At 43.0% G+C, this 122,320-nt stretch overlaps 1 protein-coding gene across 1 annotated transcript; it reads left to right on the forward strand.

Moving 5' to 3' along the window:
* The first annotated feature begins 41,299 nt into the window (after positions 1-41,299).
* Positions 41,300-107,074, forward strand: LOC147451186 (uncharacterized). Its single transcript, XM_086520144.1, has 3 exons — positions 41,300-42,016; positions 42,745-43,863; positions 106,422-107,074. The coding sequence occupies exons 1-3, from the start codon at positions 41,948-41,950 to the stop codon at positions 106,557-106,559; spliced, it is 1,326 nt and encodes a 441-aa protein (XP_086376270.1). The 5' UTR covers positions 41,300-41,947; the 3' UTR covers positions 106,560-107,074.
* The last annotated feature ends 15,246 nt before the right edge of the window (positions 107,075-122,320 follow it).

A 122,320-nucleotide genomic window follows, 5' to 3' on the forward strand; every position in this document is an offset into this window, starting at 1 on the left:
AAAGGTACAATGCTCCAATACAAATGGATTTAATTCCTTAAACTAGTCAAAAGACCAAGAGAAATCTTTGTATTTCTTTGTGAGAGTAATGTGTTTTTTGGATTTTTTGAAACATATGTACCCTTCAAATGAAATGATTTTCAAAATGTCATTCATAACCATGATCAAGCCATTGACATCATCATGGGGAATGGCTTCAAAGAAAGCTTTGATGTCAAAATAATGTATAGAGAATATTTGTGTAGGTAAATTTATAAGGAATTCAAACTGATTATTGATTAACCAATAACAGTTTGTCCATGTGTGAGCGAAAGATTTATATATAAGGTGCAAGTGCTCCATAATTTTAATGAAGCCAATGTTTATAGCAAACAACATAGATGAAATTATGGTTGTGATTTGTGAGAACAAACAATTGTGTGCATTTGTAATCCAACAAAACTCATTCTTGTGAAGCTTGTAGTTCCCCATTAGGTAAGGTAATGTAGTCGTTTTAGGTGTCTCAAGGTCCATACTTTTGCAAAATATATTAAATTTCTCTACTAACTGAGATTCTAATAGAGGACTAGAATGAACTCCTTGGAAATAAGTCCAGCTTTGGCTTTAATTCTAGCTGAGTTCTTGAAAATAAAGATTGGAGTTTGTGCAGACTTACATATATGAGTTGCATAACATAATTTAGTTCATCCAATAGATCCTGGTTCATAAACCATGGTGTTTGATTATTCCTAAAGTTTGGAAAAGTCTCATTAAAAAGCTTCGGAACCGACTTTTTGATAAATTCATGGTGTTCAAGTGTACTAGATAAGTGCATGATGGTGCAAATTGTATCCCATGCAAGGCATAACTCTTTAGTTTTACAGGACTAGGATTAACCGATACATGAGGTATATGGTTAAGACTTTCAAGGACAAATTCTCTAAGAAGAGGGTGTCTGAATAAATTGGGTGAAGTAGACAACACAAAGTTTCTCAGTATTCCTAAAATCCGTTATGTGGTCATCAAACCTATTATGGGAAAGACATCCACATTATTTGTTTTCATCAGTGAACTCAACAAAGGTGGATCGTGTCTTATATAGATAGTGAGCTATGTTTCTAACAAATCTCCATTGCAGAACAACAAGTGTACAAATCTACCATGCATTTAAGGTTTTCTAATCAATGATTGCAAGCCATTATTTTTTAAGCACAATATGCGTACCTCTTCCTCTTGGATATTGTATTCCATTGTTTTGGGAGTGTCTCCTAGATCCTCGGAGCCGCAAAATTGCAATGATCTCTTTGTAGGTGAAGAGGCTAAATTGCTAGGAGTATTGGTAATTCTCTTCATTGGTTATTTTCCTTACATAGAGATGAGGATGCTTTCAATGGTTTGGGCAATGGGAGTGGATTGAATCTTGGGAAGAAGAGGTATTCTAGGGAATAAAGAACTAGCCCTTTGACTGCTTCAATCAGATGCTCGTGAAAAGAATAATATACAATGACTGCATGGCGCAACTCCAATGGAAAGACAACAATGCATGCAATAAAGGCATAGATCTATTCTAGTCCTTTAAGAGAATTGAAAAAACCTAGGAAGATTTTGAAAAACATACTAGAGCAATTGGTCAAACCATATGATTGAAACCGAGCAAGACCGATTAGGATCCAATTTTTGGCAATGGCATTTGACAAAAGGTCGATATGTGTTCCAGCAGCTCTTCAAGAATATCTTATGGTCCTTGAGTTTGTTAATTAATTCCAATCCTTTAATCCTAGAAATGAGCTTTGAGTTGGAGCATTTGTTAGAATCCACATCTGAAAGCTTGACTTGAAGGAGATCAAAAGGTGAATCAAAAGAGAGGAGGTGTTTGGCTTGAAGAGCTAAAGTTTAACATTGGTCCACCACTTTAGGGGTAAGGCTACACAAAAGAGTTAGAGCAAAGATAGTAAAAGGGGGGCTATGGTTAATGAGCTCAAAATCCCAAAGTTTATTATCAAGATGAATGGCATCAAGCTCAACTTGCCTAGGAGGGAGAAGAGGGATAACATCAAAAAAGATCTTAGAGGTGGATTTTTGAGCTTTATCAGAGTTTGACATAGCTAGAGATGCTATGGCTTCTCTTTCCTCAGGGTCAAGAAGATCAAGGTCAAGCAAGGGGTTAACAAATTTCTCATTATGCTTGATTTCAAGGGGATCAGCAGGAAGATTGTTAATGAGGTAGAGCTTATTAACAATAGTGGGGACGGAAGTAAAGTAGGATTCCAAGTCTGTGCGATCTTGTAAATCAATGAAACAAAGAGAAAGAAGAAAAATATCTAGAGAAGAGAGAAGCTTAGGAAGTTCCTTCCTAGCTACCACCAGAAGGGAAATCCAATCATTGACCGAGGCTATGCTAAGATCATATAAAGAGTGATTGCAAATGGCCTCTTTTTTGAATTCCAAAAGCTTTTTATGAAATTCAGGGCCTCTAAAACAAGACAATATGCATTGAGTCCCCAAAAGTAGAATCGAAAGGTCCTTGATGTCGATGTAGCCAAGTTTAGTAAAGGATGAAATCCATCCACCTAATATGAAGGACCACCAAGGTAAGTACATGCTGATTGTGACAAGCCGCTGTCTGGAATATAGTGTGTGTCCATCTTAACAAAACCATACAGTGAATTGTACCAAATTTTATCACACTTAACTAGTATACTTCAAAAAATGGGTCAATTGTAAATGCACAATATGAAAACTCGATCGAACACTACAAATTAATGAATTGATTCATCAAATAAATAAAGAACAATTGGCAATCCAGGTGAAGTAGGTGCATCTCCTGGTAGGTGAAGGAGAGGTCGGTACTTTCCACCATCCAAACATCAAAGCTTATTATAATAGGCTACAATGAATGGGTAGACATATGCCCGGTGGCCCACACCACTTGTTATCATTGTCACAACCCCTAGAATGCCCCCTACTATCCTGGCTTATGCTCAATTACAATGACATGTTTGAGAGAGGCTTTAGCTTCTCTAGGCAAGAATTCTCTAGTCCTACAGGGTTTCACTATTGGTGATTTGTGCTCCAATCTGGCCATTTGTAACTTGTTATTAATTGCTTTAATCTAGTCTAATATGTGCAATCATCCTTAATTTTCTTTTGTATCACACAAGTATGCGTTTCATGAGAATTGGCAATCATTATACTTTTCAAAAAAAAAAATCAAGAGTTCTGTTTGTTTTTCCAAGAAATTTTCAAAAAAAACCATAGACCATTCACAACGAATCTCAAATAACTTCAAGTAAACCTTATGAATGTGCTTAAGCTTCCTTGTATATGAGCAAAGTAACTGAATTCCCATGAGGGACAGACTCAAAAAAGGTGAACAAATCACAATGTGAGGTAATGTGCTTTGTAGCACCACTGTCAAAATACCACACATGTGAATCTGCAGCAACAACTGACATGCATGCATCATGGACATCAGGATTATAGGCACACTCTGCAGTAAAAGCCCAATCTGCATCAATATTAGAAACACAATCTTCTTCCACAAAAGACTCAAGAATAGCTGCATTTGTAGTGGAACCAACATTTGCAGTGGAATCACCCTCTTTCTTCTTAGCCTCTTTGTCCTTCAACTTAGGAAACTGCTTGATCAAGTGATCATTAGCTTTACAATCATGGAAACGCATCTTCTTTTTACCCTTATCACCAGAATTCCCAGACAAATTGTTGCTAGCATAAGAATTAGAAACAAGTGATTTACCACCCGATAGAAGAACCATGAGAAGTAGCCACATTGTTGTTACCACCTTTTCTTTGAGCAAAAATAAAGGCCTGTTCAAATGCACGTTGTCTAGTCTTGTTTTTTTATAGAAAGTGACTCTTTCAACAACAATGTGCACAATGCATCAAACTTGACAACTTCAGGGTTTCTAAGTCTCCAACTACTAGCAAAAGTCTGGTAAGAATCTAGTAAGGCATCAAGAACAGTTTGCACAAGGGAACTGTCTGAAATAACTTCACTTGCAAAAATCAGTTTCTCGTTAATATCCTTGACAACAGCAAGGAAAGTGTCCTTATCATCTTCCTCATGCATAATCTTCGACTCCAGCTCTTTATGCATCAATGCAATTTTAGCCTCATTACGACTTGCATAAAGACCAGCTAGAGTATCCCAAGCTTGTTTTGCAGATTTTGCTAAATAAATGTAAGGAGTAATACTGTGTTTCATAGATAACACAATCAATGCATGATCTGCACATCTTTTACATCCGAATGAGCTTGTTTTGTCGTAGGAAAAACAACTCTAACAGTAGCAATTTTTGTAGCAAGGCCTGCAACATCCTCAACATCGCCTGTATACTCCGAACTAGGACGCACATCAATGCCTTGCAGAATGTTCCAAACACCCTTTAACACAAGAACATGTTGCATCATGTAAGCCAAAATAGGGTAATTGTCCCCATCCAATCTGTCCTCAGCAGCAGTAGCAAACATTTTGAACACATCTGTGTTGTTGTCAGCCATAGTAGATGTTGCACCTGATGTGAAAACTGCTGAAAAAGAGGAGAAAGAAAGCGGGAACAACATATGCTATATAGCATAAAGCGTAGAAGACCGTAAGGGACTGTTAGGAAATATGACGTAGCTAAGTAGATGATTGAGTATATTACTTAATGGAGAGAGATAATTTACACACACAAGAGATTATAGAGTAGAGAGAAAGAGAGAGAGGACACACGATATACGTGGTTCACCCAATGTGGGCTACATCCACGGGAAAGCAGCCACTTAATGGCTTTAGTACTTCAAACAAGAAATAGGCTACAAAGGGATTATACCCTTAATAGAGCTCCCGCTTTACTTCACTCTCACCACCTCACACCAACTTCACAATGCACCACAATGCTTCACACTTCATTTTTGTGTGTAGAAGAGGCCTCCTTTTATAGGCCAAAAGGGTTGCTCTCTCTTATGAGAGGCAGCCATGTGTAGCCGCCCTTGTGTAGATAAGTCCAAATCGGACCCTCCAATCCGCCCATGCGCCCTTGAGAAGACAAGTCCGCTTTTGAATTCGGCCACCGGCCATTGACTTTCGACCACCGGCTAACCGACCAACCGATCAATCGTAATTCCGGCAAAAAGGAATATTCTGGGGCTCCAGACTGGGTGTGAAAATTTTGGTTTCCGGTGAGTTATTTTTTTGTTCACGCACGATGGCTTCTTCTCATAATGGGGGCCTTACAAAAGTGCGTTTTTTACCATAGAAAATTACAAGGGGTAAAACAGGCTCCATACTTAACAATCTCCCACCTGAGACTGATCTCCAAACCAAACCTATGACTACTTTCCATCCTGGCTTCTTATCTTTGAATGCCAATTGAAGATTGAGCAAAAGCTCAACTTCTCCTTGTTGACCACCTTTGTAAACATGTCTGCAAGACTTTCACTTGTATGCACCTTTCCTAGCTTTAGTTGTCTCTCTTCCAAAAGAGTGCGTATGAAGTGATATCTCACCTCAATGTGCTTTGTCCTTGAATGAAAGGCTAAGTTCTTTGCAAGATGGATAGCGCTTTGGCTATCACTATACAAGACCCAATTTTCTTGTTTGAATCCAAACTCTTCTAAGAATCTATGAAGCCATAGAATTTATTTGCTTGCCTCCGTCATTGCGACATACTCTGCTTCCATGGTAGAAAGTGAGACCACTTTCTGCATCTTTGAAGCCCAGCTTACTGCTCTGCCTCCAACCGTGAATACATAGCCAGTAGTGCTCCTTCGAGTATCTTTGTCACCTGCCATATCTGCATCAGCATACCCTTCTAGAAAAATATCAGTTCCTCCAAAATACAAAGCAATTGTTGTTGTCCCTTTTAGATACCTAAGTATCCACTTCACAGCTTGCCAATGCTCTTTACCTGGGTTGTCCATGAACCTACTCACAACTCCCACTGCATGTGCAATATCTAACCTTGTCCAGACCATAGCATACATTAGAGAACCTACCACTGCAGCATATGGAACTTTAGACATATAGGCTATCTCCTCTTATGTCTTTGGACACATATCCTTGGTTAGTTTAAAGTGACCAGCCAAAGGTGTAGAAACCGTTTTTGCATTTTGCATTGCAAACCTTTCTAGTACCTTCTTGATGTAATCCTCTTGAGATAGCTTTATTGTCTTCTTCGTCCTGTCCCTTGATATTTTCATACCGAGTATCCTCTTTGCAGCACCCAAATCTTTCATTGAAAAATATTTAGACAGCTCCTCTTTTAGGTCTTTGATGTCCTACATGTTAGAACTTGCAATCAACATGTAATCAACATACAACATTATGATGATGAACTTCCCATCTCCCAAATTCTTCGTGTAGACGCAGTGATCCGAGTTGCATCTTGTGAATCCATGATCCAACATCCATCAATCAAACTTCAAGTACCATTGTCTTGATGCTTGCTTTAAACCATACAAGCTCTTCTTTAATCTGCAAACCATTTTCTCCTTACCTTTTACTTCATACCCCTTTGGTTGAAGCATGTAAGTTTCCTCCTCTAAGTCATCGTGAGGGAATGCCGTATTTACATCCATTTGCTCGAGATTTAAATCATGAGCAACCAAGGCTTAAGACAAGCCTAATTGAGTTCATTTTTACAACAGGAGAAAATATTTCATTGAAGTCAATACCTCTCTTTTGAGAAAACCCTTTTACCACAAGCCTAGACTTGTACCTTTTCTTCCCACCTTCTTCTTCCTTCAGCTTGTACACCCATTTGTTTTGAAGTGCCCACTTACCTTTAGGCAACTCAACCAACTCCCATGTTTGGTTGTGATGTAGTGAGTCCATCTCCACTTGCATGCTCTTCATCCATTCTTTGGATTCATGATGCATAGCTTCTTCGTATGATTCTTGCTCTCCAGAATCTAAGATCAAGAGATTGTTGAAGGAAGGAACAAACCTTTCTAGAGATCTACTTGCTCTTGTGGATCTTCGGAGAATTGGTTGAGGCTCCTCATTTGGTTGACGTTGTTGCACATTGTCACCGTTTGCAGTCCTTGAGTCTTCATTGTCCTCAAGCTCCATGTACTCATCACCTGTTTCTTTTGTTTGTTTTCTTTCCAAGTAATCTTTGTACATATTTTGTTTGTCAAAAATTACATTCCTACTCCTAAAGATTTTACCATCTTCAGGATCCCATAGGCTATACCCAAAGTCACCTTCTCCATAGCCAATGAAGAAACACTTTTTGGACTTTGCATCTAGCTTTGATCTTAGGCTTCTATCTATGTGCATGAAAGCCTCACACCCAAACACTTTGATAAATGCATAATTCATTAGTTTACCTGTCCATGCCTCTTCTGGAACTCCCCCATCCAATGTTGTTGAGGGTGACCGGTTGATTAAGTACACAGACGGACTTACAACTTCCGCCCAAAGCTCAAGCAGTGGGCTTGCATGTAGCCGCATGCTTCGTGCTTGCTCCATGATTGTCATGTTCATCCTTTCCAAAATCCCATTTTGTTGAGGTATTCTCGGGGTTGTCCTTTGCCTCCAAATGCCATTGCTAGCACAAAAACTTTCAAAAGCTTGGCTACAATATTCGCCTCCATTGTCGGATCTGAGGCACGCCATTACTCCCACTCAATTCAAGGAATCCTTTCCTTGAGATAATTTCGCTACGGGCAAACCTTGCTCTGAGACCAGTTGTTGGGAAATATGACGTAGCTAAGTAGATAATTGAGTAGATTACTTAATGGAGAGAGATAATTTACACACACAAGAGATTATAGAGTAGAAAGAGAGAGAGAGAGAGAGAGAGAGAGAGAGAGAGAGAGAGATTACACACGATATACGTGGTTCATCCAATGTGGGCTACATCCATGGGAAAGCAACCACTTAATGGCTTTAGTAATTCAAACAAGAAATAGGCTACAAAGGGCTAATACCCTTAATAGAGCTCCCGCCTTGCTTCACTCTCACCACCTCACACCAACTTCACAATGCACCACAATGCTTCACACTTCGTTTTTGTGTGTAGAAGAGGCCTCCTTTTATAGGCCAAAAGGGCTGCCCTCTCTCATGAGAGGCAGCCATGTGTAGCCGCCCTTGTGTAGATAAGTCCAAATCGGACCCTCCAATCCACCCATGTGTGGCCGCCCTTGAGAACACAAGTCCGCTTTTGAATTCGGCCACCGGCCATTGAATTTGGCCACCAACACCAGCCATTGACTTTCGACCACTGACCAACCAACCGATCGACTGATCGTAATATTTTGACGAAAAGGAATATTCCGAGGCTCAAGACTGGGCGTGAAAATTTTGGTTTCCGGTGAGTGATTTTTATTTCCGACGAATGATTTTTTCTTCACGCACGATGGATTCTCCTCATAATGGGGGCCTTACAAATGTGCGTTTTTAACCACAAAAATTTACAAGGGGTAAATCAGGCTCCATACTTAACAGGGACCTGTTATGCAAAGAACGACACTGACAGAATTTCTACACAAAATGACAAAATAGCATGTGCAGTACTGCATGTAGTGGAAATGGAGGTCGAAATGAGCCCAAATTAGAAATCTGAGCAGATTAACCTCTTCAAGCTTATCAAAATTTTTTTTCAACCTGCAAACGCTTGCCAAAGATCACAAAAATCGGAGAAAGTGAGCAGGGGTGTGCTGGAGCTGCTGGCGACTAAGCCCGGGAGGACGCAACTTACTCTGATACCAATTGTTGGAATTAGGATTGCAAGAAAACACACACATGTTGAACAAGATGAAGGAAGCTCAAGGTGCACAACAAAGAGTGTTTTACTTAGTGTGCAATGAAAAGATAGATAGCCCTAGAATGAATGGGCGTATATGCAATGCACGGGGGGAAAACAGTCCTAGTTGTTGGAATTAGAGTTGCAAAAAAACACACACAGTTTGGAGAAGACAAAGGAAACTCAAGGCACACAACAAAGAGTGTTTTACTTAGTGTGCAATGGAAAGATGGATAGCCCTAGAATGATGGGCGTATATACAATGCACGGGGGAGAAAACCTCCTAGTGAGGGAAAAATGCCCCGACGATCCTAAGTGTGTTCACACACATCACTACCACATGTATATGGTAACAAATCCCCCCTGGAGTGATGCGGTGAACGAGAGTTGTCACATGAGTAAAGGGAAGTGCCATGCCCTAAACACATGATCAGTCCACAAAGGGGAGTAAGCCCAAAGCTTTGCGGAAAGCTTCGAACTTCTTACGAGATAATGGCTTTGTGAAAAAATCTGCAAGTTTGTCCTGTGTTGCCACATTTTCCAAGTTGATCTCTCCTGATGAGAGACTTTCCCTGACATAGTGGTAATGCACCTCAATGTGCTTTGTGTGATGTGACTGTCAGTGTAGATAGTGTTGGCAATATCCTGTCCAACACCCAAATAAGCCATAAGGTGTCTGAGCCATACACACTCAATTGTAGCTGTGAGACTGCCCTGTACTCAGCCTCACAACTAGAAGTGGCCATAGTAGGTTTCTTCTTGCTCAACCATGATATACATACACTGCCAAGCATGAAACAAAAACCACTTGTGGACACTCGCGTGTCAAAACAACCATGCCAATCTAAGTCCAAAAAAGCATGTAAGTTTGGAGGCAATGATCCCCCCTTGGGATAAAACAAGTCAAGATATAAAGTGCCACTCAAGTATCAGAAAATCCTCTTGACAGCCTGCCAATTCTTAGACCCTAGGATATGCATAAATCTATTGACGTATCAGACTGCAAACTGAATATCCGGCCTCGTGTTACATACATAAATGAGGCATCCAACAGCAGTTTGGTAAAGAGTGACATTTGTAGGATCACCAACATCATGAAGACTCAATTTCAAACCTTTTTCCATGGGAGTGGCAATAGGTTTGCAATCCTCAAGTCCAAAATTACAAAGAAATGTCACTATGTAACTTTTCTGACACGAGGCAATACCACCATCAGACTACTTAAATTGTATACCCAAGTAATAATTCAACAGCCGCAAATCTTTCATCTTGAAAGTAGCATTCAAATCAGCCTTAAATTCAGCAATATGTTGCTCATTTGGTCCAGTGACATCAGCAAATCATCTACATAAAGAACCACAATGAGAAGTACATCACCCTCACGCTTTACATACAATGTGCTTTCTGTTGGATTGTTAAGAAAGCCTCGTTTGACCAAATGAGTGTTAGCCTTCGCACGAGGAGATTGCTTCAACCCATACAAAGTTTTGTTACATTTTCACACCTTATCCTCTTGTCCTTTCTTGACAAACCGCGAGGCTGCGTTACATAAAATTCCTAAAATATGTCACCATTCAAGAAAGCAATAACAATGTATGATTGATGTATATCCCAACCAAAATGAGATGCCAATGCACATAGAAAATGCACAGTAATCATACGATAAGTGGGAGCAAAAGTTTCTTCATAATCTATGCCTTTTTTATATGCATAATCTATGCCTTTTTTATATGCATAACCCTTTGCAACAAGTTGAACCTTATAGCAATCAATCTCACCATCCGGCTTGCGTTTCAACCTATAAACCAACTTCGTACCAATGGCCTTTGTGCTAGGAGGCAAATCACATAAAGTCCATGTGTCATTTTCTATAAGTGCATCATATTCTGATTGCATTGCAGTCATCCAATTTTTTGAATTTTGTGCTTCATCAAAAGACAGAGGTTCCTCAACATCATGTAAGCTAGACACAGCCAAAGAATAACAATGTGATGCATAAGATGCATGGCTAGAACCTGAATGAAGGTGCATCCAGTTTACTCTCTCACGCAAAGTATGCACCAGGCATTTAGGCATACCTCTAGCCTGTTCATTCTCAGCCCTCTCCTCATCAAGTACATCATGTACATTTGCATCAGTATAATAGGTTGATCTATAACATTTTCAGAAACCCCCATAGACTGTACATTTGCCTCATTGGAATTTACATTCGTACTTCCACCACTGAAAAGAGGCGACAAAGTGTCATAAATGTCCTCTGAGCTTACATTACTATCTCTAGGGCTGAACAAAATCTTCTACAAACACAATGTCCCCTGAAACCAGAATACACTTTGTTGTGGATGATACAGCCTGTAACCTTTGCTTTCAACACTATAACCAGTAAAAATACATTTGACAGCCTTATCATCCAATTTTATGCGTTGTGTTTGTGGAACCAAAGCATATGCAAAATAGCCAAAAACACGCATGTAGTCAATAGAAAACTTTCTATCATGCCATGCTTCATATGGAGTAATAGACTACAAATCTTTCTTAGGACACCTATTTAGTACATAAGTGGGACACATGATTGCCTCAAGCAAAAAAGAATGCGGAAAATCTTGACTTTTGACCATACATCGTGCCATTTTTGTAAGTGACTTGTTTTCCCTCTTAGCAACACCATTTTGTTGAGGCATATAAGGCACTGTACATTGGTGTTTTATCCCATGACTAGCCAGAAATGCATTTAATTCATGAGACATATACTCCCCCCCTCGATCAGAACGAAGGCTGTCCACAATACATTTGGAGACAATTTCAGCCATAGCCAGAAATTTTTTGAAGCACATAAATACTTCGGACTTCACTTTAAGCGGGAATACCCATGCATTCCTGGAGTAATCATCAATGAAAGTCATGAAGCAAATGTAATTGCCCAAGGACGGAGTTTGCATGGGCCCACAAACATCACTATGAACAAGCTGCAACCTGCATGTGGCCCTAATTGAACCATCCTTTGGAAACGTCAAACGCTGCATCTTACCCAAAATACAGCCTTCACAAACATGTTTGAGAGGTGCTTCAAGAGGTGGCAAAGAAGCAAGCACGTCAGAATTTTGCAAATGCAGAAAAATGTCAAAATTCACATGACCAAAACGTGCATGCCAAAGTTTTGCGCCCCTTTCAATCCACAAGTGCATTTGCAAAATTTTTCCCACACTTGTCATACAAAGTGAGCTTATACAGCCCACGGCATAAACTGCCAGATGCAACAATTTCATTATCGAAAATGAGATCATGTATTGTACATCTACCATCCACAAATTTGACTACAAGACCAAGTCTAGCAAGTGCAGATACTGACAAAATATTCTTCTTGATCCCAGGTACATAAAGTGTATCAACAAGTGTGAAAGAACTGCCATTTGTAGCAGTAAGCACAATCTTTCCCACTCCCCGGACCAGATAAGAGGCATTGTTGACACAAGTAACTGAATTTCCATGAGGGATAGACTCAAGAGAGGTGAACAAGTCACGATGTGAGGTAATGTGCTTTGTAGCACCACTGTCAAAATACCACACATGTGAATCTGCAGCAACTGACATGCATGCATCATGGACAACAGGATTATAGGTACACTCTATACTAAAAGCCCATTCTGCATCAACATCAACATCATAGTCTCCTTTCACAAAAGACTCAACAATAGTTACATTTGTAGTGGAACCATCATTTGCAGTGGAACCACCCTCTTTCTTCTTAGCCTCTTTGGTCTTCAACTTAGGACATTGCTTGATCAAGTGATCATTAGCTTTACAATAATGGCAACGCGTCTTCTTTTTGTCCTTATCACTAGAACCTCCATACAAATTATTGCTAGCAGAAGCATTAGGACGAGGTGATTTTCCACTCGCAAAAGAACCATAAGAAGTGGTTGCATTGTTGTTACCACCCTTTCTTTGAGCAACAATAAAAGCATGTTCAACTACACACTGTCTAGTCCTGTTTTTTCTAGAAAGTGACCCTTGCAGCAGCAATGTGCACAATGCATCAAACTTGACAACTTCAAGATTTCCTTGGGTCATAAGTCTCCAAGTACTAGCAAAAGTCTAGTAAGAGTCTGGCAAGACATCAAGAACAATTTTCACAATGGTGAACTGTCTGATATGACTCACCTGCAAAAATAAGTTGCTCATTGATATCCTTGATATCAGCAAGGAAAGTGTCCATATCATCTTCCTCATGCATAATCTTCAACTCCAACTCTTTACGCAACAATGCAATTTCTGTCTCATTGCATCTTGCATAAAGACAAGCCGGAATATCCCAAGTATGTTTTGCATATTTTGTTGAACGAATATGAGAAGTAATGGTGCGCTTCACAGAAAACGCAATCAATGCATGATCCTGTGCATCCTTTACATCCCAACGAGCTTTACATCCCAACGAGCTTGTCCTTGGAGCAAGACCTGTAACATCCTCAACATCACATGTATCCTCAGAACCAAGACGTATATCAATGCCCTACACAATATTCCAAACGCCCTTTGACACAAGAACATGCTACATCATATAAGCCCACATAGGGTAATCGTCCCCATCCAATCTGTCCTCAGCAGCAACAAACATCTTGAACACATTTGTGTTGTTGTTCACCATGTTAAATGTTGCACCTGATGTGAAAACTACCCGAAAAGAGGAGAAGGAGAGTGGGAACAACATGTGCTATATAGCACAAATTGTAGAAGCCCGTAGGAGACCTATTATGCAGGAAAGGGAAATGACAAAAATTTTGCACAAAATGACAAAATAGCATGTGCTACTAGTACCTTTTGTAGAGGAAACGAAGGTCGAAATGAGCCCCAATCATAAATCTGAGCAAACTGAGCTCCTTTGAGCTCATCCAAATTTTTTGTCGACTTGCGAACGCTTGCCAGCGCTCACAAAAATCGGAGAAAGAGAGCAGGCGTGTGTTGGAGCTGCTGGCAATTAAGTCCGAGAGGACGCAACTTGCTCTGATACCAATTGTTGGAATTAGGGTTGTAGAAAAATACACACAGCTTGGAGAAGACGAAGGAAGCTCAAGGCACACAACAAAGAGTGTTTTACTTAGTGTGCAATGGAAAGAGCCCTAGAATGATGGCTGTATATACAATGCACGGGAGAAAAAACCTCCTAGTGAGGGAAAAAATGCCATGGCAGTCCTAAGTGTGTTCACATACATCACTACCACATGTATATGGTAACATGAGGGAAAAAATGCCTCGGTGGTCCTAAGTGTGTTCACACACATCACTACCACATGTATATGGTAACAGATTGAAACAAGTGCTAGTAGCAGCAAGGATCTAGTACAACTGATCTCACGAGAAGCACCAAATTTGTGGAACACGGTAGCTGTGTGACCAAGAAAGCATAAGTTTTTTTTTAGAACATTAAAACGTAAAAGTCTCATGTTACATGTTTTCTAGCTAAATGATAAGGTTGTGACAAGAGATGTGATCTATCAATAAGTGTCAATGACATGCAAGCAAAGGAAAAGGGTGGGGTTGATTTTGCCCCACCTTAGTTTCATTGCAAGGGCAAGGAGCACGAGACAAAGGGGGTGAAGTAATGAGAACATTGGTGAAGCTTATTTTTTAGGCAAAGCATCATGGATCATCTCAAGACATCAAGAGGAGAGTTTCAACATGCAAGAAATAATAGAGAAGAATTTTTGAAGCAGAAGTAGGATTTAGTTGCATCCTCTCATTGAAAGCATTGCTATAACTCTAGCCTTCTGACTCTACAACTATTGTTTGTAGTTTGTACTACATGTCATCTATGAGGCGTAGGCTCCTAACATGCATTTTTTTTCACCCCAATCCCTCTCTTGGCTAACAGGTGTTGTGAAACGAGACCCCTTCTCTTCTCTCACTTCATGTTCAGCACGGAGGGATACTTCCATTCCATAATGGTTCAAGCCTCCTACATTAGATTTGTCACCATGCCTCCTTCATCCTGCTATGCTTTGTGCTGCTAGAATATGCCCTTGACATTGGGGGGAGAGAGAGAGAGAGAGAGAGAGAGAGAGAGAGAGAGAGAGAGAGAGAGAGAGAGAGAGAGAGAGAGAGAGAGAGAGATGATGATGATGATGATGTATTTACGTCCTCGGGGGGCCAAAATGGCCCATGGGACCCAAAATCTCATATATGAGACTCCCCCCTTCCCATGTGAAGGAGGGGACGTGTCATGATTCTGTGGTGATTTTGTTTGTGAGTGTGGTGTGATGTTCTAGCACTTTGGCAAGATAGATGCCTAGTGCTACTGGAGAGGGATGTGTTCTTGAGAAGCTCCTCAAATGTAGTACATACTTGAATAAGTTGGGGAAAGTCGACCCGAATGTGTGCATATGCTGGACATTCAAGGGTTACATGTGCCTCATTTTCCAATGAGTTCAAGTTGCATTGAGTGCATCTCCTCATGTTTGCATCAATATTCAGCCATCCTCCCGTTTCACTTTTGAGCATGTGTGATCTTGTCCGCATCAAGGTGATGGCCCGTCTCGCACGGTAAGACATGGGTGTCCTGATATGTATTTGGGTTTCCCCGGTCTTGTACTCTTCCCAGTATCTCGTGTTTATGTGCTTGCAATAGTATTCAAACTTGGACCTGTGCATTGCATTCTTCCATTTGCTGTGGAGGGCCTCAAGTAATTGTAGTTCAAAATTCAGCTCGTGCTCATGCTCGGTACCTGCCTCTACATGCATGTCCACATGTGCTCCCACATTCCATTTAGAGAACCATTTCCTGATGTCCTCAACAAGGCTAGAGGTGAGAAACTTGCTTTTGTGGTTCTTTTGCGGCTTACATCCTACCTCCCATGCTATGTGAGGCAAACGGTTATGAGGCATCAACTTCACCTTCAAGAGATATCTATGCATTCTTTGCAAGGCAAGCATTTCCAATGGTCTTTGTCTAGTCTCCAATAGCATCACTGAGCATGGTGTTGTGGTTTTTATCCCCATATGTCTACATAAGAACTTTTTTTGAATTTTCTCAATGTCATTCCATGTGCTGGCCAGAATACTTGGTCCCCATACCTCTACCCCATACAATAGCGTTTGGACCACACACGCACTGAAAACCATAGACTTTATTTCCCACCTTCTAGTGACGCTTTGTTTGCACATGTTTTCAAACTCGTAATACCTTGCTTGTCCACACACACACAGAGAGAGAGAGAGAGAGAGAGAGAGAGAGAGAGAGAGAGAGAGAGAGAGAGAGAGAGAGAGAGAGAGAGAGAGAGAGAGATGGATGTGGGAAACTACCTCAACAAGCCCTCAGTCATTTGTGCTGACTATAAGAACAACTAATTAAGGTTATATAAACACAACTAAATTAAGAAAGTTTTTTACACCTTATGAATACCATGTCTGTCATGGTAAGATTAAGCGAGACCTATTGAAGGTGGGTCGCAAGAGTAGTATTTACTAAATTGATCAACTATTGTCTAAAAGCCAATATTTCCATGTATGGACTTTGGCAAGCCAAAGATAAAGTCCATAGAAATAATATCCCATGGAGATTTTGGAATTGGCAAAGGTTGCAATAACCCTGTGTGTCTATCATACTTGACCTTTTTGACATACTATGCATTGATTTATAAAATAGAGATAAGTTTACTTGGATTCTGGCTTGAAATCCATAGTACCCTACATAAGCAGGTGCATGTGATTCATATATAACCTTCTCACACATATTTTTTGCTATGCATAGTCGTGAACCATGCAATCAAAATCCATCCTTAGTGAGAAAGGGTCACGAGTCTTGTCATTTTCCAAATCATCCATAATAGTTGCATAGTCTCCATCCTCTGCATACTTGTCAATCATGCTTGTAAGGTTATGACTATATGCAATATAGATAGTATTGACCCTAGTCCAACATAAGAGTGCATTTGCAACTGGAATGTGAGCTATGTGAAAATGAAATTCATAAGAATATAAGTGCATCTCATTTGTTTTTTGGAAATCTTGGTTTGTGTAAGAAAGCACTTTTGATACTTTGATGGTTTGTGTGTATGATGAAAGGCATCCCTAGCAAGTAGTGCTTCCATGTATCTAATGCATGAATAAATGCAAGTAGTTATTTTCATAGATCCTAAGTACTTGCTCTTGTGGGCATAGTCGATGACTTTCATAAGCAATGAGGTGTCCTTCTTGGGAAGGGTCGTCCCAATGCTATCACCACATGCATCACAATAGACCTTAAAAGGCTTAGTAAATTTTGATAAAACCAAAAGTGGTTTTGTCATAAGATTTTCTTTGAGCTTCTTAAAAGCATGATTCTTTATGATAGTCCACTAATATTTAATCTTTTTCTTAGTTAAATCATGGGATGGCCCGACTATTATAGAGAATTTCTCTATGAATTTTCTATAGTAGAATTCATGCTTATAAAGCTCATGTAAGCTCTTTCATTGTGGCCACTCATTTAATTCTTGAAGTTTGTTAGGATCCATTTGGATTCCTTCTTTAGAGATAATATGACACAAGTATTGTATCTCATTGAGAAAGAATTCACTTTTCTTTCCATTCACATAGAGCTTATTAGCACGAGTCTTTAAAAGATCACCTTTAAGTGCTATTTGTGCTTGTTCAAATTCTTGGTATAGATTATTATATCATCAAAGAATACTTGTGTGTATGCTCTATGCTTTTGAAAGAGTCTATTCATCAACCTATTCAAGATTGCAGAAGCATTGGTAAAGGAAAAAGGCATTACCAAGTATTCATACAACCCAAATTGCATACAAAACACGGTCTTGTATATGTCACTAGGCTCAATACTTATTTGATGGAAGCCACTTTTTAAGGTCAATTTTACTGAAGTAGGAAGAACCTTATAGCTCATCAAATATGTCTTCTATGCAAGGAAGTGGGAGTCAATTTTTTATTGTGTTCTTATTTAGTGCACAATAGTCTACACACATACTGTAGAACCCATTCTTTGTTATCACAAAAGCATGGATTAAAAAAAAGGAGATGAACTTGGATGTACCATTCCATTTTCTATGAGTTCATTAACTTGGGAGAGAATCTCCTCTTGTTGCGCGTAAAAAATACGATAAGGAGGTCTATTAGGAGAAGCACTTCCAAGCACTAGCTCAATCTTATGGTTATCCACCTCCCTTTAGAGAGGTATTTCTCTAGGGATATAGTCAAAAAAGCAACCACTATATGGTTGAAGACAAGATGTGTGATTCATTTTATCATTAGAGCATGACATGGTATTAGATTCCACAATTAGTGGGAGAGAAGTCATTAACAAAAAGTATATACGAGAAAAAAGAAGACTTTTTATATTTTTCTAAAGATACATGTGATGCCATTGGAATGATACTTCCCTTCCCTTATTACTAAGACTCATATCTCTATCTCTATGATGAAAGCAAAGGATATATAAACAATTATCCTCGATCTATGTAGCCCTACATGTAAAGCCATAAATTCCTAGTTAATGGTGTAAGTGGAGCTTGATGTCCTTTAAAATCTCCAATTGCATCAAGATCCTATCCCAACTATTCAGTTCTTATGCCCAACTTTTGAGCTAACACAACCAAAATCAAGCTGTGAGTAGATATGGGATAAAGAGAATGAAAATACTTCGATCCTAATCCTACCGCATGCATAATATAGTTGAGTAGCTTTTGGATTGACCTCTATGGATCAAGAGACATGGGTAGCATGAGGAGAGTCCTTGGAATTCCTTGTGGGACATACTCAATATGTGTGCCCATGGTCTTCCTTCATATATTTCTCAAGCTCTTTGGGTGAGAGCTTGTTTATTCCCTTGTACAAACCCTTCTCTTTCTTCTTTTTGTTGTCCTTGCAATATTGAGAAATGCACTCATTGTAGGGGGCCTTCTCACTCTTCTCATATGCCTTATCTTTATAAGGAATCTTGTTGGGATAGATAATCTTGTTAGCAACCATGGAGTGGTGGATGACTTCTAAGATTATGATTTCACACATTAGCATGTGTGCACACATCCTCAAATATCCTTGCACAACATTTTTTTTTAATTTTGAGAAGTCCATTCTTTTGAAGACACTGGCTTCAAGATGGAAATCCCAAAACTTTTTCACATACTTTTGAATCAACCCCCCCTTCTTGAGCTTAAGACCGCACCAAGCCATGAGCACATTGTCTTTGGCATTGCACGTCAAGAATTGCCACATACTAGCAATTCTACTTTCTTTCCATGTCTTTGGCTTAGATCCTTGGGTTTGCATACTAGCCCACCATTGATGACTAGCAAACTTTTGGAGATACATATAGGGATTGCTTAGTGAATCTATCACCTCCAAAGGCATCATCAACAAGGATGAAGTGAAGTTGTTTGCTGGCTTCCACGCATGATATTTCCTTTTGTGTTTTTGTGAAGGATGTTTCATTGCACTTGACATAGCTTCATGAGAGCTAGATTCTTAGGAGAGTGAAAAAAGGAGGACTTGGTGATGGCGATAGAGTTCTTGTCCTTCTTTGATGAAAGTGACCTCTTTCACTTCTCCCACTCTTGGAAGAAGAATCTTTGCTTGAGGGAGATCTTTGACTCTTTGTGGTGCAACTAGGAGAGTGATTAGAATTTCATTTTTGAGAAGGTGATTTCTCTCATTCAACAATCTTCTCAACATGCTCACTCCCTCAAGAAGAACCTTGTTTTTTAGGAGACATCCTTGTCGTAAGGACCATGTCATGTGCAAACATCAACCCTTACACCATGGGTTGTAAAGAGGGGTTATGTTGTGCTTCATGCAGCCTTTTGTACTAGATTGTTTATTGCATGAGAAGGTGTCATTTTTAGAAGGTGGTTTCTCTCATTCAACAATCTCACAACATGCTCATTCCCTTGAGAATAACCTTGTTTTTTAGGAGAAGTCCTTGTGGTAAGAACTATGTCATGTGCAAACATCAAGCCTTACACCATGGGTCGTAAAGAGGGATTATGATGTGCTTCATGCAGCCTTTGTACTAGATATTTTATTGCATGAGTTCCTTATGTCAACACTTCATCTTCCTTAAAATTGATTTCATGCCAATGAATTGCATTAGGTGGGATTATTATCCATGGTAATTTTTAAGCACCTTTTTTTTCCTCCTTTGATGAATTAGCTTAGAAGCTAAAGGAAAGAGTACAAATTCCAAAGAGTATATGCTAGGACCTTTCTCTACCTTTTGTAAGAGAGGAAAACCTCTTACTTTGATACCAATGGAATCTTAAATACTTTAGTTGGATTTAGGCATAAATTCATCTTAGCATAGATTACATTTTTGGGTGATAACCAAGCATTATTTCTTTTTCTTTTTTTTTGCAAAACTCACAATCATGAGTAGATTATATTAGCAACCCAAAAGAATTGCAAATACTAGTCATGACCATGTCGAGCCATGATGTCTTCCATCAAACATTAGTACATCGGCTAATAGGGGGGCCACCCCACCACAATGATGAAATACTTGGTTGGCTAAGAAACAGACTCTTACCCATGCAGTTTTGACATTGTTGCAGTCACAACCTTGTCCCACTCTTCATAGTTTCTCCTTTTCCCAATCGCAATAATCCCTACCTTGCTTTCTTGAATGATCTCCGTCAAACTTGTTGATTCAATGCGGTTCTCTTAAAGTCGACAGTTCCTGGCCTTCAAGACGTGTTTAAAGTAACAGAACCTGACAATTTGTGTACTGATATGAAGTGCTTGTCTCATTCTTGCAGAACCCAATCTTCCATGTCTTTTGAATCCACTTGCATATCTTACTTACTAGGCCACATATCCCCGGATAGTCCTTGAAAAGGTGGGGGAGGTTCTCACTTGCTGATCTGCATTGTGGGCATCTATCTGGACCAATACTTCTAGCTAGGACCTTCACCCCAATCGGCAAGGCCCCCGAGAGCACTTTCCATATAAAGAACTTCATCATAAGAGGCCATCGTGGGCACCAGATGTTCTCTATAATTGTCACACATCTTCCATCCGGCCATTGCTTGCCCCATTGTTTGTTGAGGTGATATAACCAATCCGGAAAATCCACAAGGATGTTGTACACCTCCCTGGAGTGTGGTTTATGGAAGTTTCTATCTAAAGGCCACCGCCATGCTTTCCAATCAAACCTAGACTTGCAGGTTGGTAGGTAGCAATTGTTAAGCTAGTCTAAAACTTATTTACCAGCAATCTCTCAGTCCCATTGAGAATGAATTAGGAGGCTAGTTGGTCCGATCATTTCCAATTGCTGCTACTAAAGTCCCAAAAGTGGCCTAGTCGATGGAGTCCTTGTTGTTCATTTTTATGGCCACCTCTCTCCAAGCAGGGTTCAACATGATACTTTCCACTTTAGATAGCCAAGGGGATCATTGAAACATCAAGTTGTGGAAATATCTAGTTACCTCTCCCCATTCCAAGGCCTCCGTTGTTTTGTTGCACTTTCAAGACAGCTCGCCACTTAAGCCCCTAAGCTTTAAGTTAGACCACCGAGGGGCAATCAACTTGTTGTGTAGATCAAGCCCTTTCCATTGGCCACCTTGCGAGTATAGTTTGGTCTTGTCCATCATGGCCTTAGTCATAACAGCCGAGGCTTGATCTTGCTTCGTGATTGCAACCACAAACTTGGCACACTGGGCCTCGGCGTGAGTACTAGGGTTTAGAATTCCGAGACCGCCTTGCCCCACTGGTCTCGCTATGGCCTCCCAGCTTGCTCATTGCCAAGGCAGCGAGCCTTTATTGTTGTTTTTCCAGAGGAATCTTTTCACTAATTTAAGAACTCCTTCTAGTTGCATTTGGCAACCAAGTATTATTTCTACATACATAATATTACTAGCATGATTATAACCAAAATGGAGGAAAATATTGAGACGACATAAGACTGAGGGCCAAATTTTATAGGGCTGACCCCCCCCCCCCCCCTCAAAGGACAATGGTAACTAAGACATGCTCTTCTCCTCCCAACCACTCTCTATATAGCCCTTGGCATAGAGAACCTTGAACTACATGCTTAGCCTAGTGCCGTGCCCCACTGGTTCTACCATTGCCCTTACATTATTGCCCCCTTGAAGAAACATTTTCATCCTAAAAACCAAACGTGGAAGATGTCTTCATAAGACCAATGTTTGTTGGAATTAGGGTTGCAGAGAAACACACACAGCTTGGAGAAGACGAAGGAAGCTCAAGGCACACAATAGAGAGTGTGTTACTTAGTGTGCAATGGAAAGATAGTTAGCCCTAGAGTGATGGGCGTATATACAATGCACGGGGGAAAAAACCTCCTAAAGAGGGAAAAAATGCCCCGGCGGTCCTAGTGTGTTCACACACATCACTACCACATGTATATGGTAACAAATCCCCCATGGAGTGATGCGGTGAACGAGAGCTGGCACATGAGTAAAGGGAAGTGCCATGCCCTGAGGACAAGATCAGTCCACAAAGGGGAGTAAGCCCAAAGCTTTGCGGAAAGCTTCAAGCTTCTCACGAGACAATGCCTTTGTGAAAAGATCTGCAAGGTTGTCCTGTGTTGGCACATAAGCCAAGCTGATCTCTCCTGCTGAGAGCCTCTCCCTGACATAGTGGTAATGCACCTCAATGTGCTTTGTGCGAGCATGAAAAACTGGGTTCCTCGCAACTGCCAATGCGCTTTGACTGTCAGTGTAGATAGTGTTGGCAGTGTCCTGTCCAACACCCAAGTCAGCCATAAGGCGTCTGAGCCATACACACTCAACCGTAGCTGTGAAGACTGCCCTGTACTCAGCCTCACAACTCGAAGTGGCCACAGTAGGTTGCTTCTTGCTCAACCATGATATACATGAACTGCCAAGCATGAAACAAAAACCACTTGTGGACACTCGCGTGTCAAAACAACCAGCCCAATCTGAGTCCGAAAAAGCATGTAAGTCTGGCGGCAATGATCCCCCCTTGGGATAAAACAAGCCAAGATGTAAAGTGCCACTAAGGTAGCGAAAAATCCTCTTGACAGCCTGCCAATGCTTAGACCCTGGGCTATGCATAAATCTGCTGACCTGCGAGACTGCAAACTGAATATCTGGCCTCGTGTTGCATACATAAATGAGGCAGCCAACAGCAGTTTGGTAAAGAGTGACATCAGCAGGATCGCCAGCATCATGTAGACTCAACTTCAAACCTGTTTCCATGGGAGTGGCAATAGGTTTGCAATCCTCAAGTCCAAACTTATATAGCAATGTCTCTATGTAACTTTTCTGACACAAGGCAATACCACCATCACACTGCTTAAACTGTATACCCAAGTAATGATGCAACAGCCCCAAATCTTTCATCTTGAAAGTAGCATTCAAATCAGCCTTAAATTCAGCAATATGTCTCTCATTTGGTCCAGTGATCAGCAAATCATCAACATAAAGAACCACAATCAGAAATACATCATCCTCACGCTTTACATACAATGTGCTTTCTGTTGGACTGTTACGAAAGCCTCGTTTAGCCAAATGAGTGTCAGCTTTCTCATACCAAGCACGAGAAGATTGCTTCAACCCATACAAAGCCTTCTTACATTTTCACACTTTGTCCTCTTGTTCTTTTATGACAAAACCGCGAGGCTGCGTTACATAAACTTCCTCAAATATGTCACCATTCAAGAAAGTAGTAACAATGTCTTATTGATGTACATCCCAACCAAAATGAGCTGCCAATGCACATAGAAAACGCACAGTAGTCATACGACTAGTGGGAGAAAAAGTCTCTTCATAATCTATGCCTTTTTGTTGTGCATAACCCTTTGCAACAAGTCGAGCCTTATGGCGATCGATCTCACCATCCGGCTTACGTTTCAACTTGTAAACCCATTTCGTACCAATGGCCTTTTTGCCAGGAGGCAAATCACATAAAGTCCATGTGTCATTCTCTATAAGTGCATCATATTCTGATTTCATGGCAGCAATCCAATTTTCTGAATTCTGTGCTTCATCAAAAGACAGAGGCTCCTCAACATCATGTAAACTAGACATAGCCAAAGCATAACAATCTGATGCATAAGATGCATGGCGAGAGCCTGAACGAGTACGACTAGATAAAGGTGCATCCAATTTACTGTCACGCAAAGTGTGCACCAGCCATTTTGGCATACCTCTAGCCTGCTCATTTTCAGCCCTTTCCTCATCAAGTACATCATGTACATCTGCATCAGTAATAGGCTGTTCTAAAACATTTTCAGAAACCCCCATAGGATGTACATTTGCCTCATTGGAACTTACATTCGTATTTCCACCACTGAAAAGAGGCAACAAAGTGTCATAAATGTCCTGTGAGCTTACATTACTGTCTCTAGTACATGACAGCAAGGGCTGAACAGAATCTTCCACAAACACTACATCCCGTGAAACCTGAATACGTTTTGTTTGCGGATGATACAACCTGTAACCTTTGCTTTCAGCACTATAACCAACAAAAATACATTTGACAGCCTTATCATCCAATTTTCTGCGCTGCACTTGTGGCACCAAAGCATATGCCAAACAGCCAAAAACACGCATGTGCTCAATAGAAGGCTTTCTATCATGCCATGCTTCATATGGAGTAATAGACTGCAAAGATTTCGTAGGACACCTGTTAAGTACATAAGTGGCACACATGATGGCCTCAAGCCAAAAAGAATGCGGCAAAGCTTGACTTTTGACCATACATCGTGTCATTTCCGTTAGTGACCTGTTTTTCCTCTCAGCAACACCATTTTGCTGAGGTGTATAAGGCACTGTACATTGGTGTTTTATCCCACGACTAGCCAGAAATGCATTAAATTCATGAGACATATACTCCCCCCCTCAATCGGAACGGAGGGTGCCCATAGTACATTTTGAGACATTTTCAGCCATAGCCAAAAATTGTTTGAAGCACATAAAAACTTCGGACTTCGCTTTAAGCGGAAATACCCATGCATGCCTGGAGTAATCATCAATGAAAGTCACGAAGTACAGGTAATTGCCCAAGGACGGAGTTTGCATGGGCCCACAAACATCACTATGCACAAGTTGCAACCTGCATGTGGCCCTAACTGAACCATCCTTTGGAAACTTAGAACGCTGCATTTTACCCAGAATACAGCCTTCACAAACATGTTTGACAGGTGCTTCAAGAGGCGGCAAAGAAGCAACCATATCAGATTTCTGCAAACGCAGCAAACTGCAAAATTCAGATGACCAAAACGTGCATGCCAAAGTTTTGCATCTGAAATAGCCCTTGAATCTGCAAAAGCATTTGCAAAATTTTGTCCACACTTGTCATACAAAGTGAGCTTATACAGCCCATGGCACAAAAGCCCAGATGCAACAATTTCATCACCAAAACTGAGATCATGAACTGTACATCTGTCATCCACAAATTTGACTACAAGTCCAAGTCCAGCAAGTGCGGATACAGACAAGAGATTCTTCTTGATCCCAGGTACATAAAGTGCATCAACAAGTGTGAAGAAACTGCCATTAGCAGCAGTGAGCACAATCTTTCCAACTCCCTGAACTGGATAAGTGGCGTTGTTGGCACAAGTGACTGAATTCCCATGAGGGACAGACTCGAGAGAGGTAAACAATTCACGATGTGAGGTAATGTGCTTTGTAGCACCACTGTCGAAATACCACACATGTGAATCTGCAGCAACTGACAAGCATGCATCATGGACAGCAGGATTGTAAGTGCACTCTGCGCTAAAAGCCCATTCTGCATCAACATCAGCATCACAATCTCCTTTCACAGAAGACTCAACAATGGCTGCATTTGTAGTGGAACCAGCATTTGCAGTGGAACCACCCTCTTTCTTCTTAGCCTCTTTGGCCATCAACTTAGGACACGACTTGATCAAGTGATCATTGGCTTTACAATAATGGCAACGCATCTTCTTTTTGCCCTTATCACCAGAATTTCCAGACGAAGTGCTGCCGGTAGAAGCATTAGGAACAGAATTTTTGCCACTCGCAGCAGAACCATAAGAAGTGGCTGCATTACTGTTACCACCCTTTCTTTGAGAGGCAATAAAAGCCTGTTCAACTGCACGCTGCCTAGTCCTGTTTTTTCTAGAAAGTGACTCTTGCAACAGCAATGTGCATAATGCATCAAACTTGACAACTTCAGGATTTCCTTGGGTCATCAGTCTCCAAGTACTAGCAAAAGTCTGGTAGGAATCTGGTAAGGCATCAAGAACAGTCTGCACAAGGGAACTGTCCGAAATGACTTCACCTACAGAAATGAGTTGCTCATTGATATCCTTGACACTAGCAAGGAAAGTGTCCATATCATCTTCCTCATGCATAATCTTCGACTCTAGCTCTTTACGCAGCAAAGCAATTTTAGCCTCATTGCGGCTTGCATAAAGACCTGCTAGAATATCCCAAGCCTGTTTTGCAGATTTTGCTGAACGGATGTGAGGAATAATGGTGCGCTTCACAGACAACGCAATCAATGCATGAGCCTGCGCATCCTTAACATCCCAACGAGCTTGTTCTGCCGTAGGCAAAACAACTCTAACAGCTGCAATCCTTGCAACAAGACTTGCAACATCCTCAATATCGCCTACATCTTCAGAACCAGGACGTACATCAATGCCCTGCACAATGTTCCAGACACCTTTTGACACAAGAACATGTTGCATCATATAAGCCCACATAGGGTAGTTGTCCCCATCCAACCTGTCCTCAGCAGCAAACATCTTGAACACATCTGTGTTGTTGTCAGCCATGGTAAATGCTGCACCTGATGTGAAAACTGCCCGAAAATAGGAGAAATGGAGCGGGAACAACTTGTGCTATATAGCACAAACCGTAGAAGACTATAAGGCACCTGTTATGCAGAAAACGGCACTGACAGAAAATCTGCACAAAATGACGAAATAGCCTGTGCAGTACTGCCCATAGTGGAAACGGAGGCCAAAATGAGCCCAAATCAAAATTCTGAGCAGACCATGCTCTTCGAGCTTTCCCAAAATATTTGTCGACCTGCGAACGCTCGCCAAAGCTCACTGAAATCGGAGAAAGTGAGCAGGCGTGTGCTGGAGCAGCTGGCGACTAAGCCCGGGAGGACGTGACCTGCTTTGATACCAATTGTTGGAATTAGGGTTGCAGATAAGCACACACAGCTTGGAGAAGACGAAGGAAGCTCAAGGCACACAATAGAGAGTGTGTTACTTAGTGTGCAATGGAAAGATAGTTAGCCCTAGAGTGATGGGCGTATATACAATGCACGGGGGAAAAAACCTCCTAAAGAGGGAAAAAATGCCCCGGCGGTCCTAGTGTGTTCACACACATCACTACCACATGTATATGGTAACAATGTTTTCACACTTGAACTATGACATGATATTGAAAAATATAGGTATTGTCATGCAATTGAGTGGGAGAGTCAAAGAAATCAACAATAACATCTTGATTGATTAAGTTGTTGTCCCTATATCTTGTTTACGTAAATGGCTGATATAAAAAATCGGATGACGACAAGAGTGTGTGAACCAAATCTCTTACTCACTTGAGTATTTTAGATGGGTTACAACACCTAAGAGGTATCGAGAGTGATGACCAATTGTCAAACTTTCTAAAGGTTTTGGAACACTAAAGCCCTAATTCTTCATAGCTTTCCATGAAAGTGACTTGCCAATGTTTCTCATCAGCATACTTCTTGTATCTTGGAGTACCTTTCAGCATGTCTATATGGTCTTGGACAAAATCCTTGACTTGTTGAATCTTGTCAATAGTCAACCCTATTCCAAGTGGTGATGTAGGTTGAAAAGTGTACATTATCATGAAGGGACTAAAACACATTGTAACATGTTGTACAATAATATAAGCAAACTCCAAAATAGGGAGATAACCTTCCCTATAAGATCATATGGACATGTTGAAATTTGTTCGGAGATACAAGAAGTATGATGATGAGAAACATCGACGGCAAGTCACTTTCATGGACAGCTATAAAGAAGTATCCTTACGTGTTCTAGAACCTTCAAAAACTAGGACAATTGATCATCACTCTCGTTACCTCTTAGGTGTTGTAAACCATCTCTACAATACTCAAGTGAGTTAAAGAATTGGTTTACACACTCTTGTCGTCATTGAGTTTTTCTTAGGCACAGCATTCTTTGCAAGGCAACCCTTGGGGGTTGCCTTGCCCTCCAATGACACCTTCTTCTCTTGCCAAGGTCGCTCCCCCATCTCCTACCTCCATCTTCAAGGAGAGAGAGAGAGAGAGAGAGAGAGAGAGAGAGAGAGAGAGAGCATCTATCCACATGCGAGCTCCTCGATGATTTCTCCCTACATCCCTTCCCTCTAGAGCTCCGATACAAGTGAAAGGTCAATGGTAACTAAAATATGGTCCTCCGATTGCCCACAACCCCCCCCCCCCCCCCCTTTCTCAAAAAGTGTTCATAACTCATGCTCTTGGAGAAATTTACAACAAAGAGGAGCTTGAGTATGCATAGGACCATGGAGACTAAAACTCCATGACTCAAGCAACTTAGCTACTTCCTTGATCATCATATGCCATTATCATCCTCTTCAAAGCATCAATAAATGATAAATACAAGTATATTGTAGAGAGGAGTGAAATCCATGGGGATTTAGTTATGATCTTGACAAGAAAAACCTCCATAGCATAGTAGTATCTAAAATAATGGTAAAGGTTTTTGAATTTCCTAATAGCTTCTATCTTTGATAATCCTATCATATTGTAATGGAATTTGCCTATTCAATTTGAGAGTAGCGGAATTTAATGAGAGTACTTTCAAGAAATGATTTTGTGAGCATAGCGGGTAGACATAATTGAAGATAGCAACATAATTATAGCAATTAGTTAACTTGGCATGGACAATACTTTTGCAAGAGAGAGAATTTAGAGAACATGACAACAGTTGAGGACCGGATTTATGTAGAGCCGGTCCCCCCTCCAATAGGCATTTGTATTATGATTCCTCCCATAAAGAGAGACTTGTTACAATACATTCTTTGTGTTCCTTGTGACCTAGGTGAAGCAATGAAGATGGAAAGCTTCATGCATCACCATCATAGCATAACCTAAACTTGAAGAAAGCTTTAACTATACCAAGCCTCAGTCCCAAGACCTCAAACACCTTCGAAGGTGGAGAGAGCTAGCAGGGAATGAGGGTAGGGAAGAGGAAGAAGAAACATTTCATACGAGAAAGAGCTAGTTCCTCACTTATCATAACTCTTGTGCTAGCATACATAATAGCATAGTAATGAAGAAGAAATAGATGGCAAGCTCAAGCATTGAAGCATGGCTCTTGGATGGATTTGCACTCCATAGCCAAGAGTGTTGCTGTAGGCTCTCAACCTCTACTTGCTTGGAGAAAGAGAGGGAGTTCTTGCACTTTGCATAGTACACAATGAGAGTGTTTGTGAGTGTGTGTGGGTGAGTATACCCCCTAAGCACCCCCCTAGCTTGCTTGGGTCGACCCCCCCTTGTAGCTCATGCTTGAAGCTCATTGGACCCCTCCAGGCCTAGCCAATCACAAGCATGAGCCATTACAAGCAACATCGGTAGCCTTGGGACAAGTGTCCCCCTTTCCCCTTTGAGAGAGAGGACTTGATAAATGCAAAATCAATTAATTAAATATCCTAAATTATCATTGGACCCCTTGGGTGGCCAACCAATAGGCTTCAGGCACACCATAAGGGCAACATGGGGAGGAACTTGACAAGTGTCCTTGCTGCTTCTTCAAGCTGGGGCTTCCCTTGTGTGTGTGTGTGTGTGTGTGTGTGTGTGTGTGTGTGTGTGTGTGTGTGTGTGTGTGTGTGTGTGTGTGTGTGTGTGTGTGTGTATTCTCTCCATCCCCCCCCCCCCCCCCCTTGTAGGCTCGCCCCCCTCCTTGTAGGGATATTTTTGACTTTGGATGAGCAAGCCCCTTAGTCATCAAGCATGACTAAGCACTTGAAGTAGGGGGTGTTCCCACAAGCATCTCAGGCAAGCTTCTCAAGGCACCTCAAGCACCTTAATCATGCACGAAGTCAAGCACCTCAAGCATCTTAATCAAGCACCTCAAGCATGACAAGCACCTCAAGCAGGACAAGCACCTCAAGCACGACAAGCACCTTAAGCTTGGTCCGGGTTCCCACCTCAAGCTCAGCCCTAGCTTACCTAAGGTCAAAGGACTTTTACACACATTATTGGAGGTCTTCAATGAAGCTAACCCTAAGGTCTTATGCTCCATTGGTTAGCTTTGCTCTTGATAGACCATCTCCCATTTGGGCCCCTTTACTATTGGCCCCGTGTTGAGATAGATCTATAAGCACATATCTATATCTTAACACTTGTTCCCATTTATTCTCCCACATTAAGTGATCAATTTAATATGAGAAAATCATTTGGGTTGGTTAGATATTAGATTTTATGACATTACCTCTCTCTTGAAATCACAGTCGTCCTCGACTATGAGGTAGAAGAGATAAAGCCTTAGTCATTAGTCAATCGTACTTAGCGGGTAGAGGATCCCTTTTGTACCCTACGACATCTTTCCAAGATGAATGACTAATCCATTTGGTGCTTGGGAGACATAGCTGCCACAAGCATGTCTGCTCTTTAGTCCATTTCATTCTCCCAAAGTAGAGTGACAAATTATACTTGGTGTTTGAGAGACGTCGTCATCACAAACATGATCTAAGCATGCATACTAGTTAAATTTGTGCACAATTAAAAAGAGGATTAGTCTTATAAGACAAAAACAAGAGTCATTTAAAAGAGAGTTGTACATTTGCTTACTCTAATGTAGCATTGTAAGCATTGACAAGGTTCATACTATCCTTAAGTTGTACTCCTTGCATCCATTTAGCATCTTCAAAAGGATAATTTTTGAACTTAACAAGATACCGTCGGATTATCTTACCATGTCGTAGTACCTTGTCTTCATGCCGAAGGACAGCTTCGGGTTGTAGCACCTCTTCTTGGTCTTCAACTTTGGGAGGGTCTTCAATAATTGGTTCAGTTGGTGGCTCTCCTTTGTAGGGCTTAAGTAGGCTTACATGAAAGGCATTGTGTATAAGCCAATGGTTGGGCAACTTGAGTTGATAAGCCGTCTCATTGATGGGCTTCAAGATTTGGAAAGGACCATAGTATCTTTTTGCTAGTTTAGCATAATACTTTTGATGGCCCGTAGGATTTTTGCCCGTCGTTTGCCTTAATCGAGCCTTAGGAAACTTGAGTAAGACCCAATCATTTTCTTTGAACATTAAGGATCTTCTGTGCTTATCAGCAGCAGCTTTTTGCCTTTGTTGAGAGATGGCTATAGCCTCCCTAATCTTTTGAAAAGATTCTTGTAGGTCACAGCTATACTCATTGGCGGCGAAGATCTTCCCATGTACTTTGAGTAGCAAGGGACTTTTAGGTCTTCCCTCTATGATCTCGAAAGGTGCTTTCCCCATAGAAGTATGGACAGTATTATTGTAGGCATACTCTACTAGAGGTAAATACTTTTCCCATTGTGAGCGTTGATCTACTTCGGTAACATAAGTCTTGAGTAGATCGAGTATCGTAAGATTGGCTATCTCACTTTGGCCATCCGTTTGTGGGTGATAGGCCGAAGAGAAATTCAATCTTGTTCCTAGATTTTCAAAGAGACCTTTCCAGAAATTACTGGTCATTCTAGGATCTCTATCTGACACGATGGATGTGGGTAATCCATGATGCTTGAAAATCTGAGATATGAAGAGAGTTGCCTTTTGATGTGCCTTAATAGTCTTTTTGACAGGAATAAAATGTGCTTGCTTTCTAAACCTGTCGACTATTGTCCATATTCCTGTATTCCCATGGATAGACTTGGGTAATCCAAAGATGAAATCCATGGATATACTCTCCCATGGCGAATTTGGAATAGGCAATGGCTGGAGTAATCCAGGTTGCTTCCCTCTATCATACTTGGTCTTTTGGCATACTACACATTTTGAAACATACTCTTGTATGTCCACTTTCATGGTAGGCCAATAGAAATACGTCTCTACTCCTCGGAGAGTAGGTTGAATACCTCTATGCCCTGCATATGGAGGAGCATGCGATTCATACATAACCTTCTCACGAAGGGAATGGGTAACACATAGCCTATTGCCGTGGAGAAGATAACCATCCTACAAGGTGAATGGTTCCTCTTTCTTCCCCAAAGCAAGGCCTGACATTATGTCTCTAAAGTCAGGGTCAGTAGCATACTCATCTATCATAGAGGATAGATCATTGTGAGTAGCTATAGACACCGCATTAACTTTTGGTCGTCATGAAAGTGCATCGGCAACTTGATTGTGCTTACCAGCTATGTGAGCAATATGGAAATTAAATTGCGAAATAAAATTTGCCCACCTCATTTGTTTGTCGGAAAGTTTGGTTTGCGTCATGAAATACTTGAGACTTTGGTGGTCGGTTCGTAGGATAAATGGAGTCCCCAATAGGTAGTGCTTCCATGTATCTAGGGCATGTAGAACAGCTAAAAGCTCTTTCTCATAAATGCCCAAGACTCGTTCATCACTATTGAGCCTTCGGCTCTCATATGCTATGGCATGCCCTTCTTGAAGAAAAACCGCTCCAAGGCAATCACCACACGCATCACATTGGACCTCAAATGGCTTTGAGAGATCCGGAAGCACGAGGACTGGTTGGGAAGTAAGCTTCTCTTTGAGTTTTTCAAAAGCATTTTTCTCCTTAGCAGTCCATACAAACTTAACGTTCTTCTTTGTTAAGTCGTGTAGTGGTCCTGCTACTTGAGAAATTTTTTCTATGAAGCGTCTATAGTATGCACACATACCAATAAAGCTTCTTAGCTCATGTAGATTCCTTGGGTTAGGCCATGATTTTATTACCTCTAACTTTGATGGATCCATACGAATACCATCGTGAGAGATAATATGACCTAGATATTGAATCTCTTGAAGGAAGAATTCACTTTTCTTTCGGTTGAGAAAAAGTTTGTTTTCCCTCAAGGCTTGAAAAATCACTTGGAGATGTTGCTTATGTTCCTCCAAAGATTTGGAGTAGATGATGATATCATCAAAGAACACTCCAGTGAATTTACGATATGGTCTAAAAATTTTCTCCATGAGACGATTGAAAGTAGATGGTGCATTAGTCAAGCCAAAAGGCATGACTAAATATTCATAAAGACCAAATGTTGTGCGAAACGCGATCTTTAGGATATCTTCATCCACTATCCTTATTTGATGATAGCCACTCTTAAGGTCAATCCTACTGAAGTAGGTAGAGCCTTGTAGCTTATCAAACAGATCTTCTACCCGAGGCACAAAAAATCTGTTTTTGATAGTGATATGGTTTAGTGCTCGATAGTCCACACACATACGGTATGTACCATCTTTCTTTTGCACTAAAAGGACTGGAGAACAAAAGGGAGAGGAACTAGGCCTCACCATCCCTTTGTCTACCAATTCCTGTACTTGCCTCATAATCTCCTCTTGTTGATCTTGTGAGACTCGATAAGGAGGTTTGTTAGGCGGTGAGCTTCCTGGAAGGAGCTCAATACGATGGTCATCATCCCCTCGTTTTGGAGGTAGGTCCATAGGGATATCATCGATGAACACATCTTGGAATCCTTTTAGAAAAGTAGACAAGTCTAACTCTTCTTGATTCCTATCATTTTCATTTGATGAAACATTATTAGCTTTTAGAGACTCTTTGACATAAATCATGTACGCAGAAACTGAGCTCTTCATTGATTTATCAAAAGAAAGAGGATTTACAAGTGGAATAGTGCGACCACGCTCACTAGCATCTATATACATGTTCTTTCCCCTGTAGGTGAAGTAAATTCTCCTTTCAGGGAACTTCATGTTGGCAGCCATGCGATCAAACCATGGTGCCCCTAGGATAACATCCTGATGTTGGAGAGGAGAGATGAAGAAGTCTTCTTTGTCGACATAGCTTTGGACATGAAGCCTCAACTTCCCAATCAAGGGAGTAATGGAGGCTTGTTGTCCCTTGAAAGCTGCATCAACTGTTACTATATCTCCCATCTCAAAAGCTTGAATGCCCAACTTGGTGGCCAACTCTATTGATATGAAGTTGAGAGTAGAGCCTGGGTCAAACAAGATGAAGGCATCATGCTCTCTTACCTTTCCCCATGCATAGGAAAGTGATGATCCTTTGCAATGAGCATCCTCTTTTGGAGCTTCGATGGTGGAAGCCCTAGGAGTCTCATTGCGAGTATTCTTCTTGGGGCAAGAACGATAGCCATGTCCTTGCTCCCCACACTTGAAACATTTATGGTCCTTACGAAAAGCTTCAAGCTCTTCAGGAGAGAGTTTGTTTTTACCTTTGTAAACTCCCTTCTCCTTGGACCGATTGTTGTTGTTGTTATTGTTGTTGTTGGAAGTGCCTTGGGAATTATTTTGAGCATTGGATTTCCCCTTTGCATCATTTTTATCTTTGTTTTCCGTGGGCTTGACATTACGTCTAGCCCCTTGATGGAAATTGATGCGTGAAGCAACCATGGTGTGATGGATTACTTCGGTAATAGTACCAGGCCGTTGAGAGTTGATGTATTCGGCCATCTCTTTAGGTAATCCCGCACAGAATTGTTGTCTTTGCTTAGCAAAGTCTATCTTTTGAAAGACAGTAGCTTTGAGATGTAAATCCCAAAACTTGTCTACATACTTGTTGATAGACTCATGAGAGAGAAGCTTCAAGCCGCACCATTCAGTAAGAACTTTATCTTTAGTATCGCTTGGAAGAAATTTCTTCATGATGGAAACTCGTAGAGTTTTCCATGTCTTTGGGGCTTCTCCATTGCCACGAAGGCTAGCCCACCATTGACGAGCTGATTTTTGGAAATACATAGCTACATGGCGTAGCTTGGAGGACTTTGTGAAGCCCTCGTCCCCAAAGGCCGCATCAAATTGCTGGATGAAGGCCAACACTTTGTCGGTAGCACCAAAGGTGCCATCGTAGGTGAGAAAAGAGATACTCTTTCCTCCCTCCTTGAACTTCTTTAGCTTTTGTGACCTTCGCCATGCAGGAAATGATTTGCGATGTCCTCCCCTCTTGTATTCTCTAGGAGAATAGCCATAACTTTCATCGAAAGAGGAGGAAGGTGAAGAAGAAGGAGAAGAGGGTGACCTTTTCCTAGCCCTTTTCTTCCTTTGTTTCCTCTCTTGCCTTTCAGAGTGATGAGGAGAAGGACTATAGGTTTCTCTTTTCCTCTTGGGAGGAGTAGGCGATCATCTAGACCGCCGTCTTCGTGGAGCCACCTCTTCAAAAGAACTTAGACTTTCATTGCTTTCTTTCTCTTTGGATTCCTCCTCTCGAATGGGAGAGAGTCTTCTTTTGGGGGTCTCTTCAAGAGGCCTCCTAAGCTCTCTCTCCTCTGGGAGAGGAAGGGAAATTCCATAAGCACGAAGTTGTTGAGTAACTTCGGCTTGCAAAGCAGGGTTGCCCATAGCTTGCTGCAACCTAGCGACGAGATAATTCACAAACATGGGAGCATCATCATTAGCACCTTCATGTGCAAAATCAAAGCTATCAATGTTCATTCTACTCTCTTGATTATTGTCAGCCATGTTAACAAAATTTATGTTTATACTTAGTGTATGCTTTGGCAGTTCAAAACCTTAGTTGCCACTCCTCTTAGCCTTTGAAAATCGGCTCTTGAGAGTAGAGGAGTAGGTCTAACATAGCAGAGTTGCCAAGGGCTAGCTCCTTTCGGACTTCTTATGGCTCAATAATGGTAAAGCCGTAGGCAAGTCTAAAAAGACTCCATTATTAAGTCCAAAGCTCTCGAGGTGTGCATCATCCCCCACATAGTGGGCTTAACAAAACCGATATTAGATCCCAGTTCCACTTACTCTATTATAATTAACAACATCAACCATTTATAGGCTACTTAAGGACCTCTCTTCTTAAGCAAGAAAAGAGAAACCAAATGCTCTGATACCAATGTAATGGAATTTGCCTATTCAATTTGAGAGTAGCGGAATTTAATGAGAGTACTTTCAAGAAATGATTTTGTGAGGATAGCGGGTAGACATAATTGAAGATAGCAACATAATTATAGCAATTAGTTAACTTGGCATGGACAATACTTTTGCACGAGAGAGAATTTAGAGAACATGACAACAGTTGAGGACCGGATTTATGTAGAGCCGGTCCCCCCTCCAATAGGCATTTGTATTATGATTTCTCCCATAAAGAGAGACTTGTTACAATACATTCTTTGTGTTCCTTGTGACCTAGGTGAAGCAATGAAGATGGAAAGCTTCATGCATCACCATCATAGCATAACCTAAACTTGAAGAAAGCTTTAACTATACCAAGCCTCAGTCCCAAGACCTCAAACACCTTCGAAGGTGGAGAGAGCTAGCAGGGAATGAGGGTAGGGAAGAGGAAGAAGAAACATTTCATACGAGAAAGAGCTAGTTCCTCACTTATCATAACTCTTGTGCTAGCATACATAATAGCATAGTAATGAAGAAGAAATAGATGGCAAGCTCAAGCATTGAAGCATGGCTCTTGGATGGATTTGCACTCCATAGCCAAGAGTGTTGGTGTAGGCTCTCAACCTCTACTTGCTTGGAGAAAGAGAGGGAGTTCTTGCACTTTGCATAGTACACAATGAGAGTGTTTGTGAGTGTGTGTGGGTGAGTATACCCCCTAAGCACCCCCCTAGCTTGCTTGGGTCGACCCCCCCTTGTAACTCATGCTTGAAGCTCATTGGACCCCTCCAGGCCTAGCCAATCACAAGCATGAGCCATTACAAGCAACATTGGTAGCCTTGGGACAAGTGTCCCCCTTTCCCCTTTGAGAGAGAGGACTTGATAAATGCAAAATCAATTAATTAAATATCCTAAATTATCATTGGACCCCTTGGGTGGCCAACCAATAGGCTTCAGGCACACCATGAGGGCAACATGGGGAGGAACTTGACAAGTGTCCTTGCTGCTTCTTCAAGCTGGGGCTTCCCTTGTGTGTGTGTGTGTGTGTGTGTGTGTGTGTGTGTGTGTGTGTGTGTGTATTCTCTCTCATCCCCCCCCCCCCCCCTTGTAGGCTCGCCCCCCTCCTTGTAGGGATATTTTTGACTTTGGATGAGTTAGCATCTTAGTCATCAAGCATGACTAAGCACTTGAAGTAGGGGGTGTTCCCACAAGCATCTCAGGCAAGCTTCTCAAGGCACCTCAAGCACCTTAATCATGCACGAAGTCAAGCACCTCAAGCATCTTAATCAAGCACCTCAAGCATGACAAGCACCTCAAGCAGGACAAGCACCTCAAGCACGACAAGCACCTTGAGCTTGGGCCGGGTTCCCACCTCAAGCTCAGCCCTAGCTTACCTAAGGTCAAAGGACTTTTACACACATTATTGGAGGTCTTCAATGAAGCTAACCCTAAGGTCTTATGCTCCATTGGTTAGCCTTGCTCTTGATAGACCATCTCCCATTTGGGCCCCTTTACTATTGGCCCGTGTTGAGATAGATCTATAAGCACATATCTATATCTTAACACTTGTTCCCATTTATTCTCCCACATTAAGTGATCAATTTAATATGAGAAAATCATTTGGGTTGGTTAGATATTAGATTTTATGACACATATCACCTCTATCTTTTTTGAATTAGCTTTAGATGTCTTATGCAAAGTTGTAGAGCTTGAAGATAGCTAAATTTTGATTAAGAAATTTTTTGCAATCCAAGCTTATACGAGTGAGTTATGATCGATTTATTGAAGACTGCATTTTTTCCCTTTTTCAAAAAATGGTAGCTTTGATTTTGTAAGAGGAGGTGGAAGAGTTCAAAGTAAGGGAGTGTGAACCTGAAGATTTAGCCTCTTTTGGGATTTTTGTCTCGAGTGGTTCACCTCTTAAACATGTAAGTTATCACGTGAGTTCAAATTAATGTTTTTTAATTGCCAAAATTTTAACATTTTAACATGATTATATCAATAGAAAGGGTTTTTTAATTGATTTTAGAGAAAAACTCGTAAATTTTTGAAGAAAAAGGGGTCATTTTATTACCTTAAGCATGTAAGTAAAGGGTTTTTTTAAAATACCCTTTGAACGCACGTTATATGATATAGTTTTTTTAAAGATACCCCCCCCCCGGTGTGTGCATGTATATATGTACAGGAGCACCCTCTTTGTCTCTCACACTCTCTTTTTCAGAGAGAGAGAGAGAGAGAGAGAGAGAGAGAGAGAGAGAGAGAGAGAGAGAGAGAGAGAGAGACGCTCTATAACTTAGGGCTACACTTCAATCTTAATAATTTTGATGATGATTTGTTCAAAGTCATAGTTTTGGTGCCATATAGAGTTGTCTTTGTAGTAGTTTCTTCATTGAATGAATGATGCGATGCATTGTATGCATGATGGTAATGATATGTGTGTGTGTGTGTGTGTGTGTGTGTGTGAGAGAGAGAGAGAGAGGAATAATAGTGCTACCTATATGTGATACTAAGGCTCTTAGTTTGCCATTCATATTGGAAATTGCTATGAGAGGAGAGAACCCTGCCATCTTCTTCAAAGGGGAATGCAAACTTTAATGACTCATCCAACTCCTCTTTGCCTACTTTTATCAAAGGTTCATCTTGTACCTTTGATAAAGAAGAGGAATGAAATTTCTCTTTATATCAATATAATGCATACAAAATTGGGGTCTATTCCCTGCCACACAAAGACACCCTCAAAATGATTTGAGTACTTTGGTTTGGCCCTCTCATGGGAATTGATCTTTGATCATCTTTGGATCCTCACTGAACCTGTTTTATCCTGTTTTATGTTTGTGCAAGTTACTATCATCAAGAACATAACAATTCTTTGTGCTCTAAGATTCAAGGTTTGTGTTTGTACCTATCTACTATCCTTAAATTGCAGTGTCTATCCAATATTTCATGTAATACGACCACCAATATTCCGTACACTAGGGTTGAAAAGTTTACAATATTGACTCAGTGACCTTAAGGGATTTATACTCTTCATTATCTATAATATAAACAAAAATAACCCGTTCCACATGAAGAGTAACAAGCTTCTAGGCACAATGTTATGCTTCAAATACTATCATACATAGCAGGGATAAAGGCGCTCCAAAAGGCACAAACCTAGGAATAAGTGGAGCCAACAAACACAATATTAAAATTTTTATTTTATTTTATTTGAGTTATCCTTAGCAAGTGCCTTTTGGAGGCCCTTTACTCTTGTTAGGTTGGCTATATTTTTAGCAAGGACATGGTACCTAGAAACTTGCTACCTTTGGTTACAACCAAGGGACCAAATAGACTTAAACTGTGTTTCTTGTCTCCTCATGGATGCAACAAAAGGGCTATCTTTTGGTAGACATATTCACTCTTTTGAGAGTAGTTAACATCTATTTGTCAAAGTGTGTCAAACTCATCTTTGTCTTTGGAAGTTTGGATACATTTCTTTTCTTACTCTTCTTCTTTAGCTTTTTGGTTTTGTTTTTTTCTTATATTCTTATTCTACTCATTTGAGCCTTCAAAGTTTGTGTGTTTGAATCAAAGGATGCTCATCATAATCACGATTTTGAGTGTTATTCTGACCCTAAGTTAGAATGTTTCCCATTATCCTTCGTTAAATCATTGTATTACTTTGTGTCATTTACCTAACCCAAATCATTATGCTCTCTATTTAGCGGAGAAGACTAGGTTATCGAGTCCCAATGAACTTGAAAACATACAAACACCTAATGATAGAAATCGCCCTTGATATATGCTTATGTGTCATCTTGTTATCTGCTAAAAAGTGTATCATTATTGGGACTTTCTTGTCTCTAATCCTTCAAGAAGCCTCAAAAAATCAATTTTCTATACTCGAGCACTAAGACAAATTTTGAAAGATATTGATCTTGGTATCAATTAATGCACCTTTTTAAGAGGAATCCAACTCAATTTCCAAATCTTGAAAATGAATAGATATGCAAAATCCCTCCCAAAACTATTATTTTTTAGCTTGGTGTCTCTAGTATGGCTACTTTACCCTATAAGGGCTTCCTTGTTCCCGTATAGACAAACAACTTGCCCCAAATTTTTTTCGCTTGGATGGGACTTTCTTTAGCAAAAGCTTGCTACTAGTAAGCTCAAATTTTTTTATTTTATTTTTTCTGTGTATAGTCCTCTATAAGTAGTCAATTGGTGTCTTTTCTAGTAATGGTGGAGCATGAGTTTTGATCGTAAAGTAAGCTTCACCATATTATGTGAATGCACATTCTCCTTGCATATGCCATTTAGATGGCTTGTGTAACAATTGGTTGTGAACTCACTACATGAGCATCATGTTCTTCCTTCTTGACCTTCAAGTTGGATCTATGAGGAGGTTGTGCAATTGGTCCTTATTCCTTGGCCAGGGTTGACTTTTGACATGCATTGTAACCCTTCAAATTTCCAAGGTTTTACATATTTTTTGAAGGCTAGATCACAGTTTTACATGTAGAAATGGGCAAAATACCCAACAACGGGTAAAATGCTTGTAAAAAATCAGCCATATCGTTCACTACAACTTTAGGCTAACTTGTGACGTACGTTCTTATAAGTGTTGCACTCAAAACATGGGATGAAGATTAGCAAGTTGTTTTAAGTTTCTTGTTTAGGTAGGCCAAATGATTTCTTTGTTCTAGTTGGTCGTCTTGATATTAGACCTTCACGTTGAATGGTACTGTCAGGTTCTTAGGGTATGCCCACATGCAGGGAAACAATTATGAGTTACCCCCTCCCTCCTCCACTAAACTGCACCTCAAAAGGTGCAATTAGAGTTTGGGCATCTTACCCCCTCCCTTCCTCGTGTGTATACGTGAGGAAACATCCCATCAAGTGTTGCTTCTTTCCTTTTTAACAATTACCCCCCTTCGTGGAGACTCCTAGATCTATTAGAGTCATAGGCTCTTTTAAAAAGGAAAGTAATATTTGTTGCACTTGTGATCTAATCTTTTGATCGTGAACTCATGCGAGCACATCGTATTGGCAAATGTGGCGTATCACCATAGCCAAATATTTGATCACCTTCAATACCTTCGTGTGGTGTCAAGGGTGTGAAGTTGTTTGTGTTTTGATGCTTCACCATAACAGTTGGCTTACTTTTCATTTTGCCTCCAATTTCCTCACTCTTTTTGGGAGAGATTGATCGGCTATTTGATCGTCATATTTGGTGAATTGCAAAGCACTACCCAATCGACGTAGCCCTAATCTAAGCAAATATTGCCTCATGTGAAACAACTCAAACATGATGATGGAGGCATGATGCTAGCTAAAAAGGCCAAACCCAAGGGAAGTCATATTTTCCCAAACCTTATGTCCTTGATACGTTATAACACACTTATAAAGAAGTGGGATTGTAAAGAGACATGTATGCGTCCAAAAGTTATAAAAGAAAGGAATTTTATCATATAAGATTCATAAAGATCTTATCATCACTCTAAAGGAGCTAGCTTGGTTGGTTGAGCACTCAATTGCTGTGGCCTGGGTCATGGGCTCGACAACGGCCAAGTGACCTTGGTAGCGCTCATAGACGTTTGCTTCAACTTGCATGGGATTTGTGCAATTGAAACAAAAAGGATATTATCATCATTGTCTAAACAACCCTTGGGTGGGTAGATTTGCGGTGCTTGACCTTTGATTGCTTCACCTACGAGGTTCGGGTTCTCCAACGGGCGCACCGGATGCTTTGACGAAAAACCCGACCCCACGAGCAGAAACTCTACCTGTCCTAGAGACTCATTATAAAAACCATTCCATTTGGAAAAGCCATTCCATCATCGATTGTTGCATACATTAAATTTTAATAATTGTGGAGTGTTAAATAAAAACCGTTGGGGGGTGGCTTCCAAGGTGGCGGTCTCAATACTCAGTAACCAGTTGTGACACTTGGGCAAGACAATGGCTGCCTTGCTTTAGAGAGAGAGAGAGAGAGAGAGAGAGCGCCTAGAGGTCTCAGCTTTGCCTGCATGAGTCTTTTCTGTCATTGAACTTTTGCGTTCGTGCTTGCATTTGTGTGTGTGTGTGTGTGTGTGTGTGTGTGTGAGAGAGAGAGAGAGAGAGAGAGAGAGAGAGAGAGAAGAAGAAGAAGAAGAAGAAGAAGAAGGGGGCCTAGAGAGAGAAATGGCGGGCATTTCCTTCGCAGTGCTTTCCTTCTTGCAAGCAGAAGAGGAGGAGGAGGAGGAGGATGTAACGAGGATGAGGACGGTTGGCCGGCGCAAGCAATCTCTGCTCTTCATCTCTCTTCATCTGTGACTCCTTGGATCCCTGGCTATGGCAGCAGATCGCAGCCGCTCCCCCTGCAGCATTTCTCGGTCTTCCTCTTTCACTTTCGACTACGTGGTAAGCCTTCTCACACACAAATTCATTATTCGATGCGACTCTGCAGCGATGTCATGGGAGAAACCCAATCTCGCATTGCAGAATCAAACTTGCACTTCAACCAGACGAGTTTTGCATGGCCTTCCTTAAGTCTCAAAGTGGCTGCTTTCTGTGTTCTATGCATACTAGCAAGCTCAATCTTGCATTGGTTGTACAATAGTCTCCATTTGCGTTTGAATTTCACTCTGGACATGCTTTTCATTGTTTTCCTAATTTTCTACTTTTGCCACTAGCTTGCCTTCTAATACATCAATTATAGGCATTTGTTTGACTCATTGGCTACAGTGCTTCCCCCCTGATGCTCTTTTTTGCCACTGCATAACCTTTAGTCTTGTTGATGGCATTGCAGGGCAAGAAAAGTGGGTTTTCCTCGTGTCTTTAGAGAAGACGGAATTCTGTGTTAGAGAGTGAGAGTGATGAAGTCCGTGTCTAGACTTGAGTATCGAAGTAATCGATTCTTTAATTTTTGCATCATTTCAGTTTTGTCACCATGACTCTCTGTAATTCATGCACTGGTGGCACTTATTGTGAATGATTTTCTGAGAGCTACGAAAATTATGAGTTTTTGATAAATCGTAAACCCTAGTAATGGGAGATACAGCTGCGTTGTCGAAATTTGCATGGAGCTTTGATGCATTCATTTTTACAATGCTTAACATAGGCCATGTGTTCTTTTGCTGTTGTTTCAGAAGGGCTGGAAGAGTTGTTGGGGTGGATGGGGATGTTTTACACCCAGAAGACGACTTAAGTATCACTCGGCAGAGTCATCATGTTTGGTGCCTCAACCAATTCTGGGGGAAATTTCTGCTGCAAATGGGAGTCTAACATTAGATATGCTTAATCAGGTTGCATTTCTGCCACCGGTGATGAGTGCCCCTCCACCGTCCCCGCTGTCTTTTGGTGCAACACTTGATAGTACATCATCTCAACTATCAACAGCCAACCTGTTTAGTCTCTTTCCAGAACATGCAGAAAGAGTTGGCAACCATTATGGTTTGCCATTTGATGCTAACAAATCAGAGTCACATGTTGGGCTATTTGTGCTCGATGATGCTCTAGCGACCCCTCCCATTCATTCCACTTTAACCACGGCGACTGCCACTCCTCTTTCAACAGCTCCTTTTACACCTCCTCCTGAGCTTGCTCACCTCACAACACCTTCATCACCAGAGGTTCCATTTGCACATCTACTTGAAACTTCTGTAACAGAGTTCAGAAGCTCTCTTTCTCAAAAGGTTGAACATCTTAGCCTTCATACTTTTCCAGCTGCTCAATTCCAGCTTACACATCGGCTTTATCCATGTAGTCCAATTGGTCAGTTAGTAACGTTCAATTCTGGAGCTTCAAGCCCACAGGCATTGTCACCTATGCGAGAAGGATTTTCCTTTGAGAAAGGAACAAGTTGTACCAATGTTGTAACCAACTGCTTCCTTTCAGCTCTTGAAGATTCATCTCTTGAAGACTCTGGATTGACAACTTCTGAGAGTGTTTGCAACACGCCAATTAGTCTGAAGCAAGGCCAGCAGAAAGGCCATGCTGGGAGCACTATTGTTGCTGATGTTTTTGAACAAGAAGACCCAAAGTCTTCTCCCTTTGCACTTCATACCTGCAGCAAAAGATTTGGGCACAAGAGACAAGAGAGTGAAGAGTGCTGCCCTAGGTGTGGAGAGCTATCAGCCAAGTGCAGGGACCTGTCTGAAGCTTTGGAGCAAACCAGGGAAAAATTAACTCTTGTTGAGACAAAAGTCAACTCCATCGATCAAAGAGAGAGAAAGTTTAAGCAGCTAATGCAATGGATGCAGTTGAGTGTAAGTTAAATGCACCCAAGTTATTACCTGTATGTAAATTACCTTTTTATATTCATTTGGAGTAACTGTATATTGTGCTTAGGGCAAAGTTTTATGAAGTCTGCTATGTTCAGGCTTTGGTACAATTTTTTCTGAATCCTTGTTTGCGACTATCAATGCAATGTTTCATTTGGTGCTTGTGTCGTAAAGTGTTGTGTATTGCTTTGCTTTAATGTTGTACATTACCTTGCTCACAAAGCAGAGATAATGACTGATGATTGGGTATTCAGTTTTTCTATATATGAAAAAACGTACAAAGGTTAGCCAAATTGTCGATGAACAATAAAGCATTTGTGGCCCTCCAATATATCTTTCTTGCACAACGGTATAATACAAGACAGTGGAGTACAATGGGAAGGGCTCAGCCGTAGAAAGTGCTCTCTTCTTATGTGCGCACATGTGATGTTTTTTTCGAGCAAGGCCCCTGGCCCTGCATTTGTAGGCTTGAGGGCTTCTTTCAAGAATAGAAGCCAAAAGAAAATGCAGGAAAATTAGAGCTTTACAGTATTTCACAACGATAAGCAAGAAGAGAGAGGAAAAGCACCAGCTGGCAGTGCTAATTTTCTGAGAGAGAGAGAACCAGCTAGAAAGAAAATCAGTGAAAAAATAAAGAGAGAGGGAAAATTAGTTGGAGTGAGGAATATAGATGCCAAAGTCTAAAGGTTTAGGCAGACGTGAGTGATGGCTATGTCTCAAAGTGAGAGAGCTAGCTGCAAACACCTTGGGTGCATTCAAAAAGCTTTCGTGGCCCAAGTCAGATCTCCCTTGTTATTTGAAGTCAAATCATGTGTACACTTCCAATGCATTTAAATTTACATTGGATCTCATCAGAGGCCACTCTCCCAACTCATGCCTCTTTCAATGCAATCGACTACCTGGAGTCCATGTGATGGTATCAAAACATGCAATCAACCAGATAGTATGACCGATGCATGCCGTCGGCCTGACTGACCATTTCAAGATCCATTTACACAGCTTTATAAAGCCAGATTCATCCTGATATAACTTGTTCAGGTCTTCATGATCTTTCAAGTCTTCAGTACTCATCCATTGAGCATCCTCAGTTGTCGGATAATTCTTGAGCATACGCAAAAAAAAATTCGTCTGATCATGACAGGAAAGGATTATTTAGGACCAAAATAATTTCCTGGTTGACCATCATTCGAGGACTCCTTAGGTATATTTTTGTGACAGGGTCTTAGAAGAAAAAGAGTCACATGAGATTCATTGTACATCCTCTAATGATTGCCAGTTTGTCAAGGATTTATAAGGGACCATAGAAGCGTCTGCTAAGCTTGGATCAAGCCTTTCCTTTCCTTTCATTTACTGTACACTTGGTCCACAATTGATTTGGAAACTGCCTGTGCATTTTATCACTTAAAAGCCCACAACCTTTTAGGTTCAAAAGCCACAAAATTCATTTACTTTTTCAACTGCCATATGGCCAGCCATGTCAGCCTGCCTTTTCCGCTGCATAATACGGTGCAATTTTCCGGGCAGCCTCGGTCAGATTTTGATTTCTTTGGGTCTTATGCATGTTCAGGTCGACTTTATGCATTCCCTTTAGGTCCCAAACGGTCATGCCACATCATCCATTTGTTACATACTCCCCCATGGAAGAAAGTTAATTGGCGTCAATTACACTTGCACAATCAATCCGAATCTTGGACTTCATGAATATATACCAATGACCATCCCCACTAGACAGCAGATTCATGCATCAACACAAAATCTAGTGGATATGTGATCACAGTGCATCAAGACATTTGTGAAAGACCAGTGAGATTTAGATGTATGACTGAGAAGATCACTATGTTGGAAGCTGGAAAATTGACAGATCTGAAAAGGATGAGATGACTAGACAGAATGTGATTGTGGAACTCTATCTCATCCAAGCCAGAAGTTTCGATGCACTAGAGTCAAATGCTATAGAATGCCATGCCAATGCCAATGCATATGCCATAGATTCACACTTCACAGATGCATTCGCATGAACGTAAATAATAAAGCTCTTCCACATCTGTATGGTACTTAGATTCAGGTCTGATTTTCCATTTACGCCTATATGGTACTTAGACTTTTATCAATGTAATAGCATTCCTACTGTTGGAATTAGGGTTGCAGAGAAACACACAGCTTGGAGAAGACGAAGGAAGCTCAAGGTACACAATAGAGAGTGTATTCCTTAGTGTGCAATGGAAAGATAGATAGCCCTAGAGTGATGGGCGTATATACAATGCACGGGGGAAAAAACCTCCTAAAGAGGGAAAAAATGCCCCGGCGGTCCTAGTGTGTTCACACACATCACTACCACATGTATATGGTAACAAATCCCCCCTGGAGTGATGCGGTGAACGAGAGCTGGCACATGAGTAAAGGGAAGTGCCATGCCCTGAGGACAGGATCAGTCCACAAAGGGGAGTAAGCCCAAAGCTTTGCGGAAAGCTTCAAGCTTCTCACGAGACAATGCCTTTGTGAAAAGATCTGCAAGGTTGTCCTGTGTTGGCACATAAGCCAAGCTGATCTCTCCTGCTGAGAGCCTCTCCCTGACATAGTGGTAATGCACCTCAATGTGCTTTGTGCGAGCATGAAAAACTGGGTTCCTCGCAACTGCCAATGCGCTCTGACTGTCAGTGTAGATAGTGTTGGCAGTGTCCTGTCCAACACCCAAGTCAGCCATAAGGCGTCTGAGCCATACACACTCAACCGTAGCTGTGAAGACTGCCCTGTACTCAGCCTCACAACTCGAAGTGGCCACAGTAGGTTGCTTCTTGCTCAACCATGATATACATGAACTGCCAAGCATGAAGCAAAAACCACTTGTGGACACTCGCGTGTCAAAACAACCAGCCCAATCTGAGTCCGAAAAAGCATGTAAGTCTGGCGGCAATGATCCCCCCTTGGGATAAAACAAGCCAAGATGTAAAGTGCCACTAAGGTAGCGGAAAATCCTCTTGACAGCCTGCCAATGCTTAGACCCTGGGCTATGCATAAATCTGCTGACCTGCGAGACTGCAAACTGAATATCTGGCCTCGTGTTGCATACATAAATGAGGCAGCCAACAGCAGTTTGGTAAAGAGTGACATCAGCAGGATCGCCAGCATCATGTAGACTCAACTTCAAACCTGTTTCCATGGGAGTGGCAATAGGTTTGCAATCCTCAAGTCCAAACTTACATAGCAATGTCTCTATGTAACTTTTCTGACACAAGGCAATACCACCATCACACTGCTTAAACTGTATACCCAAGTAATGATGCAACAGCCCCAAATCTTTCATCTTGAAAGTAGCATTCAAATCAGCCTTAAATTCAGCAATATGTCTCTCATTTGGTCCAGTGATCAGCAAATCATCAACATAAAGAACCACAATGAGAAATACATCATCCTCACGCTTTACATACAATGTGCTTTCTGTTGGACTGTTACGAAAGCCTCGTTTAACCAAATGAGTGTCAGCTTTCTCATACCAAGCACGAGGAGATTGCTTCAACCCATACAAAGCCTTCTTACATTTGCACACTTTGTCCTCTTGTCCTTTTATGACAAAACCGCGAGGCTGCGTTACATAAACTTCCTCAAATATGTCACCATTCAAGAAAGCAGTAACAATGTCTGATTGATGTACATCCCAACCAAAATGAGCTGCCAATGCACATAGAAAACGCACAGTACTCATACGACAAGTCGGAGCAAAAGTCTCTTCATAATCTATGCCTTTTTGTTGTGCATAACCCTTTGCAACAAGTCGAGCCTTATGGCGATCGATCTCACCATCCGGCTTGCGTTTCAACTTGTAAACCCACTTGGTACCAATGGCCTTTTTGCCAGGAGGCAAATCACATAAAGTCCATGTGTCATTCTCTATAAGTGCATCATATTCTGATTTCATGGCAGCAATCCAATTTTCTGAATTCTGTGCTTCATCAAAAGACAGAGGCTCCTCAACATCATGTAAACTAGACACAGCCAAAGCATAACAATCTGATGCATAAGATGCATGGCGAGAGCCTGAACGAGTACGACTAGATAAAGGTGCATCCAATTTACTGTCACGCAAAGTGTGCACCAGCCATTTTGGCATACCTCTAGCCTGCTCATTTTCAGCCCTTTCCTCATCAAGTACATCATGTACATCTGCATCAGTAATAGGCTGTTCTAAAACATTTTCAGAAACCCCCATAGGCTGTACATTTGCCTCATTGGAACTTACATTCGTATTTCCACCACTGAAAAGAGGCAACAAAGTGTCATAAATGTCCTGTGAGCTTACATTACTGTCTCTAGTACATGACAGCAAGGGTTGAACAGAATCTTCCACAAACACTACATCCCGTGAAACCAAAATACGTTTTGTTTGCGGATGATACAACCTGTAACCTTTGCTTTCAGCACTATAACCAACAAAAATACATTTGACAGCCTTATCATCCAATTTTCTGCGCTGCACTTGTGGCACCAAAGCATATGCCAAACAGCCAAAAACACGCATGTGCTCAATAGAAGGTTTTCTATCATGCCATGCTTCATATGGAGTAATAGACTGCAAAGCTTTCGTAGGACACTTGTTAAGTACATAAGTGGCACACATGATGGCCTCAAGCCAAAAAGAATGCGGCAAAGCTTGACTTTTGACCATACATCGTGCCATTTCCGTTAGTGACCTGTTTTTCCTCTCAGCAACACCATTTTGCTGAGGTGTATAAGGCACTGTACATTGGTGTTTTATCCCACGACTAGCCAGAAATGCATTAAATTCATGAGACATATACTCCCCCCCTCGATCGGAACGGAGGGTGCCCATAGTACATTTTGAGACATTTTCAGCCATAGCCAAAAATTGTTTGAAGCACATAAAAACTTCGGACTTCGCTTTAAGCGGAAATACCCACGCATGCCTGGAGTAATCATCAATGAAAGTCACGAAGTACAGGTAATTGCCCAAGGACGGAGTTTGCATGGGCCCACAAACGTCACTATGCACAAGCTGCAACCTGCATGTGGCCCTAACTGAACCATCCTTTGGAAACTTAGAACGCTGCATTTTACCCAGAATACAGCCTTCACAAACATGTTTGATAGGTGCTTCAAGAGACGGCAAAGAAGCAACCATATCAGATTTCTGCAAACGCAGCAAACTGGCAAAATTCAGATGACCAAAACGTGCATGCCAAAGTTTTGCATCTGAAATAGCCCTTGAATCTGCAACAGCATTTGCAAAATTTTGTCCACACTTGTCATACAAAGTGAGCTTATACAGCCCACGGCACAAAAGCCCAGATGCAACAATTTCATCACCAAAACTGAGATCATGAACTGTACATCTGTCATCCACAAATTTGACTACAAGTCCAAGTCTAGCAAGTGCGGATACAGACAAGAGATTCTTCTTGATCCCAGGTACATAAAGTGCATCAACAAGTGTGAAGGAACTGCCATTAGCAGCAGTGAGCACAATCTTTCCAACTCCCTGAACTGGATAAGAGGCGTTGTTGGCACAAGTGACTGAATTCCCATGAGGGACAGACTCGAGAGAGGTAAACAATTCACGATGTGAGGTAATGTGCTTTGTAGCACCACTGTCGAAATACCACACATGTGAATCTGCAGCAACTGACAAGCATGCATCATGGACAGCAGGATTGTAAGTGCACTCTGCGCTAAAAGCCCATTCTGCATCAACATCAGCATCACAATCTCCTTTCACAGAAGACTCAACAATGGCTGCATTTGTAGTGGAACCAGCATTTGCAGTGGAACCACCCTCTTTCTTCTTAGCCTCTTTGGCCTTCAACTTAGGACACGACTTGATCAAGTGATCATTGGCTTTACAATAATGGCAACGCATCTTCTTTTTGCCCTTATCACCAGAATTGCCAGTCGAAGTGCTGCCAACAGAAGCATTAGGAACAGAATTTTTGCCACTCGCAGCAGAACCATAAGAAGTGGCTGCATTACTGTTACCACCCTTTCTTTGAGAGGCAATAAAAGCCTGTTCAACTGCACGCTGCCTAGTCCTGTTTTTTCTAGAAAGTGACTCTTGCAACAGCAATGTGCATAATGCATCAAACTTGACAACTTCAGGATTTCCTTGGGTCATCAGTCTCCAAGTACTAGCAAAAGTCTGGTAGGAATCTGGTAAGGCATCAAGAACAGTCTGCACAAGGGAACTGTCAGAAATGACTTCACCTGCAGAAATGAGTTGCTCATTGATATCCTTGACACTAGCAAGGAAAGTGTCCATATCATCTTCCTCATGCATAATCTTCGACTCTAGCTCTTTACGCAGCAAAGCAATTTTAGCCTCATTGCGGCTTGCATAAAGACCTGCTAGAATATCCCAAGCCTGTTTTGCAGATTTTGCTGAACGGATGTGAGGAATAATGGTGCGCTTCACAGACAACGCAATCAATGCATGAGCCTGCGCATCCTTAACATCCCAACGAGCTTGTTCTGCTGTAGGCAAAACAACTCTAACAGCTGCAATCCTTGCAGCAAGACCTGCAACATCCTCAATATCTCCTACATCTTCAGAACCAGGACGTACATCAATGCCCTGCACAATGTTCCAGACACCTTTTGACACAAGAACGTGTTGCATCATATAAGCCCACATAGGGTAGTTGTCCCCATCCAACCTGTCCTCAGCAGCAAACATCTTGAACACATCTGTGTTGTTGTTGTCAGCCATGGTAAATGCTGCACCTGATGTGAAAACTGCCCGAAAATAGGAGAAATGGAGCGGGAACAACTTGTGCTATATAGCACAAACCGTAGAAGACTATAAGGCACCTGTTATGCAGAAAACGGCACTGACAGAAAATCTGCACAAAATGACGAAATAACCTGTGCAGTACTGCCCGTAGTGGAAACGGAGGCCGAAATGAGCCCAAATCAAAATTCTGAGCAGACCAAGCTCTTCGAGCTTTCCCAAAATATTTGTCGACCTGCGAACGCTTGCCAAAGCTCACTGAAATCGGAGAAAGTGAGCAGGCGTGTGCTGGAGCAGCTGGCGACTAAGCCCGGGAGGACGTGACCTGCTCTGATACCAATTGTTGGAATTAGGGTTGCAGAGAAACACACACAGCTTGGAGAAGACGAAGGAAGCTCAAGGTACACAATAGAGAGTGTATTCCTTAGTGTGCAATGGAAAGATAGATAGCCCTAGAGTGATGGGCGTATATACAATGCACGGGGGAAAAAACCTCCTAAAGAGGGAAAAAATGCCCCGGCGGTCCTAGTGTGTTCACACACATCACTACCACATGTATATGGTAACACCTACCATATCCAATCAAGTATCAAACAAATATATTCTCAAACAAATTATCGATATATAAAAAAATAAAAGTTTGAAGAGAAAATCATTCACAATCTTTCTCGTTAGTCTGACTCGGAGGGTCATCGGCTTTCCATCCCGTTGCAATCGTTGTCGAATAGCGATGCTAGCAGCATACTAATGATGCCAAGGCATCCCCAAATGCATCACAATGGCCCAATTTCATTTTATGAAATCGATTTTTCCATGATATCCCGAGATGGTAACTGTAATGGAGCCTATAGTGGTGTGACGTTGCTAATGTCTCCGGTAGTTAACTCTGCCAGGATCTGCGGGAGCTTGTTATGAACATTGTTTATCTGCTTTATGAGGACAAGGGTAGGAAGTGTGTCCTGTTTGAAAACATTGGATACACTTGCCTTCTTGTTGAAGAGTTGTTCGTTGCCTTTTAAGATTTCGTGCTCGTTGTTGTTTAGGGTGACTCGAGGGATCTCTAGAAGTTAGTCGTCAACGATGAGTTTGATTGTCACAAAGTGATGATATGTCAGGCCGGTACTCGAACACCCGAACAGAAGAGCATACACAAAGCCCGAGGAAAATGGCGTGGCATCTCGAGAATTGCGTCACAAAATGCAGGTCGTATGGTGTTGACGTCGCAGAGTGCTTTTTGGGCATCGATTTCTGGGCAGTTGACTTGAGAACTTTTGGAGGGCGACTTGTTTTTAGCAGAGCCTACTTTTGGAGTGGCTCTGCATTTGTAATAGTTTCTTTTGTAAGCAATGCCTATAAATTAAGGCCCAGGGAGCCTACTCTAGTGGATTAGTGCATGGTTGCACAATTGCAGGGTAGACTCCTCAATAGTTGTATTTTGTGATTATTAAAACAAAGAAGTATCGGAAGGGGTGTTAGACTTTGGGGCCAAAGTATCTATAAGTGAAACTTTGCTACTTCGTCTTGCGACTACACTGTGTTTTCAAGTTGAAGTGCTATAAGTTTTTAATTATGTTTGGGTGTCTGCTATGGATTTACTGCCTTGTCATTGCCAAGCTAATTACAGTGCTATACGAGCTTCAATCAGTTCTTCTGCTATGGCTTATCAACGGCAACTTTGTTGAGGTTGAGTTGGAGGCTCAACTTGAAGAATCACCAATGGAGGATCCGAAACATGTAAATCTTTGGCGGAAATTGCAAGCTAGCACTTGTGCTAAGCGACTTTTGAAGTATTCATAGGATCCCAAATATTCCAAATATCTGAAGAGTCAACCAATGAGACATATACAAGAGGTGGCAGAAGGTCGTGGAGTCAAGGACCCTCCTCTCAAGTCGGCAATGAAAGTAAAAATCAAAGCCAAAAAGTGAAATGCATTCTTCTTTTGCGACTTCTTTCAAATAATTTGATCGAGTAGTAGAGCGCAAGGTCATTGATATGATGAAGCATTAATCATTTTTGCAAAGGACGGAAGTCCGAGTCTTTTCTCGACTATGTTGGCCGATAGTGGAATTTCGAGGATTTTCTTGAGAAGGGATCTAAAAGGAAACACCGTTGACGTGTTCTCTTCGAGGATGACTTGAGTTTCTTCTTCTTCTTCTTCTTTTGCTACTTCTAGTTCTCTCCGAGTGACGAAGTCCAAGAAAAGAAAGCACAAGAAAAGCACGTCAAGACAGCATCACAAATGGTCACACGGTTCAAATAATGGTATGTCTCCGTCCTCTGACCATTCAAATGACCGATCATATACTTTTGGTAAGAAGAAGAACCATTTGATTTGAGAAACAAAGTTTGACCATTTGGAGCCGAGAAAGGGAAAGAAAGAGTTCGAAGATGGTGGCTAGAGCGTCAAGTTTGACAACGTTCTTAGGCCACCAAGACACCAATAAAGCCTTGTCCTTTATTCAGCTAGTTGACACCACTTTCTCTGGAGGCAATTTTACTGAGGCTTTCAAGGTTCGCAAAGCGCCTTCATTCCTGAAGGGCAACGCGCAAATGTGTGGGTCAGTGCTCTTGTTTCATGGAAAGGCTCCACGATGATGGGTGAAGTCCAAAAATTTGTTTATATCCTTTTGGTTGACACCACAGTATGAAATTGATGTACTCACAGCATGGAATCACCTTCGCATGAAGGAAGATGATACCTTGTCTACCTACAGTCAGAGATACTTTCCAACTAGTAGCTTCTTTCCGGAAGGTGTCTCAAAAGGAATAGATGGAGATATATAGTTCGAGTCTACCCAAGGAAATACAATGCTGTTTTGTAAAGTAAAAAGCGGCTAGCATTCAACACCTTATAGGTCATGCTATGGACAGTTACTCTGTGTTTTCTGGTTCCTTGACTATGGACGAGCCAGTGTCCAAAGCTTTTGATAGAGACTCTTCCGAAGAAAGAAGAAGGGCTTCTTCAAAAAGAGTAACTCACAACCCCTTAGTTGTTTGGCAGCGAGCGGATACTACAAACAAGGAAATTGTTATGGGTGTGGTGAGTCGAACACATTTTTGCAAAATGTCCAAAGAAAGAGAAGAATGATAAGGACAAACCAAAAACTTCAAAAGCGTTTGAGGATAAATCAAAGAAAGGAAATGTTGGGTTAAGGCCCAAATGACCCCTTTTATGTACATTTTAAAGGTTACTAACCTTTGGCCAAGTTCGCATTGAACTTGGCCACTAACTTTAAATGGTCCTATACTTTTAATAAAGGGAATGTGAGCCAATTTGCTCACTTACTCATTCCCCTCAAAATCGTGTAGCGCTCTCTCTCTCCTTCTTTGTTCTCTAGCACCTCTCCTCTGCAGGCCATCGCCACCTCTCCAAGGCACAAGCCCTGCACATCTCCGCGTGCTCTATCACTTGCACACACTGCTGCGCGTTTATCAACTGGTATCAAAGCCAAATTAGGGTTTGCTTCCAAACCTGCAAACACTGATTTTCAGCTAAGAAGAACAACTTTCACGTGAGATTTTGCAATTTTATCGCCAAAGGACTCGTCCCCGAACACTTGAGGACTCCCGGCAAGTCAGATTGACCTAAAACAGGCTGAAATTAGGTCAAAATCAGCAAATTACAGGTTATGACAGCAAAATACAGGTTTTGCAAATCATGTATTAAGGTGTGGGAACATCTTTACTAGGTCCTCGCTACCCGAAAACAAAGAAATTGCCGAAAAACAGGTCTCAAAACAGGTGTTTTCAGCAAATTTCAGATTTATGCAGGTTTTTGCAAGTGTATTTTTGATGCATCTACATTGGGGCAAGTGCAAATTGATGCAATCTATGTACATTTGACAAGTTTTGGCTATGTGTGACCATTTGTGGCTCAATTTTTACAATTTGACGCTACAAATTGGGGCTTTTGCTCATACATGCTTCTAAAGGTTGTGCATTAGCCTTATGTATGTTCTGTGAGGCTAAAAACAACTAAAATTGTTGTTTTTGAGCACAAATTCACTCGCTGAAATTTCTTGCGCATAAATTTCAGAAATTGTTTTTTTGTGCCTAAATCGACCCATTTTGCCCCAAATTGCTCATGTGACCATTTGGAGCTGTAGTGCCTACTTCTGTGAGGTTGTACTCCGGTTTTGGTGCATTTTGCCCAAAAAATTCAGCGTATTAGCCCTCTTATTCGTGCAACTATGGCCTCATCTTCTTCTGATGTGAAGAATCTCTTCGAGATTAGGAGGTTTGATGGAACAGGTTTCGACCTTTGGAAAGACAGGATTCAAGGAATCCAATTTCTTAAGGATTGTGAAGGGACACTTGAACAGGTAAAGCCACAGAATATGTCGGATGAAGCATGGGTTAGCCTGAACAGGAAGGCAGTTACATGCATTAAAATGGCCATGACCGATGAGACGGTCATTGATTTGAAAGGTCTCACAAATGCTTTTGATGTGTGGGAGAAGTTAAAGGCGATGTATGAGAATACAACGCCTGTCAATCAAGTGTATTTGATGCGAAAAATTGTTGGCATGCAGCTAGATGAGTCCAAGAGCGTTGCAGAGCACTTGTCGTTGTTTACAGGTACTTTGTCGCAGTTATAGGATTTAGGTTTGCCTCCTTTTGATGATAAGCTAAAAGCTATCTTCTTGCTTATGACCTTACCTGATTCATGGGAAACATTGGTGGTTTAATTGTTGAATAACCCCAATTTGATGGTGTTAGGGGTTCTATCTTGAATGAGGAAATCAGGAGGAAAGCAGGTGGAGAGGGAGGCAGCTCTGCCAACATGGTTAGAGGCAGGACAAAGAAGAAGAATGTCTATGCACAAAGGAGTAAGAGTAAGAGTAAGGAAAGGGGAAATGCCAGCAAAGACAAGGGTGATGTGACTTGCTATCAGTGTGACAGGAAAGGTCACAAGAAACCCGATTTGCATGTACTACAAAGCCGAGTTAGAACGGAAAAAGAATGGCGGAGACAAAAAGAAAGAGAAGAAGGAAGTCAAGACAGATGCACAGGACAGCTCAAAGTACAAAGAGAACGCCAATGTGGCTTCTAGTGTTGTGATTGAGGAGCTGTCAGATGTAGAGGACATCTTGTGTGCCACTTTGTCAGATGATGATGCTTATGACCTTGATGCCTCTCTTAATGTTCATTCACAGGACATGCAGATCACCAAGAGTGATCTTATTGATGCTTTGTTGACTGTCAATGATGCATTATCCCAGACTTGGGATAGTTGATTCCAGTGCTTCATTTCATGTGACTCTTATCAAGGAGCGTTTCTCTACTTTTGATGCAGGCAAGCATAGCCATGTATACCTTGGAAACAATCATGCATGTTTCATTGAGGGTATTGGCACTGTGCATTGTTGGGTTAAAGGCTTAAATAACCCCTTTTTGTACATTTTTATACTTTGTTTAGGTTCATATTGAATGTGGACACATTTTTTAAAGGTCACTTATAATAAAAGTGGAAAACCCAAAACTCATTTATTGAGTTTTCCCCAAAAACGTGAGCTCTCTCTCTCTCTCTCTCTCTCTCTCTCTCTCTCTCTCTCTCTCTCTCTTCCTCTCTTCGTTCTGCTAGCGCTTCCCTTCTGCAGCACAGTGCCTCCGCTTCAAGCCTCAAGGCCTGCACATCTTCGCGTGCTCTATCACTTGCACACACCGTCGTACGCTCATCAACTGGTATCAGAGCCCAATTAGGGTTTTCTCCCAAACCTACAAACGCTATTTTTCAGCCAAGGAGGTAAACTTTCACGCGAGATTTTGCAATTTCATTGCCAAAGGACTCCTCCCCGGACACTAAAGAGCTCCCGGCAAGTCAAATTGACCTAAAACAGGTTGAAATTAGGTCAAAATCAGCAAATTACAGGTTATGACAGCAAAATACAGGTTTTGCAAATGATGTATTAAGGTGTGGGAACACTTTTGCTAAGTCCCCGCTACCCGAAAACACTGAAATTGCCGAAAAACAAGTTCTAAAACAGGTGTTTTCAGCAAATTTCAGATTTACGTATGTTTTTGCAAATGTTTTTATGATGCGACTACATTGGGGGAAGTGCAAATTGAAGCAATCTATGCACGTTTGACAAAGTTTGGCTATGTATGACCATTTGTGGCTCAATTTTATGCAATTTGATGCTACAAATTGGGGCTTTTGCTCTTACATGCTTCTAAAGGCTGTGTATTAGCCTTATGTATGTTCCTATGAGGCTAAAAACAACTAAAATTGTTGTTTTGGAGCACAAATCCGCTCGCTGAAATTTCCTGCATATAAATTTCAGAAATTGATTTTTGTGCGTCCCAAATTGCTCCTGTGACCACTTGGAGCTGTAGTGTACACCTCTGTGAGGCTATACTCCGATTTTTGTGTATTTTGCCCAAAAATTCAGAGTATTAGCCCTCTTATTCGTGCAACTATGGCCTCATCTTCTTCGGATGTGAAGAATCTCTTCGAGATTAGGAGGTTCGATGGAACAGGTTTTGACCTTTGGAAAGACAGGATCCAGGGAATCCTATTTCTTAACACTAGGTTGGTAACCTAACAGGACATAAAAGTGTCCTTTGAGGGTTTTGAAAAAAACCTCCAAAACCATAGTAGATCCACTCATTTTGTAAAATCCTTTCATGAGGTTATAGTTCAAGGTCTACTACACATGGAAAAAATAATAAACTTGTAAAAATTCTCATCTTTTGGTCACACCAAGCCTCCAAAGTTGATGGACCAGTACATTTTTATCAAAACAGTCATTTCTTACGTTTTGTTGCATAAAAATAAGATTAGGGATTCCCTAGTTAACTTCAATAGGTTGGTGGTCAGAACATATGATTGCTTCTCACTCACTATTTTTTGTTTTGCCAAAAGAAATAGGTACAAAAAAGTTGAATTTTTACCATTTTGCAAACCTATCATCAGAGTTTCTATAGCCACGCTCAATACAAATAATATATGCATGTTTTCTTAGTTTCCTATTGTCCTTCAGGTTCATAAGGAGCCATGGAGCATGTCAAAAGAATAATACATCTCTTACCAAGGGGAATCTTGGGGACAAAGATGAAGTACTAAGTATAGCAAACATGAAAAAACTGGGTTCAACATTATGAGTTGTAGAATCCCATAGAAACTATTCAATATCTAGCCAAATTTGATCCTTATGACTAGATATGGTTACTACCTACAAAATGCATGTAGTTGTCACAAGAAACTAACAATATTGAAAAGCTATACTTGATATACTAGAATTTTTTGTTTTCTTCTATAATTGAAAAAATCAAACATTGAGCAAAAAGTTGAAAAAAGCCAAAAACAGAACCCGTTTTTTCACACAGTTTAGGTTGTAAATTGTTGTGCAAGGACAAGGTTAAAGATGGAATTGATATTCCAAAAAAATGTCGAGTTTTTTTCAACTCATGAGACAACTTTCTAGACAGATAGCACCTCAAAATCCATTTTGAAACTCTTGACATAGTTCAAGGAAAATGGTCACTTAACAGGACATAAAAGTGTCCCATTACCAACCTAGTGTTAAGGATTGTGAAGGGGCACTTGAACAGGTAAAGCCACAGAATATGACGGATGAAGCATGGGTTAGCCTAAACAGGAAGGCTGTTACATACATTAAAATGGCCATGATCGATGAGACAGTCATTGATGTGAAAGATCTCACAACTGCTTTTGATGTGTGGGAGAAGTTAAAGGGAATGTATGAGAATACAACGCCTGTCAACCAAGTGCATTTGATGCGAAAACTTGTTGGCATGCAACTAGATGAGTCTAAGAGCGCTGCAGAGCACTTGTCGTTGTTCGCAGGTACTTTGTCGCAGTTACAAGATTCAGGCTTGCTCCCTTTTGATGAAAAGCTGAAAGCTCTCTTCTTGCTTATGACTTTACCTGACTCATGGGAAACATTGGTGGTTTCATTATCCAATAATCCCAATTTGATCTTTGATGGTGTTAGGGGTTCTATCTTGAATGAGAAAATCAGGAGGAAAGCAAGTGGAGAGGGAGGCAGCTCTGCTAACATGGTTAGAGGCAGGAAAGAAAAGAAGAATGCCTATGCACAAAGGAGTAAGAGTAAGAGTAAGGAAAGGGGAAATGGCAGCAAAGGCAAGGGTGATGTGACTTGCTATCAGTGTGGCAGGAAAGGTCACAAGAAACCCGATTGCAGATACTACAAAGCCGAGTTAGAACAGAAAAAGAATGGCGGAGACAGAAAGAAAGAGAGGAAGGAAGTCAAGACAGATGCACAGGATAGCTCAAAGGACAAAGAGAAGGCCAATGTGGCTTCTAGTGTTGTGATTGAGGAGCTGTGAAATGTAGAGGATATTTTGTGTGCCCCTTTGTTAGATGATGATGCTTATGACTTTGATGCCTCTCTTAATTTTCATTCACAGGACATGCAGATCACCAAGAGTGATCTTATTGATGCTTTGTTGACTGTCAATGATGTATTATCCGAGACTTGGATCGTTGATTCCGGTGCTTCATTTCATGTGACTCCTATCAAGGAGTGTTTCTCTACTTTTGATACAGGCAAGCGTGGCCATGTATACCTTGGAAACAATCATGCATGTTTCATTGAGGGTATTGGCACTGTGCATCTCTCCATAGATGGCACAAATGAGCTTGTCTTGCATGATGTTAGATATGTGCCAGGAATTAAGAAGAGTCTGCTTTCTGTTGGTTAGATGGATATGCATGGTTACAGCATCTTGTTTGAGAGAGGATCATGGAAAATGACTAAAGGCTCAAGGCTGATTGTAAAGGGCACAAAGAAAGGGACACTTTGCTGCATGCATGGAAAGGCCATGTTGGGCAAGTTTATTGCATTGGCTGAAATTAAGTCTCACATGGAGTTGTGGCACAAGAGGCTTGGCCATATGAGCCAAAAGAGCCTTTCTAAACTTTGTACTTTGAACAAGCTTGATGCTAAAGGCACAAAGCTTGACTTTTGTAATGAATGTCAATATGGCAAGCAAGTAAAGCGTTCTTATTACTCTGGTGTCTCTCATAAATCTTGTGTGCTTGATCTTGTACATTCTGATGCATGTAGCATGCCTACTAAGTCTATGGGAGGTGCATGCTATTTTGTCTCCTTTGTTGATGATCATTCTAGAAAGATTCGGGTTTATTTGCTTAAATCTAAGGATGAAGCCTTTGCTGCGTTTAAGAGATTTCATGCATTTGTGACCACCGAAACAGGTAGAAAGCTAAAATGCTTGGGTACGGACAATGGGGGGGAGTTCAGAAGTGCTGAATTTAACAAATTTTGTGAAAATTTGTACATTAAGAGGGAGCTTACTGTGCCATACAGTCCCTCTTCTAATGATGTGGCTGAAAGATTCAATAGGACACTTTGTGAGAGGGTGAGATGCATGCTGTCCACAGCTAATCTCTCTCATGGATTTTGGGGAGAAGCTTTGAAAACTGCAGTGCATATATGTAATCGATCCCCTCACATGTCTTGGAAAGGTGACATCCCTGAAGAGGTTTGGTCTGGCAAGCCTGCTTCATATGATCACTTACGCATTTTTGGTTGCGAAGCTTTTGTGGATATTAGACCCGAGTTGAGAAGCAAACTAGATGCCAAGTCCATTAAAGGCCTCTTCATGGGATATGGTGAAGAAGGCGAAATGGGTTGCAGGATTTGGTTACCTCAGCTCAAAAGGGTTGTACGTAGCCGGGATGTTGTTTTTAATGAGGCAAGGTTGCTTCAAAACAATTGTGCCTCAAAGCATGACCATAAAAGGGTCAAATTTCAGCATGACCAGCCACCTGTTAGGCCTATTTTTGACCCTCAGGATGCACCACATATGGCTGAAAATGTAGATGATCCAGTGGTGTTTGAGCGAGATGATGTTGGGCAGCAAACTGAGGCTCCTGAAGGGCATTTGCAGCCACGAAACAATGCTGAAAATGTTGCTGAGAATGATGTACAGCAGCCCATTGTTGATGATTTTATCATGCCACTTGATGTAGATTCATTACCGGATAATGTGGATCATTGGGTGAGGCGGTCTACCGGACTGTGAGTAGATATGATCCCTCTTTGCATTACATTATGTTGACAGATGAGGGAGAGCCTCTTACGTATAAAGAGGCAAAGACATGTGAGTCAAGGAGTAAGTGGGAGCTTGCAATGCAAGAGGAAATGAAATCCTTGTATGCAAATGATACTTGGGATCTTGTGCCATTGCCTAAAGGGAGAAAGGCTGGTCCTAACAAATGGGTATACAAGATTAAGATTGTGGATAAAAAACCCAAGTACAAGGCAAGATTTGTTGCAAAAGGATATGCACTGAAAGAAGGAATTGATTTTCAAGAAATCTTCTCCCGTTGTAAAGCTTACAACTTTACGTGTCCTTTTTGCTCTCGTTGCGGTGCTTGATTTGGAATTGAATCAAATGGATGTAAAGACAGCGTTTTTGCACGGTGACATTGAAGAGGACATATATATGAAACAACCTGAAGGTTTTGTGGTTCCTACACGTGAGGAACTTGTATGCAAACTGAAAAGGACTCTGTATGGTTTGAGACAATCATCACGGCAGTGGTATAAGAAGTTTGACACTTTTATGTTGTCTCAAGGCTTTAAACGCAGCCATGCAGATCATTGTTTGTATACGAAAAGGGATGAAGATAGTAGTCCTATCATACTTGTTCTCTATGCTGATGACATGCTGCTTGCCGGGAAACATAAGACTAGTCTTGATGCTCTGAAACGTAAGCTAAATTCAACATTTGCTATGAAGGATTTGGGTGATGCAGAGTATATTTTGGACATGCGTATTAAAAGAGATAGAAAGCTGAAATTGTTGTTTTTATCCCAAGAAAGGTACATTACAAAAGTACTTGACAAGTTTAATATGGCTGATGCTAAGCCTCTTGGAGTACCTTTACCTCCATACACTAAGCTTAGCAAAGCAGATTGCCCAAAGGATGAGGTGGCATTGAAAGCAATGAAGGGAATCCCTTATGCATCAGCTTGTGGTTCTCTTATGTATGCTATGGTTGCCACTCGTCCCGACATTGCTTATGCAGTGGGAGTTGTTAGTCTATACATGTCGAATCCTGGCAAAGCGCATTGGGAAGCTGTCAAATGCATTTTGAGATATTTGAAAGGTATACAATCAGAGTGTATCTGTTATGGCAAAAGTGACTTAAAGTTGCAGGGATATTGTGATGCAGACATGGCAGGTGACATGGATACCAGGAAATCTACCAGTGGATATGTATTTGCCATTGCTTGTGGTGCAGTCTCTTGGTGTTCTAGGTTACAGAAAATTTTGGCATTGAGTACTACTGAGGTTGAATATATTTCAGCCACAGAGGCTTCAAAAGAGGCCATTTGGTTGGGCAGACTTGCAAAAGAACTTGGCATGCCTGCTCATACACCTGTGTTTGGTTGTGATAGTCAAAGTGCTGTCTATTTAGCCAAAAATGCCACGTTTCATGCGCGTACCAAACACATAGATGTGCGGTACCACTTCATACGAAAAGTATTGGAGGATGGTCTCGTAAGCTTGACTAAGATCCATACACAGGATAACCTTGCAGATGTTCTTACCAAGAGTCTTGCTAAGGCTCAACATGAGCATTGCATACAGCTGGTGGGAGTTGGTTAACTTAAAGGCGTCATTTATGTCTTTAAGTGGGAGGTTGTTGGGTTAAAGGCCTAAATAACCCCTTTTTGTACATTTTTATACTTTGTCCAACCTGGACACATTTTTTAAAGGTCACTTATAATAAAAGTGGGAAAACCAAAAACTCACTTATTGAGTTTTCCCCAAAAACGTGAGCTCTCTCTCTCTCCCTCTTCGTTCTGCTAGCGCTTCCCTTCTGCAGCACAGTGCCTCCGCTTCAAGCCTCAAGGCGTGCACATCTTCGCGTGCTCTATCACTTGCACACATCGTCGCGCGCTCATCATGCATCTCTCCATAGATGGCACAAATGAGCTTGTCTTACATGATGTTAGATATGTGCCGGGAATCAAGAAGAGTCTGCTTTCTTTACAGCATCTTGTTTGAGAGAGGATCATGGAAAATGACTAAAGGCTCAAGGTTGATTGTAAAGGGCACAAAGAAAGGGACACTTTACTGCATGCATGGAAAGGCCATGTTAGGCAAGTTTATTGCGTTGGCTGAAATTAACCCTCACATGGAGTTATAGCACAAGAAACTTGGCCATATGAGCCAAAAGGGCCTTTCTAAGCTTTGTACTTTGAACAAGCTTGATGCTAAAGGCACAAAGCTTGACTTTTGTAATGAATGTCAATATGGCAAGCAAGTAAAGCGTTCTTATTACTCCGGTGTCTCTCGTAAATCTTGTGTGCTTGATCTTGCACAAGAAACTTGGCCATATGAGCCAAAAGGGCCTTTCTAAGCTTTGTACTTTGAACAAGCTTGATGCTAAAGGCACAAAGCTTGACTTTTGTAATGAATGTCAATATGGCAAGCAAGTAAAGCGTTCTTATTACTCCGGTGTCTCTCGTAAATCTTGTGTGCTTGATCTTGTACATTCTAATGTATGTAGCATGCCTACTAAGTCTATGGGAGGTGCATGCTATTTTGTCTCCTTTGTTGATGATCATTCTAGGAAAATTTGGGTTTATTTGCCTAAATCTAAGGATGAAGCCTTTGTTGCGTTTAAGAGATTTCATGCATTTGTGACCACCGAAACAGGTAGAAAGCTAAAATGCTTGCGTACGGACAATGGGGGGGAGTTCACAAGTGCTGAATTTAACAAATTTTGTGAAAATTTGGGCATTAAGGGGGACCTTACTGTGCCATACAACCCCTCTTCTAATGGTGTGGCTGAAAGATTCAATAGGACACTTTGTGAGAGGGTGAGATGCATGCTGTCCACAGCTAATCTCTCTCATGGATTTTGGGGAGAATTTTTGAAAAATGCAGTGCATATATGCAATCGATTCCCTCACATGTCTTTGAAAGGTGACATCCCTGAAGAGGTTTGGTCTGGCAAGCCTGCTTCATATGATCACTTACGCATTTTTGGTTGCGAAGCTTTTGTGGATATTAGACCCGAGTTGAGAAGCAAACTAGATGCCAAGTCCATTAAAGGCCTCTTCATGGGATATGGTGAAGAAGGCGAAATGGGTTGCAGGATTTGGTTACCTCAGCTCAAAAGGGTTGTACGTAGCCGGGATGTTGTTTTTAATGAGGCAAGGCTGCTTCAAAACAATTGTGCCTCAAAGCATGACCATAAAAGGGTCAAATTTCAGCATGACCAGCCACCTGTTAGGCCTATTTTTGACCCTCAGGATGCACCACATATGGCTGAAAATGTAGATGATCCAGTGGTGTTTGAGCGAGATGATGTTGGGCAGCAAACTGAGGCTCCTGAAGGGCATTTGCAGCCACGAAACAATGCTGAAAATGTTGCTGAGAATGATGTACAGCAGCCCATTGTTGATGATTTTATCATGCCACCTGATGTAGATTCATTACCGGATAATGTGGATCATTGGGTGAGGCGGTCTACCGGACTGTGAGTAGATATGATCCCTCTTTGCATTACATTATGTTGACAGATGAGGGAGAGCCTCTTACGTATAAAGAGGTAAAGACATGTGAGCACAGCGACAAGTGGGAGCTTGCTATGCAAGAAGAGATTAAAGCTTTGCATGCTAATCGTACTTGGGATTTGGTGGAATTGCCCAAAAGAAGGAAGGCTATTCCTAACAAATGGGTGTATAAAATCAAGACAGTTGATGCAAAACCCAAGTATAAGGCAAGGCTGGTTGCAAAGGAAAGAAGCACTGTTGATGCTCTTAAAGAGCAGCTGAAATCTGCATTTTCAATGAAGGACCGTGGGGCAGCAGAACATATACTTGCAGTAAGGGTTAGAAGGCAAAGGGACCAGCGCATATTGTATTTGTCGCAAGAAAAGTACATTGAAAAGGTGTTAAGTACATTGAAAAGGTGCTGGACAGATTTAACATGGTTGAAGCAAAGCCTCTTGGCGTGCCATTACAGCCATATGTCAATCTCCAAGGATGATTGCCCCAAGTCAAAGGAAGAAGCCAATGACATGCATAGTGTGCCTTACGCTTCAGCTTGTGGTTCACTTATGTATGCTATGGTTGCTACTAGGCTTGACATAGCCCATGCAGTGGGAGTTGTGAGCCGCTTTATGGCTAATCCAGGGAGGTTGCATTGGGATGCAGTGAAGTCCATTATGAGGCACTTGAAAGGGACTAAAAACAAATGCCTCTGCTATGGTAAAGGACCATTGGAGTTGAAGGGATTTTGTGACTCTGACATGGCTGGTGATGTGGATACACGGAAATCCACAAGTGGTTATGTGTTTACTCTTGCAGGAGGTGCTGTTTCATGGTGTTCTAGATTGCAAAAGATCGTTGCATTGTCTACTACAGAGGCTCAATATATTTCAGCCACTGAGGCTTCCAAAGAAGCCATTTGGTTAGCACGTCTATGCAACGAGTTTGGTTTGCCTGACAAGGCACCTATGCTTGGTTTTTGATAGCCAGAGTGCTATATGTCTGGCAAAGAATGCCATGTTTCATGCACGCACAAAGCATATTGATGTGCGGTATCACTTCATTCGAGAAGTGCTTGAGGATGGCCTTATTACATTGGTTAAGGTCCATACATCACAAAATCCAGCAGATGCTCTCACTAAGTGCTTACCCAAAGCACAACATCAGCTATGCATACAGATGGTGGGAGTCATGTAGCTTAAAGGCGTCATTTATGCCTTTAAGTGGGAGGTTGTTGGGTTAAAGGCCCAAATGACCCCTTTTATGTACATTTTTAAGGTTACTAACCTTGAACTTGGCCACTAACTTAAAATGGTCCTATACTTTTAATAAAGGGAATGTGAGCCAATTTGCTCACTTACTCATTCCCCTAAAAAACGTGTAGCGCTCTCTCTCTCTCTCTCTCCTTCTTCGTTCTCGTCCTCTGTAGGCCATCGCCACCTCTCCAAGGCACAAGCCCTGCATATCTCTGCGTGCTCTATCACTTGCACACACTGGTGTGTGCTCATCAGGAAAGACAAAAGTAGGACTTGTATCGGATTTCATGGGGCCGCCTGTAGATTACGAGGATAAGAGTACGGAGCTTTGTAGAGCGTGGGTCAAAGTACGAGATTAGGAAGCCCTAATCTTCTATAATAGTGGAGCCAAGGAAAATTTTCTTTCCTCGGAGATGGTGCCTCGTTTGGGAGAAAAGTCTGAGGAGATGGGACCAAAGATGAACGTAGTGTTAGCGATGCCCGGGCATGAAGTCATTGAAATGCTTGTCATTGGCAACCTCTTGCGAATGCCATGGCACCACAAGAACAATGTCATGGTAGATTATGGCTAGCAAATTCCAACTAAAGAATAGCAAGGAAAAAGATGTGATTTTGGATGAAAAGTTGAGAGGCGAGTTAGTTCCAAGTGTATCTTCCGCAACCGTCTCCAAATTAATGAGATCAAGTCCTTTTGTTTTGTTCGAGTTAGAGTCCAATTTATTTTTTTGGGCGAGTTGCCTCTTGAAAGACAAGAATCTCATATGGATTATTAGATACCTAGAAGTAGTCCACCAAATTGGCCACCTTATAGAGTGAGCAAAGCTTAGAATGAAGAAATCATGAGCCAAGTGAAGGATCTTTTGGAGAAGGGTTCGATCCAATACAGTTCTTCACGTTTTGGTTCTCCAATGTTGCTTGTGCCGAAAAAAAGTGGATCTTGGAGAATGGGTATCGGCCATAGGGCTCTTAATAAGATAACCATCAAGAACATGCTTTCAATACCTAGGATCGATGATATACTTGACATGTTAGAGGGTTCTGCTCTTTAAAGAGAATCGACCTCAAAAGTGGCTATCATCAGATCAAGATTGCTTTTGGAGATGTATACAAACCATGCTCAAGCCATCCTTCGGATTGTGCAAGTATTTGGCGATGCCTTCTGATCTCACAAATGCGTTGCAATATTCAACAAGATGATAGGATCTTTCTAGAGCATAAAGAGTTTGTGGGCATGTTCTCCGATGACATTATTGTTTTCTCCAAGAATGAAGAAGAGCATTGCAAGAATTTGTTACAAGTGTTTACTGCACTATGTGAACACAGATTGGTGATCAATGGAAAGAAGAGCTTCCAAAGATACACTTTTTGGGACACATTGTTTCGTCCAAGGGTTTTAGCATGGATCCAACTAAAATGGCTACTATTCGAGATTGACCTACATTGAGCAACAAACATGATATTCATAGCATTTTTTGATTATGCTCTTACTATAGGCGGTTCATCATACAGCTTGGGAATTGCTTTGCCGTTGCATACCTTGACTTATAAAGGGATACTATTTGGGTGGGGAACTTCACAAATTATAGCGTGTGGGGGTAGGGGTAGATAGGGGCGAGGAGAGAGGGGGTAGGGGCGAGAGAGGGGTAGATAGGGGCGAGGGGAGAGGGGTAGGGGCGAGGGGGTTGGGGATAGGTAGGGGTGGTGAGGGTGACATAATGGCATGCTGCCATGTGCCAAAAGCCACAGAGCAGACAGAGAAGCAAAAACCACAGTAGCCTCGTGTGATATCCATAACAATACCACCTAGTGGGATTGAATTCCCGAAAGTTGCCCACATCACGGTTGAAGATGCCAATGCCACCAATAAAGAAAAACGAGACAAGAACACAAGGGGAAAAGAAGAACGCCGCCTTCTCAGTTCCAAAGCGTTGTAAGCTGAAGAGGATGACTAGAATGTCGATAGAGATAAGGACAACATATTCTTTCTTTAACCATCCTTTTGGAAGCTCGTCGAACAGAAGTTAATCATATACAAAGGACAGCTTTGGCTTGGTGGGAGAGTCAGACACCGAGGAGGCTAAGGTGAAGGCTTCTATAGCCTCTGTGACCTCCATACTAGCTACTAGCTCGGGTGGCACCCTTGCTGCTGGCTTAGGGGGCTTACTGGGTTCAGTTACAATAGAAACATTGGGGGAGAATGTATCTTTAGGCAGAGATTAAATAGAGACCCCATAACAAGGCATAGACTTGGTAGCTTTCAACCACTCCAGCAGATCTTCGTCTGACCTGTCAGGTGGAGTAGGCTGTTCTAATTTAGGGTTGGTTTCCATTGATAAAGAACTATACTGCACCTTAGTAGCCATGCCTCCTTCTAGGCGAATGTGTTACATTGGGGAGCCAGGAGTATGTATCCACATTGCGTCATTTTCCCAATGATGTAGTGCTTTAGTGTGTCATAGCCATGGTCTACCAACGAGCAAGGGAAATCCTCCCTCAACCTGGGAAAGGCGAACCACAACAAAACCCAAGCTAAAGGTGAAGTTTTGTTTCGTAGCAAACAAAGTGATTTAGTTAGTTTGTTTGTTTGTTTGTTTTTGTTTTTCTTTTCTTTTCTTGTGTATTTTGCGTTTATAGTTTTATGAGTGCTTTATTTCATCTTATAATTCGTGAGTTCAGACTATTCTGAACTTATGAAGGTATATAACCTTTTCCACTATGCCCACAAAGTAGACTGTCCTTTGGTCTGTCAATGTAACTGTGAAGGGAGCACGACGGGTCGGTTGCAGGCCTAATGCCAACATAGTGAACTTAGGCATCATGTTGATGCCAGATCCACCATCCACAATCACTCCTGAGAATTTCTGCCCCAAGATGGACACGGTGAGACAAGGGCTTTGATAATCAGTGAGGGGAGTAGCGGGATAGGATATCATATAGGACTCTGATGGTTGCACTGGGAGGTGCCCGCCACCAAGACCTGCTCCGGGGTAAAGTGACTGAATAAGTGCAAGGGTGTCACTTTGAAAACTCACATCTAGCCGCAACATGTCATAGAGCGACACTTGTTGGAAGGTGTTCTTCAAGATTGTCTCTGCTGTAAGCTTTTCTTTGTCTACCAGTGGTTTCTTTGGTACCTCGATCTGTTGTAGATCGGCAACTGCCTCCAACGGACCTCAAACGGACCTCAAACGGACCCCGAACAGGCCAAAAACTGACCTCGCAGTGCATAGTTGTCACCTTTTTGTATCATCCGCACACCTGGCACTCAGTTTTTCCAAATAATGCATCCCGCAACCACGTGAAGTGGCCCCAAAAAGTGGTCCTCATGATGACCTTTCTGCATAAGTATCACAAGAAAACACCCACGTCGTGTCCATACTTCTCCGCGTGCAAGTATTGACCCCATTCGCCCTCCTGATGCCACTAGATGCCATCTGACGCACCTGCTTACCTCATGTCGTCGGCCCGCAGATAGCTTCCTCGAGAAGTTTTACGCGCTACCAACTCCTCCTTATTGTAGAAAAAACACACTGGTACTGATAATAGTGAAAATCGCTGCACTATGTACCATAGTTACCGGGGAATGCCCCCTAGCCCCCGTTCCGGCGTTCCGGGGGGCAGTTCCCTTCTCGAACGTTCCGAAACGTCGCGGAACGTATGACGTTTCGGGTGGCCAGTGCAAACCGGAACGGCTGTTCCGGAACGTTCCGAAAAGCCCCGGAACGTTCCGGAATTCCCCTTGAACGGCCAATGGCTACAAACAAATTTGGCAAAAATTGAAAAAATTGAAGTAAATGTTTGGGCTTCTTTTTGAAGTGTGCAAGGTCTCAAGGACTCATAAAATGCACCCCCTCCCCCTTTCTCTCCACAAGCTAATCCTCAAGGCTCAAGCTCTCTCCCTCTCACACTCTCAAGATCTCTCCCTCTCAAGACTCTCTTTCTTAAGGCTCAAGGCTTTAGGCCTTCAAGCTCTCTTCCTCTCCCTCCCACTCTCTCAAATCTCTCCCTCTCCCTCTCACTCTCTCGAGTCTCTCTCTCTCTCTCATCATCTAGTCATAGCAAGGTTGAATGGTCTTCAAAACGAGTTTTTTGTGAGTATTAAAGTCAAAGCACTCTAATACTCCTTGTATTTAAACACAAGGAGCTAAAAAATGCACTATTTGGGTGTTTTTTATACCTCCCGTTCCGTGCCGTTCCTGTTCCGGACCCCTAGCCGCTCCCCCGTTCCGCGGGGATCCCGTCGCCGTTCCCGTTCCGCGTTCCGCGTTCCGGGTAACTATGTTATGTACACCATGTCCTACCTGTACACACGTGGGCCCCACGTAACCACTTGGCTATGGAAATTGGGCAATCCTTTATTTGATGCACCATGCATGTATATGTACATATGCGCAATCCCTTGCTCAAAAAAACTCCTGACATAATTTGCCCATCCCCTAGCCTGCTAGATCATTCATGATGAGCAGCAACAAAGAGAGATATGAGACTCGCCGCATCACAGGTCTCCTCATCCCTCACCAACACTGCTTGATCCACAAACATCTCATCTTGCTCCACCATCATCAATCTAGCATGATACAATTTAAGATGCAATCCATTTACCCTTGACTTATATAGAACACCATCCAGGTTAGCCAGCTGATATGTGCCGTTTGGAAAACACTCCACTACCTTGAAAGGGCCTTCCCACTTAATTTGAAACTTCTTTTGGAAGGTGTTGTCCATCTTATTGTTGTAGCGCAAAACCAAGTCATGTTTCTTGATACCCTTACTTTTGACCTTCTCATTTATCTTTGCTAAAGCCTTATCCTGCATCTGCCCATAATGCTCCAATGCGCTCATCCTATCCAACTGAACCTCTTGTAACTGCAAGAGACTCTCTTTGAATGCATCACTAGGCGGCCCAAGCAGCTTCTCTAACATCTTGACCGTAGGCAACTCTACCTCCACAGGCAATAGTGCTTCCTTTCCATACACCAAATGAAATGGAGTAAACCCTGTACCTGTCTTCACCGAAGTACGGTAAGCCCATAATGCACTAGGCAATTCTAAATCTCAATTCTTTCCTTGGTGCTCCGTCACTTTAGAAAGAATTTGTACCAACTCACCATTGAATCTTTCATTTAAGCCATTACACTGCGGGTAATAAGGAGTGGTATGTTGATGCCTAATCTTCATCTTTGCACATAAAAAATCTAGCAGTTTAGCTCTAAAGCCAGGCCCCTTATCCGAAAGTAGCTCCAGTGGCACCCCAAACTTGCAACATATTTCATCATACACAAATTTTGCCACATCCTTTGCAGTGATCTGTTTTACTGCTATAGCCTCTGCCCATCTAGAGAGATAGTCCACTGCCGTCAAAATATAGCTTTTGCCCCTGCTTGTGATAGGTAACGGGCCTATTGCATCAATCCCCCACTTTTCAAACACATCAAACGCCATAATGGTTTTTCGTAGCTATGGCTTCAACACTCTCTTCCCAAATGCTTGACACCTATTGCAAGACCTACACCAATGGTGAACATCCTTGTGCAAACTAGGCCATACATACCCCTCTTGCAAAATCTTATGCAAGGTGATTTTTAGAGCAAAATGGCCACCACATGCGCCTTCATGATTCTCTTCCAACACTCTGTAAAGCTCCTCCCGCCAAGGTACACGTCTCAACACGAGATCAGCCCCTTTCATGTATAAGACATCACCAATCAATTTGTACCTGTATGCTCTATGCACAAAGCCATACTTCTTAGACTTCTGAATCTCCTTTGGAATGATTCCTGTTAGCAAAAACTCCTCTTCTTGAGCCAAACTTTCCCGAATATGATAAAGAGGTAAAGTGGTCCTCAACACAAATAGCTCCCCAATCATGCCTTGAGCTGCTTCATGTGCCTCTCCATTTAGAGCACGTTCAATGTGTCTGATGATCCATGCTTCGAACTTTTTTAACAGGCCTTTAATTCTGAAGCACATTTCCTTCAATGAGGTGTTCTTGCTCTTCCACACACCCAGCACTTGCTTCACCACTAACAAGGCATCACCTTTTATGCTCAACCTTCGAACCCCATGCTTCAAACAAATGTGTAATCCGGCTTCCAGAGTAGCATATCCAGCGTCATTGTTACTATGAGCATCCAATTTGAACCCTCTCTTGCATACTATCTTCCCCTCTGGATCATAAAGTGCTATACCCCCTGAAGCTGCATCATGGCTCTTTCTGTATGAACCATCAAAGAACAACACATGTGCATTGCTGATCTGTGGCACTTCTTCAACTACCTTTCTCACCACCTCTTCCTTAACAATAAGGGGATTCTCCTGTAGGTCAACAAATCAGCTAGGGTAGCCCTTGTACTATCTTCCACTAGAAAAGAGAACTCAAACTCTTGTAGCTCAATTACCCATTTCTTCACCACATTTGATATGTTAGTACCATTAATTAACTGTGGCAAAAAGGCATAACTCGTCAAGAAAACAAAAGGTCGTGGTAGCAAGTAATGACGAAATCGTCGACAAGCAAATATTACACTAGCCATCACTAGCTCTACTTCCGAGAACTTTCTCTCCGCTACCAACTTCACTCGGCTTGCACAATACACTGGCCTCATATAATGGTTGCCCTTCCCCTTTTGCAATAGCATGGCTCCAATGACATCATCCCCTACTGATGGATTTACATAAAACACTCTCCCAATCAGGAGCCTGCATGGCTGACAACCCCCCTAACACCTCTTTCACCTCTTGAAACACTTCTTCACACTTGTCATCCCATTGCAATGGATCATGCTTTGCCACTTGCTGTAATGGATAAAGAAGCTGCGAAGACAATGGAATAAACCGTGCCATGTATTTCACTTTGTGTATAAAAGTTGCCAATTGCTTTGTACTCGTAGGTGATGGAAGAAGAATAATAGACTTAACCTTATTTGGATCAGCCTCAATGCCATTTTTTGACACCATATGGCCCAATAACTTCACCCTTGGTTGTGCTAGATGACATTTCTTTGGATTTAGTTGTCCTCCACATTCATCATATCGAGCCAATACCATCTGTAGCTTCTCATGGTGTTCAGCCCTACTGTTATAAACACAGAAGTCATCCATAAAAGCTTTAACACAACTATCAATGAATGGTTCCAACACCCAATTTGCTCTCTCTTGATAGAAGGAAGGTCCATTTGACAACCCAAATGGCAATACTGTGTAGCAATAGCAGCTCCATGGCATAATAAAAGTGGTCTTTGTGCGGTCTTTAAGAGCAATCTTCAATTGAAAATAGCCTGAAAAACCATCACACACACTGTACCTCTCATAACCTGCCACTGAATCCAAGATCTGATCGATGAATGGAAGAGGATATGGGTTCTTCTTAGTGGCTGCTTTTAAGGGTTTAAAATCTACATAAATTCTCCACTTCCCATCCTTCTTTGGACTGACTACAACTGGACTCACCCATTCTGTGGTCTCCACAGGGACTATGAACCCTGCCTTCAACAACTTGTCCACCTCTTCTCGCAAGGCTTCCATTTGCTCTTGACCCATTCTTCTTAGCCTTTGCCGCACTGGCTTAGCACCTTCTTTCAGCTCTATATGCATCTCTTCGCCCTTGAACCCTCTGATCTCTTCATATGAAGTAATGAACAAATCAGGAAAACTAGCCAGCATGTGCAAATAAATATCCTTCTCCATAGCTGAGAGGTCTCCACTGATCATTTGTGTCATCAATTCCTGCTTCTTTGACAACTCAACCTTGGTTTGCATCAGCCCTTCAATCACTTCATAAGGCCCTTCACTTTCATCTTCAACCTCATTCGCAAATGCAACTAAACCAAACTCCTGGATTTCTTTGTCCATCAAAAGAAATGCAACATCAGCATCCTCATCACTACTGGTAGTGCTATCACTGTCCTCATCTGTCACCGTGGAAGAGTCTTCATCACTAGACTCATCCTCATCTTCATAAAGCTCCTCTAATCGTTTCCTTGCGTCCATATTATAAAGCTTCTTGGTACCTGTCTTGCCATAGAGGCTAATCGTACCATGTCGCCAATCTTGAACAGCTCCCACTGCACGTAACCATGGTCTACCCAATATAATAGGATATGCTCCCAACCTTGCTGGCATCACATGAAAATCAACCACTGCCTTTGCATCATATGCTTCCACTTCTAAGCTCTTTACAACACCCAAGCATTTTACTTTTTGATGGTTTGTCAATCTGATCCGAAAACCTGACACCCCAGCCACTGTGAGACCCATCTTCTCAACGCATGAGTGTGTTATGACGCATATTTGGGCTCCGCCATCCACATAACCTTGTCCCAAATTTTTCCTTTTATGCCACACATCTACTATTGGACAAATGTCTGGTAGCTCATCCATTGCCAACACCTTTACTGAACCTCTCTCTGGCTCTTTCTCCATCGGGTTAACCATCCTCTTCCACTGTCGCTTTAGCTTAGGCACCATCTCTATAAGCTGTCCAAAAGTAACATCTGCCTTCCTGCTCGTCAGATCCTCCTTCAAGTCATAGCTTAATTGCCCATCCCCTAGTAGAAAATCTGAAACATGAAACTTTCGACGAGCTCTCCTTTTCCTCTTGGCCTTGACATCCTCGCCTTCATGGCTCTTTTCTTTCTTCTTACTAGGACCTGGGGCACTTCTTCCTTCCTTATCCTCTGTGGTCCTCTTCCCAATAGGCATCATTAATGTATCCTCTAGCTTTGATGCCTTCTCCAAGGTGACTACACTTAGCACTTTTGTCTTTCTCTTTTCCTCCTGGGTCAGTCCACTGGTTCCTTCGTCTCCCTTAATTTCGATGCCATAATCATTTGACTTAGTTAGCACCTGTCTTGGCAATGGATACATGTCTCTCCCCATCCTTGGTGGCTTATCACATTGCAGGCTGATGTGACCCAACTCTCCACAATTATAACATGTGGACGTCTGTCTCCAAAACCTACCATTGCTTTGTTCAACACCATTCCTAGGCCTTTCTTCACCTCCTGGCTGATTTGCAAACCTCCCTCGACCTCGATTATTTCCCACTTGACCTAGCATGTTTAGGCTGAGATTCTTCATCAAATCTACCATTTGTCTCATGTCTTGCCTTAGCCCATCATCTTGCACTGCTGTAGTGACCACTGCTGGCATAACCTGAGTAGTAACAGGAACCACTGTTTCGTGATGAACCCCTGACATGCGACCTTGTAAAGACTCTATAGGCTAAAATTCAGACTTCATGGGCAAAGACTCCATCCCTAACTGGCTCATTTTCCTCAACTTCCACTCTTTGTTCCTTACTACCTCTAGTGCATCTTCATATGTCCTAGGCTTCTTTAGCTCCACTCTCCAACGTATATTCTCCCAAAGACCAGCTAAGAACCTGTCCTTCTTCATCATGTCAGGCGAGGGTACCTGTGGTGCTAAGGCCTTGCACATTCGCTCCCATGCCAATGAAAACTTACGTATGTACGCATCTACTGGTTCACCTTCCTTTTGCACCAAAGCCTGGACTTCTTGCCACACTTTGTCAAGATCTTCTATCTTCACAAACTCCACTTCCAACCCATGTCGTAGATTGTCCCAACTCAATCTTACAGATGGATCCGCTACATGCAACTCCTCTTCAAATGCTTTGGACCAAACTCATGCATCACTCTTCAAACAAATTTGGAGAACATGTAACATCTGCGCAGGGTCATGAATCTGGTTGCTAATGCAAACAACCTCCATCTTTTCCAGAAAGTCTTCCACATCTTCATCACTTCTTCCATGAAACTCCGGATAAGAGAAAGCCATGGCTACCCAAGTTTCAATGCTTTGAGAACCCCTTTGAACACACGTGCAAGAACCCAAAACTTTTGACTATCCAATCCCCAGAAACTTCAATGAAGCTCAACTTTAGATAAGGACAAACACATGCACATCAAATGAGTTTTCATAGTTGATCATCGGAATTACAACAGGCAAAGGACATTCCAAGATCTCTCGTAATCTTCTTGGCCCGAACATAAAGACTATGCGCTGCTGGAAAAAAATCTTCCTGGACACATGAACATTTATCTGGATTCTTTGAGTTAAATGAAATGGAGTGAATTGAGGGCCATTTTGATCATCCATTAAAGCCAACCATGAAGCTCCCAAGGAGGCACACCTGACTTAACCTCTGATTTTGCCAAAATTTCAGCAGCATAACAGCATAAATGGCTCAAAAGACCAAAAAACCAGCCATCATAACTTGGAAAAATTTTGGCAAAGTTTCCCCAGAAATAGAGCAGTAGGAACCCAAAATATAGATTGTATATGTATGCATAAACTGTCTACAATAGAATCTGAGCATCAAGTAGGACTCACTAGTACATAGCCTATGGCGAGGTCACAAAAAGGGTGCTCCAGCTACCTGTATCACCGAAAGGATCTCTACATTTGAGAATCCCCCCGCTCAATAAAAACCTCACGCTATCGACCCTCACATGAAGGCTAATGCAAATCGCGTATAGTCAAGTCTCAGAAATGACTATCTTCCAGACCAAGTCTCATAAATGGCTGGGATTGCCAAATACAACCAAGTATGGCTCCACAAATGCGTACAATGGCAGTTTCCACAAATAACATACAATCCAGCAGCCAATGCGCTCAAATAGGCGCCAAGTGATGCATACCCACAACAACTGCAAGTGACATCACTGCTAGTATATCATTGTACTCCAGCTACCTGTACCTGTACCTGTACCTGTACCTGTCCCTATAACCTGTAATCCCGAATCTCGAAGCTTGAAGCTCGAAGCAGAAGGTACTCGAAGAAGATCCTTCGTGGGGGAGCCAAAAGAATGTGAGCGGGATGAAAACACACACAACGCCTCTATAACGACCCGACACACACTCTTAGGAAGATACACACACACACTATGGGGCACCACTCGGCTTACACAACCAGCCTGGCCGAGCCAGGAAACACACAGACGGAGTGAGAAGAGAGAGATTTTCCACTTGCCCGCTCAACGCTCACATATACACACTCACACACACACTCTCAATTCAGCTCAAAGGAGGCAAATTGCTGTTGTTTAGGCTCAATGAAGCTCAACCCAACACCAATGGGGCAAATAGTTTACACAGTATTGAGGAAATACACCAGATACAACCACAAAGTTAAGCAGAGGCTTCACTCACCGGAGAAGATTACACAGAAAAACAACAGAAAATCTGTGAGGAATTTGGCAAAATGGACAGCGCCATTGCGTCCGGAACACCCAAAAACCAGAGTCTACAATGTCAAAGTGCTCAAATCCGACCTCGGATGAGCAGTTTAGGGCCAAAAAATGCTCCAAAAACAGCAAAAACACACTTGCGGCTGTTCCTCCTCTCTTCTCCACGTTTTTTCTGGTCTTCTCTCTGTTTTTTTAGTTCCCACACTTAGCTTAATTAGTTGGGCACCCGTGGCCTTTTAGATGACCTCAAACGGACCCCGAACAGGCCAAAAACTGACCTCGCAGTGCATAGTTGTCACCTTTTTGTATCATCCGCACACCTGGCACTCAGTTTTTCCAAATAATGCATCCCGCAACCACGTGAAGTGGCCCCAAAAAGTGGTCCTCATGATGACCTTTTTGCATAAGTATCACAAGAAAACACCCACGTCGTGTCCATACTTCTCCGCGTGCAAGTATTGACCCCATTCGCCCTCCTGACGCCACTAGATGCCATCTGACGCACCTGCTTACCTCATGTCGTCGGCCCGCAGATAGCTTCCTCGAGAAGTTTTACGCGCTACCAACTCCTCCTTATTGTAGAAAAAACACACTGGTACTGATAATATTGAAAATCGCTGCACTATGTACACCATGTCCTACCTGTACACACGTGGGCCCCACGTAACCACCTGGCTATGGAAATTGGGCAATCCTTTATTTGATGCACCATGCATGTATATGTACATATGCGCAATCCCTTGCTCAAAAAAACTCCTGACAACGGTAGGGAGGGGACCCTTCTGGCAAGGGGTATTTGCTTTGGTGATGTCCATATTTTCCGCATCTGTAGCACAAAATGGGCCGATTTGATGGGCGAGGTGGTCCTTGCTCCTGATGCGTGGAGGTGTAGGTGTAGAAGCTTTGGGGTGATGAGGGAGCATTCGCATGATAAAAGCTCTAAGAGGGAAAAGTGCTCTGCATACCTTGCATAGGAGGGACTGTCAGCAAAGGTGGCATGTGGTTTGGATGGCCATAGGGGGAAACCATGTTGGATGCAGGTGCTGGCCCATTTTGAAGAGTAGGAGCAAGACTTTGATGTATTTGTTGCAATCCCTTGAGGTAGTAGCAATCCTTGTTCTCACATCCAGACTTTTGCTGGCCCGTTTTGAAGAGTAGGAGCAAGACTTTGATGTATTTGTCGCAATCCCTTGAGGTAGTAGCAATCCTTGTCCTCATGTCCAGACTTTTTACAGAAGTGGCAATAAGCCTGAAGGGGGCATTCATGTGGAGGGTGCCTTGGCGAGCGGCATGAGCTACACTAGACCACAGCCTTAGACTTTTGCTGAGTGTGGAGCTCTTCTAGCTCACGTTTGATCTGGTCCAAAGCCTCTTGATGAGGAGGCTTCTCTTGTCGAAGAGATAATGATTTCTCGTCTTAAAGAGCTCGTTGTAACATCAAGGCTTCAAGTTCCGTGCGTAAAGAAATCAAAGGATCAGAAGGACTTTTCAAAAATACCGAGGTGGTCTCTACTTGAGGGGAGTCGGTGAACAGCTTCTTAGTCCCTTATATCCTAGTAGCAGCTGCGACAAACACCTCCAAAGTGGCGTTAGGTCGGAGACTCTCTCAGAGTTTTTGCTGTGAAGTTTTGGAAAGAGTCTTCTCCACCCACTTCTTAACCATAAACTCACCATGTTGCTGAGGAAGCTTAGCAACTAGAGACTTGGTGTGGGTCATGAGGTCCGCAAAAGTCTCATTTGGTTGGAGCATTAGGTTGGCCAACTCATCCAGAACCTTCTCTTGGAAGTCCCTTGGTCTGAAAGCTTCACAGAATTGCTTTCGTAATGTGGCTCAAGTCGTAAAGTGGTTTTCTGCAAATTGATTGTACCATTTATCTGCTAAGCCATCCAAGGTTGATGGGAAGAGTATGAGGTAGGCGTCTTCTCTGTTGAGACCACGACCCCTGCAGAGGGAAACAAATCTCCGGGCATGGTCGTCGGCATCCTTTGTGGAGAGACCCTTGAAAGTCGAAAACTTGACATTCACCTTAGCAAGAATGCTTGTGAGCTCCTCCATGGCTGTCTGTGCAGGAGCCTGTTGCTCAAGAGCTTGCTGTAACACAGTGGGTGAGAACTTACGGAGTGGGGTGACAGGGGAGGTTTAGAACTGGTTGAGGGAATGGAGGTAGCCGCAGGGAAAGGTAGGGGTAATGGGGCTGGTGGACTTCTACTTTGCATAAAGGATTGATGCTTTCTGTGATAGTACTTCAAAGGACTTAGTAGTGGGCTTTGTTGCTCTTTTGACTGCCTTGTATGTGTCATGCAGTAACCAAAAGCCCACCCAAGCTTTGGGCACAAAGGCCTTTAACTTACTGAACACTGGTCCAAACTCAACTAGACTAGGGCGAGTGACTAGACCACTTGGCTAGACCTGGACGAGAGAGGACTAGACCAAGCCGAGAGACTACTAGACCATGTTGGGAGACTATACAAGCAGGTCTAGACAAGCAGGTCGAGAACTAAGCAGGTCGAGGGGAAACTATACGGGACGAAGCAGAAGCAGACCCAGACCAATCGAAACCAACCGACTAATACAGAGAGCTTAAATCCAGGTAGCTCCTCAACTTGACTTTCGACGGAGTGAGACTTCTCGCTCCAACAGAACGAACACACAGAAGACAATGAATAACAGAGCAAACAACACAACTCAACAATAGAACCTGAACAGCATGGGACTCGACTAACTCAAAGAGACAAGTACAGACTCTGGCATGGCAGCACACTCAGCTCCAGCCAACAACTCACAGGTACAATGGGGGTGTCGAGGCTCAAATGTGTAGGGTTGGTGCAATCGTGCTGTGCATGAACTCCAGATGCTAGACTGCCCATACAAAGTAGATGATGATACTGATGATAGATCCCGACGACTGACACCAGCTACACATATGTATCTCCTCAAGAGCCACCAACGGCTAGCAGATATCCCAGCTATAAGCCTATCTCCAAACTGAGGTGGTGGTGATGTGGCCACGGTGTCCACTAGACCACCATCCGTATCACTTGCCACGTGTCACGAGAGTCCGTCCAGTGTGAACACCTGACAAATTGTGACCAATTGAAACTGACTGCCTGTCTTGCACCAGTGACATTGTAGCCCTGCTAAAGCAGTCAAAACACTTCCCCTCTTTGAGATATTCAGTTATGTGCTCCTTGGTCAATCGGGGTCGTGCATCCTTCTTTTCCTGGAACTTCCTCTTTCTTCTATTTTCATTTGTCGAACTTTGTCTGGTCCTTGGTGTCGAAACTTCATTTGCAGGGTAAGTCGGGTTACCCGAATGTATAGAGAATCCCCCCGCTTAGCATGTCCTATCAATTGTTGTATTGACTCAGACTTCTGCTCAAGGCAGTAATCTCGGATCTCTTTGGGAAGTCCATAGCAAAACCGCTCGATTTGCTCCTTGAAAGTGACCTTAAAAGAAGAGATTGGTAGAAAAGCGTCCCAAAATCTTTCACAATAAGCATCCAAAGTGTCAGCCTTGGTCATTCGAAGATGGTTCCAAGCGGTCCTCACATCTCAATCGTACTCCTGAGTCAACAAGGAAGAAATAAAGAGCCGTTTGAAATTTAACCACTTAGTCGGGGCTTCTCTTCTCAAAAGAAGAGTGGACCACCGCGTTCGTGCATTTCATTTTAAGAATGACCCTACCTCCTGATCTTGGAGTGCTCTGAGTAGCGCCCTCCGGAGAGTGCTATATCAAACTGCTGAATAAAAGCTAAGCCTTTGGGAGCATCTCAGAATCCGTAAAAGGATTCAAACTTTACTGATTGTCCATCTTCCTTAAACTCCTTGGTCTTTTTTCCTTTGTCCTCGAGAAAATCATATTGATTGGCTATATAAAAGTGTTTCTTCTTTGCACAAAACATGTGATCATTGGAGTCCGAACTGTCAGAGGAAGATGATCCTCAATAGAAGTGTCGGTTTGGGATCTGCTCTTCTTTCCTTTATTCTTGTTCTTTCCTTTATTCTTGTTCTTTCCAAAACTTTGATTCTTGCTTCGCTTCTTGCCCTTTCTATCCTTGTCACTCGAATCGGAAGAGGAAGAGCTATCCGAACTGTCAGAAGAAGAAGAAGAACTGGGTAGTCCTTCAAAACATACATGCTTCTTCTAATTTCGTGCATTTGCAAAAGAAAATTGACGGCCGACGTAACCGGGATAGTCAGTCTCCTTGTTGAGTTTCTTCAATTGTTTCTTCGATGGCTTCTTCGCTTCTAGAAGTTGATTGATTCGTTTTTCGATGACGTCATTAAGTTCTTCTTCAGTAAACATCCTTGGGGTAGGAGGTTGCTTGAGGGCCGGTTTTATGGGTGAGTCAATGCCTTTTTGCCAATGAGTATGCACTTCATCCATTGGGTGCTGGGTCAAAAATTTGGCATATTGTGGATCCTTTGCAAATTGGAGCATTTGCGTTGCGCACTCATCGACCTGTTGTTGACCTAATATCTCCATAAGCTGGTACTCTGTAGGCCGAGGTGGCCCCTACTCGTGCTCTGCTAATCCACTCGAATTCTCCATATTGCCTCCCGTTCCCGATGTGGCAGGAGTAGTCGTCTGATTCTTGCTTGAATCCATGTGTGTCGCGAGAAAAGGGATCGGATTTCCCGGTAGAAGAGAAATCGACTGAGCTTTGATACTAATGTAATAAACTTGGACACCCCAAGTCTAGAATCTATCGCGACACGAGAGAGATTTACTTAAAACACTTCACAAAATTAAATCACAGTTCAATTGAGTCAACACGGCCTGATGTAGTTCCATGCCCAGAGAGATTGGCCCCAAAGATTGGCGCCCCTTTCGGTATTTCTTTTTGTATCAACAATTGAGCAAGTACAGGTGCCTTGGGCTGTCCTCTGTTGAGCGTCTCGTTAGCTTTGTATGAGCCAGAGAGAGCCCTAGGGTCTTATTTAAAGGCCCTTGGCCTTGGAAAAGCAGTTTACATGAAAAGATTCAGTTTCAAAAGCATCTGGTGCCAAAACAGACAGCGCAATTTGCGAAATTCCGTACAGCATGCCACGTCAGCAGCGCAATTTGCGGTTGTCCAGCCACGTCAGCATCTTCTTCGCAAATTTTTTTTAATGTCTTTATGCTCCTTTGGCCCTGCCGGAGTTGCCCATAAGTTGCATCAACTTATAATTGGAATTTTTTATTTTAATGTCCACAGGTCATGCCACATCATCAGTTTGTGACAGTTGAAGTACTAAAGTTTGTTCTGGTTTTGTTTGTTATGTAACACAAGGAAGGTTATTTGATGTGAAAAACCATGTTGTGTGTTGACGTAGTGTCACTATCCTCCTTTCGTTGGGCACAGGGGCATAGAGGTGACACTGGGTGTTGAGAGATACTTTTTTTAGCCACAGCTCAAGTAGGATGTAGGCAAGTTTGTGTGTACTCGTATGGTACGTCAGAAAGTGAAGTATGACATGCACAAAGTGACAAGACTCCTATAGCCTTTATCTATTTCAAAGCGATCATGAGAGAGTATAGCGATTGAATTCATCTTTGATCTTCCTAAGACTAAAGGTGGGCATGAATGGATCTGGACTATAGGTGACAGATTCAACAAGCAGGCTTATTTTGTACTAGTAAAGAAGACAGTGAAGCCCGATCACTTGGCAAAGCTGTTTGTTACACAGATCTTTCGGTTACATGTAATGCCTAAGTGTATTGTTATCGATAGACACCCCAGATTCACCAGATTGTTTTGGAGAGAAGTGTGTGAAAATGTGGGTACTAAGCTCAAACTCTCTTCGTCGTTTCATCCATAGACCGATGGGCAAATAGAAATAATCAACTTTGTGGTACGAGATTTGTTGAAGGGCTATATTTCTGACAACAAAACTTAGTGGGAGAAGTATTTGCCATCATTGGAGTTTGCTTACAATAACACTCTTCGCACTTCTATGGGGAAGGCACCATTTGAGGTTGTTGAGGTTTTGAAAGGTTCCACCATTATTGTGCAGTGAGTACAAGATTGTTCAGGCAGATCACTTTGTACAGGATCTGGAAACTTCTTGTGCCAAGGTAAAGGAGGCTTTGTAGAATTTTCAAGAACAGCATAAGAAAGCAATAGACGAGCATAAATGCGACTTGCAATTGAATGAGAATCATTGGGTGCTTCTCCGGTTTGAGAAGGCACGCCTTAGAAAGAGGAAGGATAAGGAGAGGTTTTCAAAAACTAAGTATGCGATACTATGGGCTCTTCTGAGTTTTAGAAAAGATTAATGATGTGTCCTTTAGATTGAGGTCGATACTTGGAAGATTCACAATGCTTTTCATGTGAGTTTGCTGCGACCTTTCAAGGATGAGGTGCCATAGCACAGGGAGCTAGAGAAGGAACATGAGGTTAGCAATACCCCCAAAATCTCAAAGAGAAATCAATTGACTTTATTCCCATCTAGGCAATCTATGACAAAGGAGTGGAATGGCTACCCTCTTGTGCAACACACACCGCAACAAATTCAATCTACTCATTCAATGTGCACTTTTGGAATAGACAGAGCTAATCCAAAAGCCTCAAGGTAAAGCTCGAAAATCTGAGCAGTATATGGTAAGTCCTCCTACTGCATCCACTTTGCATCAAAAAGTTGGATAATTCCTGAACTTGACCAAATACCTAGAGACCAGTTTACCCTTCACTTTCTTTTCCTTGTGCTCTAGGACCTGTTCTCGTATTAGAATCTCCTCAGTTTCTTCTACCTTAGGTTCCTTCTCTTTGGCAGTACTCTGCGGAGTGACTTTATGATGTGCATAAAAGAATTGAATGTGATTTGCGAGATTTTGGTGTTAGATTCCTTTAGATCTGATTGATTCATGTACTGTTACATTTTTCTTTTGTATGAGTATGTGTTTTAAGATAATGTCTACATTATTTTGTCTTGGTGCACCTGAGAGGTGGTGATAGTTAGTGTGAATCAAGACTCTTGTGAGGGATCAACGTGGTTTGGATGGGATTGCTAAATTTGTCATCATGATCATGATTCATATCTCAGATCTAGTTGGTGATAATGATGTGAATGTGATTGTTCAGTCTTTGTGTTGGTGCATGGTTGCGTAGACAAATGCATGTCTATATAGAGTTAGTGTCTACTGAGCTATTTTAGTGTCGATTGTCTGTTTTGCATGCGTAATTGAAGTACTCTTCTGTGAAGGGAGTATGCCACAAAATGATGACATGTCAGGCCGCTACCTAGACACTCGAACAAAAGAGCAGACACAAAACAGAGCCTGAGAAAAATGACCTAGCATCTTTGGAATCAGGCCACAAAACGTGGGTTGTATTATACTGACATAGCACGGTGCTTTTTGGGCATCAGTTTTTGGGCAGTTGGCTTGAGAACTTTTGGAGGGCGACTTGTTTTCAGTAGAGCCTGCTTTTGGGGGTGCCCTGTTTTTGTAACAATTTCTTTTGCAGCGAGTGCCTATAAATTAATTCCTAGTGAATGATTGCAGAGTTACAGGGTAGACTCTACGACAAGGGTACTTAGTGCTTATTAATACAAAACATTGTAGCAGAAGGGGTGCAAGACTTTGGGGCTAGAGCATCTGGAAGTGGAACTCCGTCTTTTCGTGTCACGACTTGACTTTGTTTTTAGTGTTATGAGTTTGCAATTCTGTTTGTGTGTTTTACCGCCTTGTTAGTGCCAAGCGGGTTACATTGATCCTAAGCCGCAAAGTCTTGAACCGTTTCTAATGTAAAGACAACTTTGCCTTCATAAGTTTGTAGCCGATGATGGCATGGTCCATAAGCTCTTACCTAGTGCTTGCTTGCTTTGAAAGACAGTACTTTTGGAGCGGAGAAGGTACTTCAATAGTATAGCGCTCACTAATCCTCCAAGGTTAAATTTTTGAAGAGAGAAATTGGACAAAAGACATCCAAGTATTTTTAATTGTAATCTTCCTTGGTGTTGGTGGATATCATCTTCAGATTACCCCATTTTGCTAGAAGTTGCTCTTTAAATAAAGATGTCAAGTAAGTGCGAGCAAAAATATTCTTGAAGGCTTGCCATGTCCTTGGAGCTGGAGGCTTTGCAATAAAGAACACTACTGCATAGCAGTGTTCTTCAGAAAGGCGATTGCTTGAGAAATTTTGGTTTCTTTAGTGTAATTACAGAGTGAATAGATATTGTCGAATTGTTGGCAAAATTGTAAAGCTTTCTTTTGATGACTCCTGAGAAAGCAAAGAACATAACTGTAAATCCACTGTCCTTGAAGTCCTTTGGTCGAGGCACTGATGGTGCTGGATAATACGAGTAAGCATAAGGGTTCCAAATGCAGAAGGTGGTGGCAATGGTGGTACAAGAGAGGGTCCTACTCATCTGATGAAAAACACCTCCAAGAGGGATAACAGAATCTCTCGATTGATGAGTCCAAGCTCTTGAAATGTCGGGTGTCGGAAGTTATAATAGGTGAGACATAACAGGACACATCCTAAGGCATCATTACGCTTTGCTCAATGGGTGTCCAAAACATTATAATGGCACACACCCAAGAGATAATGGTTTTCTATATTCTAGATAGTTGTAGCCACCTCCTTTTTTTTTTTCCCCCGAGAAAAAGATCCTTCTATTAGTTACCGAAACTGCCCATAGGGCTACAACCACCTCTTCAAGAGAGGGCTACAACAACCATGATGGGAGACTCTCCCAATGAAAAAACCAGCATATGTACAATGGGGCTAAATCAAGAAATGGGGGGAGGGAAAAGCCACACAGGTGGTCGGTAATGCCATCGGAGTACTCCTTGGACCATGGTGTAAAAAGGCCCAGGAGGCCAGAGTCGAAGGAAAGCCTCTCTGCACTCCTGCATGTGGTCGGAGCTGCCCTGTCGTCCCTCAAGCTGTCCTCTGAGAGTATGGATCAGGTCTAGCCAAAAATCGCGAACAGTCTCTGCTGGTGGCACAGGGCGAGCCTCAAAGATGCGGAAGCAACGGGCCTGCCAGATGAACCAGAGTGTCAGGCCACTGATGAGCTCCCAACACTCCTCTCTCTCACTGTACCACTCCTGTGGAGTAAGCTTTGTAGTGTAGGTCGCCCCTCCTGCATCACTATCATCGTGCTGGTGGAAGATAGCTCAAACTGAAGTGCCGGGCCCGTGAGGGTGGACCAAGCCGCTGCTCCCCAAGTGTACTGCCGAGCCGTGGAGAGAGCAGGCATCAGCCGAAGAACTCGTAGCCACACCTGCTGGGCCGAGGAACAGTCCCAAAGACAATGACGCTGACTCTCCACAAGATGGTCACAAGCTGCACATGCGGCCGAGAGACCACTATGCACTAGCCAGCTCCCAACTGTTGTAGCTCTGTGTGCGACCAGCCACTGAAACAAGGTGACTCGCCTCGGCTGTCTGGAGTCCCACAACCTCTCCCAGAAGGCTACCAAGAACTCAGCCGTGAGACCCTCCTCCTGCCAATGAGGTGCTGTAGCGGGGCGGGCCTCTCTCTGTGCTGCTAGTATATTACGTCCCAGTCGAACAGTGTACTGAAAGAAAGGGACTCCTGGGTGGTCTGCTGAAGAGAAGGGGTCCCTCCAGAGCCACTCACCAGGATCCCACCGTACTGTGCCAATGGACAACACTCCCAAGCCCATAGCCTCCAGTGTCCAGTCTCAAGAGTTGTTGGGTCAGGATCAATGACACAAGTCCTCCCACAGATGCCCACTACTCGGATCCTCTGAAAACAGCACTCTACCACCTGCGGGGCCTCTACTGCAACTCGTTGTAAGCGTCCCCTACCCTGGAGCTCGAAGAAAAGGGATGGAACAGTCTTTGAGCAGGCCCTGACAAAGATGAGAACCTCCAATCATGTGAAGGCTCCCATCCACCTGGGTGCTAATGGCTCGAGAGGCGTGAGCCACTCAGTTGGAACTGCCTCTGAGATGTCCTGACACATGCTCTGCACCGCTCTCATGCCTTGTAGCTGGAAACCCTGCACCTCCTCAGACAAGCCTGTGAACTCTAACTAGTCACCTAAAGAGTGTGCTGGACCCACTGCCATGGGACCCCAGGAAACATGAGGCCGACTACCAACCAAGTGGCCTCTCTGAGTGCTAACCATGGGGTTCCAGACAAGGGGCTGCCGCCGTAGGCGCTTCTCCGTGCAAATAGGTTGTCTTTGCTCCAGTCTTCGCCGCAAGAGCTCCCAAGAGCGAAGCAGACTCACAGTGAAACAGTCCTCCAGTCTCTTGCTTAAACCAACTCTGCGCATCCTGTGAAGATCCATCTGGTCGAAGGTTGCCAGGGGCCTCTTGCCTGAGGCACCCTAGCACGAAGCCGCTGTAGCAAGAACTCCTTCCAGGGCTCCTCGCTTGGAAGAAGTCCTCTGACGATGAACTTCCCAAGAAGGGCTCGGCTCTGCTGTGCTGGGTCAATGATCCCAAGCCCTCCCTGTGAACAAGGAAGAGTGATGACCTGCCAAGCCACTTTGGCTCGGGCTATCTGAGTGTCACGTCTTGACCAAACGAAGTTCCTGATCAGCCTCTCTACCTGGCTGATACAAGAACTCGAGAAGATCCAGCAAGAAGTGATGTACCACATAGTCGCCAACAACACCTGGTTGGCCACTACTACTCTACCAGCCAAAGAAAGTCGTGTTGAGCTCCAATGTAACAACTTTCTCCTGATAGACAGGAGAAGGGGAGCAATCTGCTGCTCGGCAGACAAGTCCAACCAACCTGACAGCCCAAGTACCGAACTTCAGTCCCTCGGGGGATCCACCTAAAACCCTCTCCTGGCATCCAATCGGGTACATGAGCACTACCAACCGAGAAAGCCACTGTCTTTCTCTAGGTGATCAGTGCCTCCGATGCACAACGGTCTCCAGAGCCTGCTCACACATGTGAAGGTTGGCCTCTTGGCCATCTAAGTACAAGGCTGAGTCGTCGGCAAACTCATCGTCCAGAAGCTCATATCCCCGAATACGGAGTGCTAAGCCCCGTAGACCAACCTGCTGCGACACCAAAAACCTGCTCATCGCCTCCGCATAGAACAGAAAGAGGAAGGGTGTCACATGACACATCCAACCGTATGTGTCCGTGGACAAGCTACAGCATGATCAGGGTTCACTCGGTCCAGTCAAGTCTAGATTAGAAGTGATCTGGCACTTTTGTGAGTCTATTCGTAGACCATGCATGCCCAGTCACTTAGTGTAGATGCATATCCTCTGGTTACACACAGCATGATCATCAGTATTCCCTTCAGAACCCATCAGATTCAGTCAGGGGAATTTTTCAATGCATTTAGTCTATTTTCCCTATTTTTGGTATTTTTCACTTATTATTGTTAAGTGACTTTCCAACAAAAGTAGGTAGGGCAATTTTGCTAAGTTTGTATATAAGCAAACTAGAGCTAGCACTATTTGGCAGAGGAGGCAGCAAGAGCTTCCCGCTCAACAGGCACCTTCTCAACAAGAACCTTGGTGTTGTAGATTCCCTTCATCGCTAGACTTTTTCCCCACTTGGCGTTTTCAGCCCTACTTGATCGCCATCAACAGTTAGCCCTAGCGTTTCCAGTTTGGCATCGCCATCACCCCCAGGACCTCAGCGTTTTCACTAACGCTAGCAGGCAGGCAGCGTTTTTTGTTTTCAGCCGTGAATGCAGCAGATGTTCAGCATTTTCAGCATTCCACAACAGTAGCAGATTCAGCCCTTGAAGCATTGCAGAAGACCCCCATTTTCAGCCCTCGAAAACGCAGCCAAAACAGTCATTTTCAGCCACCGAAACAGTCCCGAAATTCAGCAGATAGAAGACCACAGATTTCAATCCTAAAGTCGTCGTCGCCGTCACCGACATAGTCACAGGTTGCATCAGTCCATTGCATCCGCATTGTACCACTTTGTGCAATCATAAGTAGACCACTCTCGCCGACGAGAGTGGGGCCTTCGGAGGAGGGTTTTACAACGTCTCTGGTGTCGTATCTCTCTTCTCTCTCTATGTCTCAGTCTCATACACTTGCACCCAGAGTGACCATTCACTTTGTTTGTGATCATAGCACTTTCCATTAAGAACGGAAGGCTCTTCCTTCCATAAGAACTAAAAGAAACCTTGAGCACAGTTCGGAGCACTCATCTTGAGCAAAGCGCAACAATCATTCCGCTGCACCTTACATTGGTATCAGAGCTTTGGCAGTGTTCTGTATCACTCAAGGAAAGAACCACAAGAACCACAAGATTTTTTTTTGCTTGTTGAGGTCGCACGAACCCAAGTTCGCTTGGGCGTGTCGATTCCTAATCGTGTTTTGTTGAAGAGTGACAGGAAGCCCAAGAAAGAAGGGCTTTTCTAGCCTCCCCTTGTGTCTCTTTTCACTCATTGAGAATCGACGTGAGGTGGGAAAAAGCAACCTTGGTGTGAGCGCAAGGCCGCTAAGGGGTGCGCCCACGGAAAGGAGTAGAACTCGAGTGAAGAGAAGATCCTTCTCAAACTCGGTTTGCAAGCAAAAGAAAACCTCAAGAACCTCAAGAACCTTAAGAACCCAAGATCCCCAAGAACCCAAGTTCCTCGTGAACTTAAGAACCCAAGACCCCCAAGAACCCAAGTTCCTCGTGAACTTAAGACCCAAGACCACAAGAACCCACGACTTCAGAATGGTCATCACTCGAAGCGAAATGGATACTTCGCTTGGAGGTGATGAGCATGAGATAGGCGAAGAAGAAACAGAAATGGTAGCCATAGAGCGTCAGTACGACTTGGAAGAAAAAGAAAGTCAAGCCAAATTTGATCGCGAGACCAAAGCAAGAATGCAAGAGATGTTACGACTCTTTTCTCAAGTGCAGGCATAGATGCAAGAGATTCGGGAAAAGGAGAATTTCTTAGTCTCTTCTTCTCCAAAGTATGACACACAGGATTTGCATGATTGTGAGAAGCATGATGATTTGAATGACAATGATTTTCCTGATGATGATTTGATTGGCAATGATAAGCATGATGATTTGCATGATCAAGAGGTGATTTCTCACAAGCATGATGAGTTGCATGAAGATGATGTGATTGTTCACAAGGATGATGTGTTAGTGGATGCTTTTTCTAGCGAAGCTAACCTCGTTGTAGATTCGATCAATCACGAAGAACCGATCTTGGCTTTCGAGTCGAGGTCCAAAGAACCCCCACAGGACGATTCGATCATTCAGGAAGACGCGATCTTGGCTCTCGAGCCTAGGTCCAAGGAACCCTCACAGGAGTATTATGTGTTCGCATGATTGATACATACACATTGTTTGAATGTTTCATTCGTGATTGTTTCCTGTATTTTAGTCAGTATTGTTATGTGATCCCTTTTCCTAGGCATGACATATTGTATGTTGAACACGTCTCTTTCATGGATGAGCACGAATGTATGCGGATTTTTCATGAAAAGCTGAAAGTTATGTATGTCAGGACGTCACATTCCATGGCATTTCCATTGTGAACTACCACAGTTGATTGCTCTAGATCAAAAGAAAAAGATTCGATCTCATTGTTTGCATGTGTTTGGTGAACGGTTTAGCACGCCGTCTATTTGTTCATCTACATTGCATGCACAGTCTTTGAGAAAGACAAGATTTTTTCCCTTCACTTTACATGGAATGGGTATGTTCATGGTTTTGTGTTGGAAATGGTTCAGGAATTTTCAGCCACGGAGATTCTTGAAGAAGAAAGAAGCATGACTCTAGACGAAGTTGAAGCATTAAAGGAGCCACAGAAGACTTTGTGTCGCTTTTGGCGCGGCCCAAAGAAGCAAGCGTTGCAGACCGCACAACCCACACATTAGAGTGGGTCGACGAAGAGTCCCTTCCAGGATTCCGGATGCTATTGGCGATCTCCCTCGACCCCATACAGTTCGGTACCAGTACCTCACTTTGAAAAGGAGGGGATGTCACGTGACACATCCAACCCTATGTATCCGTGGACAATCTACAGCATGATCAGGGTTCAGTCAGTCCAGTCAAGTCTAGATTAGAAGTGATCTGGCACTTTTGTGAGTCTATTCATAGACCGTGCATGCCCAGTAACTTAGTGTAGATGCATATCCTCTGGTTGCACACAGCATGATGATCGGTATTTCCTTCAGAACCCATCAGATTCAGTCAGGGGAATTTTCTAGTGCATTTAGCTTATTTTCCCTATTTTTGGTATTTTTCACTTATTATTTTTAAGTGACTTTCCAACAAAAGTAGGTAGGGCAATTTTGCTAAGTTTGTATATAAGCAAACTAGAGCTACCACTATTTGGTAGAGGAGGCAGCAGGAGCTTCCCGCTCAACATGCACCTTCTCAGCAAGGACCCCCGCAGAACTCTGGTGTTGCAAATTCCCTTCATCGCCATACTTTTTCCCCACTTGGCGTTTTCAGCCCTACTTAATTGCCATCAACAGTTAGCCCTAGCGTTTCCAGTTTGGCATCGCCATCACCCCCAGGACCTCAGCGTTTTCACTAACACTAGCAGGCAGGCAGCGTTTTTGGTTTTCAGCCGTGAATGCAGCAGATGTTCAGCATTTTCAGCATTCCACAACGGTAGCAAATTCAGCCCTTGAAGCATTGCAGAAGACCCCCATTTTGAGCCCTCGAAAACGCAGCCAAAACAGTCAGCTTCCCGCTCAACAGGCACCTTCTCAACAAGAACCCCCGCAGAACCCTGGTGTTGCAGATTCCCTTCATCGCCAGACTTTTTCCGGACTTGGCGTTTTCAGCCCTACTTGATCGCCATCAATAGTTAGCCCTAGCGTTTCCAGTTTGGCATCGCCATCACCCCCAAGACCTCAGCGTTTTCACTAACGCTAGCAGGCAGGCAGCGTTTTTGGTTTTCAGCCGTGAATGCAGCAGATGTTCAGCATTTTCAGCATTCCACAACAGTAGCAGATTCAGCCCTTGAAGCATTGAAGAGGACCCCCATTTTCAGCCCTTGAAAACGCAGCCAAAACAGTCATTTTCAGCCACCCAAACAGTCCAGAAATTCAGCAGATAGAAGACCACAGATTTCAGTCCTAAAGTCGTCGTCGTCATCACCGTCGCCGTCACCGACATAGTCACAGGTTGCATCAGTCCATTGCATCCGCATTGTACCACTATGTGCAATCATAAGTAGACCACTCTCGCCGACGAGAGTGGGGCCTTCAGAGGAGGGTTTTACAACGTCTCTGGTGTCATATCTCTCTTCTCTCTGTATGTCTCAGTCTCATACACTTGCACGCACATTGTCCATTCACTTTGTTTGTGATCATAGCACTTTCCATTAAGAACAGAAGGCTCTCCCTTCCATAAGAACTAAAAGGAACTTTGAGCACAGTTCGGAGCACTCATCTTGAGCAAAGCGCAACAATCATTCCGCTGTACCTTACAAAGGGGGCAAGAGGACAGCCCTGTCTAACGAACGTGTGAGCATGAAGCGATCACCTCTACCTCCTGTCAAAAGTACCTGACTGTGAGCCTGTCTGTACAAAGCTGACACCCCTCTGATACAAGCATCTGAGAAGCCCATCCTGCGTAGAGTGCCCTCTAGAAAGTCCCAATCAACTCTGTCGTATGCCTTCTCAAAATCGAGAAGAAGAATCACTAGGTCCTCACCACGGAGCCGTGCCAGAGCAGAAGCTTCCCAAAAAGTAAAGATGTTGTCCAGGATACTGCGTTCCTTGACAAAACCTGTCTGAGTCCCATGTATAAGGCTCTCTAGAAGTGATTGAATCCTCAAACTCAGAGCCTTGGCAAGAATTTTGTAGGCTGAGTTGAGGATGGTGATGGGGTGCCACTGTCGACCAAGGAGCCACTCTCCTTGGGAATGAGGTATATCAGGCCCTCACTCATGCTGTCAGGCATCACTCCTGTGTGCAAAATGTACTGAAAAGCACTACAGAGATCTGGGCCAAGCAGGTCCCAGTATTGCAAGAAAAAGCTGGGAGTCAGCCCATCCTCACCTGGACAACTACCATGGGGGAGGGCCCTAAGAGCCGTGTGCAGCTCCTCGAGTTGAAGTGGTAGCTCAAGCCTCTGACGCATCTCCTCAGTCACAAGACAAGGCATCTGTGCCCAAAGCTGCTCCCTGCATGCATCCTGGCGCTCTGATTGGGGCTCTGCAGACAGTAACTCACGGTAAAAGTCAGTAGCAACTGCACGCATATCCTCCGGCTCAGAAGCAATTGACCCGTCAGGCCTCCTCAACTGACTGCATGCCGAGGTCCCATTGCCTCAAAGAAAGCACCCGTCACTCTGTCGCCCACCTGGGTCCATTGAGCTGCGTGTCGGTGGAAAGCAAACTCATGTCGCCTCTCCTCTGTGCTAACAAGCTCCTGACGAGCCTGCTGTAGCTGCTCCTCCAACCAAGGACTGTTAGGATGCTGCTCCTACATCCTCTGTAGCGAAACAATGCCCCGTTTGAGACTTTGCTCCTCCTCTCTCGCTGCAGCCCGGCGAGCCAGAGACTCCTGGAGAAAAAAACGGCTAATTTGAGCTAGGCCTGAGGCCACTCTGTCAGTAGGAGAATCCTGCCTGTCCAAGCTCTCTGTCGAGAGAGCCTCTACCCGCTCTCTGAGTGCTGAGTCTAGCAAGACCCTCTCTGGGATACGAAGCATCGTGCTCCCACTCCTCTGCCTGTCTGCCATTGTGAGGATCACCGGTGCATGGTCCGAGAAGGAAGTCCCTGCCAGAATGCCCATTGTCCCTCCCAAGTCACTGAAACGGTCACCAGTGTAGAAGCGATCTATCCGCGATAGATTCACTCTTCCCACTTTGCGGTCCGAACGAGAGAAGGCCAGGCTGTCTGGGGGCCTCACAAAACCAGAGTGGTGCCAAACATCCGAGATGCTCAGAGTCATATAAAACCTCTCCCAAGCTGCCAGCGCAACTCCATGCACAGTAGCGTGGCTACCACCAATTCTGTCAAAAGGGTCCTCCAACATGTTGAAGTCCCCTCCTATACACCAGTGTTCTGCCTGCGGCAGAGACTCAACTATCTGTGACCAAAACTCTGCTCGAGCACTCGCCACATTGGGCGCATAGATGTTCATGAAGCCCACTAGGCAACCCTGAACCTGCATAGTAATCCACTGAGCCCTGCCTGGCATAATAATCCCTCTGCCCATAATGGCCTGCTGCAAAGAGTCCGCAATAGTCATCCATACCCCACCCTGGATGCCTCCAGGTCCAAAAGCAGCTGATCAAAAAGTGCCATATCGTCCGCGCAAGAGCTGACCACAACGTCTAATGCGGCTCTCACACAGATGGTGCTCCTGAAGCCTAAGAAGATCAATCTCTCCTCCCACAAGGCAGCGCTGAAGCTCGTGACGCAGTCGGCCCCGCTGACGCTAAAACAGGAGCCCACCTAGTCCCTGCACAATCCATGAGACAATTCTCATTGGGAGCGAGAGAGATTAGATGCTGTTGCAGCAGCTAGACGGGCTATCTTCGATGCTGGCTTGGATGGGGAGTATTCCGCATCCAAACGTCCTCTAGATAGGCGTGACTGCAACAAGTGCCTGGCCCAAGCCCAAGCAAAGCGAGCCGTACGTAAGGCAACCTCCTCTGTCAAGGAGTCCTCATGAATGTATACATAGCATGGCAAGCACTGTGTATCGGCAAAGAAGTAAACCACAATGTGTCTACATCCTGCTGAATTTGGAGGTGTCACCGCAAACTTGGCCAATGGCCACAGAGTCTGAAGCATGTCTGTAACTCCTAGTTCTCCCATGTGGTGAGAGAACTCTAGGACCTATGTGTGCAACCATCCCAACACTGAGTCGAGAGTCCACTCTGGTTGGTCCCTGCCGCAGAGGGGAAAGGAGAAGCCAACTGTTGAGTCCAAGGCCTCTGTCCCCCTAGCTGCAAGGAATAGAACATGGAACCTGAAGCAAGCTTCCTCATGGTCTGCTGAGGGGTCGCCGAGAAAACGAGTGAAGTTGTAGTCGAAGAAATCCCATCGGCGCCGGATGTCAATGCTCATCAGACCTGGAGGGATATCTGCAAGGGGGGATGTCTGTACCTGTAGAGGGGGCCAAGCGACTCGTGGCAAAGGCGATGCCAAGAGACCTCCTAGCAGCCGGAGAAGGCCTTGCCCCTCGGGACGACTGAGGAACTGAAGCGGGAGGGGAGGAAGAAGGAGCAGGGGGGAGCGGTGGAGAAGAGGGGCGGGGGGAGCGGTAGAAGTAGAGGGGCGGGAGCAGGAGGCGGGGGGGAGGATGAGGAAGAGGGAGGGAACTTTGGAGGGGGAGGGGCTGTTGAGGGTGAAGCTGGGGTGGGGGCTGGAGCAGGGACCTCATCCTCCTCAAGAGGACCAAACCGGTTCCCCGTGGGAACCCACTGCTGTTGAGTAGGCGCCTGAGGACCACTCTGAGTGCCAGGCTGTCGCTGTGGTCCCTGAAGTCGTCGACCACGGACCGGTTGCCATCCCTCCTCCGCTGGAGCCCCAGGCTCAGAGGGTGGCTCTGCATGTGTGCGCTGTGTCTCTGTCTGTGTCTGCTGGCCAGTCCTTGCAGGCTGGGGCTGAGGCTGTGGTGTAGGTCGAGCCCTCCTCCGTGGACAGGCCTTCGCTAGATGGCCCATCTGTCGACAAATGAAGCACTGGTTCAGGAGGCCCGAATACTCCACACTCTGTCTAAACCAACCCCCACTCACCCGAGGCTGAAGAATAACCTTCGGGAGCGTGTGAGTCTCTCTGACCAAAACGCAAACTGAGGGAATGCGAGCCGCCTTGGCAGCTACTGAGGCTGCCGTGCGAGGTGTCTCCAAGACAGTCCCAACGGCTGAGCCTATCCTGGACAGAAGTGGTAAGTACTCCATCCGCAAACCCGAAAAGCAGACAGAGATGGGGATGTCTGCCTCCTCGACTAGAACATCCGAAGCAGGGTCGAAACCATGTCTCCATTGTCGAAAGTGGGCGCGTGTTGCTCGGATGGTCAATGGACTCATGGCGATGACCTTGGACGCCATCTCGGAGGTCTCAAACTTGATCTGATAGTAACCTCGTCCGAGAATCTATACGTGCAAGATCTTGCCCACCCCTGCGAGAAGGCGGGCCTGGAGAAGGTCACGCAACTCTCCTCTGCTAGGTCGAGTGCCGAGAATCTTGCAAATGATAGTAGTCGCCTGCAATCGCTCTACCTCTGTGGCTAGGCTCGCTTGCTCTGTCGGCGAAAGAGGCAGTCGAATGGTGGGCTCAGCGGGGTCAGGCGAGGGGGCCTCGGACGAGTCCCTGTGTGGCGGAGCTGGAGCCTCCATCTGTGCCTACTGCTGTGTCGAAGAAGCGGGCGGTGAAGCGACTCTGCAGCCGAGCGTGCCGAGCACTGTCCAAAAAAGAACAGTGCTACCAGAGCCAAGTGTAGAAGGGTTCGGGGGGAGGCGGCGTCAGCTGGGGGCAACGACGGGTACGGCACGCTTCATCGCCACCTTCTTGCACTTGTTTGAGTCATAGTATGCTCTCCTTCTGTAACGGGAACGGGCACCACATGCCAACGGAAAAGAACAGACTAAACAACTTTAAGCACTCCAAATAACAACCGAACTGAAAGAAATGCACGACACACGAGATGGGGAGTGGTGGAGCTCCACCCCAAGAGAGGACTGGCCCCAAACCTTGGTGCCCCTTTCGGTATTTCTTTATATTGCTTCAACAAGGTACAACTCCCATGGCTCTGCTCTGCATCTCTCGCGGGTAGACTGCTAGAGTGAGAGCCCATGGGTCATATTTAAAGGCCCTTGGTCTCTAAAAGCAGTTACATGAAAAGCTTCAAGTTCTAAAAGCATCTAGCCTCCAAAAAACAAGCCAACGCAATTTGTAAAATTCTGTATAGCTTTGCAATGTTAGCACCTGAAGTCCGTACAGCTTGCCACGTTATCAATGTAAAACAGGGCGTCCGTACAGCCGCCACATTATGAGCGATTTCGCCTTTATTTTAATGCTTTAGGTCTCTTTGGGCCGGATCGGACGGGGTCCCATAAGTTGGTGGGAACTCTTCTTAAAAATTAGGCCACTCGGCAAGACATTTGCAAGTTGGTAAAACTTCTTCTGCTGCTCCTAGGGTTTAGGCCCCTCGGCAAGGATCTGCAAGTTGGCTCCGTTCTTCAGTGGCTTGACACGTCAGTAGTTTGTGACACCTTCACAAAGATGTTTGGAAGATGAGAAGAAGTAAATGGTTTTCTACATTCTAGATAGTCGTATCCACCTCTTGCAACTGTCTGGGTGGTAGGTCATCTCCTAGGTTTTCCTATTTAGATCTTGTGAGTGAGGGCTTCTTTGTGTGCCCGGACTTGTGAGGCTTTTCTAGAAGTCTAGGCATTATGGGGGATTTTTTTCTCAGATTTTTTCTGGTGTGCCACTTGTGGCCTTTTTGTTGAGCGCCCTATTTTTATGTTTTTGACACTTTATATCCCCATTTATTTGACACGGTTTATTGAGATGTGAGTTGGGGATTTTTATTACTTCTCTATGTCGGGGGGGGGGGGGGGGGGGGATTCTGACGTTGGGCTGTGCAGAGCCTTGTATTCTCTTGTTACCAGATTGCCTTGCATGGCTTGTCCACTCTCTCTAACCATCACCTCTCTCTAGTGTTTTTCTCTCTCCTCTTCTCTTTGGTCTTGTTGTGTATTTAGGTTTTGAGAGGGGGTGTTAAGAGTTTTGGAGATCATCTCTTGGGAGATGTGGGTTAGGCGTTTTTATTACTTCCCTATTTTTATGTTTTTAACCCTTCATATGTTAGAGCTCAGGCATCTCTCTTGGTTCATCCAACCAGTTTCGCCCAGAGACAGGTGTGAAGGCTGTTTTCTAGCTGTGCTCGGCCAGTGTGAGGTAGGTCTCTCATGTCAGGTGGTGTCTAGCTATGTTTAGCTCGGGTTTTTGCTTGTTCCATGTTCAATAGACTCTTGAAGGCTTGGGATATTTTATCCCAGGCTCCCCCTATTTTTCCCAGGCATTTGGTGCCTCTCTCCCATTATTCCTCCCTTTTCCAAGGTTGTGGGGTCTTGAGGCTGGGTGGGGAAGCCAGGGGCAGCACCTACATATGGTGCAGGGGGGTTCACCTCTAGTGGTGTGCAGTTCAGCCTCAATTCAGGGGTGCCCTCTCATGGGCACCCCGAGGGGCAGCATGTGGGGATTACCACCAGGAAGCCCTAGCATCTTTCCTCCAGCATGTCTTAACGTTTTTCATCAGCATGCCCAACGTTATCTGTAGCAGCCCCCAGCGTTTTTGGTGGGCAGTCATAGGGAGGTTTGCAGATGATGGCACACTTCTGTTGGGGCCGATCCCTTGCTAGGACAGACATGGGCAGCAAATCTTCTCCTTCTTGTAATCCTCTTATGGGAGCCCGTCCCGTGGGCATCTCAATCAGAGCCATAGCACTATTCTTATGTGCCGGCCTAGGAGAGGAGAGATCCAGTTCTCTCTCTCTCTCAGATGGATCAGCGTTGGGGAGCCTAGCTCATGTTGTGGCCATGTCAGTGATCTCATGTGCAGACTAGTCGGCAGTGTTAGTAGCAGTCGTAGTTGTGTGTACCTCGGGTCTATCCATTGGGCATATCAATTCTTTGCCGGACCACCCTTGGTCACTTGTATGAGCAGATTGTTGTCAGCATGGAGAGCCTCTCTCTCTCTCTCTCTCTCTCTCTCTCTCTCTCTCTCTCTCTCTCTCTCTCTCTCTCTCTCTCTCTCAGATGTCCTGTTGCTATCTACCTCAGTGATCTCTCTTCTCCACAGGTGTGTGTGCCTTGTTCATGTGTTTGGCATTGCAGGTGTTCTAGATCGGAGTCAAGGTGCCCATTGGGTCACGAGCCAGTTCTTGTCTTCATTGCATCTTCCGCTGCCACCTTTGACATGGTATCAGAGCCCTATGGTGATACGACCACCCTGGATGCTCGGATGTGGCTGATACGGTGCGGTTTTGGACATGATTGAGAGGGAAGAAGCTTGCTGTTTTTTTCTGGTTTTCTCCAAGTTTGGGGCAGATTTGGTTATGTGGAGGCCTTGGATCCTCGTCTACAACTTTCCCGTCTTCATCCTTGGAACATGATGGAGGTCTCATGATGTGTAGCAGTGCTGGATTGCTTTAGTTTCTTCCCAGATGGGGTCATGTTATCGTGCCTTCCCGCAAGGGGAGCAAGCATGCGGTTGTTGGATCCAGAGGGGGAGCTATTCATTTCAACTGCTTCTTCAAAGAGAAGTGTTAGGACATCAGTAGGATCTTCTTCCTCACTTTTGGAGGAGGTTTCTATGGTTGTGTTTTCTTCGAGGAGATAGATTGGTAGATGTGTTGTGCCTTCTAGAAATGCACGTGTTTCGTGGAATTGTTGACGGAGCTACCTGGGTAGCAGGTTGATGATTCCGTTGCACTTTTGTACTAGACTATGGATTATGGATGACAGAGGGGGACCCTTCCCTTCTTGAAGCAGAAGATGCTCCTTGACTTTCCATTGTCCATCTAAGGATGGAAGTTCAGTTCCGGCTTCAGTAGACTCTTGTTCATCCAGTATGAAGTAGTTGAGGTGCATGTTTCAGTGCATGTGTTGGAGTTTGCTTTGACAGGTAGAGGAGGATACTTCTACCTCCAGAACCACTTCTTGTTTGATCTTCCGACTTCCTTGGATGAGGTTTAGAGGTGGAGCATGTGGTGCTAGACTCTTAGCCAACAATGACAACAGTTCTAGGAGGCCTTAATGGAGTGTGGACTTATCCTTTCTCCATGTTCCCTCCTTCCCTGGTGGTAATGTGGCTCTACAAATTTGGTCACTTCCTTGCCCTTTTGCGAGCACATTAGCACAAGTTTTGGGACAAGTTTGCAACCTTCTATGGGAATTTTTCTTGATGATCGACAATAGGTCTGTCGAGATCCTTTGGATGACAGGTTTGCACGTAGTGTCGACAATTGGTGGGGACATCTAGTTCCTACTCCCGTAGTCAGCAACACTTCGATGTTTCTTCCATGTATCCCTTTGGAGAGCTCCAACCTTGGGGGCAACCCTTTTCGGGTGCAAATCTGGCCATGGATGACTAGTATAGCACGTTCTTTTCCCTTGCATTGTTTTTCCCAGCTTTCTAGCATGTTATAGATCAGCCCCAGCATTCTTCACGAGCTTGTTCCCTGAGTCGGTTCCTTTACTCTCCCTCGAGTATTGGAGTCATGTTGTATATTGGATATTGATTGCACAGTTTAGTTGTGGGTATGTTCTCTCAGCACAAGTACAAAGGACAGTTTCGTTGAAGATTTTAATGAAGCAAGTTACAATAGTGGGAGTATGTGCTCTTTCGAGTCTGTATGCAGTTTGGCGGATTGGATTGCACCTACAGGTTTGATCTTAGCAGATGTAGAGAAGTTGTGGATATTTGATTTGATCTCTGATCCTCAGGTGATGTCGTTTCAAGTCTTCCTATTCTTAGCGGTCCGAGTTTACCGTTTTTGTGATTTTCTTTGAGTCTCGAGTTCCATGAGATTCAGGTTTTGCTATTCAGTTATAGAGGAAGCAGTTTTACTCTAGGTTGTCTCTGATTTCTTCTGGGAGTACTCATTCTCTTTTATCAGGATTGAGTGGGAGGGGGACTTCCTATCTTGGGAGGAGTCCTCGGCTTCAGCTCTTGAGCTTTCAGTGACAGTGTTAGCTTTGTTCCGACGTGGGTTGTGCTAGTTGTTGCCTCAGAGCGTACTTTTGAGGATACTTCTCTTTGAGAGGGGGCTTCCAGGTTGTTATCTTTGGTTGACTTTTGGTGCTCCATTTAGCGAAATACCATGTACGGTGTCTTCTAGTCCTTGGTTTCCTTGCCCATTTCTTGCAGTCTTGGATGGTGTGCCCATAGTGCAGCTAGTGTCTTGGCGGATGTTCTTGTTGCCTTGTCTTTCGGATTTGTGGTGTGACGGTTGCTCTTCCTAGTGCATCTGAGCAGTCGTTCCTATGTTTTTTCTTCTAGATTGCCCCTAAAGAGTGTACCATTTAGGACACACGTGCTTCCCTTATCCTTAGACTTGCATGTTATTTCATACAGGTGGATAGTGGTCCTTCTTGGACTAGGAACCAATTACAGTTAGCTCGAGCATTTTTTACAGTAAGGAGACAGTCTTCTTGGTTCTCCCAGACTTGGTTCCAAGTTCCGCAGGTATATTATATTTTCTTTCGGAATCGCCTATCCCTTGGGTGATCCAATTACACAGGCAGAGAGTGTTGGAAAGTTATGACAGTTATCCATGGTTCGGGTGTTCTCCCTTCAGAGGGGGATGTGAAGCGAGCTTGGGAGTCAGTTTGTGCACATTACTTTCATACAGTTCTGTGGTTCCATGGGCAAGGGACAGGATTGACAGTCTACATGGTGACGTTTCTACAGCACCTTGTTCTTCTCTTGCAGAGCTTGAGTGTAGAGTCTCTTGATCTTGCCGTGTTAACTGCAGTCGCAATATTAAAGTGTGTTCCTGTTTGCTAAAAGTTTGTTCCCAATTCACTTTCAGAGTGGGGTGATACTCCCTCGGGATGTGTTCCAGACAGATGCTATTGATCTGAAGATCAATAGCAGTTCTCACTCTCAGCTCCAATGAAGTTCCTTCAAATACAGTTTGCAATCCATCATTCTATATGGTGGTTGGTAGAGATCTTTGGTTCTTCGTCATCAGACATATAATTCCTTTGTAGCCTCGGTTGGACTTCTCATAGCAGCTTGGAGATTCTGGCATGTGGTATATGACCGGAGGTGCAAGTTTTGGACTCTTTCCTCAAGGGTGGATCAATTTAGAGTTGGGAAATGATCCGTATACCAGTAGTTTGTGCCTTTACCCTCAGTTTTGATGCATACTCTTGGAGCGGTCAACAACCGTACTTTCTGCAGATGCTGGTTGTGCAACTCTTGAGTTGGTTTGCTTGCAGAGATTCTTGTTAGAGCTGGATTTACTTTCAGTGGACAACATTTCACTTCGCAGACGTCTTTCATGGATAGTAGTTGGATTGTATTTACTGCAGGATACTTTCCTACTACAGAGTTTGTAGCAGATATCCTTGTCCACGAAACCCTCTCTTTACAGTTGCAGATTGCTCACCTCTAGCTTCTTGGTTTGACTTTCTTTCTAGGAGCTGAGAGGGGGTGTTAGAGTTCAGGCATCTCTCTTGGTTCATCCAGTCGGTCCCAAATTCTCCTAGGGACAGTTGCTAGGGAGTGTGGGTTGTTTTGTGGCTGTACCCGGCCAGTGTGAGGTAGGTCTCTCATGTAGGGTTGTATCTAGCTATGTTTAGCTCGGGTTTTGGCTTTCTTCCATGGTCAGATAGGCTCCTGGAGGCTTGGGATATTTTATCCCAGGCTCCCCCTATTTGCTAAATCCGACATCAGTGAGGTCCGGTGTGGATCTAGATGCGATTGCTAAACACGTTGCCACGAATTGTGGTCCTAGATTTGATTTGATGTTCAATGATTGTCGTCTTTGTGCAAGTGCTGGATTTGTGTCGTCTAGTGCGTCTACTAAACTGGTTTATGGCTTATGTTTGATTTTGTAGGTGTAATTGAGGGCGATTACAATTCTTTCAACAAGGGGGTATGTCACAAAATGATAACGTGGCATGACCATCTAACACAGAAATGGCCAAGTGGACAGGAGAAATTAAACGGACTAACTCAAAGAACTTATGAAGCACTGACCGTGGGGCTCGAAACTCTAAAAGACAAAAGCCTGAACCCTGAAAGGGATTTCCATAAAATGCGTTGACATTGATGTGGCAGATCGTATGGATGCTGACGTGGCAGGGCCGTACGGAATTTCCACAATTTGCGTTACAGGTGCCACGTGGCAGGTTGTACTGATTTTTGCAAATTACGTAGAGTTTGAGAGCAGTGGTCCCTCGGGAGTTGTACTTTGCAATGATTAATGATAAAGAAATACCGAAAGGGGTGCCAGACTTTGGGGCCAATACCTTTGGGCACGGAACTACGCCGGGCCGTGTCGACTCTCTCTCTCTCTCTCTCTCTCTCTCTCTCTCTCTCTCTCTCTCTCTCTATATATATATATATATATATATATATATATATATATATATATATATATATATATATATATATATATATATATATATATATATATATATATATATTCTATAAAAATTCTCTTCTTCTTCGTCTTCTTCTCTCTCTCTATTAAAGTTCAGTGATTTTGAAGTTTCTATTCGTATGTTGCTATTGATTTCTCGCTTGGAGTGTCCAAGCCTGTTACAACATAATTCATTCGAACTTTCAAGATTGATTCCATAGATGTCGACATCAAGTCCAATCGCAGTTCTAGCTCTTTTGGTTGGAGGTTGTCCTCGGGGCCCTGGGCTGTTCGAGCAGGGGTGGGTTGTGAGGGTCTATCTGCTCTTTGGGGACAATTGAAAAATTACGTCCCCATTGAAAACATCCAAATTTGTTCGTTGTGGCCAAGGATTTTGATTATTTGCTGGTTGGTCTTCTATAGTAAACTTTGGTCTTCTTTTCATAAGTTTGCATCCGACTGCAGCATGGTCCATGAGTTCTTGCATTGTAGATACTTGTTTAGAGAGATAATATTCCTATAATGGTTATGGCAGTTCAATTGTATAGCGCTCGCATTGGTCCTCCAATGGAATCAACTTTTTAAAAGACACTGGAAGGTAAAACATCTAATACCACTGTAACAGGAGGGCACCACGTGCCAACGGAAAAGCTCAGACTGAATAGACTTTTAGGCACTTCAGAACAACTGAACTGAAAGAGAGACTTTGTCACAATTGTTGACGTGTCAAGTCACTGAAGAACGGAGCCACCAGCCGAGGGACCTAAACCCTAAAAAGAAGCAACATAAGAATTAAAAAGTTCCACTAGCTTTTGGGACCCCGTCCGATGGGGCCTAGAGGACATAAAGGCATTAAAAAATAAAGCAGGTCCAGCGCACACACACACATGCTGACTTGCGCAGAGGTTGATGACGTGGAAAACTGTACGGATCTCCGCAATCTGTGCTGGATTGTTGACATGGCAAACTGTACGGATTTCCGCGTTTCACGTTGATAGTGATGACGTGTGGCAACCTGTATGGATTTTCGTGATTTACATTGGGCAGCTTTTCAGCGCCAGCTTTTGGGCCCATTGCTTTTGAGTTTCAAGCTTTTCATGTAAATTGCTTTTCAAGGCCAAGGGCCTTTAAATAAGTGCTGAGGGCTCAGTCTCTGGCACGCTTCAGTAAGAAGGTGCAGACCGCGAGTACCGGCATTGTGCTGAGTTCAAGTAATATAAAGAAATACCAAAAGGGGCACCAAGGTTTGGGGCCAATACTCTCTGGGGTGGAATTCCGCCACTCCGTGTCACGTGTGCTCTCTCTCTCTCTCTTTCAGTTCAGTTGTTATTGAAGTGCTAAAAGCGTGTTCAATCTGTTCTTTTCTATTGGCACGTGGTGCCCGTCTTGTGACAGATTTCACATGAGACATGGAGTGGCGTAGTTCCACTCCTAGAGTGCATTGGCCCCAAACTGTGGGGCCCCTTTCGGTATTTCTTTATATTGCTTCAACAAGGTGCAACATGTGTAACTCTACGTTGCATCTCCCGTCGGCAAAATGCCCTCGGTACATATTTAAAGGACCTTGGCCATCCAAAAGCAGTTACATGAAAAGCATCAAGTCTAAAAGCATCTGATCCCAAAAGCTAGCACCCAAAGGGTTGTCCGTACAGCGCTACCACATCATCATCAGTCAACGTAAAATGTGGATTTCCATACACCCTGACACGTCTTCATTTTTTATGCAAGCTCTGGTGTGTGTGTGAGATCTGCTTTATTTTAAGGGTTTCAGGCCCCTTGGCCGGTTCCATAAGCTGTTGGGGGTTGGGATTTTTAATCCTTACCCGTTTTATTATTTGGGCCACTCAACGAGAATCTGTAAACAGTAAGTTGGTAAATCCTTCTGCTTCTTTTGCTTCTGCTTGGGTTTATGCCCCTTGGCTGGGATCTGCAGGTTGGCTAGAGTCTTCAGTGGCTTGACATGCTAGCAGTGTGACAAATCATCTCGTCGACCAGATCTCTCAAGACAAAATGCTGCAGCCATTCTTTCATAGAAGCCCTTAGGCAAAATGTTGTAAGCCACAATTCCCATCATTATGCAAAAAAAGGCATAAGCATAAGGATTCCATCGCAATCATGTTTATTTCTTTTGGAGAGTGGAGTGGCTCTCTCAATACAGGGCAGCAGACTCAATGACTGAATACCTAATCGTCACATCCATGCGGCATTGACCTCTACACAAATGTCTCTAATGAACTAGAATCATCTCACTGGGCAGATCTCTTGAGACAGAGTGCTGCAGCCATTCTTTCATACAAGTCCTTAGGCAAAATGCTTTCAGCCGTAGTACCCATCATTATGCAAAAAAAAAAGGCATAACCATAAGATTTCCATCACAATCGTGTCTATTTCTTTTGTTGAGTGGAGGGGCTCTCTCGATGACACTCTAGTAGACTCACTTACTGAATACGTGGGTGGAGCTTGCTGCACATCTATATAGATTCAAAGCCTCTCCAATCCAAACCTCTTGCTTGGGATCTAAGTGGTTGTCCGCTTAGTACACAGCCAATAGTCTAGAAGATTCCTCTCCCAATGTTTCACTTTAAAGTTTAAATAGCTCCCTATCTGAGTCATCTTTCACTTGCACCTGTAGCTTACATCTACAGATGTTCTTTATCCAATTGATTTGTAACTTTTTAAAAAGCTCTTGGCCACTGCATGACTTCTGTTGTACATACCAAAAGTCACATTCTTTCCAAAAAATTATCATTTCATTATAAAAGAAAGTTACAAAGAGATTCTGTCAATCCCTGAAATCATATCCAAAGGCACTTATTTTGCTTGTGCCTTGTCCTTCTTGGCTCTTCTTTTGTTTGCTTCTTTGTCTTCCTCTTTAGTTGGACATTGTGCAGACATATGATCTTGTTTTTCACAAATGAAAAGATTCCCTTGCTTGAACAATTCCTATCTTTGTTCCGAAGTCTGCTTGCATTCGATTGATTCGGCTTTCTTCTTGCCAATCACTTTCTTTGTTTGCTTGTCTTGTAAGTCCTCTTCGGATTTGTCGTCATGAAACATTAATTTCTTAATGGGGAAAGCATAACCATCCTTTGCATGGACCATTAACTCTTGTATGCTTAAGGCTTTTTGCTTTGGGCAGTCCGTAGGGACGGGTGACGTGGCATGTGGATGCAGGATTTGCTTTTTGGAAGCCAGTCATGAAAGCGTTGACTTTCTTTGCTTTGGCGCATCAATCTTTATGAGCCTTGACTTTGGTGCTATTGCACTTGAAAAAAATATTGTGATTTTTCATTTCGCTTTTGGGGATTGCTTTAGCAGAAGATATGGCAGCCATGGGACGCTCTTCATACTCAGAGCTTGCCATCTTTGTGTTCTGCATTCGTGCATGAGCAATGGTTCTGTTGTATACGAGCAAATATAGTTCGTATAAATATAGTGGTCCAAAGCATGCATTGCACAGTTTGAAATATGAGTGAAAAGGCTGTGCCAAAGCCTGTATTACTCTGTTATTATAGACAGCGTCATTCACAATAGAATGATTTGAGCTACTCAAAAGACATATAGAATAATTTCTGTTCATTGCCTGCAAAGAGTAATAGCCTTCAATTTGTTACCCCTACTTCCAAGTTTCAAAGAGCATCGCACAGAACCAAAGGAAAGTAAGGCTTTTGATCATGAACACGTCACCAAGCTCAGTATGGTTTTTCATTGGTTTTGATAAGTCACACTCAAGTGCCAAGTGCAGACTTTCCTTTCTTCCTTGACTTCTTTGACAGGGAGATGTGTCGCTGTTATTTCTTATTTCGAAGCTTCTCAAACGAACTCTGATTGTATGTCATCTGTTTCAGGCCAAGCTTCGTCAAGAAAGTATTTTCCAGCTGTCAGAAGAGCTGTCCTGGCAAGGAGCTGCTTTCCTGGACTTGCAAGACTGTCATCTTGCTGAAGCTGGCATAAGCATTCCTAATAATGGGAAGGATGAAAACTAAAGACCATCCACTTGGCCAACAGCGAATTGAACCTCAGTTTGAGAAAGCTTCGTTCGTCTCTGGCATAATGTGACTGGAGCTTGATCGAAAGCTTGCATGCAAAGAGTGATAAATAATGTGGCTCGGTTGAAGGCGCTTGAAGGTCTGAGCTGCCATTCCATGATTGGCTGCAGAGTGAGAGAGCAACGGACTAAATTTGTGTGTGCTCTTTTTGGGAGAGAAAGCTCGACTTATGCTCTCATGAAGGACGATCCTTCGAGGGATGATCACCCCAACCCTATCTCTGCAAGTTGTGCTTATTTGATGGAAGGCACCAAAACCCTTGTATAGAACTGTGACTGGCTTACACATATCAAGATTGTATACAACCTCCCATCATTTTTTGTAGGTGGTTTTAAAAGCTCGTGACATTTTTTTTGCAGGGTAGATGTACAACTGCTTGTTGGAAAGTATTTCAATTTCTCTTTCAAGTTGTGTTTTTTTTTCAATTTCTGTTCCACCCATACGGAACTCATCAGCCATGCATTTCTTAATGGGGTCTCATCAGCCAGTTTGGCTCTTGGTAGACTCTTGGGATTGTCCCTAAGGCGTCAAAAACTTCTCTCATGGGTGTAAGTGTGGCTTGGAATAATAAGAGGAAATTGGAATAACCTTTCTATCACTAAAATGATTCCTTTTTTACGAACAGGGCTTGAGTTCAGGATGACCTTTCAGGTCTCTTGGGATGGTTCCTATGACCTCTCTCTCTCTCTCTCTCTCTCTCTCTCTCTCTCTCTCTCTCTCTCTCTCTCTCAGATAGCCAACAGCAAGAAAAGTGACCTCTTTTTTGTATGAGCATGCGTATTGTAGGTTTGGAGCTCCTATGGTTACGATTTATGATCAGGGTCCAGCGTTATAGATGAAAACTTGTTTGTGCTCTTATGGAGAAACTAAAGATTCAGCACAAGCATTCTTGAAAATTGCAATGGCAAATTGTAAAGATGTCAAAGTATACCCCAAAGAGTGGGACTTGGACTTGGAAAAGTGTTTGTGGGCTCATAATTGTTTAGAGTGTCGAATAGAATGTCTACAAGGTTTACACCATATGAGCTTGTTTATGGAAAGGAAGAACATATTTCTACAAATGGACCTCTCCGGTAAAATGTCTACGAGATGTTATTACAGGGCAATGGTTAAATTGATGAGCACCACTTAGGGATTAAAACAAAGTTTACGCAAATCCAAGAGCACTGATTCCACAAGAGGGGACCCCATTACAGTAAATCAAGCAGAAGATGGTACATTCATTTGTAATGCTTAGGTAAAACAATGCTTTGCAACAATTAGTGATGGTTGTTTTGATGCTTTGAATGTATTGCATTGGCCTCTACTTGTGCATGTCATTGTGTACTTTACAATGAGAGAACACCCCACAAAGTAGAAGTGTTCCTGAGCTTAGTTATGGAAGCAGAGCTCTTAAAGAAATAATATGTATAAAAAATCATCCTGGTGACACTCATATGAAGAACCTCTGGGTGGGTGTAGGTGACTGATTTGAATGATTGAGAAAGTAAATTCTTTCAACACATAATTTCACGGGTTGCGTCATCTTTGAAGTCATGGAGGCAAATTTCGAGCCGATGCAGACATGGGCATTTCTCAAGAAGTGAGCAACCCACTTTGTGAATGTGCCTTGATGTTTTGCTTTTACATTGAGCATAAGCACATCCAATTTCCTAAACTTCGGGCTTAACTCAAAGAATTCATCAGAAGCATTTCCTAATCAAGCTCTAGTGAACGAAGTTGTGGAAATGAGGTCGCCAGTGTGTTGACATCGACACTTATGGGCATTTTGGTTATCCTTAGCTCCTTCAAATTGCTAGCATTTGAGATACCCCATTTGGCCCATGCTTGATTATTTCCGGTCGCAACCTGCATTTGGACCAACAATCGAACCCCTTGGCCCAAGAGTAGTGTGGCAATGTTTGCACTACAAATCGACCATAGCCAGTAACACCAGTAACACGCAGGATTCTCTGGACGGTATAATAGCTTCCATATGGTACCTTGACATGGCGCGATGAAGCTCATGTGCAGCACCTCGACGCTCTTTCCTTCAGTGATGCCTGAGACCCGCCTCTGGAACACGGCTTTCAAGAAGCTTTTCATCCCAGAGATGGTGATGAGCACACGTTCCCTTGCAGGAATTGTCCATTTTTATGAGCCAGGACGTCAAGCTCGAACCCATGATCCTCTCCGTGTGGCTCATGTATGTCAGGAAGTCTCTGACAACCCTCGTCATCGAGAACTGCATTGTCCCGCACTTCAGCTTGCTGGACAAATTGGGCGGCCCAGACTCTGTGTTAGAGAACTTGCAATGGAAGCATGCTTACATGCCTCGTCTTCGCTGACCTAATCCACCTCGGCCTCAGATCTGCAGACCTGCACAAGCCTCGGAACCTCGAAGCTGTTGGCCTCCTGCCCCAGCCTCAAATCCCTGCTCCTGAGGGTGCTTCTTTCCTAGAAGACTCCCATATGAGCTCCATAGCTCCATGGATATCTTAAAGTCTTTTACATACAAAATGGAATGAAGGGCATTGGTAACTCGGACAAGGACGTTCACAGTCTCCCTATGTCCGCCATGAAGAGGGGTAAAGCATTGCACAATAGTAGTAGATGAGAAGGCTTGGAGTTTCTATTTTCAAGGAGATGATGAAGATATGTTTAAGCACCACCTAAAAGATAGCTTATTCCCCTCCTTTTTCAAAATGCTAGTGGGGTTTGTGAATGTCTTCTATATTTGTGGAGAGAAACATGGATTATTGATTTATTTAGTAAACACTAACCTTACTTAGTACTAACCCATGGTGCGACCCAACATTCCCTTTTATGCCTTCACTATTTTCGCTCAACTTTAAAGAGGAATGTTTCCTTGCTAAGTTGCTTCTAACATGCTTTTGGCAAACCCTTGAGGATTGACCAAACTTAAGCCTTTCTGATAGTGTGCACTTTGTAAGGCATTTTCATGATACGCAACTTCTCGTGTGACAGTATGTGCCGTTGTTGTGATGCCAGATAGAAAAGGGAGGGTTGAGGGAGCCTCCGCTTCTATCACACAAATGCTATTTTTGCTTCTATCATACACTCCCGACCTTGCTTCAACTTGTAACACACCGCTCTTAGGCTGGATACACACTGAGTCTTTGCCTGCCCATCACTTCTGCGCACGGACAGGCAGGCGTTACACACTGAAGGTATCACGTTCTCCAAACGTGGCGAACCTGTCAGACTTTATCGGCAGCGTATTGGCTCGACGTGTCTTGCAGGAAGCGTTGTCAGCAGCTAGTTCCCCGCCCAAGCTTGGGCAGGGAGTCTTGGCAGCCCACGTTCTTGTCCGCAGCCCATTTTGCGCTGCCAATCGTGTTGTGCCAGTTGGATTCCACGTCTTCACGCCCAAGCTTGGGCGGAAGGTGTGTAAACAGCCTTAGTTTACAACCTTTTGCATCTACTATCGCTTTGCCAATTTTAAGGGATTGTTTCTCCCGCTTGACTACTCGTTATATTTTTTTAAATGTTGAACGTTGCTCTCGTTTCCAAGGTTTTGCCAAGCTGAAAACGGTTACTTTCGTCTAAGATTTTTTGAGAAGATCCTTACAGTCAAGTCACACTCAGTGTTAGTAGGGGGAAGAAAAGAAAAGGACATTGGATGGAGAGTAGGTTGTACAAGAGGCATCAACATAAAATTAGGGGGATGAGATTCCTCCTCAAAAGCAAGAAAGTTGAGTGGCATCACTTCAAAGAGAAATATACTTTCTGCTTCTTCCTCCTAAACTTGTGTTAACCCCATCATTTCCGTAATAGTGTAAACTAGCAGACAATGCCAAATAGGTGATTTTCTCCCTCCTTTTTTGAGCCTTTCCTTCACTAGCCGTGATCACTGTGACTCAACTTGAAACACCCACCTAGTACTGTGAACCAACATTCTATATTTATCTGCTTCCTTAAAACAAGTCAAAATTTTACAGGAATTGTAGATGAAAATCACTCCTAGTTGGAGTAGCTTGGCACAATGCTATTTGGAAATGGAAAACTTGAATGCCAATTGAGAGGTTGTTTCTAAACTCTTGCTTCCATGTAGTGCAATATAGTCTTCCAATATGTGCACCTTCGCTTAAGAGTCTATTATGTCATCCCCCACCTCAAAGGCATGGACACCAAACAAAGCTCTACGGGCTGGAGAGCCAAGCACCATCGACGGAGGAGTCTTCTTGTTGGACTCAGACCTTCATCCTCCATCTACACGATGGTTGTGAAGGGCTTGTAATGACCTATATGTTTTGCTAATTTAATATATCCACTCACATTTGTGAGGATGAGAAAAAAAGAAGAGCCTATTGAGTCGTGTCCACTTTATATCAAGAGCAATAAGACCATATACATGCTAATGGATTTTTTCGATATATGTAACTGCTATCAACTTGGACTCCTTTACAACTTACACACTGCCAGTTGATGATGATACCATATCCTACCTAAATCTGGTGCACATGCAAATTTATGAGGGTTTTGGATGGTGCCATGGGGCTATCCAAATATGGTGGAGAAACCTTCAACCAATTAATGTCCATCTACATTGGTACCCACTTAGTGTAAACACTCTAGCTTCCACCCTTTCTTGTAAGTGTGTAACTATGCACAACGAAATGCATCCCTAACAACCATATAAGGAGTTACATGTTTGTTGGCATTTGTATGCAGAAGAGGATCCTATAAAGGAAACAGATGTTTTGTACCCATCACTACGTTCTCATTACTATAGATTGGAAGGTGCTATAGTAACTAGCGACACTTCAATTTATCACTTTAGCAACATTTTGGCATTGTTTTCATCATGATATGTTGTCTAGTCAAAATAGCCTAATTTAGTATATGCAATGGAGATAGCTGTTGTCTTACGTGGAATTTTCCTTGGGGCCTTATGATTTCCTCAGAGGATCCTTGAGGGGGTAACTTGTTCAACACCCACTACTCGGCATTGATGACGTAAGTGGTATGCCCTAGTAGTCGGTCTATATTGTGCATGATGGAGTCGATGGTTATATTGTCTTGTGGGTGGTGACTACCAAGAGTCCATACCTTGCACTTTCCTTAATGGGTGAATCTGGGCTTATAGTATATTCATCTAATTGTAGTTCTAGTTTTCCTCCACAAGATTTGGTGGTTTGGTAGTTTGGGAGTTTCTTACACACTTTTGCCATTATAATGGTGAGTTATACTCCACCTAGCCATCTCTACATTGGGGCCTTATAATTGTTTGAGATTATCTTTGTTTGTGTTGAATCTCATCACCATGCCTTCTCTCCTATCCACTTAGTAACTCCCATTGGGGTGTGCATCTTGGCTAAACCTTGCTACTACTCCAACATGGAGTGATGAATTCTTAACACTAACCAGGATGCCTCACTTAACATTACCTACTTTCTCATACCTTGATAAGCTTACTCTCACAAAAGCCCAACGTGAGTAGCCTCCTACTTTGTTGCTTTCTTACAAAACTAACTTACCCTATCCCTCACTTAGCCTTGTGTTTTCTTCATGTGTGTTTTTTGCCAAGAAAGAAAGTTTTGAAGGGTAAGGGAATTTCTTGATAAGTGTGAATGAGGGAAAGAATGTGGAAAAGTTTATGGGTTGTGGATTTACCCTTCTCTTGACATCTTGAAATTATGAAAAGATTTTTCACAAAGGTTTCTACTTTTCACATGTTCTTTTGGCTTCGTTTGGATCATGTGATCTCCATGGAAAGTCCTTTGAGAGCTGCTACTTGTTTGATGAGCTTGGCTTGTTGGCAAATTCAAGTGATAGACTTCTTACATTAAATTCTACTTCAGACATTTCCAAAATGTACTTAGAGAATGCATTACTTGTTGAGCTACCAACTCTTGGAATTTTCCCTTGCTAAGCTTTGGATATCTTGTTGACCACCATGGATTCACTAAGGGATTTTGAATCCTGGTTGACTGGTTTGATTTTGATCTTTAGGCTCTCAAATTTTGTGATTGATTCTAGAAGCATGTTACTGCTAAGGCTATCTATTGGTGGTTGTTGGTTTTTGTTTTACTTGGCTCTCCTAGTGCAAAGGAATTTCTTTGTTGGTATGAAGTTTCACCTATATCTACCTTGATTCTCACATGATTTTGAGGAGCTTAAAAGAATTTTGAGGTATGCTAAATAAAGTTGACCTTAGTTGTGCTTCTCACTTGAGGATATCAGGGCCTTGCTTCCTTTTCTTACAATTTGAATGGCATTTCAAAAATTAGGCCTACTATTGATGTTGGCTATTAGATTCTCCTTGCTCACAAATTTGGTTTATTTCATCTTTTAACCTTGATATAATATGCTAGAGTGGTCCTAATAGCTTCTCTTGCCCTGGTTCCTTCTTATAAAACCTCATGAAAACTTGATATACCACACATATATTTGGATGTTGATCATACCTGTTTGGTAGTAGATGCTGACTCTAAATTTAGAAACTGGTGAGGCAACAGAAGAGGCAACATGTAATTCAGAAACTGGTGAAAACTTTGCAGAACCGAGAGATTCTGCTGAGGATGTAGTGAAAGTATGTTGCGGAGCTGATTGAGGAGGAAGTGCATGTACTTTGTAGAATCTTGAAACGTTATCTTGCTTTGTCTATTCCTGGAAGGACCATTATCCTTTTAGAAAAGCACACGATTGAATCTCTAATACCAATGTTATGGGAGGGCACCACGTGCCAACAGAAAAGAACAGACTGAATAGACTTTTAGGCACTTCAAAACAGTTGAACTGAAAGAGAGACTTCACATGAGACACGGAGTGGTGTAGTTCCACTACTAGAGTGCATTGGCCCCAAACTGTGGGGCCCCTTTACATATTTCTTTAGATTGCTTAAACAAGGTGCAACACGTGCAGGTCTATGATGCACCTCTCATGGGTAGAATGCCAAAGAGTGAGCCCTCACTACATATTTAAAGGCCTTGGGCATCCAAAAGCAAGTACATGAAAAGCATCAAGTCTAAAAGCGTCTGATCCCAAAAGCTAGCACCCAAAGCTGTCTATACAACATTGCCATGTCATCATCAACCAACGTAAAGTGTGGATTTTCGTATAGCCTAACACATCATCATTTTTTACGCAAGCTTTGGTGTGTGTGAGAGATCTACATATTTTAAGGGTTTTAGGCCCCTCGGTCAGTTCCATAAGCTATTGGGGGTTAGGATTTTTAATCCTTAACCATTTTATTATTTGGGCCACTCTGTGAGAATCTGTAAGTTGGTAAATCCTTACCCATTTTATTATTTGGGCCACTCTGTGAGAATCTGTAAGTTGGTAAATCCTTCATCTTTTTTTGCTTCTGCTAGGGTTTAGGCCCCTTCGTTGGGATCTACAGGTTGGCTAGAGTCTTCTGTGTCTTGACATGCTAGCAGTGTGCGACAAATCATCTCATCGACCAGATCTCTCGAGACAAAATGATGCAGTCATTCTTTCATAGAAGTCCTTAGGCAAAATGTTGTAAACCACAATTCCCATCATTATGCAAAAAGGGCATAACCATAAGGATTCCATCACAATCATGTTTATTTCTTTTGGAGAAAGGAGTGGCTTTCTCAATACAAGAGGCTGAATCTACAAGAACAATACAAGTTATTGTTCTTGGATCTCCATTGTCACACAAGTCTTCACTTTAGCAAGCATTGCCAAATCGGCTCAAGTAGCCTTTTCTTCCACTTCCTTCACCTTCTCGGTAGAGAGATTGATCATGGATTCAAATCAAGACTCAAGCTTGCCAAGGCAAGCTTTGAGGTCAAGAATTTCTTCCATGACCTAATCGAGGGCTGACTTGAGTTGCCCAATGTGGTCAAGTTTGCTTGGGGCTGCCAAAATAGAGACAAAACTTGGTCGCGTTCTTCCAAGGGTCTTTGGGGTGTTGTTTTTTATGTCTCCCTAATGGTGGTAGCCAAGAGGGAAAGATTTGTGGGCTTTCATGGGTTATACCCACACAATATAGATTTCTGCCCACACTATATGATGGCCAGGGAGGGTCGCTTTTCAAATTTTGGGTCTATCTCTCTCCTTTGCGCAAGAACCTCACCTAGTTTCTTTATGTTTATTATTTACCTTCAACTAAGTTTATTTCTACTTAATAGCTTTTACATTCACGAAAAAACAACATTTTTTATCATTATTAATTGATCTACCTATTTCCATCTCATCATATTTTTTTGTGATTTTTACTATATTTTATTCCACCTTGCTAGTCTTTTTATAATACTTGTTGACTAGTTGCATTATGAGGTAGGTCTTTAAATATTAATAAAGAGGACCTCATTTGCATTTTCATAAGGAAATTCAAGGCCCTTCAAGTTGGATGCTTTCACACATTGATGAAGACATTTTTTGTGCATAATGGAAGGGTCAACCAAGATGGGACCAACAAAGACTTTAGTGGCAGTACAAGTGCACATTTTTGTGGAATCTTTGGCGGCCTATTCCACATGGAATTTGGAAAAACTCAAAACATAATAAATGTATCCCATGAGCTAAAGTTTCTACCTATATTAGTTTATATTTTTGGAATTTGGAGCGCCAAGATATGATCCAAATAGTGGCCCCTAGTTTGCTTACAAATTACTGACACATACCATTTCCAGTCTCAAGTGAGGTGCTACAAGTCTTACGGGGAATTATTGAAAGAATATAATGCCTCTTTATGCTAGTCTTGGCTATTTCATGGAGGTTCTACAATATATTTGGCAGATTCATCCTCACCAGCAACTCTCAACCTCCGACAACCACTGTTTAGTTTTTTGGAGTTTAGTGGGAAAGAAAAATTTAGAGTTAGTCTCTTTTGTTGTTGTAGAAAGTCTACAGTGTCGCAGGCACTGGACATACCTTTAGTTGCAATTGGGTTGAGTCCACACTGGACGGAGTTTTGCATGGACAGTGACACGTGGTAGGCCTATGGGTGGTGGTCTATCGAATGCGGGGCCAGACCACCACGACCATAGTTTTGAGATGGTCTTAGCTAGATTAGATATTTGTGAGCCGTTGGTGGCTCTTTATGGTTGTATATATTTGTAGTTGTCTGGGGTTTATTGGTATCATCTATTTTGTGTGGTCAGTAGTCTAGAGTCTATTATGTTGAGTTCACACACATCACGTCTTCACGATCCCTACAGAGCTGAGCCTTGACACCCCCATTGTACCATGAGTTCTGGGTTGGATCCGAGTGCACTCCCATGCTAGTGTCTGTATTGGTTTCTTTGAGTTAGTCGATGTTCATACTATTAAAGTTTCACTACTGAGTCTTGCTATTGTTGTTATGTTCTTCATTGTCTTCTGTGTTTCATTTAGTGGAGTGAGATCTCACGCACACTACACTGAGGAGCACCCATGTAGAGAGCACGACACATTATCTCCTCTACAAGTGTTCTCAGTTTTGGCATGCCCGGTGAACCTCAACTGAAGTCTTACCCCGTCGAAAGTCGAGTCGAGGAGCTACCCGATTTCAGCTCTCTGTATCAATCGGTTGGTTTGCACAGGTATGGGCCTGCTTCAGCCTGGTCTCATCTAGTTTCCCTTGACCTGCTTTTTTTTCAACCTACTCGTCTAGACATGCTTGTCTAGTCTCTCGTCATGGTCTAGTAGTCTCTCGGTTTGGTCTCGTCCACTCCCGTCCAGGTCTAGCCAAGAGGTCTAGTCACTCAACCTAGTCTAGCGGAGTCAACCCGGAGGAGTTTGTTGATGTTGCTACTAGGATAGAGGGGACAAGGAAGCTGCTTACGAACTCCTTTCAGGTTGAGACTACCTGTGTACTCTTGGAGATTCCATCTGACCCCGTGACTTTTTTATGTAGGGAACTTGAAGCCCTAAAGTTACAGCATGCTCTTCAGGAGGAGAAATCCATCTCTCTTAGACAGAAGAAGTCCCCCACATCATGAGGCTTTGAATCAAATCAAGAGAGATCTAGAAGCGCTTAGGCCTCAACAGGAGACTAAGGCTATGGTATGGTGTAGCTCATGCCGCTCTCCAGGACACCCTCCACAGGACTGCCCCCTTCACTCTTATTGCCACTTCTATGAAAAGTTTAGACATGAAGACAAGGATTGTTATTATATCAAGGGATTGCAGCAAATACAACAAAGTCTTGGTCCTACTCTCCAACAGGGGGTTAGCACCAACATGGTTTCCCCCTATGGCCATCCAAACTACATGCCACCTTTGCTCAATACCCCTATTGTCCAAGGTATGTGAAGTACTTTTTCGTCTCAACGTTTTTATTATACTCATGCTCCCTCATCCCCTCAGAACTTCTACACCTCACCCTCCAACTCCGTGCAATAGGAGCAGAGACCACCTCGTCCCTCGTTTTGTCCATCAAATTGGTCCATCTTATGCTACATATGCGGAGAATATGGGCATTACCAAAGAAAATGTCCTTTACCTGAAGGGTCTCCTCCTTGTCATCATTGCCCGGAGTCTAAGGACCACTACAATAAGGATTGTCCCAAGCAAAGGGCATCCTCATCTTCAAGCTCAACGTAGAACCAACAAGAATTCACATTCCTGAAGATCAATCTGATCCCGGTGAACACCATTCCTCAACCATCACCTGCTACTCATGCAATTAGTCCACAACAAGTGGGGGAGCCCGCTGGCGTTCTCACTCAGGCACAAAGAGAAGCTCTTGGTCTCAGCTTTCCAATAGGTCCTTCTTGCCCATCTCCACTTCCACAACTTGGCCTACGTGACCCAACTGACGAGCCCTTCATTGGTGGTAAGAGTAGGACAACCTCCACGCTATCTGACATTGATGGAGCCTTGTTGGAAGCAGTGGCTGACTTGCAACATGTCAAAGTTCTAGAGGAAACCCATATCGAAGGAGCCAAGCCCACAGCAGAAGCCATCTTGAAGAACACCTTTCAGCAAGTGTCACTTTACAATATGCTCCAGCTCGATGAAAACCTCAGAAGTGATACCATTTCATTCATTTAGTCTTACCCAGGTGAAGGGCATAGTGACGGGCACCTCCCCATCAACCCTTAGAGTCTTACATGATTTCTTGTCTAGATGCTCCCCTCACTGATTACAAAAGTACTCATCTCACTGTATCTATTCTTGGGCACCAATTCTCTGGCATCATAGTTGATGGTGGATCTAGGATCGATCTGATGCCACAGTTGCCCTACTCCATTCACAGTTACATTGGCCGACCAGAGGACAGTCTATCTAGTGAGCATAATAGACAAGGTGCCTCTGAAGGTACAAGAATTCACCTTTAGCTTGGATTTTGTGGTGGTCAGTCTTCCCCAGGTGGAGTGAGGATTTCCTTTGCTTATTCGTAGACCATGGTTGAGGCACACTAAAGCACTTCATGATTAGGGAAATGACGCTATGTGGATACATACTCCCGGCTCCCCCATGAAACCAATTTGACTTGAGGGAAGCATGGATCCAGTAGTTCATCACAGCTCTTTGTCAATACAATCCAACCCCGACCTAAGAAGCCTCCCGCACCTGATGGGTCCGACGAAGTCCTTTTGTAGTGGTTGGAAGCTACCACATCCATGCCATGCTATGTGGTCTCTATTTAACCCTTACCTATGGATACACCATCTTTCCCGGATCCTCATACTGAAACCAGTGACCCAAGTCATCCAAAAGAAAGTGTGTCTATCCCAAACGCAAGTGTGTCAGTCCCTGATGATCATGCTTTAAGTGTCCCCTTGATGGAAGCCGTCTGCCTTGGTGAACCTATAACACACCATAGAAGGGGAAAGAAATCTCCTTTGCAAGAGTTTTCCAACATCCCACCTCTCCCCTTAACCTCCCCCCTGGGTCTAACGCCCCGCCCACTCAAAAGCACTTTGTTGTGTCTGAAGACTTACCCTTCGAGGATCTTCACCAGGATGGTTACAAGAAGAGTATGCGGAGTTTCCAATCGATCAAACACCAACCCATGATGTCTCAGCTCCAAGAGGGAGCTCAATCTTCATCTTCTGATGCACCCTCCCCAGCTACACCTCTTGACCCAGTCAGAGAAGTCAACCTGGGTGACCCTGACAACCCTCAGCACATCCTCTTAGCTCCTTGGTTATGGGAGCGTCCCGCGCTACTCGATCTGGTAGTCTCTTTCATGCACTCTTTTAAAGATGTTTTTGCTTGGTCCTACAAAGATTTAGAAAGGATCCCACCAGAATTGGGTGTCCATACTATCCCTCTAGTTGAAGGGGCTAAGGCGGTCAGACACCAAGCTTACACCCTCAACCCAAAGTATGCAGAAGCTGTCAAGTCAGAGTTAGAAAAAATGCAAGAAGCAGGGATCATTGTACCTATGGAGCACTTTGAGTGGTTATCACCCATGGCAATAACGCCTAAGAAGCAATCCAATAAAATTCGTGTGCATCTATTACCGCGCTTTGAACAATGTAACTATCCCAGATGGTTTTTCCACACCCTTCACTGAGCGTGTGCTCAAAGATGTAGCAGGGCATGTACTATACATTTTCATGGATAGGTTCAGTGCTTTGGTCCTCACCTTGGAAAAATTGGCACCACTCTTTTATTGCTTGCTTGATTGTAAAGGTGTGCCTAGCCAATTAATGGAAAAAGACTTCTTCTTCCCCCTTTTGGTTTGCTAACCTACACATATGGTTTAGATGGGCCTTGCCCCCCCCCCCCCTCCTACCCTTATTCTCATAACCTTGAAGGTAAAAGACTTCTTTTTCTCCCTTTTGGTTTGCTTACCTACGCAAATGGTTTAGATGGCCCCCCTCTCTCCTACCCTTACTCTCATAACATTAAAGGTATGACTACTTACTGCTATTTTCAAATCAACTCATGCTGGAATTTTGCGTCAGATGCCTACCTGAGTTATATCTCCCAGGCCTAGAGATATAGAGGTTTTCAGCTTTGGACTGCATGTTATATGGTTCTCCATTCACTATTTTCCAAGGAAAACTAGGCCTATTGATTACACTTGCATGCTCTAGCTAGTTCTGAGGTTATGCTTATACGTTTTTGTGGTCCTTTATACGGTTGGAATCCATGGCGTCAGCTTATGCACTACATCCATAGCACGAGCACTTTTGGGTTGTGTCTCAATGTCGCCTTCCTTTTAGATAGAGGTATCACACATGGGGAGAGACAAAGATAGGTGTATGGTCAAACATACGAACAAGAAAACATTGAAGGTTTTATATATAGTAGGAGAGTAGAGGAGGCAATCAAGAACCAATTGCACATTTGTGGAGTGCCCAAATGGCCGAACCGGGATATATAAGTGGAGACGTTCCAAGATAGATAAGTGGAGACATTTCAAGATATATTTTTGTAAAGGCATGGGATGTCTACGTGGTGGTGATGAAATATTTGTGAGCTACAGATTTTGGATGCCTCTGGGAGTACCTCCGATGGAGGACTAAAATTAAGATGGTTTTAGTTGTATAATCTTGGTCTTCATTTTAGAGCGAGCCATGACTTTTAAGTATGTTTTTAACCTCCATCTGTGTAGCACGATATATAAAGTTTGATCGCCCACGTTAAGTTAGATGATTTTTGGTGGTTTACTTGTATAGCTATGGATCTTTTTTCTTGTGCTTGACCTTTTTCTAATGTCACCCATGGCCACATGCAAATTTTTAAGATTAATGTATGCAAAGGGCTCAGATTGTTTCTATTAAGTGTCATTTATAACTACCAATCACTAAGGTGAGACTCAAAGCCATGCAATTGGGCTTATATGGTTAGGTACCACTACGAGTTGGCTATGAAATATTAGTGAACTATGGATTTTGGAGGCCTCTTAGAGTACCCTCACTAGATGTCTAAACTTGAGATGGACTTAATGGTCTACTTGTATAGCCATCGATTTATTTTCAAGGATTTATTTTCAAGAATATTTGTAAGCTTACGATATGTAAAATTTGACCGTCCACTTTGAGTCAAGATGTTTTTGAATATATCCTCAAGATGGTTTAAGATATCAAATGGTTTTGATGGTATACTCCTATGTGCTCAAGAGATATCTATAATCTCTCTCTCTCTCTCTCTCTCTCTCTCTCTCTCTCTCTCTACACACACACACACACACACACAAATCAATTGAGAAATTTCCACATTTGACCCACACATAAAACCCTTGAAAGAGGAGCTTAGACAAAGCACCCAACAATCCAGTGTTGATTTTTCAACACTTCAAATTTGATGACGCTAGCAAAAGACTTGTTGGTATAGACTTGCTACCCCATCTAATATCACCTGGGGACTCACTCTCCCAAATAAAAGAATCTCTTCAACAATTTTAGTGCAGTAATGGGATGCCTCTCCCATATCTAATGTCTATTTACAAAGCACCCAAGTAAGCATCTAGATGGAGCCCATGTGGAGCTAGTTGCAACTTCTCAAAAATATCCTTACTCTTGGCTTTTATCTTAAGACATGCTTCCCTATTCTTAAACAGAGGGCCCAACTTCTCAATCAACAAGCCCTACAATGTCATTAGCCCTAGTGGGTGGTGGATTCTGTTTGGTTCTCAATGTACCTCAAAAGGTATATTCTGTTTGGTTCTCAATGTACCGCAAAAGGTATATTCAATTTTCTTAGCTGACATCAAGAAATGCTATGAAAATGTTCCCCATCATGGGGAAGTAGGCCTCATTACTCTCATCAATGACATGAACAAGCATTGCTCTAATCATGCTCCCAATAGATACGTCTCCTTCAAGAAATTTCCAAACAAATGTATGAATAGATCAACAATACAAGAACAAGGTCTCACTCTCATTAGAAGACGTCCTCTCTCTCAATACGTGTTTAATCCACTATATGATCTTACAATGCAATGAAAAATCCTATAGGCAAGTAAATGGCATCCCTATGGGCTTGGTATGTTTCCTAGTATAGTGTAGCAGGATCTGCGCACAAACATGCGCCAAAAAAGATGGTATCTGGATGTAGGGTGAACAGAGTTTTACAAGGGTGAATCTATCTTTCTTCACGGTTGCTTTGGTCATAGCCACTTACGGTCACATTGGCCTTTAAGTGGGAGATTGTTGGGGTAAAGGCTTGAGGGTACCCTCCTTTATGACTAACCCTATACACACTAACTCTTAACTAACCCTTCAAACATATACTCAATATTCCCCAAATTGCATTTCGTGCTTCCTGTTCCCCTTCCTGCACACATGCATGTGCATGGAAAGCTTGCCCTTCATAGCTATACACCCTTGTAAAATTAATTTTGATTATAGAATGAGGAAATAGAGGAAATAAAAGTGAATATCAAAGGCTTCCATTTTTATAACTTCATTGACTCCAGTTCATGTAGCTCCCAATACAGTCTTTCAATTTCATCCACAATTGTAGTAACCCTTGGGTCTATCTTTGATCATTCAATTCAATCTAATTGTGTTGAAAGTAACATGTCAAGCCCCAAACCATAATCAATGTCATCTTCTAGCTCTATACCTGAAGAGCCTAAATACTCTTCCAACGATGGTGGGAGTTGAGATGATGAAAGCTAGCTCTAAGTTTATCTCTACCTCTTTCGCATCCCCTTCTTCTTATTCTTCCTTATTTTTTTCTTCCATGGGATTTTGCTCATGACCTTTGCCCTCTTTTTCCTTTTGCCTCTTGCTCACACGATGTGAGGAAGAAGAAAATACATCCTTGGCCATATTTCTATCTCTATTGCTCAGTTTAATGTGAATGGGTGACCTTCAGGAAATTGGGGTGAGCTATTT

This window comes from Adiantum capillus-veneris, chromosome 9, assembly GCF_014529385.1.
Source record: "Adiantum capillus-veneris isolate H3 chromosome 9, ASM1452938v2, whole genome shotgun sequence".
NCBI classification, from domain to species: Eukaryota; Viridiplantae; Streptophyta; class Polypodiopsida; order Polypodiales; family Pteridaceae; genus Adiantum; species Adiantum capillus-veneris.

Coding starts and splice junctions, on each gene's coding strand:
- LOC147451186 (XM_086520144.1), top strand. CDS start 41,948: ATGGCAGCAGATCGCAGCCGCTCCCCCTGCAGCATTTCTCGGTCTTCC. Junction 42,017..42,744: donor CTTTCACTTTCGACTACGTG/GTAAGCCTTCTC, acceptor CTGTTGTTTCAG/AAGGGCTGGAAGAGTTGTTG. Junction 43,864..106,421: donor TGCAATGGATGCAGTTGAGT/GTAAGTTAAATG, acceptor CATCTGTTTCAG/GCCAAGCTTCGTCAAGAAAG.